Source organism: Lithobates pipiens, unplaced genomic scaffold, assembly GCF_037356315.1.
Source record: "Lithobates pipiens isolate NorthernLeopardFrog02 unplaced genomic scaffold, aLitPip1_a1.2 Scaffold_30, whole genome shotgun sequence".
NCBI lineage: Eukaryota > Metazoa > Chordata > Amphibia > Anura > Ranidae > Lithobates > Lithobates pipiens.
Window position 1 is genome coordinate 9,969,275 of NW_027507791.1, and position 144,179 is coordinate 10,113,453.

At 43.7% G+C, this 144,179-nt stretch overlaps 2 protein-coding genes across 3 annotated transcripts in view; both read right to left on the bottom strand.

The window, feature by feature from the left end:
- Nucleotides 1-253: 253 nt before the first annotated feature.
- Nucleotides 254-56,171, bottom strand: VSX2 (visual system homeobox 2). Of its 2 annotated transcripts, none has more exons than XM_077463670.1 (5): nt 55,878-56,171; nt 12,642-12,723; nt 11,194-11,317; nt 2,818-2,998; nt 254-968 (listed from the first exon to the last, which is right to left on the bottom strand). In XM_077463670.1, exons 1-5 carry the CDS (start codon nt 56,155-56,157, stop codon nt 679-681), a joined length of 957 nt encoding a protein of 318 aa, XP_077319796.1. In that variant the 5' UTR covers nt 56,158-56,171; the 3' UTR covers nt 254-678. The 2 variants fall into 2 exon arrangements, with proteins under 2 accessions (XP_077319796.1, XP_077319795.1); XM_077463669.1 differs by having other exon boundaries at nt 254-1,031.
- A 40,122-nt stretch (nt 56,172-96,293) lies between these two features.
- The window catches only part of LIN52 (lin-52 DREAM MuvB core complex component), a 60,064-nt gene continuing 12,178 nt past the window's right edge, over nt 96,294-144,179 (bottom strand). The window contains exons 4-5 of the mRNA XM_077463671.1: nt 143,512-143,595; nt 96,294-96,572 (exon numbers count right to left, since the gene is read on the bottom strand). Coding sequence (XP_077319797.1) covers nt 96,517-96,572; nt 143,512-143,595 — 140 coding nt within the window. The 3' untranslated portion in view covers nt 96,294-96,516. The remainder of the gene's footprint in view (nt 96,573-143,511; nt 143,596-144,179) is intronic.

Sequence of the window (144,179 nt, forward strand, 5' to 3'; positions counted from 1 at the left end):
TTTCAGATCTTCCCTTCAGATCTACAGCAACTGCACTTCAGTGCACTTGTAGTACAAAGTGGATTTGCCTTTAGTATATTAACCCCATAGATTTCATTGTTATGTTTTTGCGGATCAGTCTAATATTGCTAGATGGTGAAACCTCCATCAGCTGAGTAGTGTTTGGTGGAGTTGGGCCACTATAGCAGGTGCAATTGATTATACATATGATCCAGGAAGGTCATGTATGAAATGACTAATGTGGACACACCAGGAATATGTACACATGTTTATTTTACAGAGTTTTCACAACAATCACAGTTAACCTAACCAGGTGTTTGATGTCTGTACATATTTACATGGCTGACATCCAGCAGATAGGAGTTGAACTGTCCATTGTATGTAAAAGTGGAATCATTCGACTCTTCCTGACAAAGCTGCAGGTGTCATGTATCCTTGTGTGTAGAGAGATGCGCAGAGCACATTTTCTGCACGCGCTTAGCGCACATGTGTATGTCCATCATAAGCAGGCTCAACGTGTGCAGAAAATCCACCAGTGCTCTATTCTGACTCCTCTGCGGCTATGTGATGCTAGGTAAAATTTGGATGTTAGTAAGTGCCCTTATCCGTGGCTGAGAAGTTGTTCCAGAAGAAACCAATATTTCCTGGTAATTGGATCCCCAGCAAAGTCATTTTCTTTTAGACACTAGAGTCTTCCTGGACCCCAGTTTCCCCCTCTGCCTGCCCATCATGTTCCTCTTCTCTGGTTGCCTCTTTCACTGGTGTTTCGCAGTTTGTACTTTGCAGGACCTTGGCGCTGTGTTCCTGTGCTCGAGCGCGCAGGGCAGCAATACTGTTTTCTCTTAATTCCTCCTCAGAGATGGCAGCTGGGCGCTCGGCCTCTCTTCTTTCTTTCACCTCTGCGTTGGCTATTGCTGGTGCCTCTCGGTCTGACTGTTCGGCTGCCTCTAGAGACTTCTTGTGCATCCCTGCAAAGAATTGTTGGTATTCTGGTTTAGAAAATCGTCTGGGCATTGACAGGCCATCTTGAACTGAAAACAGCAAAGATAAAGAAGACTTTAGAGAATTGAAAAACAGAGGCTCTAACAGGCTGACCAGAGTCCAGGGAGCACAGAATGGGCTGTGTGTCCCACAGAAGACAATGCAAATTCCAGAATAGTTATGGTACACAATACTGTAAGTAACAAGGAAGACAAGACATGGAAGGTAGAGTAGCCAGCTACGGGGAAACTATAAGGTACTGAGAGAGGACAGGCATTAGTATGTTTTTGTGAGGTCAGAAGGAGGGGGTAGATGATCCTGGATGCAAGAAAGGGTAGGAGATGTGGGCTATTTGGTAAAGATAGGAGCAGAGAACAAACCATGTAGAGATGGAAAGGGTAGAAGATGAGGATGGATTGAGGAGACTCCTTCGGTTTTAGCAAGGGTGTAAGAGATGTATAGTACACAAAGTGGAGACAGAGGGTACAGACAGAGACAGAAATCATGCCCCCCCCCCCCTCTTCTTGGGGTGCAGTGGAACAGCGGCACTGACTTTATCCACTCTAACTCCAAAAATTAAAAAAGTCCCTCTCTAGTAAAATCATTTATTTTTATACAGGCAGAAATGAACAATAATGCTGCCCTGGGCCCCCCTGTCTAGTTGATGATGGGGCCTGGGCCCAGTACACCAGGACTGGTTGTACTGTCTTATCAGTGACCCAGATCAAGGAAACCAGGTATGACATGAGAAGAGACTAGAAGATATTAGGTGTGCATGGGCAGAGGTAGAGACACTTAAGAATTCAGAGTGAGGCTAGGAGGAATTGGTGAAGGATTTTGGGTACATGCAAGTAGAAGGTGTCTGAGGCATAAGTTGAGGACAGGAGAAGATCAAGAGAAGATGAGGATTGATGGAAGAGTTGCAACAGATCCAAGCAAAGGTGGTAGAGACAAGTAGGAAATAAAGCTTAGGCACAACCTGGTGGAGACAGGGCAGCAGAAGATAAATGTAGACATAAAGAAGGGGGTTAATTTAGGAGAAAAGAAGAGGAGAAATTGAGGAAATTCCAGGATCTACAACCAAATACCAGGTGGGGGAGAGGAGCAGGAAACCAAAGTTATAGGGAGAGATGTAGGGAACCAGCTGTGAGGAAGAAGAGGAGACACGGAGGGTAAATGTAGAGATATGTAGGATACCAGGTGGGAACAGTTGAAGGAGATGTAGTGGGTACAGGTAGAGACTCTTTGGATACAGGTTTGGGACAGGAGGTGCAAGAGAGTACAAGTAGCGACCCATAGGGAACCATGTGTGAAGGACACATGAGTAATGGATAATGTGAAGTGATGGAGGACCCAGACTGGCATCTATAGAATAGACATCGGATTAGAGTACGTAGTGACAGAAGTTATTTAACAAAGGTCACCGATTTACTTGTTAACAATTGAAAAATTTCCTGGCCATGCGTGCACTTCAATTTTGCCTGTCACATCGACCATCGCTGGGTTACTTGCATTAGTAGTAATGTTGGGGGGGAACGTATTGCATCTTCTTTGATATAATTAAATGGAGCAGAATCCCGTATATCAGACCTTTGTAGACTAACCTCATGCAGCGTTTTGCAACACTGGTTGGATGGATTCAGTGGTAAAGGAAGCAAAATACATTCCTGTCACTGGTATGAATTACATAAACTAAAAATTTCTAAGGCTTATGCGCTACATAACTGGTACTGAGCACCTAAGATATATAAAGGAGACACTCCCTTCTGGCTGGAGATGGGGGCAGGGGGTAGTGGGTTTGGTTCAGGATCTAATTATATAGTGTACATTCCTTACCCAACAGCCAGGGGGCACAAGACTCCATAATGCCGTCTTTGGCAGATTTCAAGATGGACTCTGGAAGTGGGATGGAGTGTCGCACCATGGCGCCATACAGACCATATTCCGCCATCACGCTGCTTCGACCCCAGCACTTCTCCCGCTTCCGCCATTTAGCACGTCTGTTCTGGAACCAAACCTAAGGGTGAAATAAGGCCATTTTTAATGCTTTATAATATACACACAAAAGCAAACTCTAGATATAAGATCAAAGCAGAGAAGAAGGTGCTTCTAAGTGCAGTAAAAAACACTTTAATGACAAGAAAGGGTTAAAAACGCAAGTGACGTCAGAGTTGCTTCCGGTGGCCTGGATTCCATGCTGGTCCTCCACCTTGGATCAGAGAGACAGTATTTATCACCATTGATCTCTGGAACTTCCACCTGCAGCTGTCTTTACTCCCAGGAGGCATCCTGCTGGAAGTTATAGATTCATTGATATGCCTGGTTTTTCACTTGCATCGTGTAAGTGTTTTTAACCCTTCCTTGTCAAGGGTTTCATTACTGCACTTAGAGCCTCCTTCTCTGCTTTGTTTTTCCTGCAGAGTTATCTGCCGCAAGATCAGCGTTATTGGCGCCGGCAGAGGTGTCACCCCCCCCCCCCCCCTCCTGCGCCCTCCACTGCTTCCCGGAGACGGCGGAGGCGATCGGGTCCTTCTTGCTGCTGGTTATGGAGACGAGTGAGGCTAAGATGGCCCCCACTCATCTCTATACCATAGGAGGGCGGAAGCGATGTCAAAACATCACTTCCGCCCATACCTCTTAAAGGTGCATTTTATTTTTATTTTTTCAATGTAATTTTTTCAAAAGTCGTTAATTTTTTTTATTTTTTTTTTATTGCGTTTTTTTAAAGAGGAAGTAAAGGCTATTTAAAAAAAAAAAATGCAACCTGCAAGACAAAGGCATAATGAGCTAGTATGCATAGCATACTAGCTTATTACGAATAACTTGCCTGAGAACGAAGCCCCCGAAGCGGTCCTCCTTCATCTTCGCCGCTGCCGCATATCCCGGAGTGACTTCCGGGTCTCGCTGCTCAGGCGCTGTGATTCGCTGGAGCTGCGATTATGTCACTCCCGCGCATGCGCATTGGAGCCGACACGAGCAGCATATCGTCTTGATCTGCGGCCTGCTCAGGGCGCCTGCATGCTGCTGTCTACGGTGCATGCGCCGTAGACAGCGGTGCCTGTCTTTTTGTAAATATCGTTGGTAAATATACCAAAACCATATAATATGAGGTCACACCGAAACACTCTCTAGCAAAAAAAAACCTGTTTTAAACATGTAAACACAGAGTCTGAAAAAGAGGCCTGGTCCTTAAGTGGTTAGGTCTCCTTGTTATCCAAAGCACCCTATTCTCCACAGCCCTTGATATAAAATCAGACTGACTCCGTGTATGTCAGCTTCGTTAAAATGCTCCCAGAAGTCTGTACGTTTTATCATTATCACTGTCTGTTTATACAGATGTCCAATGGATTCAGGTTCTCCTGCCATATCATGTCATTTGCAAAAACATTATTTTGAATTTCTTAGCAGAGAGTTCCTAAGAATCAGAAGTGACCCTAGTAGTACCGGTAGAAGCTGTGCGGGTGAGCTGTCATGATGCTCGCAAGACTGTAAGAGCTTTTTCTGATGGAAAAGGGAAAGGCCATATCCAAGCAATCAGAGACGAGTTCAGCTCTGGTGAGGCACAGGAAAAGTTTGGAAATAACTTTAGGCTAAAAACTAATAGTTTTAGGTCAACCTTATCTCCAATTAAGAGTCGTCTTGGAGACAATATCGTCAGAGGGGTCTTAAAAAAAAATGATCAGCAACAGGCTTGAGGTCCCACTGAGTTTCAAGAAGGGCTAATACTCCTAAAATGTGCACCTAGATAATGTTCTCCACAGTGCTTTGTAAGAAATTCAGTACAGTCTTGAGACTTTTTGCACAGGGTTAAAATTTGACTGGTTTGTTCAGGAGAGACTTTGCCTTACCTAGACAGTCTAATTTCTATCTCGACCAAACAGTACAACTGGTGGAGGGTTTCTGGGCCATAGGAATTATCTCAACGCCTTTTGGGGGAGAAGTCTGGACTGAAGAGCTTTTGGTGTTAAATATGGAAGCCATTATTGACAGTCCACCTTGTGAAGACAAATTCCTCTTTGCAAGAGAAAGTCCTTCTGTAGACTGGCCTCAGAATTTCTGCTGATGAACGGGTGGCACCAAGGCATGCTGAGCCAATACAGGAAGATGGCAATGACTGCAGAAAGACAGAATGGTGGAAACGCATAGACCAATTTAAAACTCAATGAGATTGTAGAGGCAAGTGGGAAGAAAATAAAGTATAGCAGTTTGGTGTTCGAGCAAGTGGTCATATGATTGATGCTCCGAGTTACATACTTTCTGAAAATCTCTCTCAAGGCGAGACTGTTGATGGACCATTCAATAATTGTGGCCTATTCTATGGTGGTCCTGCAAGAGAATTGTAAAGTTCGGAAACATGAACCGCCAAAAGATTCTGAAGATGTCTCTCTAACCAGGATGAAAAAAAACTCCTGAGAAAGAGACACTGTCTCTGTGTGTTCTGTCTTAAAGTGGAAGTAAACTCTCCTATCATTTTCAGCCAAGGAAGCTGCCATCTTTGCCTCTGTTTAATCTTCATTGCTCTGGTGCTGCACATGTGATTCGTTATGACACCAGCCATTGGATGGTTTGATAGTTTGGCTGAGAGCACAGCCAATGTGCAGTTAGCATTCCCGGCATGCCTTTTTTTTTTTTTTTTTTTTTTTTTAACTGTTTAAATCGATGGGTTTACTTCCACTTTTAATTAAGAATTGGGCTTTAGTTATGTTATCCAGTCATATGTTAACCTGCACCACCTCCACGAAACTCTTGAAATCTCAGGATATCCCCAAAAAAACAAAGCTGATCAGGAACAAGAGGAAGGCAACCATATTGAAGAAGCTATTACCCAACTCTACCCTCTTCAAGGGGTACAAAAACATTTGGAACATCTTTTATTTATGGCAGATTAATTTGGTTTGCTGCTCCTTCATGAAAATTTTAATCTTTGCAATAGGGGTTAATATAAACAGGGACCTCTTGTAATCAGGATATTATTTCTTGGTTCTCTTAACTAAGGAAGCTTCTTTTCATATAGCCTCAGGCTATTCAGTTTTAATGCAGTGCATAATAGAACCCTTAGTGCTCCTGCCTATATTGAACATGATTCTAGACCAAGTTAGATGGACAAAGTAGGATATATTTTTTTATAAGTTTGGAATAAATTTAGGCAGCCTTTGAGGGGAAACCTGGAAATAGAGCTGGATTTCCTGGATCGTCTGAAGCATTGCGTATAATGTCTAGAAAAGGTATGGTTAGATTCAGAGGTAACAACAGTAGAGGTCCTGCTTCTTAAATATTCCTGTGAGGCTTCTACTCCTTTAAGGCCCTGCATAATAGACAGTGCTGATATACAGGTACTTTTATACCTTATAACAAACCTTGCACTGAGCCGGTACCCAAACAATGGGCAGATTTATTTACTGAAGCTGAACTTTTGCCGGGAAAGTGAAAAAGAACTGTCCAGAGAGACCAGAAAAAAAAAAAAAAAGGTTGTGGTTGGTAAACCTGTCAGGAAGGAAACATGGAGGCCCCTGTTGCTGAACTGGCCTTTTAAAAATGCATCTGCACTTTAGGGATGCCAAAATCTACCTGATCTGCATGAGGGAAAAGAACTACATAGCCTATTGTTCTTTGGTTATAAGTATTTAAAACCAGTGAGAACTAACCTGTATGTGTGACCAGTATTAAAATGATAGTATATAGAGTATGTGGGAAATTATTGCTATCTATCTATATACTGTGTGTGTGTGTGTGTGTGTGTATATATATATATATATATATATATATATATATATATATATAATATAATTTATTAAAAGCAAGGTATCCATGTCCTAAACCCAGGTGTCACTGCACCCACTTACTCTTGGAGGGTCACTTTTTCTGGTGGTATTATTTTGATTTTTAGCCGATGCTGATAACTGATTGAAAAGTCACTTAATCTCAAGTTGAATCAATGCTGCGGAATTATCTGGGGAAATTAAATGCTCTGAGCTGCGGAGCCGCATTGACCCATCCTAATTAATATCTGCAGCCAGCAAAATACTTCCTCCCATTGAACTAATTACTGGGGGAAGGGGAGGGGCTGGGCCCTCGGAGGACGCCGCTCGTCATCAGGTCATTAGCACATTAACGAGATGTGCCGATATTTCCTTCACTGACAATAAGAGCTCCAATTGGCTCTGCAGGAAATGAAAATGATGCCAGTTATTACACTGAACTACAATCTCTCCATGTGATGAGCCATTGATAATATAAACGTTTTCTATAATGACCCGCTGTCATTCCACTTGACCAGCTCCTAAGTATATTGATTTTCCATTGTGCAGCTAATCATGCTGTAAACCATTTTCCGATCGCTAGTACAGAACTTAAAGTCCTTCCAATGATTCTAGCTTTAACTACACTACCTTTTAACCTATATCGCCTCCAGCTAAATGATTATTGAAATTTATATGGAACCACTACTATACCTTCCTAGTATTACATACCCATTTCATTATATATTTTGTACAAGGCTTCCTGTACCTCCCCTGTACCCTACATCAGTTCCATTCTATATTGTCCTTCCTATGCCTTCCTCTACTGTATTTACCTGGCATTATGCATTCTGTACAGTGTTTCTTATGCCTCGCCTGTATCCTATATTGTCCTTTCTATGTAGAAATGGGACCCCCCCCCCCAGTTTGGTTCGCGGCAGAACTCTCGAACATCACAAAAGTTCGGACCCAAACCGCAAACCCCTTTGAAGTCTATGGGACCCAAACTTAAACAAATCAAAAGTCCCCATTTCAAAGGCTTATATGCAAGTTACTGGCCATAAAAAATGGTATGGGGGCCCAGGTACTGCCCTGGGGGACATGTACCAATGCAAATAAAACTTTAAAAAAAATATAGTTTTTTAACCACTTCAGCCCCGGAAGAATTTATTACCCCCCCCCCCCCTTCCTGTCCAGAGCACTTTTTGCGATTTGGCACTGCATCATTTTAACTGACAATTGCACAGTTGTGTGATGTGGCTCCCAAACAAAATTGACATACTTTTTTTTCCCCACAAATAGAGCTTTCTTTTGGTGGTATTTGATCACCTCTGCGGTTTTTATTAATTGCTCTATAAACAAAAAATAGCGATAATTTTGAAAAACACATTTTTTTTACTTTTTTGCTATAATAAATATCCCCACAATATATAAAAAAAAAATTTCCCTCAGTTTACGATACGTATTCTTTTACATATTTTTGGTAAAAGAAAAATCGCAATAAGCATTTATTGATTGGTTTGCGCAAAAGTTATAGCGTCTAAAAAATAGGGGATAGTTTTATGCCGTTTTTATAGAATTTTTTATTTTTTTACTATTAATGGCGGTGAGTAGCGATTTTTATCATGACTGCGACATTAAGGCGGACGCATCGGACAATTTTTACACATTTTTGGGACCATTGGTGTTAATACAAAGATCAATGCTAAAAAATTGCATTGATTATTGTAAAAATGTCACTGGCAGTGAAGGGGTTAACCACTAGGTGGCGCTCTAGGGGTTATGTGTGTCCTAGGGAGTGATTCTAACTGGGGGGGGGCTGTGACATGTCACTGATCACCGCTCCTGATTACAGGGAGCGCTGATCAGTGACAGTGTGATTAGGCAGAACTGGGAGATGCTTGTTTACATCAGCATCTCCCCGTTCTTCCTCACCGTGAGACTATCGCAGGTATGCCCGCGGACATGGTCCCCAGCGGGTGCGCGCCGCCCACTAGCTGCCTCTTTAAAGGGCAATGTACAGGTACGTAAATCGGCTGTATGTGCTCTTCTGCCACAGTATATCTGCGTGAGGCGGTCGGGAAGCGTTTACAGGAGCAAAGATTTTAATGATGCTTGAAGTCAAACAATAAAAATGGTGGCATGAGAAAGTCTGCCTCTCCTTGTTAGCCTTCCAAACATAATATGGGGGGGGGGGGGGGGCTTTATACCCAAATTTAACAGAAACTAGTTTTGGAGCCTCACTGGTAACAGGGTGAATAACCATTCACCCTGTTACCAGCGAGGCTCCAAAACCTGTTTAAAAGGGTCAATCCCTTGGATAAAAATTTATAAAAAATAAAATACTTTTCAAAATAAAAGTTTTGATCTTCCCTGGTTAGAAGGTGTCGTCATATTGATACTGAAGTAAGGAACAATGGCAAATTGAAAGCAGGGAGTGCTCAGGTGGCATAAGTACCTTTTGAAATTTTCCATCACCAGAGATAGTTTTCATTTGGGGAAAAGGACATGAATATTGATTAATTTACTAAATTTCTTGAGATAACAGGTGTGACTGTAGGGCAATTGCTCTTCCCTCACTCTTTGTGACAGAGACGTCACCCACCGGACCTCTTGGTGGGTCTTGGGGATTATTTGGAACCGTGATCATTTTGCTCTTTGGGTATATACTTTTTTTTTTTGTCATATTTAAAAGAAGGTGGCGCATTTAGTAGAATCTCCAAGCTTCAATACTAATTAGATATATTGTCTTCATCCAATTAGGGCCCCAGAATGCACTGTGCAGTGTATTGTGGGGCGCTTGGCAGGTGAATATCCTGCCGAGCGCCCCACAAATTTGGGTGTTTGCTGAACAATTATCCTGTATATCTACCTGGAACTCTGAGTCGGCTCTAATATATATTATGTAAAATTCTCCCTATATACCTCCACGTATTTATATATATATATATATATATATATATATATATATATATATATATATATATATATATATATATATATATATATATATATATATAATAAGAAAATCATATTCTGTAGCGTCCTTCCTATACCGCCTGTTTACCCTGTATCATCTCCATTATCTATTATGTGCAGAATATATAATGGAAGTGATATACATCTACTGTTTTATCTGTATATCAGATTGTACAGTTAACAAATGTACAGAATACCTTAGGAGATCAACTCAATCATAGGAAAGCCCAATAGGGTTTGTGTTGTGGAAACTGTATGTAGAATGAAAGAAAACGAGAATGTGTTGTACAGTAGACACCCACGTGAAAAGCCTCAGATATAAGCTGCGTTGCTCCCTGTCCTGGAACTAGTATGAAAAAAACGTTAGACAGTTTTAGCTTCAGAACTACAGTGTTTTTTTTTTTTTTTTAACCGCTTGTCACCAGCCCCTACAGTCTTACTGCAGCAGAATGGCATGGCTGGGCGAAACGACTTACGTCGCTTCACCTTTTGGCCACTAGGGGAGAGCGCATGTACCCCTGGAGGTGCACGCCTGCAGTGTGTGCCCGAAGCTGATGTGAGTGCCTGGCAGGCGCGATGACCGCCGGGCACCCGCGATTACTCGTGACAGAGCAAGAACCAGGCTTTGTGTGTGTGCAAACACACAAATCCCAGTTCTTTCAGAGGAGTAAGTATACTAAGTATGAACACTGATCTCTCTCTCTCTCTTTCTCTCTCTCCTCCTAGACAGTCCCATCTCCCCTTCAGTTAGAACACACCTAGGGAACACCGTTAACCCCTTGATCGCCCCCCCAGTGTTAACCCCCTTACCTGCCAGTGACATTTATACAGTAATCAGTGCATTTTTATAGCACCGATCGCTGTATAATTGTCAATGGTCCCAAAAATTTGTCAAAAGTGTCAAATTTGTCCGCCGCAATATCGCAGTCCTGATAAAAATGGCAGATCGCTGCCATTACTAGTAAAAAAATAAATTAAAATGCCATAAATCTATCCCCTATTTTGTAGATGCTATAACTTTTGCGAAAACCAATCAATATACGTTTATTGCTTTTTTCTTTTTTTTTTATATTACGAAACATATGTAGCAGAATACATATCGGGCTAAACTGAGGAAAAAAATGTCGCTTTTTAAAAAAAAAAAATGGGGATATTTATTATAGCAAAAAGTACAAAATATTGTGGTCTTTCTTTCCTAAATTGTCGCGTTTTTTGTTTATAGCGCAAAAAATTAAAACTGCAGAGATGATCAAATACCACCAAAAGAAAGCTCTATTTGTGGGGGAAAAAAAAAGACGTTAATTTTTTTTTTGGGTACAACGGCGCACGACCGCTCAATTGTCTGTTAAAGCGATGCAGTGCCGTATCACAAAAAATGGCCTGGTCATTGAGCAGCCAAATCTTCCGGGGGTGAAATGGTTAACGTTCTTAAAGGGGAAGTTGCAGATGTGTGATTTCATAGAGAGAACTGGTGCTCCTCTGCTGAGGCTGTTACCTGTATCCGATCCTCTGGGAGTTCCGTCTTCATTGCTAGCATCTCCCTGGCATACACATCAGGATAATGGGCCTCGTTGAAGGCTTTCTCCAGTTCTTCGAGCTGGTATGAGGTGAAGATTGTCCTGAGAAAGTGTCACATATTGTTAGGATGACTTTAAACTAGTATATCCACTTCTCGTACCCCCTACTTACTAATAACTGACAAGTCTTCCAAGACCTGCAGCCTGTTAGACATGCCAGACCCCAAATGTATGGCCAACCCAACCGAAGGGCACTAGTTCTAGCTCTCTTTTGAGGCTCCATGGAAAAAATAGAGACCTTTAGTTCAAGATTTTTTTTCAGTTCCACACTATAGATTTTCTAGTTCCTTTTATGTTTCTTGTACTATGCTTTCATGAAGCAGAACCCACACTTTATAGACATATACAGAGCAACGCCTTCCCATCCCAACAAGGGGAGAGAAGAAATGGCAGCAGCAGGCAAACAGATGCTGCTGATATCTGTGCAGGTGAACTAAAATGTTGCTACCATTTTGCTTTATTATGGCTTGGACTACAGTGAAAATGGATGAAACATGGGGTTGGGCAATTCCCAACATGCACTGTGACCCAGTCTGTGCCTAGTCTAGAACCATTGAAACTGGTTGTTAAGCCATTCTAACCTGTATACTCCATAAGCACTGCCTCCTATTGTAAAAATAAATGCTGTAAATACTTAATTTCACTGCCGGGATTGCGATCACATGACTGGCCAGCTTTCTCCTTTCCTCTTCTGAGAGATACAATGGGAAAGGCTGAGATTCCTCTTCTGATGTCAGTCTGGAGGAGAGAGCAGGCTGGTCATGTGATCACAATCTCAGCTCTTAAATGAGGTATTTACAGCATTTATATTTCTAAAACCTTCACAGAGGGGGACACTGCTATAGTAGGCAGTGCTGATGGTGTATACAGGTTAGTGTTATGAGGGCAGGAGGGGGGAGGGGTGGCACACAGACAGACAGACAGACAGAGATGGGAGGAGGAGGAGGACACAGGAGCAGATGGCTGGCTGCTGCTGACAGAGGCATCTAAACTGACCACAGAGTCTGGTCTCAGCAGCCATGATACACTGTTGTCAGTTTACAGAGGGATGGGGAGAAATTGGCAGGATCAGCCAGGTTTTTTTTTTAGGTGTTACAAGGGGCCAAATCATACAGGACAATCACTGTGTCATATAACATGCTTTAAAGGAGCAGGATCCTTTGTTAACCCCCCCCCCAAAAAAAACAACAACACTTTAATGATGTATTTGTATGATACTGTAATAAACATTCACTATTATTGCTAGACAGAGACCCACAATGTGAGAAGTAACAAAATATTCACCCTCTTCCTAGACTGAAGGTAGATGAACGAAAAGATGGATGGATGAATGGATGGACAGTCAGATGGATGGAACGTGGGGTACCTGTGCCTCCTTTTCTTCCGTTTCTTGTTTTGGTTGAGGGATTTGTTCAGTTTTCTATCAGTGGAAGAGATCCCCTCAGAGTCTGTAGAGAAACATAAAATGTCCATAAGACATTCCATGTGAGATTCAGCATATACATAATGGGGAGATCATCATAAGAAATTAAAGTAAGCTGCGTTTTCCCTCATTGTGAGATCACAGTGAGGCCAGTCGCCATGTTCTGTCATATTGCAGAAAGTGACATCACCACAGAAAGCGTTTATATACCAAAACACCTAAAGATAATTGTTGGTTGAACTGGATGGACTTGTCTTTTTTTTTTTTCATCCAGATTATGTAAATATATATTCACAACCAACACTGGAAAGATGAAAGCGACAACCTTATTTACGGCCAGTGGGATGAAGAAGTGTCCTATTCAGACTTTTTGATGAGATGTATAAAGCACAGGCAATAGCCTCAATATGGCCCCATTTCTGCAAATGATATATACCACAAATAGACTGAAAAACTACCAGAAAACTGCAATATAGACAGCCGAGCCCAACTCTCTGGAACACATACAAGAGTGAGTGGATGGATGAAGGGAAGGCTTAAGGGTCTGCTAGACGGAATGGAAAGGTAGATCAACAGAGTATATTAGAAAGGTAAAGATGGATGGGTGACGACATGGATAAATCGATAGACGGGCAGAGGGATCAATATTGTCGGAGAGAAAAACTGGGTGGATAGATGGATGAGCAGAAAAAAGGGAAAGTTGAATAGATGGACAGAGAAAGAGAGGGTTTGGGAGAAGGATAGGTCAAGGGATGGATGGTTGGACAGAAGGATAAGTTGGGTGCATTGCTGGACGGGCAGAGGTAGAAAGAGTTGGATGGAGGAAGAGGATGGGTAGATAGGTGGACAAGTTGAATGATTGAATAGATGGATGGAGGGAAATGAGTAAATAGGCAAGGGAAGGTTGGATAGATGGACATAAGGACTGAATAGGTCGAAGGATGGACAGATAAACGGCTACAGAAAGTAGGGCTCGGGTAAATGGATGGTTTGAGGTTAAGAATGGATGGGACGAATTAATAGACTGAAGGGAGGGTTGGTTTGAGTAAATGTGAACCATCCGTGGAGATGAGGAATGGGAAGATGCTGAATTTCCAGCTGTTCTTCGTACTTTTTCCTTCCTTGCTACAATAAAGAAAAGATAATTATGGCTGCTTATTACAGTTCATCTGGGAAATTCTATCTTCACCTGTAAGCTCCAGGGGTGGCTTCACTGTACCAGAGGAGCCCAGGAGACTGCTCTCTTGATAAAAGTCGCAGTGGAATGGTGGGGCTGGAATGCTGCCAGAGATATAAACAACTTAAGGCTGATTAAATCTGTGGGAATATATACGGCAAAGGATTTGGAAGTAGGGGCGAGAGTCCCTTATAAGATGATGGAACCCTTTGATATGTTTCATCTGCTCATGAATACATTTTTTTTTTTTTATTATTATATTATTGGCTGGGACTGCTGGAGGGTATATATATGGAATCTGAAACCATTTCCTGGTGTATAGCGAGGCTATTGGGAATTATTTAAAGGGCAAGTCCACCCAAAACTGATATTTTCATTTTCTCCCCTATTTAAATTTCATTCTCTCCCTTGTGGTCTCCTTCTCATCTTCTAATCCTTTCTACTCCTCTCCTTATCCTCTGCTCTTCTATTTACCCTCTCTTACTCATATCCGCATTGTCTCCTCCTCTCCCCTTTTTATTCTTCTTATACTTTCTTGTTATCTCTTTGCAAGCTCCTTATCATTTCTTCATAATCTCCTCTTCTTTTCTTCACCCTCTGTCTACTCATCTTCTCCTTTTTCTTCACCCTCTCCTCTTCTCAGCTCCTCCCTTATCTCATTCTCATTTCCTCAGCCTATTCCCTCATCTCATTCTTTTTATTCTCATCTCCTCTCCCTCTCATCCTCAGCTTTTTACCCTCTCCTTCTCATCCTGTATTCATTACCCTTTCCTCCTCTCTCCCCTTTATTTCTTTACCTTCTTCTAATCTTCTCACCCCCTCATCTCACCCTCTAAACCTCATTCTCTCCTCATAATCATCTGCTCATCTCATCACCCTCTATTTATTATCTCTTTACCCTCTCCTCCTCAGCCTTTTTAACCTTTCCTCCTCATTTTATCATGTTCTCCCCACAGGGCCGTCTTTAATATTGATTGGACCCTGGGCAAAACTTTTCTTGGGGCACCCCCATGCAGTTTTGCTCTCCACCTGCTCTGAGACATACACTATATAGCAGCTAGACCCAAAATCAGTTTACTGAATCAGATCAGGCAGCTATTGCGATTGGTTGCCAGAGGTTACAGTGTATCATTACCGCTCACTGACTGGTTGCTAGAGGTTACACTACATATTAAGGCTCACTGATTAGTTGCTAGAGGTTACAGCACATGATTTCTGCTTGTTGATTGGTTGCTAGAGATTACTGTGGATATGACCTCAGAAGGGCATGATATACATATAATTGCCGCCGGCCGCTGCTATTTACATATGAATTCTGCCACAATTTACATATGAATGCCGGTAATTTACATGTAAACGCAGGGTCTGTACACAACAATAGGGCAGAGCTGGGCAGCATTAGTAGCAGCACTTCACACTGAGATATTGGGACACAGAACAGGACAAAACTTCAAGGGTTGAGGGATATTCAACCAGGATAGTTGGCAAGTATGAGGCAGCTGCTTTGGGCCCCACTACAATGACAGGGCCCAGGGCAGCTGCCCCTTTTGCCCTGCCTTAAAAACGGCCCTGTCTCCCCATAATCTGATCATCATGTTTTCCTCATCTCTACACCACAGCCACCTGACTCTTTCCTTACCCTCTCCTCGTTATCTCTTACTTGCTCCTTTTCATCTCTCCACCCTTTTCTCCTAATCTTTTCACCCTATCCTCATAAACGTTCGCTTGTCTCATAGTCATCTACTCACCTTTTTCTCCTCATCTCTGTACATTCTCCTTTTCACCCTCTCCCCATAATCTTTTGCTTATTTCCTCATCATCTTTTTTCATGTCTCTTTACCACCTTCCTATGACTTCAACCTCTCATCATCTCCTCACACTTGTCACTGTGTAAATTCTATAGAACTGCCCTAAAGCTTGAACTGCCCTGAATGATATTTAAGAAATGAGGAACCACTGCACAAATGCACTAAACCCCAAAGTTAGCCTTTGTAATACAGCACATTATGATGCATGGTTGTCACAGCAGAGGTACAGAGTTCTTCTCTTCCCTCGGTAACACATGTCAGGTCCTAAGATCTTCTCAGTACTAGCCTAATTGTAAGCTCATTATCCCCATCCCTCTCAGTCAGATATAGGCGGCAGTAGTTACAAACATCCTACTTACAAACATTACAGGGGTGTTAACCTTTCCCTATGCTATTCAAAAAGCTTAAAAATATTTTTTTTTTGGCTGGAGCTACACTTAAAAAAATTACCTGTTCCGACTTACAAACAGATTCAACTTAAAGTGGATGTAAACCCTTACAAACCATTTGACCTACAGGTAAGCCTAGATTAAGGCTTACCTGTAGGTCCAAGAAATATCTCCTAAACCTACACGGTTTAGGAGATATTTGCAGAAAGGCAGGAACCGCTGTCTACGGCGCACTGAGCTTGCCGCAGTTAACGGCGATATGCCACGAGTTGTGGCTCCCGTACGCATGCGCGGAGGTGACATCATCGCGACTCTGACAAATGAAAGCGCCGGAGCAGCGAGACCCACCAAGAAGATGGAGGCTCCGGACTACAGGGGACAGCGGCGACTTCGCTGGCTCCTGTGTCAGGTAAGTGACACATAATGGACTACTATGCGATGCATAGTAGTCTATTATGCTTTACCTTTGCAGGGAATCAAAGAGGAAGTAAACCCGGGGAATGTTTGTACACAGTTCTTCTCTTCCCTCAATTAAATCAGTCAGGTACCAATAGCTTCTCAATATTCACTTAGAGTGGAAGTAAACCCTCTCCTATACCCAGTGAAGTGAACAGCCTCAGATGATACACAGAGATGAAACAAACCTCCTTCCAAAAGTTTACATGTATATCTGCTGTCTTCACCTTTATATACTGGTTAGAAAGTGCACGTCCTGTTAGAATTTTCTCTTCCTGATTCATCTGTAGGAGTGGATTATTGCTAGACACTATTAGACAGCTGATTGGCAGAAAGCCACACCCCCTCCTCCCCACACATGCAGAGGTTGCCTGTGAATAGTTTAGCTGTGCGCTAATCTATTTATAGCAACCTCCCATCTATTTATAGCAACACACACTTCAGGCTTCTGTCCTGGAGAACTTGTCAAAAGTTGGCAGGCTGATAACAGAAGAACAGAAGAGGACAAAGCTATGGGACTTAGTGCTTTGAAGAGAGATAAAAAAAAATGTGCCCAACTGAAATTTCATGAATTGGGTTTACGTCCACTTAATCATTCAGATATTGATCACACTGGGACCGACCACCAGTCAGTGGCAAAAAGTGTTCATTCTATAGCTGTCTGCTTCTTCAGACCTGTGATCATATCATCCAGCAGACTGATGTCTTTGAGCACTGATTTCCCTTTCAGTTATACAATGTCACATGACCAAATGGCAAAAATGTCAAAGGTAGCTGGTGCTGGAACATATAAATTTGTCTCTATTGTGAAGGGGGGGTCCCCCAAACTTACCACCAGGATAAGTTTGTAGGCAGGATGCCTACTGTATTTATTGTAGATAGGCTTGTAAGGCTGCCCAGGCTAGAGGGAATGGGTTAACGCATCTTGGCATTCCCTGCTTACATGCAGAGATTCAGGTTCCAAGAGAGTGTGGGGTGGTAAGCTAAGAACAGGAACCTTACAGGACTTGCTGAGACTTGTATTACATCTACAGATCACCGGCCTTTCGGAATGCACCCAAGCTGTGGTCTTTTCCAGTCAAGTCGTGCCAGTTATGGACTTCACCCATAAGGACTTTAGCTGTGCAGGTATGCTGGGGCAACCACTGTTAGAGTCAGTTGGGGAAAGGATGCTTTGCCATGTCATGCTTGCCATGCCTAATATTCAGTAAAAGTTGTTTAACCACTTGCCTACAGGGCATATTCACCCCTTCCTGCCCAGGCCAATTTTGAGCTTTCAGCGCTGTCTGACAGTGGCGTGGCATTCTACACTGTAACCATGTGAAATTGTTATAATTTTCTTCACACAAATAGAGCTTTCTTTTGGTGGCATTTAATCACTGCTGGGTTTTTTATTTTTTACAAAAAAAAAAGAAATAATTTTTCTTATAATTTCTGTCAGTAAATTTTTGAATAAGTAATTTTTCTCCTTTACTGATGGGCATTGATGGATGGCATTGATGGGCGGCACTAATAGCCAGCACTGACTGGCCTCACTAATGGGCCCTGATAGGTGGCACTGGTGGGCACTGATGGCATGTTATTGTATTTAGGACACTAATTATCAGTGCCCTGATTACATGTCTTGATGTCACTAGGGAAGAGATGCTGCTGATCAGCTCTCCTCGCCACACACTCTGATGAGGCGATGAGAGCTGATTACCGGCATCTCCATGTTTACATGTGACCGGCTGTGATTGGACACAGCCAATCACATGGTTAAAGAGCTGCGGCTCGGGTCGCACCGTGTCCTAGCATCGTGGCATGGTTATGCTCGCTGCGCGCACGATCGGCCGTTCTGGGATGACGTCATATTTGTCCCAGAACGGCCGATCGTGCGCGCAGCGAGCGTAACCATGCCATCGTGGCATGGTTACGCTCGCTGCGCGCACGATCGGCCGTTCTGGGACAAATATGACGTCATCCCAGAACGAAAGCCTCTCCGTTATTTGACCGTGGGCGGGCGACAAGCAGTTAAAATAGAACTATGGGCAAAACTTTTTTTTTTTTCATTTTAGCTAGAGCAAGAGCAGATTAAAACATCTGTCAGAATTCTTTTTGCCATGTGTTTCCCATTTCAGAGATTTCCCTTCCTGTCCCGTAGCCAAACAGGAAGTTAGAGGAAAAACCTGCAAATGAATGGAATTCCTTGGGGAACCCCAGAACTAGTGCCCCCATTGGAAGATTTCCTCTCTACTACTTTTCTAGGGACAACTCAATATTTGGGATTTTCTTTACTTTAACTTTCAAAGATAATGGTAAACAGGACAAATAGAGAGAGCGACTTTCCTTAACGGGGGTACGGACAGCAATATAAAACTGAGAGGGGTTCTAACCCCTCTCCACGGCATACAAAAAAAAAAAAAAGATTTCCCTTTAGTTATACTTTAACTGCACAAAGCCTGCTCTGAAGTTACTCAAGGGGAGCATGTGAGGTCCTGGCGCTCATTAAAGAGTCTACAACAGCATACTAGAGGTTCTAGTATCATTGCAACAGAAAAAGGTTAAACTGCAACCAGTCATTGGTGTAGTTAGGTGAAATAGGGTCCAGGATTACGGCTGCCTCCCTAGCGGTCCGTCTACGTCGGCCACCGGGAGCGGAGATCTATGGCCTGATCACTATATATAGAGAAGCAAGAGTTAAGTTGAGCACGTATGAAGTCCATGCTATGTGCTTGGCAGGACTTCATTGTGTTACTGGGAGTGAGGTAACAGAGGTACGCTGACTGGTAGAGTGGGTATAGGCTCTGCGTGTCCCTCAATTCAACACATACACCTGTTCAAGTGTATAGAACAAGGAACAGTAAGAACTGTGCATACAGCACTACATACACACGTGGCTCATCTCTAAGTTGGGGGGACTGCCTTGATGATTACCTTTCACACGACTGTGGCCCTCGCCTGGTCCCAGGCATTGGTGAGCACGCTTTCGAGCAAGGTGTAATCTCTGTGCTAGAATGAATAACCCTTGCGTAGCCTAGAACCCACCCCGAGGGTAGGCCTACTGTGTAACCCATACTTGGCACCCAACGAGTTCATGGGAAACATATGGCAGAGGTGTCATCCAACTACTGCAGAACGCACCATACCCTTACAAGTTCTTTCATGCTTTCTAGCATCCAGCCTCTGATTCATGTTGTGCTCTCTGACATCCCACTTACACATGTTGTGCTCTCTGGTGCCCTGCCTCCGCTCCATGCTGCATTTTCTGACATCCCTCAGCATACAAAGCCCACTACTACCCCAGAGTGGTTAGTGGAGCATTCGCTTAGCATCATGTTAGAACATCTCTGACTTGATCTTCACTGATCTGGCTAAACATACACTCTCTATAGATGAATTTGTGGCAGTCCCTGAATTTTTTTTTTTCTGTAATTTTTTTTCTCCCTCATTTAACAAAAAAATTAACCTACAATTGTATATAATGAGAAAAACAAGTCAAGAATGAAATATTAGCATTTCTCTGGTGATGTTTTTGGTTATCAAATATGAAAAAAATTGTAAATTTTTACTAATATATTTTTTGCAGTCTTCATTAGTGATATCATGGCAAACTTCAAGATCTGTAAAGTTCCGACATGAAAAGCAAATGTAACCTGGCTCCTGTTGGAGAGCTCAACTGAACATTAAAGTGGGACTCTAGACAAAACAGAAAATGACATTCATATGATGCACTTTGTCAATCCTCATTAGTATTAACACAGCAGTCCCCCTGTAACATAGTTGTATTAGCTGTTAATCTTGCCACTAAATCTGTTATTTTTTTAGAACTTCCCTTAACCAGCCAAGCTGTCCAGCTAAAGTGGCAGTTAAAGGGTTTAGACAAACCATTTCACGCTGACAGCGGTGTTTACAATGGTCAGCATCTAGTTATACGTTTTATATGTGATTGGCTGCAACTGTGCATTTTCATTAGTGAATCGCTCCCATAGATTCTGCATCTCTGCCATCCTGGGGTATTGCTGTCTAGTTCAGATTGAACCAGTAAAATATCTGATGCCGCGTACACACGGTCGGATTTTCTGTCGGGAAATGTTGGATGTGAGCTTGTTGGCTAAAAGTCCAACTGTGTGTATGCTCCATCCAACATTTGTTGTCAGACATTCCGCCAACAAATGTTGGATGGAGCAAACTTTGTTGTCAAAATTTCCGATTGCGTGTACACAAGTCTGTCGCACAAAAGTTCACGCATGGTAATCGTTGGCCAACATTTGTGTGAGCGTGTGTATGCAAGACAAGTTGGAGCCAACAACCTTTGAACAAAAATCCACGGTTTTGTTGTCCGATTGTGTGTATGGGGCATGAGCGATAAAAGCTAAAGTGCAGAAGAAGACTGCCTGAAAAACATTAATCTGCCTGTAGGGTAACTTCTGTAATACAGAGGGGATATAATATAAGTTATTATAGCTGATAGATTCATCTGTCGAAATCACCATCATGGTCTGAGGCCAACAAATTAGAAATTGCCTCAAACCCAATTTGATGTCACATGACAATAGAATGACCTACAGCTAAATCTGATGTCACGTGACTATTGAATTACCCCCCCCAACCCAATCTGTTGTCACATGACTATAGAGTGACCCTCCCAATTCAATTTGATGCCACATGAGTATGGAGTGGACCCCCCCCCCCCCCCCTCAGATTCAATCTGATGTCACATGGCTATGGAATGGAACCAAAATACTCCCACCTCAAAACCATCCTGATGTCTGAGAGAGGAACCACCACCTCTACCATTCCAAGAGACTGACAATCACCCCCATCATTCCTGGAAACTGAACAACAGGGATAGATGGACCACCCACTACATAATTTCTGGAAACTAAAAGAGAGATATAATGAGAGAGACCAATACCCTCATCATCCTTGGCAAGTGAGAAAGAGAGACCACAAACTTCATCATTCCTAAAGAGTAGAGATAGAGATGATCATCCTCATTATCCCTGGTGACCAGGGCTTTTTTATTCAGAGAATAGGTGCAGGAACTCCCCCTTTCCGAGTCACCCCTTTTCTCCACCCCCTACCCACCTCCTAGCACCATTCCTTGGTTCTATCACCTACCAACCTCCCAGTACTGCCCTTGTAGACAATACAGAACCAAGTATCATTTTGTGGCGCTAAGTTATTTGTATGGACTTTTGTAATGAAAACAAAAAAAGCAGTAAAATAGATCCCCTGCAGCCAGTAATAAAAGAGTGCCCCACCAGCAACAATAGATCCCCCTAATAACAATGGACCACCCACAACAAAATTTCCCCCCTAGCAACAATAGATTCCGCCACCAACAACAGACCCCACAGCCAGCATCAATAGAATCTCCGTCAGCCAGCAGCAATAGACCCACCCCCCTCAATAGTAGATCACTCCCAGCAATAACTGACCCCCCCAGCAATATAAGATCCACTCCCAGCAACAGTAGGTCACCACCAGCAACAATAAACCCCCTGCAAAAATAGATCCCCTGCAGCTAAAATAGATCCCCCAGCAGCCAGCATCATTAGACCCTGCAGCACACCCCAGCACCCCTTACCGTTACATACAGTCAGTCCTTGATGTGCCGAAACTGCGTTCCCGCTGAAAAAAAAATCCCTGCTGGTGACAGAGAGGAAGAGAAACAATCACTCCCAGGAAAGTCAGAGAGAGAGAGACCTCCACCCCTGTCATCCCAGGAAACTGTATCAAAAACACCACCACCCCATTATCTCTCAAAGATGGATGAGAATAAGAGAGAACATCGCCCTTATCATCACTGAAGAAACAGAGAGAGGGGCCACTGCCCAATTGTCCCAGTGGACCGCATGAGAGACCACCACCCACATTATCCTAAGAGAGAGATCCTCATCCCCACCCTGACAGAAACCACACCCATCATCCCAGGAAAGTAAATTAGTGAGAAACACATACTCCCATAAACCAAGAGGATGAAATAAAGGCAATCACCTCCATTATTCCTAGGCAACTGGAATATACAATATCTCACAAAAGTGAGTACACCCCTCACATTTTTGTAAATATTTTATTATATCTTTTCACGTGACAACACTGAAGGAATGAGACTTTGCTACAATGAAAATTAGTGAGTGTACAGCTTATATAACAGTGTAAATTTGCTGTCCCTTACGATTAGAAAACGACATCTTCCAGCACCTCGGCTGCCCTGGCAGATTTGACACGCTATGACCCCCATGGTTGAACACACCTGGCCTATCACCAGTAGACTTAAATCTGGACAGATTGTTATACTCTAAGTGACCAGTATGAGAGAGTGAGAGCGATAACACCAAATTTAACACAGCTGCTCCCCATTCACACCTGAGACCTTGTAACGTTAACAAGTCTCGTTAGTCACATGACACCAGGGGAGGTAAAATGGCAAATTGGGCCCAATTTGGACATTTTCACTTAGGGGTGTACTCACTTTTGTTGCCAGCGGTTTAGACAATAATGGCTGTGTGTTGAGTTAGTTTGAGGGGACAGGAAATTTACACTGTTATACAAGCTGTACACTCACTACTTTACATTGTAGCAAAGTGTCATTTCTTCAGTGTTGTCACATGAAAAGATATAATAAAATATTTACAAAAATGTGAGGGGTGTACTGTGTATATGTGTATGTGTGTGTGTGTATATATATATATATATATATATATATATATATATATATATATATAAAAAACACCCTAGGCAATTGAATGCTACTATGATCTTCAGCATTCCTGAAAACTGAATTAGACTATCACTTCCATCATCTCATGAGACTGGGTTAGAGACAATCTCTCCCATCATCCCTGAAAACAGAAAAAGAGAAGAAAAAAAGACATACTATAATCCTTACCTTTCTAGGAAACTGAATCAAGCCAATCCCCCCATCATCTCTGGAAACTGAATCGGACTGTCATGCCCATAGTCCCAGGAGACTAAATTAGACTATAAACCCCATTGTCCAAGGAGACTTAAAGTGGATGTAAACCCTTTGCTATACCCAGTGAAGTGAACAACCTCAGATGATACACAGAGATTAAAGAAATCTCTCTATATAAAAAAAAAAAAGAGGACAGGAATTGGAATGGGACTTTGAGTGAGGCATGTCAATGGGTAATTAACTACTTCTTTTGCCTAAATAATAAATTCAATTCATATTATAACATTGAATAAATAGTCCAAAATATCAAAACTATATCAATAAATTAATAATAAAAAAAAATATATATATATATATATATATATATATATATATATATATATATATATTTAATAATGTAATCACAAGATTTACAGTATAATATTCATATATTTAATATAACTGATCACTGGACATGATGGTCCAATCAATAAAAAATAAATCAAACCATGAGCATAATTAGTACAATTAATACAGGAGAGTGTACATAAGAAAATACAACAGACAATGAATGGTTTATGAAGAGGTTAGGGCATCCATTAGATGTTAACTCAAAGCGTTTCATGGATTTATACCAATCGTCAGGAGTGAGATGCATATAAATATATATAAACTGAAAAGAATTAGAATAAATTTGTTAGTCTATGGGGTCCTCTGCATGGGTAGAAGGTAAGTATGAGGAAACATATAGCTTCAATAATACTCACTAAAAACCAAAATTGGTCAAAACTCCTAGGGTGGAATTTGTTGGTGGTCTGGGTTACACATGTTCTCTGCCTCAACCCCGGTTGAGACTATGTGTAACCCAGACCACCAACAAAATTTTATATATATTTATATGCATCTGACTTCTGACGATTGGTATAAAACCATGAAACGCGTTGAGTTAACATCTAATGAATGCCCTAACCTCTTCATAAACCATTATTGTCTGTTGTAATTTCTTATGTACACTTTCCTGTATTAATTGTACTAATTATGCTCATTGTTTGATTTATTTTTTTATTGATTGTACCATCATGTCCAGTGATCAATTATATTAAATATTTTATATGGATATTATACTGTAAATCTTGTGATTATGGTAATATATATATATATATATATATATATATATATATATATATATATATATTATTAATTTATTGATATCGTTTTGATATTTTGGACTGTTTATTCGATGTTATAATATGAATTGAATTTATTATTTAGGAAAAAGAAGTAGTTAATTGCCCATTGACATGCCTCACTCAAAGTCCCATTCCAATTCCTATCCTCTTTTTTTTTCTTACATAATTAGGGATGGAGGAATGCCATTGTTATATCTCGGCTGGGACAGGTGGGTCACAATTCCCTTAAATCTCTCTATATAAGTTTTACCTGTATATCTGCTGTCTTTCCCTTGCTATATTCTTTAGAAAGTGCACATCATGTTAGAAATTTTTCTTCCTGTTTCAGCAGTGGGAGGGGAGTCTGGGCATACACTGTGTGTGAGCTTTCTGGAAAAAAGCCCCCCCCCCCCCCACACACACACACACACACACACACACACACACACACACACACACACACACACACACACACACACCCAGAGGAATGAAGAAACTTGTAGAGTTGTACTGTAAATAGACAAGCTCCAGGGTTGCCACCTGTCTAGGATTCACCCGGACAGTCCGGGTTTTGAATCATGTGTCCGTGTTTCAGTCCACCTTAAACCCATGCACATTATTCAGACCAGGCTGTGGCTCCCCAAGTAGCCGAGATAGTCATACACAAATCTGTGGCCTCTGTGGGCCGCTGTTCGGGGGCAGGTTCGGCATCACAGAAGGGCGGGGTGATGATCTCAGCAAGAGCAATTTGGCCACACCCACTGGCACGCTCTGTGCGCTACATTACTACTCTCCTTGGGGCACCCAAATGTATCCCAGGTCTTTTATAATCCTATAGTGTTTACTGAAAAAATAAATAAAAAATTGCCCTGTGCCGCAAAAGTTTTCAGCTTTGGCTTGAAGAAAAGGTGGCAACCCTAACAAGCTCTCTCTTGCTTATCTGTCTCTAAGTTCACTCCCTGACAAACATTTTCAGCTGCTTTTATCTCCTGTGTCGAAGAACTTGTCAGAAGTTATCATGGCTGATAGCAGAGGAACGGAGCAGCAGAAAGACATAGGACTTAGAGCGTTAAAGATAGATAAGTAAACACTGCAGATATATGTGCCATCTCAGAATACTGAATCACTATCATCCCTGAAGACTAAATTAAACTGTCATGTCCAACATCACAAAAGATTTAGGGCTCATTCATATTTGCGCATTGGGGCAACGTGTGCAAAAACCTGCATGTTAGCATGTGTTGCCACAAGGCACACTTACACACCTGCTCTATGTGCAATACCTTGCAGTTTCATTCATTGTGAATGGCACCCTAAAGCACTGTACAGTAGAGCATTATGCATGATACAAAACAATGTGCATACCATGCATTGTGGTTCACTGAATTGAAAGAGTCCAATGTTTTTCAGCTGTTCCAACCCCCCTACCCCTGCCAGGGCTCGATTCAATGCAATGTAAATTGGTTAGAAATTAACTGGCCCTTTAATGGTGTTTTTTTCCTATTGCGATTGCAAACATAGGTCTTGTCTGTAGCTGGTTCGGCTTTGTTTTGGATCAAGCCCTAAAGAAGGAGACATTATTGGACCCCCAAAATGCGCTGGATACTCTTTGGATTTCTCCCCCTGATTTTTATAAGAATAAAGTTGTATCTGCTCTTAGTGGTGTGGCACTTACATTTTTATTTTCGTTCCATTATACTACAAGCCAAAGAGGCCATGCAGATCCTTTGGGTGTAGAAGCCGCTTATCCAAAAACTAGACTATTTACATCAACATAAATACTTTAGGATTGCAATACCAATAAGATAAGCAGCCACCGCTATATTGCCATTTTCTGTAATACTGAATTGGACTACCACCCCCATTATCCCATGATACCAAATTAGACAATAACACCCATCATCCCAACAATTGAAATTAGGACTTGATCCTTATCATCCCATGAGACCATCACTCCATCATCCCAGGAAGCTGAATAAGACGATCACTGTCCTCATACCAAGAGACTAAATCATACTAGCACCCCTTTCAACCCTGGATGCTTAATAGGACTATCACCCCTGTCATCCCATGAGACTGAATACGGCTATCACCCCCATCATCCTTTGAGACTTAATCAGACTATCACCCAAATCATCCCTGTACACTTGATCAGACTATCATCCCATCATTCCATGAGACTGAAACAGACTATCACTACTATCATCCCTGGATACTAAACCAAACTATCATCCCCATAATTCCTGCAGACTGAATACGATTATCACCTAATCATCCCTGGAGACTGAATCAGACTATCACTCCCATCAACCAATGAGACACAATTAAACTATCACCACCATTATCCCAGAAGACTGAAAAAGACTATCACCCCCCTTATGCCTGGGGGATAAATCAGACTATCAAACCCACCCTTTCAAGAGACTGAATGAGACTATTATCCCCATCTGCCAATGAGATAGAACCAGACAATCACCACCATTATCCCTCAATACTGAATTAGACTATCACCTCCATCATCCCAGGAACAAGAATCAGGCCATAGCCCTCATCATACCAAGGGCCCAAACCAGACTTACCCTTATTATCCTGGGAGACAAAATCAGACTATCACCCCCATCATCCCTGGAGATTTGATTACATTATCACCCCCATAATCACAGGAGTCTGAATTGGACAATCACCCTCTTTGTCTTTGGAGCTCATCCAGACTATCAGTCCCATCATCCAAGGAAGCTGAATCAGACTATCATCCCCATCATCCCTAGAGACTGCATATGACTATTACTAATCATCCGGGGAGAATACATTTAGAATTTCACCCAAATAATCCCTGTACACATAATCAGAACTACAGTAAATCACACTATCGCTCCTATCATCCTGGGAGGCTGAATCCGACTATCACTCCCATCATCCCTGGAGACTAAATCAGATTATCACACCCCTTCATTCATGAACAAGGAATAATACTGTCACCACATTATCCCATGAGACTGAATTAGATTATCACTGCCATCAGACTGATTCAGACTATCACCTCCATCCTCCTAGGATACTGAATAAGAATATCACTGCTTTCAACCCACGAGACTAAATCAGATTTCCACAATCATCCTATCTGGAAACAGAATTTGACTATCACCCCAAACATATACCCCCAATCATTCCAGGAGAAAAAAAAAATCTGACTACCCCCATTATACCTCGAGACTGAATCAGACTCTCACTCCCATCTTCACTGGAGACTGAAACCCTTATCGTCTCAGGTAAACAAATCAAACTATCATCTCCATTATCTTAGGAGACTAAATCAGACCATGATCTCCATCATCTCTGGAAAAACGGAACCAGACTACCATCACATTATTCCAAGAGACTGTCCATCTCAGACTATCACCCCCATCATCCTATTCGACTAAATAATCTCCACTGTCATCCCAGGACAGCGAATCAGACTATCACCCCCATCATCCATGAAGATTGAATTAGACTGTTAACCCCATCATAAAAGGAGAATCACACTATCACCCCACTAAACTGACTATGACTATCATCCAAATCATCCCATGAAACGGAATCAGATTATCACCACCATCATCCCTAGAGACAGACAAGCTAAGACAAGCTATCACTCCCATCATCCCAGGAGACTAATTCCTACTTTCACTTACACCATCCTGGGGACTAAATCAGACTATCACCTTCATCATCCCTGAGGATTGAATTAGACTATCGTCCCCACCACTCCAGGAGACAGAATCAGACTATCACTTCCATCATCCCACAAGACAGAATCAAACTTTTACCCCCAAGATCCTGGGAGACTGAATCAGATTACCACTGCCCATCATGCCAGGAGAGTAATTCAGACTACCACTCTTACCATCCCATGAGATGGAATCTGGCTAGCACCCCCATCATCCTCGGAGACTAAATCTGACCATATATTATACAATTTTCTTGTACAAGTTCCTTTAGATCTACCTTCAACTTTGTAGTGCAAGGGCATGTCTGATTGGATATAAATTGAAAATGTTGTTTAGGGTTGACATCATATTGGATGGTTTTTGTGGTGAATCCAAAGGAAAATTGTACAAGAAAATTGTATAATGTATGACATCCTTAATAAGAATGTCACCACATGATTCCTGTGACTGACTTAAAGTACAGAAGTACAGGACTGCAATTTGTGCTGCACCCCATGACCTGTCGGCTGAAGCCCGCTGTCGGCTGACATCACAGAGCTGGTCCAGTCCCCCGGACAAGATCGCGACCATATGATCGGGTTCCACTCAGATGCCTGGACCGGCACCCGGCTCAGCCTCTTAGAGCCTAGAGCCAACAGCTCCCACCCCTCCACAGCTCAGCGCTTCAGTGATCTAATCTATCTCCCCTATCTTCCTAAAAATCTATCTCTGGAGACTGAATCAGACTATCATCTCCATCATCCCTGGGGATTTAAAGCAGGCTATCATCTCCATCATCCCTGGAGACTAAATAAGGCTATCATCTCTATCATCCCTGGGGACTAAATCAGGCTATCATCTCCATCATCCCTGGGGACTGAATCAGACTATCATCTCCATCATCCCTGGAGACTAAATCAGGCTATCATCTCCATCATCCCTGGGGACTGAATCAGACTATCATCTCCATCATCCCTGGAGACTAAATAAGGCTACCATCTCCATCATCCCTGGGGACTTAATCAGACTATCATATCCATCATCCCTGGGGACCGAATCAATCACCTCATCATCCCAGAAGACTAAATCTATCACTCCTATTATCTCTGGAGACTATTATTATCCCATGAGACTAATCAGACTATGAACCCCATTATATCAGGAAACTGACTCAAACTATCACTCCCAGCATCCCATGAAACTTAACCTATAACCCCCATCATCCTTTGTAGAAGAATCAAACACCCCCATTATCTCTGGGGACTGAATCACCTTAATTATCTCTGAAGACTTAATTAGACTATCACCCCCATCATCCCTGAGGACTGAGTAAGATCATCAGCCCCACCACTCCAGGAAACTGAATCAGACTATCACTCCCATCATCTCATGAGACATGATCAAACTTTCACTCCCATGATTCTTGGAGACTACCCCTGGACGACGTAAATTATTACGAAACGCGTAGGGCGATGCGAACGTGTCGACGTCACCCCAGTCGTGTTCGTTCTTTTTGGACCAGGAAGGACGGGTCGGTCTCTGCGTTGGCGTGCATCCGGCCGGTGCACGCTTCTGTTTTGAACCTGCTTTTAAAGTCTTTTATGTAAGTGTATACGTTCGTTTTTGCAAATTAAAGTCATTTGGTTTTACACTATCTGGAGCCTATGTTTTTCCCTATGTGATACCACGTTGAGTTGGGAGTGATATGTGGAATAACAGCCATAACCCTATCGCGTGAAAGATTCGGGATCGCCTGAGGAGGAATCGCTATCTGGATATCCTTTGACTATTGTCGCCTGTGGTGACCCTCTGTAACGGGGGGGTCGCTTGGATCTGGTAAGGAGCCAATTCACTCATTCGGTGATGGGAAAAGCACATTACATCTTTGGAGAAGATTTTTAATTTGTGTACTTATAACCCAGCTGTTTGAAGTTTGTTCCTCACTGCTGTACTTCACTTGAAGTTTTACTTCACTGGTGTTCGTTTACTATATGGACATTCTATTATTATTTTTTGATATATGACTATATGGACATTATATAGAGTGCCTCTAAATACAATTTTTTTTCGATAGTTTATTTATGTAAAAAATTGCAAATATTTTTTCATATTCTATTTTTTATTATTTATTTATTTTTTAGGGGTATATGCACTGAGTTTGATATACTCATATTGTGTTTGGGGAATTTACATCATTGACACGCATTTATGGTTCGTTTTTGCATCTAATTGCACTTATTTGCATATGGTTTGCACTATAGTTTGGAGGTGGTCTCAGAGACAGTAAGGCCGCGTACACACGGGCGGACTGTTCGCCCAACCTTGTCCGCTGAACAGTGTTTGGGCGGACAGTCCGCCCGTGTGTGGGCTTTCAGCGGACAGTTTCAGCGGACAGTTGGACGGACAAAGTCTTTCGGAAATTCCGAAAAACTGTCCGCTGAAACTGTGTTTGAGCGAACAGTCCGCCCGTGTGTGGGCCTGTCCGCTGTACTTTCGAAATGAGCGGACTGTTCCCGCTCGGAAAGTCCGCCCATTTCGAGCGCGTGTACAGGTAGGCGGGGCCCGCGAAGGAGACGTCGCGGGCTCCGCCGCCTGGAATGGGCTTAAAGGGGAACCCCAACGCCGAAAAAAATCGGCGTGGGGGTTCCCCCAAAGTCCACACCAGACCCTTGTCCGAGCACGCTACCCGGCCGGCCAGGAAAGGGGGGGCGAGCGAGCGCGCCCCCCCTCCTGAGCCGTACCAGGCCGCGTGCCCTCAACATGGGGGGGTGCCTTGGGGAAGGGGGGGCCGCGCGGCCCCCCCACCCCAAAGCACCTTGTCCCCATGTTGATGAGGACAAGGGCCTCTTCCCGACAACCCTGGCCATTGGTTGTCGGGGTCTGCGGGCGGGGGGCTTATCGGAATCCGGGAGCCCCCTTTAAGAAGGGGGCCCCCGGATACCGGCCCCCCACCCTATGTGAATGAGTATGGGGTACAATGTACCCCTACCCATTCACCTGTGAAATAAAGTACAAAAAAAAACACAACACAGGGGAAAAAATATTTTATTGCACAGCTCCGGGGGTCTTCCGTCTTCGGGGGTCTTCTCGCCGGACTCCTCCGCTATGTGTGTGTAGCTCTTTTACTAGCGGAGGAGTCCGGCTTTCTTCCTCCCCGCCGCCGGCCTCTTCTCCCGACTTCGGGGGTCTTGTCCCCCTCTTCGGTTCTTCTGCCGGGCCACCGCGCCTTCTTGTAGCTCTTTTACAGGCGGTGGCCCGGTCTTCTGTCGCCGCTGCCTTCCGTTCTTCTGTCGCCGCCTTCGGTTCTTCTGCCGGGCCACCGCGCCTTCTTGTAGCTCTTTTACAGGCGGTGGCCCGGTCTTCTGTCGCCGCTGTCGCTGTCGCCGCCTTCCGTTCTTGTTCTTCTTCTTGTTCTTCTTCTTCTTCTCCAGGCGATGTTGACACGTCGCTCCCTCCGGCCGGAATGCCAGGGACACGCTCCGCTGCCACTTATATAGTGACAATGGGGCGGTGTCACATGGTATATGTCACATGGGTTGGTCACATGGTGACCCCGCCCCCTTACGATGTCATAGTCCCCATGTGACATCAACCCATGTGACCAACCCATGTGACATATACCATGTGACCCCGCCCCATTGTCACTATATAAGTGACCGCACAGCGCGGCTCTGGCATTCCGGCCGGAGGGAGCGACGTGTCAACATCGCCTGGAGAAGAAGAACAACAAGAAGAAGAACAAGAACGGAAGGCGGCGACAGCGACAGCGGCGACAGAAGACCGGGCCACCGCCTGTAAAAGAGCTACAAGAAGGCGCGGTGGCCCGGCAGAAGAACCGAAGAGGGGGACAAGACCCCCGAAGTCGGGAGAAGAGGCCGGCGGCGGGGAGGAAGAAAGCCGGACTCCTCCGCTAGTAAAAGAGCTACACACACATAGCGGAGGAGTCCGGCGAGAAGACCCCCGAAGACGGAAGACCCCCGGAGCTGTGCAATAAAATATTTTTTCCCCTGTGTTGTGTTTTTTTTTGTACTTTATTTCACAGGTGAATGGGTAGGGGTACATTGTACCCCATACTCATTCACATAGGGTGGGGGGCCGGTATCCGGGGGCCCCCTTCTTAAAGGGGGCTCCCGGATTCCGATAAGCCCCCCGCCCGCAGACCCCGACAACCAACGGCCAGGGTTGTCGGGAAGAGGCCCTTGTCCTCATCAACATGGGGACAAGGTGCTTTGGGGTGGGGGGGCCGCGCGGCCCCCCCCTTCCCCAAGGCACCCCCCCATGTTGAGGGCACGCGGCCTGGTACGGCTCAGGAGGGGGGGCGCGCTCGCTCGCCCCCCTTTCCTGGCCGGCCGGGTAGCGTGCTCGGACAAGGGTCTGGTGTGGACTTTGGGGGAACCCCCACGCCGATTTTTTTCGGCGTTGGGGTTCCCCTTTAAGCCCATTCCAGGCGGCGGAGCCCGCGACGTCTGCTTCGCGGGCCCCGCCTACCTGTACACGCGCTCGAAATGGGCGGATTTGCCTCCGCCTTACGTGGGCGAGTCCGTTCATTTCAAAAGTTGAGCGGACTGTTTGGCAAACAGTTCGTTGAAACAGTCCGCTCGTGTGTGGGCAAGTCCGCTCATGCAAATTTTGAGCGGACTGTTTGCCGAAACTGTTTGACGAACAAGGTTGGGCAAACAGTCCGCGCGTGTGTACGCGGCCTTAGATATTAAGACCCATATTGTGGGTCTGGCACATATACATACCCTACTCACTTTGGGTATTCGTGGTTAGCGCAGTTCTTTCTTTTTTCTGCATCAGATTAATGCCTTGTACACACAATCGGACATTCCAACAACAAAATCTGTCGGATTTTTTTCCAACGGATTTTGTCCTAAACTGGTGTTGCATACACACGGTCGGACAAAGCTGTTGGAAAATCCATTAGTTCGGAACATGATGACTGTCGTTCATTACAACGGGACTACGTTGAGACTAGTAGCCAATAGCTTTGGTCTTGTAATTTGATCTGTGCATGCGTGGCACTTTGTTCGATCGTAATTCTCTACAAACGATCGTAAAAAGTCAGATCAGATTTTTTTGTCGGAAAATTTGAGATCCTGCTCTCAAATTTTTTCCGTCAGAATTTCCAATGGAAAAAGTTCGATAGAACCCACACGCAATCAAATTTTCCGACAATATAATCCGATCGGACCTTTTCCGGCAGAATTTCTGACCGCGTGTACAAGGCATAACACCGTTATAATTCCAGAAGAGTGAATCAGACTATCACCACCACCATCCCATGAGGTGCAATGAGACTTTCATCCAAAGAATCCTAGATTTATCATCTCATTTATCAACCCTTTATCTTTCCAGGAGACTAAATCAGACTATCATCCAAATCCTCCCTAGGGACGGAATCAGAATATTACCCCCGTCATCCTATAAGATGCAGTCAAACTATTACTCCCATTATCCTCTGAGACACATTAAGACTATCAGCCCCCTCCACTTCTATTCCAGAAGGCTAAATCAGAATATCACCACCATCATCCCAGAAGACTGATCCAGACTACCATTCTCATCATCCCAAATAAGAGTGAGTCAGACTATCACTCCCTTCATCCCAGGAGGTTTAGTCGGCCTGTCATCCCCTTATCTGTGGGGAATCAATCGATCATCCCAGAAGACTAAACTATCAATTATCTCTGGAGACTGAATCAGACTATTACCCCCATCACCCCATGAGATGGAGTAAAACATTCACTTCCATGATCCCTGGAGACTGATTAAGACTACCACCCCCATCAATCCAGAAGCATGAATCAAACTATCACCCTCATCATGCCATGAGACACAATCAGACAATCACCCCTCATGATCCCTTGAGATACAATCAGACTATCACCCCCATCATCTGTGGGGACTGCATCAGACAAACACTCCCATCATCCCAGGAGACAGAATTAAACTTTCAATCACATGATCTCTGGAGACTGAATAAGACTACCACCCCATCATTACAGGAACGTGAATTAGACTTTCACCCTCATCATCCCATGAGACACAATCAGACTATCACCCCCAACATCTCTGGAGACTGCAACAGACAATAACTCCCATCATCCCAGGAGACAGATTTAAACTTTCACTCATATGCTTCCTGGAGACTGAATCCATTCACCAGCCAAGGAGATTCAATCAGACGATCAACCCCATCATCTCATGATATGGAATCAAATTTTTACTCACATGATCTCTGGAGACTGAATTAGACCATTGCCCCACCAACCCAGGAAACTTAATCAGGCTATCACCCCCATCATCCCATGAGTCTCACTCAAACTATTACTCTCATTACCCTTGCAGTTGCAGACAGATTTGTCCCCCTCATCCCTAGGGATTGAATCAGACTATCACCTCCATCATCCCATGACTAGCAATCCCATGAGTAAAAAACTTTTACTCCCATGACAGCATGCAAGACAACATCAGGCTACCACCCCCATCATTGGGGACTAATTTAACCTATATCCCCTATTATTCCAGAAGTCTAAATCACCTCCATTATCCTAACATACTAAATCAGACTATTACTCCCATCATCTCATGAGATTAAATCAGACTGTCATCCCCACAGTCACTGACAATGCAACAGACTATCACCCCCATTACTTCAGGAGACTGAAGCAGACTAGCATGCCTATTATCCTATGAAACCGAATCAGGCTATCACCCTCATCCTCACATGAGATGCAATAAGACTACCATCATCATCATCCCAGGGGACTGAATCAAACTATAACCTCCATCATCCCAGGAGACCGAATAAGGCTTTTAACCCAGAAGAATGAATCTGGCTATGACCTTCATCATCCCAGGAAACTGTCACAGACTACCACCCCCATCATCCCAAGAGACTCTATCAGAGCATCGCCTCCATCATCCCTGGGGACTTAAACTATCATGTCTACCATCCCTGGACACTGAATCAGACTATCACCCCCAAGGACTGAATAAATCTATCACCCCCATTATCCCAGAGGACTAAATCAGACTACCACCCTCATTGTCTCAGGAGACAGAGTCAGACTTTAATCCCCATCATCCCAAGAGACTTAATAATACTCTCTAATCACCCCATCATCCCATGTTACTGAATCAGACTATCACCCCCATCATCCCATGAGATAAAATCATAATATCACCCCATGATTCCTGAAGACAGAATCAGACTATCACCTCTGTAATGCCTTAGAACTAAATCAAACTATCACCCCATCATTCCAGCAGACTGAATCAGACTATCACCTCCATCATGAGACAGAATCTGATCAACACACCCTGCATCCACGGAGAGTGAATCAAACTATCTCCCACCATCTTTCCTGAAGACTACATCAGACCATAACCGCCAAGATCTCTTTAGACTGAATCCAACTATCACCCCCATCATCCCATGATACAAAATCAGATAATTACCCAAATCTTCCCTGAGGACCGAATCAGACTATCACCTCCAGCTATCCAGAAGACAAACTTAGACTATTACCCCAATCATCTTCAGAGACTGACTCAGTCCATCACCCCCATAATCCATATAAACTGTATAAAAGTAATTGTATGTGCACCATCAGTGTTCCTGGCCCCTCCTCTTTTTTATGTGCCAGCCCTGAGAGCCATTTCCTATTGTGGCACACCTGCAGGCTCAATCCCGAGCCATGCTGCCTCTGTTCACAGACACAGATAGGGAGCTTGGCCCCACCCCCCACTCCCTTGTCACAGGATCTGACTGACAGCAGCGGAAGCCAATGGTGTCCTCTGCCTCAGCAAAGCCTGTAAGTGAACGAGGCAGTTGCAATTCAACTGCTCAAATTCCGCGCCATGTGAACAAGAAAAAAATAAACAATATATACACAAAAGAGCAGCTCCCTAGAAAAGTGAAACAAACACCTGTAGAGTGATAACAATGATTAAGGGCGCTCTGTAAAAAATATTAATCTAAACCATTAATTAGCAAAAAACATATTTTTCTCTTCCTAAACGACTGAATCAAAATGGCTGGAAAAGAAAGTGCTTAAAATAATGTGAACATCACCAAAGTGAAAAATATACACATCATAGCAATGATTATACTGGAAAAATGGTGGACATCAATGAACCACCATACATAATAATAATTGACAATGTAAAGTCCCAATAAAGTGTCTCTACAAAGAATGAATTCTGTCGAATTCTGCCGATCCAAAAGTGAAAAACAAATAATAGTCGTTATATAGCAGCGGTTAGCAACAAATCGGAAGAAAACTTGCGACTCCCTCCACCATGAACGTAGAACTACACCAGTAGTGATAATACAAGTCCAAACTGCTTACCAGATCCGTTTGACCACTTTAATTAAAAAGTAAGTCAAACAACGCTTGTACAGACTAAGCCTGTAAGTGAGGAAAAGAGCCATTGCAGACAGGTACAGCACTGAAAAGTGAGGGTAAGTACTGGGGTGGTGGGAGGGGCAATACTTTTAGCTAAACATTTTTTTACGTCATTGCCAGGAATGCATTAAAGCGGGATTCCACCCTAAAGTGGAACTTCCGCTGATCGGAACTCTCCCCCCTTCCGGTGTCACAATTGGCACCTTTCAGGGGGGAGGGGGGTGCAGATACCTGTCAAAGACAGGTATTTACACCCACTTCCGGGCATAGACTCCCGTGGGAGGCTATGCCATTTCCTGTCCTGCCGCGCTGTCTGCTGGGACACACACGGGTCCCAGAGACAGCGTGGACAATTCCTATTGCGCTGCACGACTCGCGCATGCGCAGTAGGGAACCGGGAAGTGAAGCCGATTCGCTTCACTTCCTGATTCCCTCACCTAGAATGGTGGCGGCAGCAGCCGAGAGCCGAGCGATCGATCGACCTCGGCTGCCGGCATCGCTGGACCCCGGGACAGGTGAGTGTCCATTTATTAAAAGTCAGCAGCTGTAGTATTTGTAGCTGCTGGCTTTTAATATTTTTTTCCGCAGTACAGTCCCGCTTTAAGGTAATAAATGTTTAGGCTTTAGAACCACTTTAATCTATCTCCCTATCATCCCAGAAGACTAAATTAGATTATCAACCCCCATTCATCTCTTGACACTTCATGAGACTATTACTCCCATCATCACAGGAGACCAAATCAAATTATCACCCCATCATTCCATGAGACTAAATCAGACTATCACCCTCATCACCATCCCGGGGGAGGAGTCCAACTTTAACCTCCATCAAGCTTGAAGACTCAACTAGACTAATACTCCCATCATTCCACCTGACTGAAACAAACTATCACACTCAGAGACCGATTTAAACTGTTTGAATCAGTCTATCACCCTCATCATTCTAGAACACTAAATCATAATATCACTCCCATCATCCCAAATCAAACTATCACCCCTATTATTACAGAAGACTGAATCAGACAATCACCACCATCATCCCATGAGACAGAATTATATTACCATCCCCATCATTCTTGGAGACTAAATTAAACTATAACCACCATTATCCCATGAGACTGAATAGGACTATCACCCTCATCATTCCAGTAGACTAAATCAGACTAACATCTCCATCATCCCATGAGACAGAATCAGGTTATCGCCCTCATCATCCTCAGAGACTGAATCAGACTGATATCATCCCCATCACTGCAGTGGAATGAATTAATCTATTACCCCCCATCATGCCCGGGGACCAAATAAGACTACCCCCTATGACTCCAAAAGACTGAATAGTGTTTCTCATGCCCATCATCCGAGGAAGCTAAATCAGACTTTCACCCCTCACATACTATGAGACTAAATCACAATATCACCTCCATTATCCTTGAGGACCAAATCAGATTACCATCCCCACCATTCCAAGAGACTGGATCAGACTATCACCCTCATTACCCCATGGCACATTATCACACTTCCACCCCCATAAACCTGGAGACTGAATCGGACTATCACCTCCATTATAGTTACATAGTTGGTCTGGTTGTAAAAGACACAAGTGCATCTAGTTCAACCAACAGAAGGGGAAAAAATACAATCTTTTATATACAATCCTATCCCCACAGTTGATCAAGAGGAAGGCAAAAAAAAAACAACCCAATAAAGCATGATCCAAATTGCTCCAGCAGGGGAACAAAATTCCTTCCTGATCACCTGAGAGGCAATCAGATATTCCCCGGATCAACTTTACCTATAGATATTAGTCAGGGCTTTTTTTCTCAGAGAATAGGTGCAGGAACTCCCCCCTCCTGAGTCACTTCTCATCTCCGTCCCCTACCTACCTCTGGACACCATCCCTTGGTTCCACCCACTACCCACTTCCTAGTACCAACCCTTGTAGAAAATACAGAATCAAGTATCATTTTGTGGTGATGTAATTTGTGTGGAATTTGTTAATAACAAGAAAAGCAGTAAAGTAGACCCCCCCCCCCCTGCCCTGCAGCCAGCAGCAATAGACCCTCCCCAGCAATAATAGATACCCTCCAGCAATAGATCCCCAGAAGCCAACAACAATAGACCCCTCCCTCAACAGTAGATCTCTTCCAGCAACAATTGATCCTCTAGCAACAATAATAGACCTCCCCAGCAGCAATAGATCGCCATGCAAAAATAGATCTCCTCCAGGAACAATAGATCCCCCAGCAGCCAGCATCAATGGATACCCTAGGACACCCCAGCACCCCTTGCCATTACATGTGTTAGAGGTGCCGGACCCCATTCCTGCTCAAAAAAAGCCTTGAATATTAGTAACCAGTTATATGTGCATCTACAGAATCTTTAGACCACTTTTCTTAAAACGATCTACTGGCTAGAACAACCTCTTGAGGGAGTCCTTTCTGCATTTTCACAGCTCTTACTGTGAAGACGCCTTTCCGTATTTAGAGATTAAATCTTTTTTGCTCCAGACGTAAAGAGTGCCCCCTTGTCCTCTTTTATGACCTTAAAGTGAATAACTCACCACCAAGTTCACTATATGGACCAGTTATGTATTTATACAGTACATGGAGATCATATTCTTCCTTAATCTCCTCTTCTCAAGATAGAATAAATTCTGTTCCTCTAATCTTTCCTCCTAGCTGAGTTCCTCCATGCCTCTTATCCATTTGGTTGCCCTTCTCTGCACTTTCTCCAGTTCCCTGATATCCTTTTTGAGAACTGGTGCCCAAAACTGAACTGCATATTCCAGATGAGGTCTTACTAATGATTTGTACATGGGCAAAATGATATCTCACTCTCTGTAGTCCATACCACTCTTAATACAAGAAAATGTTTTGCTTGCTTTGGAAAATGCAGCTTTGCATTGCATGCTATTATTAAACATATGATATACCAGAACACCCAGATCCTTCTCCACCGTTGGTTCCCCCAGTTGTACTCCCCCTAGTATGTATGATGCATGCATATTCTTAGCCCTCAAGTGCATAATTTTACATTTATCAACATTAAACCTCATCTGCCAGATACAGTGCCTTGAAAAAGTATTCCTACTCCTTGAAATTTTCTACATTTTGTCATGTTACAACCAAAAACGTAAATAAGAAGGGCAGTAGGGTGGCCTGAATTTATGAGAGGAGCCCGGGTGGTATATATTCAGCCCACTCCCCTGCTTCCCTGTCAGTTCAGGTGTGCGATACGTTGACGTCACTAGGCCGACTCTTCCCCGCTCAGTTTGTTGTCCTTGAGACTGATTCTTCGAGTCTTCCATTCGTGGTCATTGGCGGCAGTTCTTGCTTTGATGTCGCAGGTAGGATTCGTACCTTTCGTACCATATGCTATGTTGCAATCTGTTGTTTTACCTCTCTCGCAAAGGACAAGTCCCCCACAGATTTGGATAAATTAAGGGATTAAGAGTAATGTTTGGCAACCTGAACATGCCCATCGCAGAGTATAAAGTGGAAGGTCTGGCTCAGTCTATCACCTTTTTAGACATCAGTCTAGACACCCACTCCGTGCCGGCCAGCCTCCCGCCCGAAAAGTTATCCTGGATCAGGTCGGTCATTCACGCCTTTGCCCGTTGACAAGTTTGTACCAAGAAGCAACTACAGTCCTTGCTAGGCATGCTCAATTTCACAATGAGCAATCTTCCTCAGGGACGTTCCCTCATCTCACGACTTCTGGTTTTCCTGTCACAGGCGTAGGACCCTGATCAAATCCTCAGATTGCACCAAGCAGCGATCGCTGATCTGGCTATGTGGAATGAGTTCCTGGAAAACTGGAAAGATGTGTCCTTGTTCATCCCAGTAGCATCTGCCTCGTCGCCTCATGTAGTGATGGATGCAGCAATTTTTGGCCCTCACAGGTTCGCAGGACCGTGGCCACAGAAGATTCTGCTGATCCCTGGGTTTAGTCAGTCGTCTTCCTTGTTTGAACTCTATCCCATAGTAGCAGCAGCTCAGGTTTTGGGCCTCGCCTGGTTAGGACAAACTGTGATCTTCACCACGGACAACCTGGCCATAGCCAAAATCATAAAGGCAGGTCCAAGTCCTTGGCTGTTATGTTTTTTTCTATCCAGGCTAGTGCGGGTACAAGTTCAATGTACACTGTATCTTACTTCCGGCAAATCAAACCTCGCAGTGGATGCACTGTTCGGCTTTAACTTATTATTCTTTCAACAGAATCCCGCAGCTGACCCGACCACATCTCCCGTCCCACTGTTCCCTGTCCCACCTTGATCGCAGCTGACGATGGGCTGAATGGTCACTTACTCAATGCTACCCAACTGATAAACCAATCTCTGTCCCGCAACACGTTAAAGGCCTACCACACCGCCTGGAACACTTACTGCAGGTTTTGAGTCTTGTGCCCCAGTTCGGGGACAGGCAATATCAAGCATATCCTGGCTTTCGTGTCATATTGTCACACAGAATTTACATTATCCCACAATACCATCAGGCTATACTTGCCCGGCATTCAACAAGGCCAGTATGGTTGCCTGAATTTATCGGAGGAGCCCAGGGTGTATATATTCAGCCAACTGCCCCGCTTCCCTGTTGGTTCCGGTGCGCGATATCCTCCCACCCATTCCCACCCATTCCCCTTTTCAGGGCACTTTCCTTGCACATCCTTCTTCTATAATCATCCATTACTTATCTTTGAGTAGGCCCTTTTTCTTTGGCATACTGACCAGCTGAATGGGGCACACCTCAGGTCTGTGTTTTGTTGCAAGTCTTGTGGCATCTTTATGTGGTTCTGTGTCTTGGTTTAAGGGACTCCGATCATAAATGTACTTTATTGAGATTTTATGTGATAGACCAACACAAAGTGGCACATAATTGTGAAATAGAAGGATTCAATACTTTGTAGAACCACCTTTCGCTGCAATTACACCTGCAAGTCTTTTTGGGGATGTCTCTACCAGCTTTGCACATCTAGAGAGAAACATTTTTGCCCATTCTTCTTCAAAATATCTCAAGCTCTGTCAGGTTGTATGGAAAACGTCTGTGAACAGCAATTTTCAATTCTTGCCACAGATTCTCAATTGGATTTAGGTCTGGACTTTGACTGGACCATTCTAACACATGAATATTCTTTCATTGCAGCTTTGGCTGTATGTTTAGGGTTGATGTCCTCCTGGCAAGGTGAAGGTAAACTGAAGGTAAACGTCCACCCCAGTCTCAAGTCTTTTGCAGACTTTAATGCCACGTACACACAACCGGTTTTCCCGTTGGAATAAACTCTGAAGGTTTCTACGATAGAGTTCCGACGGAGTTCCGCCGAAACTGTCTTGTGTACACACAATCATACCAAAGTCGGATTGTCAAGAACGCAGTGACTTACAGCACGTATGATGGGACTAGAAAAAGGAAGTTCAATAGCCAGTAGCCAATAGCTTCTGTCTCGTACTTGCTTCAGAGCATGCGTCGTTTTTGGTCTGTCGGAAAAGATGAGCGGTTTTCCCAATAGGAATTGGTTCAGTCTGAAATATTTAGAACATGTTCTATTTCTAGGTCCGTCAGAATTTTCGAAAAAAAAAAAAGTCAGATGAGGCAGACACACAATCGGAATATACGATGAAAAGCTTCCATCTGACTTTTTCTGTCGGACATTCCGCTCGTACGCGGCATAACAGTTTTGTTTTCTAAGATTGGCCTGTATTTGGCTCCATCCATCTTCCCATCAACTCTGACCAGCTTCCCTGTCCCTGCTAAAGAAAAGCATCCCCACAATATTATGAGGCCACCACCATGTTTCACGGTGGGGATGGTGTGTTCCAAGTGATGTGCAGTGTTAGTTTTCTGCCACACATAGCGTTTTGCTTTTAGGCCACAAAGTTCAATTTTGGTCTCATCTGACCAAAGCACCTTCTTCCACATGTTTGCTGTGTCCTCCACATGGCTTCTCAAAAACTGCAAACGGGACTTCTTATGACTTTCTTTCAACAATGGCTTCCTTCTTGCCACTCTTCCATAAAGGTCAGATTTGTGGAGTGCAGGACTAATAGTTGTCCTGTGGACAGATTCTCCCACCTGATCTGTGGATCTCTGCAGCTCCGCCAGAGTTACCATGGGCCTCTTGGCTGCTTCTCTGATGAATGCTCTCCTTGCCCAGCCTGTCAGTTTAGGTGGACGGCCATGTCTTGGTAGGTTTGCAGTTGTACCATACTCTTTCCATTTTCAGATGATGGATTGAACAGAGCTCTGTGAGATGTTCAAAGCTTGGGATATTTTTTTTTATAAGCTAACCCTGATTTAAACTTCTCCACAACTTTATTCCTGACCTGTCTGGTGTGTTCCTTGGCCTTCATGATGCTGTTTGTTGACTAAGGTTCTCTAATAAACCTCTGAGGGCTTCACAGAACAACTGTATTTATACTGAGATTAAATTACACACAGGTGGACTCTATTTACTAATTGACTAGGTGACTTCTGAAGGCAATTGGTTCCACTAGATTTTAGTTAGGAGTATCGGAGTAAAGGGGGCTGAATACAAATGCACACCACATTTAAGATATTTATTTTTAAAACATTTTTAAGACCTTTTATCATTTTCCTTCCACTTCACAATTATGTGCCACTTTGTGTTGGTCTATTGCATAAAATTCCAATAAAATACAGTTTTTGGTTGCAACATAACAAAATGTGGAAAATTTTAAGGCGTATGAATACTTTTCAAGGCACTGTAGTCATCCAATTAACCTCTTGATTACTGGGCACTTAAACCCCTTTCCTGCCCAGACCAAATTTCAGCTTTCAGCACTGTCACACTTTGAATGACAATTGTGCAGTCATGCAGCATTGTACCCAAATTACATTTTTATTCTTTTTTTTTTTCACACAAATAGAGCTTTCTTTTGGTGGTATTTAATCACTGCTGGGTTTTTTATTTTTTGCTAAAAAAAAAAAAAAAATGAAAAAAAGACCAACATTTTTGAAAAAAACACAAATCTGTTTCATAGTTTGTTATAAACTTTTGAAAACAGGTTAATTTTCTCCTTCATTGATATGCGCTGATGGGCACTGATAGGCTGCACTAATGGGCACTGATAAGGCGGCACTAATGGGCACTGATAGGTGGCACTGATAAGCACTGATGAGGTGGCATTGATAGGTGGCACTGAAGGGCACTGATGGGTGGCACTGTGGGAACTGGTGGCTACTGATAGGTGGCACTGGTGAGCACTGATGAGGCAGCCATGGCTCTCTGTGTGAGGGATCGATGTCCCTCTGATGGAAGCCAGTGATCAGTTTTTTTTTTCCCTTCACACGTGAGGGGAAAAAAATACAGATTACCGATCCTCTGTTTACATCACGTGATCAGTTGGTCATTGGCTGACAGCTGATCACGTGGTAGGGGGGCGGGATCGGCCCCTTACTCCTATCTGTGATCAGCGGAGTCTCATAGACTCAGTGACATCAGAGCGTGCGACCCGCAGGGACGCACACGCAGCTAATGCACAGGAGGATGTCAATGGACGTCCTTCCAGCAATTAAGTCCTGTAGCCGTCTTTCAACTATAGCGTGGGCGGCTAGTAGGTAAAGTGCATTGCGGTCAGCTTGTAAATTGGAGACATCCTATAAGTACCTTATTCCCCTGCATAGCTTGGTGTCATCTGTAAAGACAGAAATGGTACTTTTAATCCCAGACCCGATATCATTTATAAATATATTAAAAATTAAGGGTCCCAACCAGTGGCGGCTGGTGCTCAAAACTTTTGGAGGGTGCAAACAAACTGAAAAATTCAGAAAAAAAAAATCAATTGCAGCCTCACTATGTCCATCAAATGCAGCCACTGTGCCCATCAAATGCCGCCACTGTGTTCATCAAATGTTCCCACTGTGCCATCAAATGCTCCCACTGTGTCCATCAAATGCTCCCACTGTGCCCATCAAATGCTCCCACTGTGCCATCAAATGCCACCAATGTGTCCATCAAATGCTCCCACTGTGCCATCAAATGCTCCCACTGTGCTCATCAAATGCTCCCACTGTGCTCATCAAATGCTCCCACTGTGCTCATCAAATGCCGCCACTGTGTCCATCAAATGCTCCCACTGTGCTCATCAAATGCTCCCACTGTGCTCATCAAATGCTCCCACTGTGCTCATCAAATGCTCCCACTGTGCTCATCAAATGCTCCCACTGTGCTCATCAAATGCTCCCACTGTGTCCATCAAATGCTCCCACTGTGCCATCAAATGCTCCCACTGTGCTCATCAAATGCTCCCACTGTGCTCATCAAATGCTCCCACTGTGCTCATCAAATGCCGCCACTGTGTCCATCAAATGCTCCCACTGTGCCATCAAATGCTCCCACTGTGCTCATCAAATGCTCCCACTGTGCTCATCAAATGCTCCCACTGTGCTCATCAAATGCTCCCACTGTGCTCATCAAATGCTCCCACTGTCAGGGCCAGATTAAGAACATTGTGGGCCTGGTGCTGAGGATTTTGATGGGGCCTTTTATAAACAATAAATAAATAAAAATGCAAACTATTTTTTGTTATAATAAATTAAATGAAAGAGAGAGAGGGGATGAAAGAGGTGTGAGGGGTAAGGGAGGGAGGATGAGAGAGAAAGGGGGGGATGGGAGAAAGAGGGAATGACATCAACGCAGCCTGGCCAAGGCAAATGACGGAAGGCACAGAACCCAGAACGAAGACCGGGTGAAGATGGAAGTGCCCGGGCCCCGCCGGACTGATCACAGCACAGCACTGGAGGTCTGACAGGTAAGTGTACCCTAATGTGCTAATATGCTGGGCACACTTGTACATTATGGCATAACCTCCCCAAGGGCCTCTAAAAAGTAGTAATGTTAGAAAAGTTTACTACCGCTTTACTATCACCGGAGCCTCTCATGGGGCCCTACTGACCCTGTGGCCCTTGGGCAGTGCCTAAGTACATGGTTGTCAACATTTCAAATATATTTTAGGGTTGCTTTTTTTACAAGTGCTATATTTAGAGTAGCTGACATCCCCCGTGTTCCTCTATACATCACAATAGTCATTACAAAATAAAATAAGTACTAATAATGGGGCAGAACAAATATGAGGACTGTGAGATTTCCTTTAGTTGAACTGACAAAAGTGCCCATTCTAGAGCTGGTAACATTGAGGAACATATAATTTTAACATATAATTTTAAAGAACAGTTTTTTGTGGGTAAGAGGCATAAGGGAGGAGTGTGGATGGTATAAAAGTGGGAAGTATGTGCAGGTGAGGGAGAGGAATGTGGAAGTTCTAACAGTGGGCACTATGTACATGAGAGGAGTGCAGAGGGTATGGCAGAAGGCACTATGTACAGGAGAGGAGTGTGAAGGGTAAGACAGTGGGCAGTATGCACAGCAGAGGAGTGTAGAGGGTATGAAATTGGGCACTATGTATAAGAGAAGAGTGTGGAGGGTATGACAGTGGGCACTATGTACAGGAGAGTAGGACAGTAAGCAGTAATTACAGGAGAGGAGTGTGGAGGGAGGATATGACGGTGGGCACTATGTATAGGAGAGGAGTATGGAGGGTATGAAAGTTAGTAGTATGTACAGGAGTGGAGGGTATGATAGTGGGCACTATGTATAGGAGAGAAGTGTTGGAGGTATGGCAGTGGGCACTATGTATAGGAGAGAAGTGTTGGAGGTATGACAGTGGGCACTATGTATAGGAGAGGAGTGTGGAGGGTATGACAGTGAGTAGTATGTACAGGAGAGGAGTATGGAGGGTATAGCGGTGGGCACTATGTATAGGAGAGGAGTATGGAGGGTATGGCGGTGGGCACTATGTATAGGAGAGGAGTATGGAGGGTATGTCGGTGGGCACTGTATAGGAGAGGAGTGTGAAGGGTACGACAGTGGACACTATGTACAGGAGAGAAGTGTATGACAGCGGGCACTATGTATATGAGAGGAGTATGGAGGGTATGATAGTGAGTAGTATGTACAGGAGAGGAGTGTGGAGGGTATGACAGTGGGCACTATGTATAGGAGAGAAGTGTTGGAGGTATGGCAGTGGGCACTATGTATAGGAGAGAGGTGTTGGAGGTATGACAGTGGGCACTATGTATAGGAGAGGAGTGTGAAGGGTATGACAGTGAGTAGTATGTACAGGAGAGGAGTATGGAGGGTATAGCGGTGGGTACTATGTATAAGAGAGGAGTATGGAGGGTATGGCGGTGGGCACTATGTATAGGAGAGGAGTATGGAGGGTATGTCGGTGGGCACTGTATAGGAGAGGAGTGTGAAGGGTACGACAGTGGACACTATGTACAGGAGAGAAGTGTATGACAGTGGGCACTATGTACAGGTGAGGAGAGTGTAGGATATGACAGCGGGCGTTATGTATAAGAGAGAAGTGTGGAGGGTATGACAGTGAGCAGTATGTACAGGAGAGAAGTGTGGAGAGTATGACAGTGGACACTATGTATAGGAGAGAAGTGTGGAGAGTATGACAGTGGGCACTATGTATAGGAGAGAAGTGTGGAGAGTATGACAGTGGGCACTATGTATAGGAGAGAAGTGTGGAGAGTATGACAGTGGGCACTATGTATAGGAGAGAAGTGTGGAGAGTATGACAGTGGGCACTATGTATAGGAGAGGAGGATGAAGTAATCTGGGAAGGAAAAATGTAAAGGTTTGTGGAAGGATGTTTAGGGGCTGTGTAGTGGTTAAGCGGGCCAGACATGGATTGAAATTACACCAATTAGGCAGAGACCAGCCATAGTCGATCTATGTATGGGCTAGCTGGTTTTACACAAGTCAACCTATTAACCGACTTGAGTGCAACCAGCCTGTCAGGTTTTCCCCAAAATAATCAGTGCTGCCACCTATAGTTAGCAACACTAATCATTGTATTCACTGGCAGAACACAATAACACTGCGGGAGTGATTGAATAACACTGCGGGAGTGATTGCCCCATTCACAGGGCAGCAGGTGAGAGGGTGTGTGGGGACAGGCTGGGAGAGATACTAGTCAGTCCCTGGGTAGGCACCGGTTAGTATCAGAGCCAGATACACACAGGTTACATACGCCAAGATCATTAGAGCGAGAGCAATAATTCTAGCACTAGACCTCCTCTGTAACTCTAAACATGTAAACTGTAAAAAAATGTAAAGCATCGCTTAGTACACAACAAAAAATCGTCCTAACTTTAGTGTTTTTTTTTATGAATGAAACAGTTTCTTTCCAACATAAAAAGTTGCAAATACCACCATTTTATTCCATAGGGTCTCTGCTAAAACAATATATAATGTTTGAGGGTTCTGAGTAATTTTCTAGCATAAAAAAATTATGATTTTTACATGTAGGAGAGAAGTCTCAGAATGGGCCTGGTTGCCAAGGGGTTAATTATCATAAGTAATATACAAATAATTATTATGAGCTCTGTGAGTTCATCCTCTCAGTCTGCTGCAGAGTGTTCCAGCTTGTATTTATACTGCCGCTCTGTATGTAGCTTCTGACAGGCTGCGCAAGGAACCCTGTATCTCCGGAACCATAGATGATAGCAGCCCCATATTTTAACCAGTGCTGGGGTGGGTCGTTAGCTACATACCCACCAAATATGGGGTCTCTGTGACTCCTGGTCGCCGAGCTACAATCTTCTAGGTCGATCTTTTTTTTTTTTTTTTTTTTTTGATTTTTTTTTTTTTTTGGGCAAATGGGCCTATCTTGAGAAAGGGGCCTGGAGCTGCAGCTCCAATAGCCCCTATGTTAATCCGGCCCTGCCCACTGTGTCCATCAAATGCTCCCACTGTGCCATAAAATACTCCCACTGTGCCATCAAATGCTCCCACTGTGCTCATCAAATGCTCCCACTGTGTCCATCAAATGCTCCCACTGTGCCATCAAATACTCCCACTGTGCCCATCAAATGCTCCCACTGTGCCCATCAAATGCTCCCACTGTGCTCATCAAATGCTCCCACTGTGCTCATCAAATGCTCCCACTGTGCTCATCAAATGCTCCCACTGTGCTCATCAAATGCCGCCACTGTGTCCATCAAATGCTCCCACTGTGCTCATCAAATGCTCCCACTGTGCTCATCAAATGCTCCCACTGTGCTCATCAAATGCTCCCACTGTGTCCATCAAATGCTCCCACTGTGCCATAAAATACTCCCACTGTGCCATCAAATGCTCCCACTGTGCTCATCAAATGCTCCCACTGTGTCCATCAAATGCTCCCACTGTGCCATCAAATACTCCCACTGTGCCCTTTAAATGCTCCCACTGTGCCATCAAATGCTCCCACTGTGCCATCAAATGCTGCCACTGTGCCCATCAAATGCCGCCACTGTGTCCATCAAATGCTCCCACTGTGCCATCAAATGCTCCCACTGTGTCCATCAAATGCTCCCACTGTGCTCATCAAATGCTCCCACTGTGCTCATCAAATGCTCCCACTGTGCTCATCAAATGCTCCCACTGTGTCCATCAAATGCTCCCACTGTGCCATAAAATACTCCCACTGTGCCATCAAATGCTCCCACTGTGCTCATCAAATGCTCCCACTGTGTCCATCAAATACTCCCACTGTGCCCATCAAATGCTCCCACTGTGCCATCAAATGCTCCCACTGTGCTCATCAAATGCTCCCACTGTGCTCATCAAATGCTCCCACTGTGCTCATCAAATGCTCCCACTGTGCTCATCAAATGCTCCCACTGTGTCCATCAAATGCTCCCACTGTGCCATAAAATACTCCCACTGTGCCATCAAATGCTCCCACTGTGCTCATCAAATGCTCCCACTGTGTCCATCAAATGCTCCCACTGTGCCCATCAAATACTCCCACTGTGCCCATCAAATGCTCCCACTGTGCCATCAAATGCTGCCACTGTGCCCATCAAATGCTGACACTGTGCCCCCGCCCGCCATTTTTCCGGCACTTACCCTGTCTTGGTGGGGCAGCGGGTGATGGTATCGAGTGGTGTCGTCCATGCTCCTCCATGTCCTTGATGTCTTCTCCCATCCTCTACTCCCATCCTCTCCTATGATTGGATGTCTGATAGGCGTCCAATCACAGCGCCTGTCCTTTCAGCCAATCAGGTGACGGGTAACAGACCCGAACACCTGATTGGCGGAGAGGTGGTTCAGTGTTAAAAAAGCGAATATGGCACTCGCTGTTTACCTTTTTTGAAGCCTATTAGAGCCTATGGCTCTAATCAGGTGCTTCAAAAACACCCCCCTCGCTGCTGTAATTCAGGCGCCCGCTGCCCAAAAAGGGTCCTGTCACCTGAATAAGGGGTGGCAGCGGCGGCCATGGATAGATTCATGTATGAATCTATCCATTCTACATAGAGGGGGTAGCTGGAGAGAGGGGGCAGCACCCGTGCACGCTTATGGATGCACCACCACTAGAATCAGACTATCATCCCCATCATTCCAGAAGAGTGAATCAGACAACGACCCCCATCATCCCTTGTGACTGGAATAGACTATCACCTCCATCATCCCTGGAGACTGAATCCCACAGCCACCCCCTCATCCTATGACAAGTAATAAGACCTTCACCCCTATGATTCTGGAGACTATCATTCCTGGAGACTGAATGAAACTATTACCTCTATTTTGTCAGAGGAAAAATCAGTCTAAACTATCATACCATGAGCCTATCACCTCCATCATCCCTGAAGACTGAATCAGACTATCAACCCTATCTTTCCAGGATCCTGAATCAAACTTTTACCCCCATCATCCCTGAAAATAGAATCAGACTATCACCCCCACCACTCCAGGACCAGGAAACTGAATCAAACTATTACCCTCATCATCCCATGGAAAGGAATCAGACATTCACCTCTATAATCCCTGGAGATGGAATCAGACTATCAGACTATCATCTCCATTGTCCCTGGAGAGTGAATCAGACTATCACCCCATCTTTCCAGGATTCTGAGTCAGACTATTACCCCCATCATCCCAGGAGACTGAATCAGGCTATCACTCCCATCATCCATAAAAATGTAATCAGACAAATCAACCCCACCACTCCAAGACCAGGAGACTGAATCAGACTATCACCCCCATCATCCCATGAGATGAAATCAGACTTACACCCCCATCATCCCAGGAGACCAAATCAGACTAGTACCCCCTTCATCCCTTTTCAAAGATTTTATTTAAGATTTTTTTTTTAAATAAAGAATGTACAAACAATGAAATCCATTGAATAGTACAGCAAGAGTAAAATATCAAATAGTTTGTACAAATATATTGTAAATACTGCAATAAATAAATATTATTTCAGTATTTAAATAAATATCAATAAAGAAATGTATTTAAATAGTATAAATAAAATAACAATATAAATAAATGTTTTCAATATTTTCAAGTAAAATAATAAACAGTAAAATTGAAATCAAATATATATGTTTTTCCATTGTGATTATTATATATTTAGATTACGTTTTCAAACTCTATTAAAGAAAACCCCCTTCATCCTAAGAGACTGAATAATCCCCCCACTCAGACCATCAGACCATCACCCCCATCATCCCAAATGACCGAGTGGGACTATCACTCTCATCATCATCCCAGGATACTGTATCTGATAATAACTTTTATCCCCCATCCCCCCCCCCCCAATCCGTGGAGAATAATACTATCAACCCCAACATCCCAAATGAATTAACCCCCCCACCCCTCTATTTGCCATTTCATTCACAATTATTGCCACTGATCTGTTCTATTAGGGCTGAGAACAAATTACATCAAATTATTGGGATTACAGGGTAACATAAATATAATATAGTATATACTATTGTTGTTGGTTGTGGTCGGGCGGTGATAGGTCCGATATCAGAAGGAGATCTCATCTACACGATATGACACAGAAGACTCATAGGATGATACACAAGAAATAATCGTTGCCTTTCTAATCTGCTGATTTATCGTCCTAATCCCCATCTAATCAGACGTCTATGGGGAATGGTGCGAGGATTATTTTACATTCGAATCCGTTTTTTGGTGTTTGTCCTCATCGGCCGATTCAGAACTCAGCATGTACTAAACTAGCGCACTTTCTTTCACAGGACGTATAAAGTCGTCCGTCGGTCGGTTCGTTAATATAGCGGTCAGATATTTTTTATACGATAAATGAAGCTTCTCCTCCCTGCTTTATATCACACAGAGCTTTACTGAGACCAGATCGGGCTGAATGATTGACAGGTGTATCTGCAAAGTGCCAATAAGATTGCATGAGCCGATATAGGAATCACACACAATGGACAGATTCTCCATTTTGTTCTGGTGATCGGACAGAAGACATTGCAGAAAATATTCTGTTTTCTAAAGGATCGCCTGATACCCATATCATATCTTATCTTATGTTATCATATCGTATCACAGCAAGACAGATCTTGGTCATCTGTGGAATGAGTTCAATATAATTATATATAAAAAAAAAAGTATATATATATATATATATATATATATATATATATATATATATACTGAATTATAAACCATATACTAGACTATATTCTAAATACTGCATTTAATCCTATATACTGGAATAAATATGTGGACATACACTATGTACTGTATAATATATCATATACAGGACTATACATCATATACTGGGTATGGACTATATCATACTAGATTATATATCTTTTACAGGAATATACATCACATACTGGTCTATATACAATATACTAGACTACATATCATATACTGAATTATATACAATATTATGGACTATATTACATACACTGGTCTATATGCATTTACTAGGCTAAATTACGATATGGGCTATACATCATATACTGGTATACTTAACTGCATCCCATATGGTGGACGATATACCATATACTGGACTATGCATCACATACTGGATCATATAATGGGCTATATACATCAAGCATTGGATTATATATATCATAAAATGGACGAAATATCACATATTAGACGGACTATACATCATATACTGCATTAAATACTATATATATATATATATATATATATATATATATATATATATATACTGAAATATAAGGGTTATATAGTATTACTTCTGGGGACAGGAGACGAATAAAACGAACCTCTTCTTTCTTCATTCCGATAGATTAGTATTATTCTTTTTTATTATTATTATTGTTATTATTATTATTATTATTATTGTTAGCAGTAGTAGTAGTTTTGGAAGTAGTATTATTTTGTATTATTAATAATAATACAAAAGAATACTACTTCCAAAACAGCTACTACTTCTACTCCTTCTACTACTACTACTAATAATATTAGCAGTAGAAGGAGTAGAAGTAGTAGCTGTTTTGGAAGTAGTATTCTTTTGCATTATTATTATTAGTAGTAGTAGAAGGACTAGAAGTAGTAGCTGTTTTTCAAGTAGTATTCTTTTGCATTATTATTATTATTATTTTTAGTAGTAGAAGTAGTAGTATTTTTGGAAACAGTATTCTTTTGTATTATTATTATTATATTTTTCATATGATCGAATTAAGCTTGACAGATCTATCCGAATAGTATTGTCTTCTACATTTGTATTAATAATATCATAATAAGTATTATTTTGTATTATTATTATTAGTAGTAGTAGAAGGAGTAGAAGTAGTAGTAGCTGTTTTGGAAGTAGTATTCTTTTGTATTATTATTAGTAGTAGAAGTAGTAGCTGTTTTCAAGTAGTATTCTTTATTATTATTATTATTATTATTATTAGTAGTAGTAGTAGAAGGAGGAGTAGAAGTAGTAGTAGTTTTGGAAGCAGTATTCTTTTGTATTATTATTATATTTTTCATATGATCGAATTAAGCTTGAGAGATCTATCCGAATAGTATTGTCTTCTACATTTGAATTAATCATGTTATAAGAATGGAGATTGCTGTATGATTATTATTTTGTAGAATTGATTATATTGAATATTCATCTTATGAGATGGAAATGTTCTGGCGGATGGAAGAGATTTTAGAGATATTTTTTGTTACAATTTTTACCACCTGAAAGTAATTGTCGCTAGAAATATTTTTTCCCTAATATCAAAGAAAATATCTCCTTTCTAAGACCCTGTTACCATTTCCTCCACATAGAAAAAAGTCATTAAAATGACTGTTTCACCATCAGAGATCACATTGTACAAGATCAGAAAATGAATCATTATCAGAAATGACTCTACCATACTGGAATATTCCTTCTATCCTTGTATCACAATGAGATATCCCTCCTATCATTTTTATCACAATGGAATATAAGTACTATCATTGTATCACACTGGACGACACCTCCTATCATTGTATCACACTGGACGACACCCCCTATCATTGTATCACACTGGAATACACCTGCTGTTGTTGTATAACACTGGAATATACTTATTATCATTGTATCACACTGAATTCTAACTCCTATCTTTGTATCGCACTGGATTATAACTCCTATCTTTGTATCACACTGGATTATAACTCATGTCATTGTATCACATTGGAATACCCCCCCCCCCCCCCCCCCAAATCATTGTATCACTCTGGAAATAATCCTATCACACTGCAATGTTTCTCCAATAACATAACACATCATGGATTGTTAGAAATTGCAGGAAATTATGATATCTCTTGTTAAAAACATCCTATAGGGAGATCTAGGAGTCACACAGGAAAAGCTTATGATCAACTGGATCATGTTTACTGCTGCTTGTTGTAATAATAATAATGATTATCATCACCTGTATTATTGTTATTATTATTATTAGTAGTCGTAGTATTAGTAGTAGTAGTAGTCCTGGTAGTAGTAGCAGTAGTATTTATACTAATACAACTCGTGTTACAGGATTGGGGACAGATGAGGAATTGTATTGGACTGTTCTGAAATATTTTCGGTATCTATGATGATATTGGGTGGAAGAGATTATGATAAAAATATTTGCACTGATATCAAGTGTATAAAATAGTAATAATGATGTTAAATATTTTCCAATTGTATAATATAGGTAATAAAAATGGAAGGGTATTGACAATAATTGAATGAAACCGATATAAATTACATTACACTCACAGAAGTTAAAAAATACTGTTTAAATTGTAATATATTGGTGTAAATATATCAATACTGTATATACGGATACAATTTATAATAGTATATTACAAATGATACAGTAAATTATACAGTTTATATAATTTTATACAGTTTATGACAATATACATCAATTACTAATATAAACAATGAATACAGCACATTGTTATTGTATTATAAGAAACTATTATACATCGTATGATGCTGATAATAATGGTACATGTTTTGTATAAATTGTATCACTAATTTTATACAATTAATCAAAAATCTCTTACAATTTATAATAGCATTCTATATCGTTTACTGCTATCATATCTAAGAGATATTGTTAGAAATCGTAATATGGATATTAACTGCTATCCTTATAAATTATAAGAATACGATATGTATTGAATAATGTTGATAAAAATTAAATAAATAGTATTATGTAGATATGAACTGTATAATGCTTGTATAAATTGCATAACAATACAAATTATAGAATTTTCATATGAATTGTATAACACTGATATATAATTTGTATATAAACTGTATAATACTTGTATACAATTAATAGAAATAGTGTTATTTTTAAGTAAACTGTATAATACTGATATTATTTGTATATTGTAGATATAAACTGTATATATGGTATAATATTGAAATAAATTGTATATTTTTTAGATAAACTGTATCATTTTATATTCTAGATATAAACTGTATAATACTAATATACATGGTATACTATTGTTTTGAATTGAAAAATATTGTTATAAAGTAGAAGAAACTGTTATAAATTGCATAATATTGACATAGATTGCATATTGTAGATATAAACTGTATAATGTTTATTTTAATAGTATAATATAAATACACATTGTATAATGTTGATATAAATAGAATAAAGCTGATATAAATGTAACAATGTTATTATGAATTGTGCATTGCTAATATAAATTGCACAATACCGATTTAAAATGTATAATTTTTATATAAATTGTAAAATACTGATATAAATGACATAATAATAATATAAGGTGTAAAGTATTGATACAAGTGGTAAGCTCCTGGTAATGGTATGGTAGAGAGTTGCTCTTCTTCTCGTTCGCTATAATCAGAGAGGATTGTCACTGACATATCGGAATGAGGATCTCCTGACTCACCTGAGCTGCAGGTCCGGCTCTCCTCCTCGGGCCCCGGACTTCTGTGTGGCCCCTGTGGCTCCCCCAGTAATAGGGCCGGTTGGCCATAGAATGTGGGAATGGCTGTGGCCCCCAAGAGCCCCAAACCAGAGCGGGCTGCCAGTAGATGGGCCCCTGGGGGGATGGGGGCAAGGTGGCCCCTGGGAGGGGTCGGTGGGTCCTTATTGAGTCCCAAAATCTCCTGAATGCCAAATCCTGTGCTTCGGGGGGCTCCTGGGGGCCCCTCTCTGCCCGTCATCATGTCCAGTCGGGAGCCACAACTGACTGGCAGCCTTACCCGCGGCTTATATAACACCCCACCCGGGTGAGGAATCAGGCCCCGCCCCCTTGCAGGCGGCGACCAGCGGGTGTAGAATGGAGAGATCTTATCACACACATTTCTCATTGTTGTTATTTTGGGGCAGAAGATGAGAATATACAGAGAGAACTTATGTGCAAAAATGTATGAGACGGTCTGCAAGAAAGACCCTATCTGCCTGCCTGCCTGTCTGTCTGTCTGTCTGTCTACCTATCTACCTATCTACCTACCTTTCAATCCACCTGATAGACAGGTAGTTAATAGATAAAATAGTAGATAGATAGACAAATATGTAGAGAATACATAAGTCATTGATACATTTTAGAAGGGCAGAGAGATAGATAGACAGGCAGACAAATAGGTAGATAATAAATAACTTAGTTGATAGATAGACAAAAAGTCCCTCTACAATATCTATCTATCTATTAACTAAGTTATTTATTATCTACCTATTTGTCTGCCTGTCTATCTATCTCTCTGCCCTTCTAAAATGTATCAAATCACTTATCTATTCACTACATATTTGTCTATCTAACTACTATTGTATCTATTATCTACCTATCAGATGGATTATAAGGTAGGTAGGTAGGTAGATAGATAGATAGATAGATAGATAGATAGATAGATAGATAGATAGATAGATAGATAGATGTAGATAATAGGTACATTAGTTATTAAACTATAGATAGACAGATAGATATATAGATTATAGAATAGATAAGATAGCTGTACAAACAGAAATTTGGTAAAGATAGATAGATAGATATTATAGAGAGACTTTTTGTCTATCTATCTATCTATCTATCTATCTATCTATCTATCTATCTATCTATCTATCTATCTATCTATCTATCTATCTATCTATCTATCTATCTTTACCAATTTGCCTATCTAGCTCTAGCTAGCCTATTATCTATTTGTGCATCTATCTTATATATTCTATAATCTATGTATCTACCTGTCTATCTATATTTTAATAACTAATGTACCTATTATCTACATATTTATCTATCTATCATCTAACATACTTATTATCTATCTATCGATCTATCTTAGATAGATAGCTAAACATCTATTAACCACTTGCTTACTGGGCACTTAAACCCCCCTCCTGCCCAGACCAATTTTCAGCTTTCAGCACTGATGCACTTTGAATGACAATTGCGTGGTCATACAACACTGTACCCAAATGAAATTTTTATCATTTTTTTCCAACAAATAGAGCTTTCTATTGGTGGTATTTAATTACAGCTGGGAGTTTTATTTTTTGCTAAACAAACAAAAAAAGATGCAAAATAAAAAAAAATTAAAAATCAATGTTTAATAGTTTGTTATAAAATTTTGCAAACAGGCCATTTTTCTCCTTCGTTGAAATGCGCTGATGAGGCGGCACTGGTGGGCATTGATAGGTGGCACTGGTGGGCACTGATAGGCACAGTTTAGTTCGGCACTAATAGGCACAGATAAGGTGGCACCGATAGGCACAGATAAGGCAGTACTGATGGGCACAGATAAGGCAGCCCTGATGGGCAAAGATGGGCACAGATAAGATGGCACTGATAGGTGGCACGGATGGGTGGCACGGATGGGTGGCACTGATAGGTACCACTGATAGATGGGACTGATGTGCACTGATAGGTGGCACTGATAGGTGGCACTGATTGGCACTGGTAGATGACACTGATGGGCATGGATATGTGGCACTGAGGTGCAGCACTGTTGTTGAGGCAGATTGTGGGCACTGATAGGTGGCACTGTGGGCAATGTTGGGTGGCACTATGGGCACTGATGGGTGGCACTGCTGGGTGGCACTTTTTTAATATCTGGGTGGCACTGGCAGGGGGCAGGTGGGCACTGATGAGCTGACCATGATCGGGACTGAACTCCCTCTCACGGCCACCGGTGATCAGCTTTTTTTTTCTCTCCTCGCGTTGTCAGCGCGAGGAGGAAAAATAGCCGATTACCAGCTCTGTTGTGTCACATGATCAGCTGTCATTGGCTGACAGCTGATCACGTGGTAAGGGGTCGGGATCGACCCCTTGCTCCGATCCGTGATCAGGCGAGTCTCATAGACTCGCCTGATCACAGAGCGCGCCGTGTGCGCCCCTCAGGAGGCGCGCAGGCCGCTCGTGCACGGGACGACGTCAATAGACGTCGTCCCTGCAAAGCAGGTCCACGCTGTAGCCGTCATTCGGGTATAGCGCGGATCTCTAGTGGTTAACTTAGCTGATAGAAAGATAGATAGTAGAAAAATAGGTAGATAATATATAAAAAAAAAATAGAAGATAGATAAATATGTAGAGAATAGATACATAATTTGATACATTATTAAAGATAGATGAACAAGTAAATAGATAATAGAATAGATAAGTTAGTAGAGCGATAGATAGACAGGCAGACAAATAGACTTAGTGGATAGATAGCAAAATAGATGCATAGATAGACAAAAAGTCTCTCTATAATATTCTATCTATCTATCTATCTATCTATCTATCTATCTATCTATCTATCTATCTATCTATCGGACTTTCAAATGGACTTAGTCTGGTCATGTGTGGCCAAGTCTGTTCGTTCGTATCTATCTATCTATCTATCTAGCTAGCTATCCATCTATTAACATATTCTTTCTATTATTTATTTGTCTACCTGTCTATCCATCTATCTTTCTATCAATTCATTCTATTTTTAATCTACCTTCTTGGTTATCTACAGTATCTATCAGTTAACTTACCTATTGTCCTCCTATTTGTGCATCAATGTTATCTATTCATCTACTTGTCCATCTATCTATTAATATATCAACAAAGATATCTATTATCTAGCTATTTGTCTATCATTCATTCTTATCTATAGAAAAATAGTTAGATGGACAGGTAGACAAATAGAGAATATAATATATACATTAATATGTATAGTAGATGGATATTTAGACAACTAAGTAGATATCAATTAGTTAGTGGATAGATAGATAGATAGATAGATAGATAGATAGATAGATAGATAGATAGATAGATAGATAGATAGATAGATAGATAGATAGATCATAGATTACTTATCAGATAGAAAAATAGGTAGATAGGATAGTAAATAGACTGAAAGATAAAAAAAATGGACAAGTAGACAGATAAATAGATAACATAATAGATAACATAGATAGATGCACAGATAGGTAAATATGAGGAATGATAGCTAGATAGATAGAAGGATAGACAAATATCGAATAGATAGATAGAAAGTTAGAAGGACAGGTAGACAAACAGAATCAATACATTAATAGATCGATAGATGGATCAAGAGAGATAAATAGATAGAAGATAGATAGTAGGGATGAGTCGAACAACCCCCAGTTCGGTTCACGGCAGAACATGCGAACAGGCAAAAGATTGGTGCAAACACACGAACACCGTTAAAGTCTATGGGACTCGAACGTGAAAAATCTAAAGTGCTAATTTTAAAGGCTAATATGCAAGTTATTGTCATAAAAAGTGTGTGGGGACCCGGGTCCTGCCCCAGGGGACATGTATCAATGCAAACAAAAGTTTTATAAATGGACGTTTTTTTGGGAGCAGTGATTTTAATAATGCTTAAAGTGAAACAATAAAAGTGAAATATTCCTTTAAATATCCTTTAAATATCGTGCCTGGAGGGTGTCTATAGTGGCACATGTTTCCCATGTTTAGAACAGTCCCTGCACAAAATTACATTTATAAAGGAATAAAAGTCATTTAAAACTGCTTGCGGCTGTAATGTAATGTTGCCCCCCCCCCCCCAGCCCATTAACAGGTTCTTTGGGTCTGGTATGGATATTAAGGGGAACCCCGCACCCAAATAATAAAAAAATGCGTGGGCCTCCAGGCCCTATATAGTCTGAACAGCAGCGGTGTACAGGCGGTCCCTGGGTTACAAACAAGATAGGGACTGTAAGTTTGTTCTTAAGTTAAATCTGTTTGTAATTTGCAACAGGTATATTTTGTAAGTCTAGCTCCAGCCAAAAAAACTATTTTTAAGTGTTTTGGATAACATAGGGAAGGGTTATCATCACCTCTGTAACTCTGTTGAGGAGGTACTCTTGGTACTGGAACAGGCCCCGTTGTGAAATATTACGCACTCCTGTTAAACAGGGGCATAAAAATTGGGGCCTTAAGCAATGGTGGTTGTGGCACAACACTGTAAAACCTCACAGATACTTTAGTTGAGTGCAGGAACAGGCCCTGCTGTGAAAAATTAGATCAAAAATTTTAATTACGTGCCCCTGATAAACAGGGGCATACAAATTGGGCCTTAGGTGGTGGTAGTGGTGGCACAACACCGTAAAGCCTCACAGATACTTTTGTTGAGTGCAGGATCAGGCCCTACTGTGAAATATTAGATCAAAAATTTTAATTACGCACCCCTGTTAAACAGGGGCATAAAAATTGGGCCTTAGGCGGTGGTAGTGATGGCACAACACTGTAATGCCTCACAGATACTTTTGTTGAGTGCAGGAACAGGCCCTACTGTGAAATATTAGATCAAAAATGTTAATTACATGCCCCTTTTAAACAGGGACATAAAAATTGGGCCTTAGGCGGTGGTGGTGGTGGTGGTGGCACAACACTGTAAAGCCTCACAGATACTTTTGTTGAGTGCAGGATCAGGCCCTACTGTGAAATATTAGATCAAAAATTTTAATTACGCACCCCTGTTAAACAGGGGCATAAAAATTGGGCCTTAGGCGGTGGTAGTGATGGCACAACACTGTAATGCCTCACAGATACTTTTGTTGAGTGCAGGAACAGGCCCTACTGTGAAATATTAGATCAAAAATGTTAATTACATGCCCCTTTTAAACAGGGACATAAAAATTGGGCCTTAGGCGGTAGTGGTGGTGGTGGTGGCACAACACTGTAAAGCCTCACAGATACTTTTGTTGAGCGCAGGATCAGGCCCTACTGTGAAATATTAGATCAAAAATTGTAATTACACGTCCCTGTTAAACAGCGACAGAAAAATTGGGCTTTAGGCAGTGGGTGTGGTGCCCTGAACCGAAAATATTCCTAGAAGCTATCATCATGAAGATTGAGGAGGAATAGGATAGTCTCTCAGCATAATAGGATAGTCACTCAGCATATGTAGTCTTCAAGGGATCCCACATCCATAGAAAAATCAATCAGTTACATCAACATCAAGTGCTTGGTAGCTGGTGTTCCAAGACTGATTTATTTTTATGAATGTGAGCCAATCAACAGAGTCTGTGGACAGGCGCAATCTGTGATTGGTTACAAAGCCTCCAGCAGCACTGAATGTGTGTTCAGAAAGAACACTGGATGCAGGACAGGCCAGTAGCTCAGTTACATATTGAGCAAGCTCTGGCCAGTGCTCCATCCTCAAGACCCAGTGGACGTTCTGGTGGAAAGGTCTCCAAGTCTGATCTTGCCCCTAGATATTCCTGCACCATGTAATTCAGACTCTGGCGTTGGTTGCTGGAACTGATCAGACTTAGGGGCAGAGGACTAAAGAATTGTCTGAAGGCATCGGACAGCCGGCCACCTTCTCCACTGCTCTTTCTGTGACTGAATGAAACCTCAGCAACACGTTGTCCAGCACCAGGGATTTGTAACCTCCCAGGCTTTGGAAACACATTGCACAAGCCTTTATGTAAGTCCTCCCGAATATGTTTTATCCTCTGCTCCCTTTGCAAAGGCTGGATAAGTTCTGCAACCTTACCCTTGTAACGTGGATCAAGAAGGGTTGCCAGTCAGTAATGATCCCTCTCCTTGATACCACGAAGGGTCCTTTCGCAGGCTTTGCAGTATCAGGGAGGCCATGCAGCATAAGTTTGCAGAGGCATTCGATTCTGAGTCCTCTGGGTCACTAAGGATCACATAATCCTCAATCACCTCCTCCCAGCCAAGTACAAGTCCATGGGTTTCTGGGGACTGCAAACGATCTCTTGAAGACTGCTGCTGATGCTGAGTGTTATCCGCCACCTCCTCTTCCTGTGTGATCGGCGGGTCTGCAGGAATACTAGGATCTAGATAAAGGGGGCCTTGAGAGGTAAGGAAGTTCTCCTCTTCCTTCCGCTGTTCTGCCTCAAGTGCCATGTTCATTATTCCATGAAGCGTGTGCTCCAACAGGAAGACAAGAGGGACAGTATCACTGATGCATGCACTGTCACTTCTCACCATCCTCGTGGCCTCCTTAAATGGTGACAGGACAGTGCATTCATCCTTGATCAGTAGTCACTGGTGTGGCGAAAAAAAGCTAAGCTCCCCTGACCCTGTCCTGGTGCCATACTCACACAGGTACTCATTGACGGCCCTCTGCTGCATGTGCAGATGCTGCAGCATTGCCAACATTGAATTCAACCTGGTGGGCATGTCGCAAATAAAGTAGTTCTTGGGCAGACTGCATTCTCTTTGAATGTCAGCCAGCTGAGCACTGGCATTATATGACCAGCGGAAATGAATACAGATTTTCCTGGCCTGCCTCAGGAGATCCTGTAAGCCAGGGTACCTGCTCAAGAACCACTGCACCACCAAATTCAGGACGTGAGCCAAACAGGGAACATGGGTCAAGTGTCCCTGTCGAAGGGCAGAGGAGGTTGGTGCCATTATCGCATACAACCATTCCTAGATGAAGCTGGTGTGGCATCAACCATCTCTGAGCCTGCCCCTGTAGAGCTGACAGAATCTCTGCCCCAGTGTGGCTCCTGACCCCTAAGCAGCCCAACTCAAGCATCGCATGGCATCTTTATGCCTGAGTGTTTGTGTAGCCCCCTGAATGCCTACGGAGCACAGCTAGTTCAAATCTGCAGAGGCAGAGGCCATAAAGGAAGAACAAGAGGAGGGGGTGGGGGAGAGAGCTGTGGCAGAATCACCATTAGCATTTTGGAGGCATGGTGGCGGAACAAGCTCCAACAATACTGCATCCGTCCCAGCTGTCAGCAGAGTTACCCAGTGCGCTGTGAAAGAAAGGTAACGTCTCTGTCCATGCCTGCTGGACCATGAGTCAGCAGTAATATGCACCTTACTGCTGACCGCCCTGTCCAACAAGGCCAAGACATTGCCTTCCACATGCTGGTAGAGAGCCGTAATGGCCTTCCGTGAAAATAAATGGCATTTCGGAACCTGCCACTGAGGTACTCCACATTCCACAAATTCCCAAAAGGGGGCAGAGTCTACCAGCTGAAATGGCAGCAGTTACAGTGCTAGCAATTTGGCCAAGCTAGCATTCAGATGCTGAGCATGTGGATGGCTGGGACTGAATTTCTTTTGACGGTTTAGCAACTGGGGTAGGGAAATTTGCTTGCTAAAATCCAATGTTGGTGTACCGCTAGCAGATTGGCCGCAAGTACTTGGGACACCTATTTGTATACCTTCATTCCTCTCAGTGCAGGTTTCTGAGAGGACTGGAGGTATAGTGGGGTTGGAGATCTCAGCTGATGAGGAGCAAGGAGAGGTCCGCCCTGTTCTTTGATGTGGGTCTTTTAAGTGCTGTTGTCAATGGACTGCATGGGAGGTCGTCATATGTCTGGTCAAGCATGTGGTGCCCAATCGGCTTCTGTTTTGACCAAGCTTGATACGCTTCAGACATATGTTGCAAACAGCAACAGTGCGATCTGCTGCACATGTGTCAAAAAAGGCCCACACCAAAGAACTTTTCAAAATATGTGGGGAGTCAGCAGTGCCCTGAACCTGCTTAGCTCTATGGTGTGATGCAATAGGGTGGCTGCCCTTAAGCTGCTTGTTGGAGATGTGCCTCCTCCTCCTCTCTTCTATCAGGCACCCAAGTAGAGTCAGTGACCTCATCATCCCCTCCCTCCTCGTCACCTGAGCAAACTTGGCAGTATGCTGCAGCTTGGGGAACATGACTGCTAGTTTCTTGACCTTCTTGGGCACCCCCTCTCTCTAGGCTCATGTTACTCCCTTCCTCAACCTAGGTACCATCATCGGAGCCTTCAAATCGCTGCACATGCTCCTGCAGCATGTACCTGACATTCTAGACTAATAGTTTGGGGGACTCCTCCGTGCATGATGGTGGGGCTAGGGAAAGAGTGACTGTTGACATTGAGCCGATGGAATAGGCCGCTTTGGCAGCTGCATTGGCAGGAAAACTACTCTGAGCCTGGGTGACAGAGAATGAAGAGGATGAGGAGGGCTTTGTTATCCATTCCACCAACTCTTCTGCATGTTGTGGCTCAATAACACGGCCAGCTGCAGAAAAATAGGACAAATGTGCACCATGGCCACATGCTGAGGATGCACCGTATCCACGACCAGCACTGTTGACTGTAGACACAGAGCCTGCTTGCCCTCTTTTAGTGGCCTGTGAGCATCTGCCTCTCCTTGGTGGCCATCCGGACATGCTGTAAATTTTGTTTAGCAAAACCACACTACACTGTATTGTGTACTGTGTACACCAACAGAAAAGTAGTAGCAAGTGCATTATGGGTGCACGGTACTGTGTACATCAACAGAAGTGTAATAACAATTGTGGGTGTACTGTATGTATTGTGTACTGTGTACACCACCAGAAAAGTAGTAGCAACTGCACTAGGAGTGCATGGTACTGTGTACACCAACAGAAGTTTAACAACAACTATGGGTGCACTGTATGTATTGTGTACTGTGTACACCACCAGAAAAGTAGTAGAAACTGCACTATGGGTGCACTGTACTGTGTACACCCACAGAAGTGTAATAACAACTATGGGTGCACTGTATGTATTGTGTACACCACCAGGAAAGTAGCAGCAACTGCACTAGGGGTGCACGGTACTGTGTACACCAACAGAAGTGTAATAACAACTATGGGTGCACTATATGTATTGTGTACTGTGCACACCACCAGAAAAGTAGTAGCAACTGCACTAGGGGTGCATGGTACTGTGTACACCAACAGAAGTGTAATAACTATGGGTGTATGGATGAAAAGTAGTAGCAACAGCATAGGGGTGCACGGTACAGTATACCCTAACAGAAGTGGAAAAACAACTATGGGTGTACTGTATTGTTTACACCACCAGAAAAGTAGTAGCAACTGCACTAGGGGTGCACGGTATTGTGTACACCACCAGGAGTCTAATAGCAACTATGGGTGCACTGTATGTATTGTGTACTGTGTACACCACCAGAAAAGTAGTAGCAGCTGCACTAGGGGTACATGGTACTGTGTACACCAACAGAAGTTTAATAACAAATATGGGTGAACTGTATGTATTGTGTACTGTGTACACCACCAGAAAAGTAGTAGCACTAGCAACTGCACTAGGGGTGCACGGTACTGTGTACACCAACAGAAGTGTAATAACAACTATGGGTGTACTGTATTATGTAAACCACCAGAAAAGTAGTAGCAACTGCATTAGGGGTGAACAGTGTTGTGTACACCACCAGGAGTCTAATAGCAACTATGGGTGCACTGTATGTATTGTGTATTGCGTACACCACCAGAAAAGTAGTAGCAACTGCACTAGAGGTGCACAGTACTGTGTACCATGCACCAACAGAAGTGTAATAACAACTATGGGTGTACTGTATTGTGTACACCACCAGAAAAGTAGTAGCAACTGCACTAGGGGTGCACGGTACTGTGTACACCAACAGAAGTGTAATAACAACTATGGGTGTACTGTGTACACCACCAGAAAAGTAGTAGCAACTGCACTATGGGTGAACAGTACTGTGTACTGTTTACACTGCCTGAAGTATTTTAGAAAAAGTACACCAGGAACGGCCTGCAGTGAGATATAGCTAAACTGTATGCAGTGGATATATATATATATATATATATATATATATATATATATATATATATATATATAAAATACACTGCAGCTAACTGAATAACCTGCCTGCCTGCTCAATCTAAATTACTCTCTCCGTCCACGCCAACAACACACTACACAGGGCTGACGTGCAGGCAGCCTTATATAGCGTGGGGTCTGGACTTAGTACCCCTGAGCCATGATTGGCAAATGGCACCCTGCCTTTGGCCAATTATGGCTCTCTTAGCTGAGGGTGCTGGGATTGGCAAAAGCATGCAGGTCATTGTGCATGCTTTGGTCAATCACCATACAGCAATGCACTGCACTCCCGCAGTGCATTATGGGCCTTTACCTACCGCTCAAATTTGGAGTGAACGGCCCCTAATGTTCTGTTTTCGACGAATGATAGATAGATAGTAGAAAATTAGGTATGATAGATAGATAGATATAATATAATACAATACATACAGTACATACAGTACATATATCATACATAGATAGGCAAATAGGTAGCTAAGCTAGTTGATAGAAGGACAGGTAGATGACTCCCATGATACCCCTGAGGCTGGCCATACATTAGTCTTATATTCCTGCAGCACTGATCAACAGAAAATGTTCCAACAGGCTGGTTGTACAGGAGTCAATCAATAGAACAACTTGAGTTCAACCAGCCTGCCCATATATGAATCTGTCTGTCTGTCCATTGGTGTGCGTAGCCTATTGCATTAGGGTGTGCACTCCCAAAACTTAAACACACATGCCTTTCTCTGCAGCCTTAGCTGCACTGGACAGTAAATCAATGGCAAGTGCTCTGTGCTGAGCAGCTTCCTGCTCATTTACAAACTGAAGCATAGTACTATAGTACAGTTTACTATGCTTCAGTCATGAATGGACACAGTGAGCGAGTGTGTTCACTATGTTCATTTGCAAAAGGAAGAGGCCGGTAAATTACATATTTACTAGCCCCCTTCCCCCCACTCTCCATCCTAAAACATCCCCCGCAGCAGCAGGTGGAAGAGGAGAGGAGAGGAGGGATGGATGCAGTACTGCGGGGGGGGGGGACCCCGGGCAGTAGGGAATGAGAACGGGGCATGCCTATGTGTCTGTCTATCAACTAACCAATTTATTTTCTAGATATTTGTCTATCTGTCAACTAACGTATCTGCTCTATTATCCATTTGTCTACCTGTCCATCTAACTTTCTATCAACTTTTACATATTTGTTTATCTATCAATTTTATTGTCTATTTATCTGTCTACCTGTCCATTTATGTATCTTTCAGTCTAAGTACTGTCCTACCTATTATCTAGCTATTTTTCTATCTATCTATCTATCTATCTATCTATCTATCTATCTATCTATCTATCTATCTATCTATCTATCTATCTATCTATCTATTAATTTACCTATTATCTAATTGTGTATATCTATCATACTGGGATTAGAGTGTAAGCTCTTCTAGCGCAGAAACTGGTTCAGTGTTGTCTTTACAGCACAACTGAATATGTTGGACCCATATCGTAACCATGGATTCATCTACCAGATTGTAACGGAGGGTATACAACTCATTAATACCTCAAATTTGAGGTTTAATATTCCCTATGGTCCTGTCGGGACCCATCTGTGTTCTTAAATTCTACTAGACACCCTTCCTAAGGACAACCGGTACATCATACACTGTCAGATGCCCTCCCCCGTTCTTTTATGTTGGCTCACATTCCCCCCGTAGGCCACCCTTATGTACGTCCCCGGTTAGTAAATATAGAGGTACGGCCATTGCGATTCATAAATTGTGTCCCTTCCAATCCACGGGGAATCAAGTAGACCCCCAGGGCCCTTATGGTATCGGTGCAAACCTACTAAATTTGCTTTATTGCATTACCCTATACCGGGCTTATTTGCTCGCCAACAAATATTGGCATGCTACGAGTTTATATCAACTAAGAGGACAATTGCCCAGGCCTGGAAGAAACCCACAGTCGGTTCCAGGGAGTGAGAGACTGTATGACGGCTATGCTGCTCAATGAACAAATGTCCATCCTTAAAGAATCCCATGCCAAGTTCCTATAGATTTGGGAACCATGGTTAGTGTATGCCTTCGTTACTCTTCCCCTGACTAGTGTGGGCCAGCTTTGACTGGCGCCCTCGATGATCCCGTGCCCCTGCTCTCTTTCTCTGTCTTGGCCTTGCCTTCTCTCCTCTTTCTTGTTTCCTTTGCTCTCCCTTTCTTGACAGTACTCTGCTCCCTCTTTCAGTTTTTATATAATTATTTAACATAATGCACCGTTGTCTGGAATTTAATATTCCCAGGTTTGCGCCATCAGTTAAGGGGATCTTCCCTGGAACTTCCTAGTTTTGTACCCATGTCTATTATGATTGATTGTGGATGTTGTTCATCCTTTTGCATTAGCACCATGTAAGAGCCTGCCTATACTCATGTGGCCAGCTCTAGCCCCTGTGTGGGCAGATTAGGTGCTTTTTCTTGTTACTTTGTTTTAAATGAATAAAAATTATTGGACCAGATAAAAAGTAAGGGTTCCAAAACTAACTTTTGGGGTACACTAGCAATAACTTTAGACCAGGTGTATCCAAACTTTTCAATCAAAGAGCAAGCTTACTGTCCTTCAGACTTAAGAGGGGCAGGATTATGTTCAGTGGCGTGGGTAGAAAAGGTCTTGGGCCCAGCATCCATGAGAATAAACATGACCCCAGTGTTGGTAGTCACTAGGATGAGGAGTAATGCCCCCTGATTGGTATTAATGGGAGGAATAGTGCCCCATCGTTGGTATCAATGGGAGGAATAGTGCCCCATCATTGTTATAAGTAGAGTGAATAGAGCCTCATCATTGATATCAGTGGAGTGAATAGTGCACCATCATTGGTATTAGTGGGAAGAATAGTGCCCCATCATTAGTGTCAGCAGCAAGAATTATGCCCCAACTGATGCCGTCAGTGGGAGGAATAGTGCCCCAAGGGCCGGATAAAGGCTAGCAAAGGCCTGCATCCAGACCTCAGGCCGCAGTTTGGAGACCACTGCCTGAGATCATTCTGAGTATGAATCATAAACCACTACTACACTATTACTACATTGAATATGGTCTTTTAGCCATTTTTCTGTCCATTCACAACTGAATTTTCTAAGCCTGTAGACATTAACCTGCACATTAGACATGTGTGAGGAGCTGTGCCAAACACTTTTGAAAAAAAAAGTATATCTACAGCCACTTGTTTGTACGTTTTTGCATACTTCCTCGTAAAAAGAAATCAGATTTGTTTGGCAAATGAGATTGAGAATCCATGCTGAAATTTGCTTAAAATGTTGTATATAAGCAAAGACGCTTCTATATTGCCTTTTATCAAGCTCCTAAGTATTTTCCGACCTTAGAAGTTAAAGTGTTACTAAACCCACAACAGTAAAATCAGTCTGTATATGCAGAAAAGCATGCTTGTTATACTCAGTGTGGAACCTAGGGGGTTAATCCTCTGCATTGTGTAAAAAGGCAGTTTGATCCGATCTTCTCTGATCCTTTCTTCTTCCGTTGTCCCCAAGCCATCTCCTGATAGAACAGAGCCTTGGAGGCAGTCTGCACATGCTCAATTTGGTGTGTATTGCTAGGGTGTTTTTTTTTTTTTCTTGGGAGGGTGCATGTGATCAGCAGATCAGCACAGGTCCAATCAGCACTGTCCAGACAGAGGGTCAGGGGTCATGCAGTGTGGAGCCTTTGTTTCATATCTATGTGACCTATAACATGAATAAAATGGTGGATGGTCAGTTTGAAATAATATGAGGACTGCATCTGTGAATGGGCTTAATGGAGTTGTGCTTCTACTTCCCAGTAGTGTGGTTTTTAGGCATAAGCACTCATTAATATCCCTGAATAAGGGGGGTCACTGGCTACCTGGTAAGGCTCCTGTGTGGAATCTTTTGGGTGTCACTACTGCAATCTCTGGACGTCTTTCTTTACATTGGGCTGAAAGACTTTTTTTACATTTATAATTGGTGTTTTTGTAACATTTTTTAGAGTTAATTTTGGCTTTCACAATTTGCTTATGAAAAGGGGCTTTTTTGTGTATTTATTGCACTTGGCATGCTATTTCAATATTGAAAACATACATATTTGCTAACAGCACTGCACTTTGTTTTTGCGTTGTTTATATTTACTAAAACTATTGCATTTCCATGTACTGTGGGAAACCAGATATAGTGAATACAGGCTCCTGGGTTTAGTAAAACTTTAAAATAACTGGTTACTTGGTAAAGACTTTGAAAGCCCCTTTTTTTTAAATCAGAAAAGTTTATTGAGTAACAACAAAACATTTGAGTACAACTTGCAGCTTACATCTCAAATTCAAATCTTTGGCACAGTGTACAAACTTGTTCATCCTTACAAAAAAATTATACAGACAATTATTTCACCACCTCACATGCCTCAGCGCCCCAGCCTCCACAGAAATTGACGCATTAAGTTTCACCTGTCCCCTGATTCACCCATACAGAGTCATATATTTTCAGTGGGTGTCCAACAGTCACTGCCCCTCTCATTCTAATTTCACTCCCCTAGCCCTTATCTCAGTATTCTGTCCAGAACTAAGTCAACCGGTGAAAGGCCAGGAGTATCCAACCAAAACGCCCAGAGTTTCTCAAATTTTTCCGGTCGCCCTCTTTGTTGAAAAATTTACTTTTCCATCCTAATAGTATCCCCCATTTGGGCGATCCATTACCCCAGTGTAGGGGGCTCGGGCGCCTTCCAGTCCCGAAGAATCATCTTCCGTGCTTGGAACAGGGCCCTGGCCACGGCCTGTCCATTATTGTTCCCCATGGAAACGTCATCCAGGACCCCAAGGAGACATGGTTTTGGGTCTGAGGGTATGGTAATCTGAAACACTCTGTTAATAGTGTCCAGTACCCCTGTCCAGAATAGGTGTAGTTTGGGGCATCTCCACAGCAGGTGGATCAAATCCCTGTGATCCCTGGCACACCTGGGGCAATCTGAGTCCTATCGCACCCCCATCCTAAACAGCCTATCCGGCGTGCAGTGTACTCTGAGCACAATATATAACTGAGATAACCACTGGGCCACATTTAGTGAACAGTATTGTACTGTCTGTAGGGCCTCCTCCCATTGCTCCTCCTCGAATGTGCCACAATCCCTCTTCCATTTACTCAGTGCCGTCTGCGGGAATCCCCAGAGGCAGGCAGCGAGGACCATGGAATAAGTTCTGGAGATAAACTGTGTTACATTAACCATAGATCGGAAGATCGGGGTCGGTGAAAGAGTCCACGGGACCCCCCCGTCTGAGCCTTCGCTGCATGTTGCAGTTGCAAGTAATAGAAAAGCATAGACTGCGGCAAGTGAAATCTCTCCCTCAGATCGGGGAAGGGAGTCAGCCTCCCTGCTGTAAAAATGTGACCCAAGTTTTTGACCCCGTGTCTCCTCCACCGAGCACCACAATCCAGCAGTAGCAACTCCTCGTAATGCTTACTCTCCCATATAGGGCTGTACTCAGTGAAGCCCTCCACCCCCTGCATTTGTCGTCGTTTATTCCAAATTTTCTGCAAAAGGGCATAGGTCGTTTATTTTATTTTGCATGTGCCAAGGCCTCCATTCCCGCGGGTACGTCACCATGGCCAGAGGTCAGGCACATCAGGGCCTTAACTGGGTCCAAGCATAGGGACTCCTCCTCTTCCCCTGTCCCCCCCTGCATAGCTCTTGCTATATGTTGTGCCTGTGCTGCCAGGTAGTAGGCCCAAGGATTAGGGAGGGCGAGGCCCCCGCTTCCTTGGACCGTTGTAATTGTTCCAGTTTAATCCGGGGGGGGTCTATCTAACCAAATAAAAGCTGTAAAAATGGAGTTAATAATGCGAAAGAATTGCAGAGGGATTACCATAGGGGTATTGTGCAAAATATATAAAAGTTGGGGCATAAAGATCATCTTTATCAAATTGACTCTACCGACCAGTGACATCTTAAGACGGGACCAAATTTTAGTTTTATTTCTAATTCTATTTAAAAGCGGGGTCAGGTTAAGGGAAACATAATCAAGAGGATCCGACGTGACCTGTATACCCAGGTACTTCAGACCCGTGGACACAGGCACGCTGTGTATCATCCGACCAGCACTGTCCGGACTAGCATCCAGCAGCAGCAGGGAGGATTTGGTCCAGTTTATAGTTAGTCCTGAATACACACCAAACTTTCCTATCGTCTCCATAGCCTCCCGCAGGGAATCAGATGCGTCTCCCAGAAGTAGCATGGTATCATCTGCGTATAGCAAGATTTTTTCCTGGAATTTCCCATACTGGAAGCCTCGTATCCTCTGATTTGCTCTAATCAAGGATGCCATGGGTTCAATGGCCACGGCAAAAAGGAGGGGCGACAGTGGGCACACTTGTTGAGTGCCCCTGTGCAGAGAGAATGGGGCGGAAACATGTCCCGCCTCTCTGATAGTCGCCCGAGGCCAGCAATATAATAGCTTCACCCATGACAGAAACCCTTCGCCGAAGCCAAACGTACCCATGACAGCCCATAAATATTCCCACTCCACGCTATCAAACGCCTTGTGGGCGTCCAGCGAGAGCAAGGTCCGATCACCCACATTCTCTCCTTGTGTTTGAAGATTCAGGTAGAGCCTTCGGAGATTAACGGCTGTAGACTTTTGGGGCATAAAACCTGCCTGGTCCGCGTGTATAATGGAGGAGATGACCCCATTCAATCTCAAGGCCAAAACCTTGGCCAGGAGTTTGATATCGCTCTGCAGAAGGGATATCGGTCTATATGAGCCCGGGTCTAAGGGGTCTTTACCTGGTTTTAGAAGGAGAACAATATTAGCCCTGGTCATGGAGTCAGGCAGACTTTGGCATTCCCTTGCGTAATTAAGAACTCTCAATAGGCGAGGCAGAATTGCCTCCCCATATTGTTTAAAGACCTCCATTGGGAGACCGTCGTCCCCTGGGGCCTTAGAGTTCGGGAAGAGGCTAAGAGCCCCTTGCAGTTCCTCCAAGCTAATTGGAGAGTCCAGGAGTGCTCTGTGAGAGTCAGAAAGTTTAGGCAGATCAATTCCCTGCAGGTCTTTCCTAATTCAGTGGTCGAATAACGCCCTGGATTTGTACAAATCTGAGTAAAACCTCACCAATTCTGTCATAACCTTAGTTTGGGTGTTTACCAGCCTCCCTCCCTCAGCGCGCAACGCTCCAATAGACGGGGACGTCTGGGAGACCTTAACAATTTTGGCCAAAAGACGGCCCGTTTGCTCTCCCTCCTCATAGAAGGCCTGCTTGTGGAAAAATCTTTTCCTGTCAGCCGCCTCCTTGGAGATCCGGGTAACCGCCTCCTGCGCGGCTAGCCACGCCGCCCTTGCTGTCTCAGAGGGGTCAGCATCGTAGTCTGCCTCAAGTCGGCTAACCAGTCGTTGCGTCTGTTCCCTGATAGCATGTGATTTGGATTAATTTCCGCCACCTCATTGATCAGGAGTCCCCTAAGATGTTTGAAAGCCCTTTAGGGCTGAAAATATATTTATTATCAATTTCACATATAACACAGTGAACAACATGAGAAATCACAATCCAGAGACAGTCGCAAGTAAACATGGGTAATGAGTCAGCCCAATGGCTATTGCCCACAGCTTGACTCCTATTCTCAAACATTATTGCGTTAGGGTGAAAGACCGTCCTCTGTCACAAGGAATAATTCTGGCTAATGAGCCTTGATGTTCATAACGAAAAACAACATATGTAAGTTTTAGAAAATAAAAGGGGAAAACCAAGTCAGAGAAAGGAGAGAAAGAAAGGGAGAAAAAAGAAAAAAAAAGGAGTGGAAGAGGTGACCCAGAGAAGTGCGTGAATTAAGAAAGAGAGAGAGAGAGAGAGAGAGAGAGAGAAATAAAGAAGGGGGAAAGGGAGAAAGTCACGGAGGAGCGAAAGGGCTGCTTAGGAGACATTCGCATATAAAAGTAGATGTTAGGGTAGAGGGTGGGGGACTAATGGGTGTGTGCACCAGTGCACCCCGTGGTTAGAATGAATGTTAGGATAACCCTGATGGCTTCAACAATATATTTGTGGGGGTATCTGAGGCAGAGAAGCGGAGCCAAATAGACCAAAGCACCTTGAACTTATCATAAGTGTCATTATCAAGAGCCAACATCTCCTCCATTCTCATGGTGTCATTCATAATCAAGACCCAACATGACAAGGGAGGAGTGGTGGTTGTCTTCCAATATGATGGAATGAGCTGTCTCACTGAAGATATAAAGAAACGTAGGAGGTTCCATTTCTGTGCTGTTTGAAAGTTTTTAAATGTAGGCACCACATTGGCCTTGCGCCAATCCAGAAACAATGGCTTTCAAATACTAAAGCTCAAATCTTTGGAGACACATGGGTGTAAGCCATTTGGTCAAGGTGGATTATTCACCTTTATTTTGTCTAAATGTTTTTGGACCATATTCATTTTGAGCCATTGGGATTCTTTTTAGGCAATATCAATACTATCCCCATTATGGACTTGAACTCTCTTATTTTCCTTTGTATATACAGAACTGAAGGTATGTAACAAATTTTCCTTCATGTCCTCAGTCACCAACTCTAAATTACCTTGTAATAAGAGCCTACATGATCAGATCGGATTGCACGGTCATTCAACACTGTACCCAAATTACATTTTGTCATTTTTTTTTCACGCAACTAGAGCTTTCTTTTGATGATATTTAATCACTGCTGGGTCTTTTATTTTTTTACAAATAAACAAAAGAACCAGACACAAAAGTTTGAAAAAGAAAAAAGTTTTTCTTATTTTCTGTCAGTAAAAAAGTAATTTTTCTCCTTCACTGATGTGCGCTGATGAGGCGGCACTCATAGGCTGCATTGATGGGCATTGATAAGGTGACACTGAAGGGCACTGATGAGGAGGCAGTAATATACAGCACTGATGGGCACTGATAGCTGGCACTGAAAGGCAGCACTGACTGGTTTCACTGATTGGTACTGCTGGGCCTTTACTGTAATGAGGGCACTGATGATCAGTGCCCTGATTAATTGTCCTAGTCTCCCCTGCGAGGAGATGCCACTGATCGGCTCTCCTCGCCACACACTTTGCTAGTGTGAGGCACGGAGAGTCGACAAACGGCACTTCTACATTTTCATGTGACTGGCTTTGATTGGACACAACTGATCACATAGTTAAAGACCTGGGTCATCGACTCTTTATTAATATCAGGGCCGCGCCGTGTCCTAGGAACACAGCGTGGCCATGATCGTCATGCTGCGCTCCCCTACAGGTGCGCGAGAGCAGCTGTTCGGGGGTGCCCTCATATGACGTTTTTGAGAACGAGAGCCGCACCGCTCCTCTGTCATTTGACGGTGGAAGGGCAGCAAGTGGTTAAACTTTTTGCCCGTGGGAATATATTTTGTAGTGGGTTTGCATACAGTGGATTTGAAATATTCAAATTTCCATTGTGTGTTCTTTGATGACAATATTTCCTCCCAATCTAAATTTTGCTGCAAGTTGTTTATAAGCATAACCTCCTCTATGTAGTCTTTTATCAAACTCTCAAGTATCTTTCCAACTTTGGAAGCTAAGCTAACTGGTCTGTAGTTTTTTGGGAAATACTTTGAAAGCTTTTTTAAATATAGGCACCACATTGGCTTTGCGCCAGTCCAGAAACAGTGGCTTTGAAATACCAGAGCTCAACTCTTTGAGGGCACATGGGTGTAAGCCATTTGGTCAAGGTGGTTTATTCACCTTTATTTTGTCCAAATGTTTCTGGACAATATTAATTTTGAGCCATAGGGATTGTTTTTGGGCTATGTCAATACTATGCCCATTATGGACTTGAACTTCCTAAATTTTCCCCTGAATACACAAAGCTAAAGGTATTTAATATATTTGGCTTCACTTTGTTCTCAGTTATCCATTCCAAATTATCTCGTAAAAAGGGCCTACAGACTGGACCTTTTTACTATTAATATATTTAAAGAATGTTGGAGGGTTTGTCCTACTCTTTTGATTTTTTTTCCTTTGTTTTGAATTTCTGCGATCTTGAATTTCTATTTACATATTTTCTTACATTCTTTGTAACTTTCAAATGATGATAGTATCTCTTCATTTTCATATTTGTTAAAAAAAAAAAGTCCTTCACAACAGTGGTCATCAACCCTGTCCTCAGGGCCCACTAACAGGCCAGGTTTGCAAGATAACTGAAATACATCACGGGTGATATAATTTGCTGCTCAGTGATTGCAGTATTCTGGTCTGCATCTCCCGAAGGTAATACATAAAACCTGGCCTGTTAATGGGCCCTGAGGACAGGGTTGATAACCATTGCTTTACAAGATCTTTTGCCACTAACTTGGAGACTCACTGGGTGGAGGTAATGTAGACTCCAGTGAAGAAGAAAAAAGCACCCATGAGGCACTGGGACTTTGATGTGAATACATAGAAGTGGTAATAGCACAAAAACATTCAGAGTGTTTATTGGCCTAAGTTAGGCTGCTAACAACAGACAAGCTAACCCTCCAGTAGATACCCTAGCACAGTGGTCATCAACCCTGTCCTCAGGGCCCACTAACAGGCCAGGTTTTATGTATTACCTTGGGGAGATGCAGACTAGAATACTGCAATCACTGAGCAGCAAATGAGATCACCTGTGATGTATTTCAGTTATCTTGCAAACCTGGCCTGTTAGCGGGCCCTGAGGACAGGGTTGATGACCACTGCCCTAGCAGGTAAACACAAAAAAAATGCACTAATTGAAGGAGCAATAGACCAAAGGAAGAGAGTCCAAGTTAATTTATTAGTTTATACTAAAACACAGCCAATGTGATTCGGGGGCAACCCCCCCCCCCACTTCATCAATGCTTCCGTTAAAGCAAGATCCTTTAATGGACTCAAAATAAAACTTTCCTTTGTGAATCTGTGTAGGGAAGCTAATTGCCGGATCAGGAGAGTTACTGGCTAGCAGTATCTGTGGGACTAAGAACTTGCTTGCTCATGCAGAAACTACTAGCCAGTAACTTTCCTGTTTCAGCAATGTGAAACACATTGTTTTTTTTTCATATAGACCCTTAAAATGTATTTGGACTTTTTTATCCTTTGGTCTGGCACTCTTTCTATTAGTGCGTGCTTTTTTCTGATGGAGGTACTGGCCACCAAACAGGCCACTTTTCTGGTGAGATCCTCTAATGGGATATCCCATATTGGTTCAAAGGGAGGTCTTTGAGGCTGGGTTCATACTGGAGAATGCAGCACCTCACAGCAGGAGTCCGGTGCAACTCCATTCACTGTTTCAGGTCCGATTTCAGCCTGAATTTTTGGCTGAATATGAACCTGAAATGGACCAAAAGATGCACAGGACTGGTGCAATTCACACTGGAGCTGCTGCAGAGATTCTAGGGCTGAATTAGAAATCAACCATGCCAAAGAGATTTTTACCTGGCTGGATGAAAGTAGTGGACGATCTAGAGAAGGGATCTGTAATGGAACAGAACAAATGTAACCACCTTCGAAGGTGGCCACCATAAGGCCCAGAACCCTTTTGCAGAAGAGGGATGTCTAGTTAAAAGAAAGTAAAAGCTGGACATCAAAGAAGCAATCTGTTCCTGGGGAACAAAAATCTTAGCCTGGGCAGTGTCTAAAATCAATCCCGATGCTCTAGGTCAGGGGTAGGCAACCTCGACCCTCCAGCTGTGGGGGAAACTACAAGTCCCTTGAGACATTGCAAGACCCTGACAATCACAGGCATGACTCCTAGAGACAAAAGCATGATGGGATTTGTAGTTTTGCCACAGCTGGAGGGCCGAGGTTGCCTACCCCTGCTCTAGGTGATAGGAAGGCTGGAGAGTAGACTTCTTGTAGTTGGTTACCCATCCAAAAGTTTGAAGGAGCTTGATTATCCTTTGAATTTTGGAATACAAAACTGTTGAAGTTGAAGCTGAGGAGTCTTTCAGTAGCAGGTTGTTTAGGTATCCTGTGACATGGATACTTGGAGATCTTAGCAGGGCAAGGAGGGGAGCATGTGCCTTTGTGAAGACTCTTGGTATGAAATAGAAACAAGATATTTGGGGGGGGGGGGGCACACCCTAAAAAAAATTGCATACAGATGGTGCTGTCATGAGACCATACAACAGAACAAAAATATTACAGTGCACACATGCAAAACATTTACCTCCAGCAAGGCTTTTTAAAACACCTAGACATTTTCAAAAAAACATAAAAAAATATGGTGATTTGGTCACACCATATTGCTATATCGTGCTTAACCCCACTTACTGTGACAAAGTACCCCATGATTAATGGGTCCTACTCTATCCATAGATTGGGAGATCCTGCTTCTCTGAACCATGGGAGCTATACTCCTCTATATGGGAGAACATGAGGTCTCCACAATGACACATGTGGTCACTAATGAGAGGTACTTACTGAGGGAGTGGGGTGCTCCACCCAAAAGGATTTGGTCAGAATCCATACAATAGACAAACAAGATATTTGGAGGGCACACCCTAAAAAAATGCATAAATACAGAACAAAAATATTACAGCGCACACATGCAAAACTAACATGTTTTGTTTTGGTATGGAAGAGACCCCAAAAAGGACAGTGACAAATTGGAAGTCTTCATCTCCTATAGCAAAGCATAGAAAGTGGTAAATGTGTAATAGTGCTGCGCTGTATGGGGGAAGGGGGAAAAACAAGGGAAAAGGAGGGGAAGTGGGTGATCTGGGGGTGAATGGAGGATAACAAATATGAGCAATATTACACCATAAAAATAGCTACTATATGTACCCTATAGTAAACAATTAATATTGATATCAAACAACAAATATTAAATAAATAAGTGATGTGGATCAAAGTGCCATAGTGCTACACATGTGATACAATAGCAAGTGCTAAAAGTTAATGTGCAAAAAAATCTAATGAAGTGACTAGTGCACACATATATGAAATAATCAACTGAAATAATCGCACTCAGAAATAAATCCGTAAGACAATCCGTATAAATAAGTAAATAAAAGTAAAGTGCTAAGTGCCAATGAGTCCAAGCAATAAATCACATAAATGGATAAACTGGAAGTGAAAACAGTGCAACTATTGCTGCTGTGGCGTTCAGGCAAAAACCGTATCCACGTATTGTGCTGTGCAAATTATGCAGGCAATTCAGTGCCACACTCCTTTCCCCATCGTGGGATAAATGGATGGATGTCCCCTTACCTTACCGCTGTAAGGTTACAGCGCATAACAACAGATATTGATAACTATGGGGCTTCCTCACTCTTGTACCGGATGACTTTATGACAGATGAACCTCATAAAATGCAAGAAACGTTGCCAAATAGTGTAGTATTTTGATATATCGAGTTTTATTAAATAAGGTTGTCTGGCTACTCATATTTGATAAGATAAAAACAGGTATTGAATGTAAACAGAACGGTGGACAGCGGGTTTGGACGTCACTTTCGGTGTGTCTCTCTCTCTCTTTCCGCACGTGTTCGTCACTGTCACGTGACTTCATCAGGCAAATATAATACAAAGCATAGAAAGTGTTGTGTGGGAAAGATGGGAATGTGAACATAGATGGATGTCCTCTGATGCCAGAAATTCCTCTGATTTGAGAGTGATGACAGATCTTGCAGACTCCATGCAAAATTTGCTGACATGCAGAAATCTGTTTAGGAATTTTCAATCCAAAATGGGACAAATGCCTCCATTCAATCTTGGGACTATGAATAGGTTTGGGTAAAACATTTTGAACTTTCCTTCTGCAGGAACTGGGATTGCCACTCTTTGTGCCTGAAGTTGATTCAGGGCAGCCTACAAGTCTGTCTGTCTGAGGTGAAGCTGGAAGAATGGAAAGTAGAAATTGAGGAGGGGTAGGGATAGAAATTATATTTTGTAGCCCATGGAAACCACTGATTGGACCCAAAGATATGGGCGTCTCCAATCCAAACTGGTGCAAAGGTCGATAGATGTGCAACCCCCCCCACCCACTCTGTACACACACTGGAATGAGGGTGCACCATCATTATGAAGAAGGCCTCTGGGTAGGCTTGGAGGGTTTTGGGGTCCAACGCTAATAACGAAAGGATGGACTTACCTTTGACTTACTAAGACACCTGGTGAGAAGAGGTACTAGCTGTAGCAATGGTAGGCTTAGCGCTTGCAGAAAATATCCACCGGCCCCACTAATGCAGGGTTCAAGTAAAGTTCCCTGGATTTACCTTGAGGACAACCATTGTGGAAACTGCTAGTGAGCCCTGAGGCTTTAAGCAGTTGAAGATGAAGGAGGTGTCAGGTAATAAGGTATTATCAGGTGGAGGGGTGAGAGGGTGTTCAAAGGTGATATGATGCATCTGGCCTGTTTGTGGGGGGGGGTGAAGTGTCAGGTGATGGGTTTTTAGGTAATGGTTGTTATCAGGTGGGGGGGGGGGGGTGTTGACAAGGGATTTGGTGAAGGAGGTGTTGTCAAATGAGAGGGATGTTTTAGTATTATTATTATCCAGGTTTTATATAGCACAAACAGCTTGTTCAGCACTTTTCAAAATGTGACGCGTTTGGTCTGTTAAGAATAAGGGGGGTATTGTTGGGCGATGGGTCGTGGATAGTGTTATCAGGTGAAGGGTTGAGAGGCAGTGTTGGTCATCTTACTTTAAAAAAGTAATTAGTTAAGTTACAAATTACTTCTCCCAAAAGGTAATTGCGCTAGTAACTCAGTTACTACATTAGAAAAGTAATTAGTTACTTTTCAGTGAGATTGACCCCTCGCCAGCCCCCGTCGCCTGGTAAAGATTTACGAAAAAACAGCGTGGGGTCCCCCCAAAGTCCATACCAGACCCTTATCCGAGCATGCAGTCCGGCCGGTCAGGAAAGGGGATGGGGACGAGCGAGCGCCCCCCCCTCCTGAGCCTTACCAGGCCACGTGCCCTCAACATGGGAGGTGCTTTGGGGAAGGGGAGGCCCTGCGGCCCCCCGCACCCCAAAGCACCTTGCCCCATGTTGATGAGGACAAGGGCCTCTTCCCGACAACCAACGACCAGGGTTGTCAGGAAGAGGCCCTTGTCCTCATCAACATGGGGACAAGGTGCTATGGTGTGGCGGAGCCGCAGGGCCTCCCCTTCCCCAAAGCACCCCCCCATGCTGAGGGCACACAGCCTGGTACAGCTCGGGGGGGGGGGGGGGGGGCGCTCGCTCGTCCCCACCCCCTTTCCTGACCGTCCGGGCTGCGTGCTCACATAAGGGTCTGGTATGGACTTTGAGGGGACCCCGCGCCATTTTTGCAGCGTAGGGGTTCCCCTTTAAATCCATAACAGGCGACGGGGCTAGTGAGGCGTCAATCTCGCTAATGGAGGCATTCACTTCCTCGCTAGTTCCCTCTACATGGTGCCGGGCGGTAGACGTAATTGCGGTAACACCGCCCAAGTAATGGGAACGGCGTTACCATGAGGGGAAGAGTAATCAGTTAGATTACTCGTTACCCTCTAAAGTAACTGCGTTAAGTAACTCCGTTTATTTTAACTGAGTTACTTACATCACTTTTGAGAGGTGTACCCAGGTGATGGGTAAGTGGAGTGTTATCAAGTGGATGGTTTAGGGAATCTTCTCAGGTAATAGGAGTATTATCAGGTGAAGGGTTGAGGGGTGTAGTCAATGTGATAGTGTCACCCAGGACAAAGGCTTCTGGAGGGGACTGAATGGTAGCCTCTTGCCTACCGACTATGGGCCCTAGCATTTCAGGGAGCTACAAGCAATTAGGAAGATGTTCTGTTATTTAATGCAAAATGACATTATAAAAAAGGCCATGATAGTCTCTGCCAGTATGGGACTGATAGCAGATGCTGATGTCATCAGCAAGCCACCTTTCTGGGGCCCCCTTCCACAATGTGTTTATTGCAAGTAGGTCTGCTATTGCCTAAAGGAGTTCTGTTTATACTTATGATAATGTGTATTGTGTCTTCTGAGCTCAAAGACAGGAAGTTTGACCTGAAAGGTCAGACATCTGAGTCACCTAGGCTGGCTAAATGACTAGTTAATTATCTCATGTTAATTTATGCTTCTGGTTACAGTTTGTATTGTTAGGGTAATATGATCAGGAGGGGGAACCTCCTTCTCAAGTGTATAAAAGCCTGTATTCTTGTTCAAATAAACAGTTCCAGCTTTGCAGCCAAACGAGTCCTGCCTAGTTCTCGGTTGTAATATGCGGCTATATCTATTATCTATGTTCAGACTGGAGGAAGCGGTATAAGACGAAAGCACCTAACACTACCCTCACCACATCAGTTGACATCGCCCTTCTTACCCCCACCAGCCACCTCTCAGCTCCATCTGATAATACCCCTATAACCTGACAATACTCCCTAAACCTTCCACTTGATAACACTCCACTTACCCATCACCTGATTGTAACAGAACCTTCTCCCACTCCACTTACGGGGAGGTGTGATTGGGGTGCTGTCAGGTGATGGAGTGCATTTGGACTGTGAGGGCGTGTCAAGATATTAGGGGATGGGCTGTCATCAGGTGGGGAGATGTTGAAAGGTGGTGCAATAGATCTGTTCTGTTGCTAGAAGTTTGGAGGAGGAAGGGTTGTCAGATGAGTGGTATGTTTTCAGGTGACATATTGAGAGTTATGAGGGGTGTCAGGTGATGGGGTGTTTTCAGATAAGGGGGTTGTTATCGGGTGGAATGGTGTTATGTCAAGTGATGCAGTGAGGGAGTGTTAGAGGTCAGTATTTTTATAAGGTGTTATTAGGTGGAGGGGTTTGTCAGGTTATAAGGTGAAGAGGTTAGCAGGTTGAGGGAGGTATAGTCAGGTAATTGGGAGTGTTAAGTGATGAGGTGAAAAGGGGGTTAGGTGTTGGGCTGTTATTATATTATGGGGTGAGGGGACGTTATTAGGTGGAAGGGTGTATCCAGCCTGTTGCTGAGAGGGTTTGAGGCAATGGGGCATCATTTTCTGCAATAGAGCATTGGTCTCTTTAATTTGCGGATTAGGAATGAGCTTCAGCAGAATTAAGGCGGATTGGCAGCAGCAGAAAGTCTCATTTACATAACCCGTAATTCCTCCTAATCAGCCATTATTAGAAATTATTTTCACTTTTAATTTATTTGCAGAACATCAGGGGCAAATTTGGCCATCTGGTCAGTTAATTGAACTGTTGTAATTTATGTAAATGAGGTGGTAGGGGAGGGGTTTGTGTCCGGTGATTATGGGATGAATTAGGTCAAAGTAGGCACCATTCATAATCAGATATCAGCATTGGCTCCATGCAGTCCAGCATGATTATGGAGGGTTTGGTGCGCCTAATGCCAAGCTGTTATTCCCTCTGTGCCCCCCAATAGTGTTGAATGTGCTAATTATAACAATCTGAATACCAAATCCCTGAATCGTTCACATTGGCTGCTGTCCTGATAAACAGCACCAATTCCTCATTTGTTCCAATACAGTACAACATGAAAAAGTGTCCACTGTTATTTAAAAAAAAACAAAAAAAAAAAAACGCAAAAAGTACAAAAAGTTCCCTTGACTGTTGGAGGGAAAAATACTAATCATGTCCGCTATTATATCAGCGAAGCGATGACATCATTGTGTACAACAGCGAATACAAACAATACTGAATGTGGGGGGGGGGGGGGTGTTCTAAGGATCTTTTATTCCCCTCGAAGTCTGTAACATCATTGGAAATCTGGAGCATGAAAATCTATACATGCAGAACAATCCTCAATGTATGAAAATTAAAGTAGACCCAAAGGTGTGCACACAGGGGGTGCCAGGTGTGCCTGGATACATCCCAATCCCCCCGTGTAGTCCAGGTTTGTCTTTTAGACACCTAATATTTTACCAAAACCCCCTAATGGTGCTCCTAAAAAAAATTGTAAAAATAAATAAATACTACTGACACCATCAGTATATATACACATGCACACACACGCACAGACCTGGCACAGAACTGGAGCATATGATAAAAACAAATCAGCAGGGTAAAAGATATGGGCAGCTTAAGTCGTATGCAAATCCCTACTTTTGATACAAGAGCTGAGCTTGGCCACATCCTACCTGTTGCGCTTCCTAAAGTTTTATTTGTTTGTGATGGATGGCCTTATTGGGCCAAAAGGGAATTTAATTTTACATGTTGGTCCTGTGCCTTTGGGTGTCAGTGACAAGTGGCATCCAGTTACTCCTTTAATGCCAATCCTACAGTTTATTTGAATCTGAGCCACCCTGCAATGGTAGCACTGTGCACAGTCCCTTGCTTGAATGTCAGTATGCACACCCTCCACTTGCTCCTTTAGCTACAGTTACCAATAAGAATTAGGGGTAGGTGCAGTGTGCATTCTGGCATTCAAAACACGGTGCACAGTACTGCTATGGGAAAATGGGAGCTTGGATTTTGGTACTGGTTTCATTCAAATAGCTGTGTGATTGGAATCAATGGGCACTACCAGACAACAGGAATGAAAATCGAGGAGAGTATGTATCCTCCACCAGTGGCCTCCAGGTGTGTGCTTGTCTGTCACACGGCTTTCTGTGTCATACTCAGACCTTAATGACGAGATCACCCCTCACCCGAAAGTAAACTAAGCATTGCAACAGCTCCCGCCCTGGCCTGGCCTTAGGCTGCTTTCACACTGAAGCGCCACTAAAACAGCGATAAGCATCGATCGTTTTTGTCATGTTTTAGTGGTGCTTTTTTGGTACGCTAGCAGGGCGGATTTTAATGTTAAAAAAAAAAATGGTAAAAAGTCCAGGTTTGACCCTTTCAAAGAGCTGCCTATTAATTGCAATGGGCAGTGGTGTTTTGGGAGCGCTATTTCCAAGCCGCCCCAAAAGATGCTGCTTGCAGGACTTTTTATAACGTTCCGCAAGCGCACCACCCAGTGTGAAAGCACACACTACAAAGAATGGGAGACAGTTTTCAGCTGCTTTTTAGAGGCTATTTCTAGCACTAAAATGCCTGAAAACTGCCTCAGTGTAATAGGGGTCTTAAAGTGGTTGTAAAGACTCTAGGTTTTTTACCTTCTGTGTACAGTAGTGCCACCAGCCCCCTAAAACATACCCGAGCCCAATCTTGATCCAGCGAGAGCCTCGGCTCTCCCCCTCCTCATTGGCTGAGACAGCAACGGTAGCCATTGGCTCCTGCTAGTGTCAATCACAGCCAGTGAGCCAATGAGGAGAGAGTGCAGCCACTTCTCTTCTAATTTTAGTGAGTGGCTTCTTAAATTTCCTTTTGTGGAATGGTGCCCAGAACTGGACAGAATACTCCAGGGGCGGCTGGACCAGAGTCTTGTAGAGTGGGAGAATTATCGTTTTATCTCTGGACTTAATCACCATGCCAATATAATATCTTGTATATAGTCCCTTATCATCCCCTCCAAGAGCTTGCATACTATTGATGTTTTTGAATATTGGTGCTACATTGGCTTTTCTCCAACTGGCTGGTACCATTCCAGTCAGTAGACTTTTCGTAAGAAGACCACCAGGGATGCCAATCAGTGCCCACAATGGATGTCAATTAGTGCCCCCAATGGGCATCACTGATTGGCATCCATCAGTGCCACCCATCAGTGCCCATCATCAGTGCCACCTCATTGGTGACCATCAGTGTCACCCCATCAGCCCATCAGTGAAGGAGAAAACGTACCCATTTACAAAATTTTGTAACTGAAACAAAAAAAAAACATTTTATTTTCAAAATTTTCAGTCTGTTTTGCAGAAAAAAAAAATCCCAGAAGTGATCAAATAACACCAAAAAAAGCTATATTTGTGGGAACAAAATGATAAAAAAAAAATAGGATTTTTTGTACTCACCATAAAATCCTTTTCTCTGTAATTCACCGACTGACACAGCTCCTCTCTTAGCCATTGGGTTGTTACGCCACCTTTAGGAGAAGACTAGGCATAACATGTTATGAAAAAACACAGAACTTTTAGTTCCGCCCAAGGGGCAGTCCCTTAGGTAACAACCCCCTAGCCTGCCATGCAGCCATCAGTACGTCAACAAGCAGTATAACGTAAAGAAAATTAGGAGGGGCGGGCACTGTGTCATTCGGTGAATTACAGAGAAATGGATTTTACGGTGAGTACAAAAAATCCTATTCTCTTATATGCACCGACTGACACAGCTCCTCTCTTAGCCATTGGGACGTCCCCAAGCAATACCAAAACTAGGGGTGGGAAAACAGCATAAAAAAACTTCATCCACCATGGCAAGTGGGAACTAGTATGAACTTTACCCACAAAACGATAGTGTATGGCAAAAACACCACAAAAAAACAGGGTGCTCCTCAACAGAAAGACCCTACCTTCAAACCGCACCAAAACTGCGGTAACAAATGCAACAGTGCATTAACTTAAAGGTACTGCGTTTTTACCCAAAAACCAGGAAAAAGAAGAAAAATTGCATATGCAATTGCAACTATACGGCCATCTGCAAAACTTTGCGGCCAAAACAGGCATCACCGATGCACTGACATCAACCTTGTAGAACTTTGTAAAAGTGTGAACAAACGACCAGGTCGCCGCTTTACACACTTAAGTGATAGGCACTGGATGTCGGAAGGCCCAAGATGTTCCGACTGCCCTTGTGGAGTGGGCCACGACCGAATAGGGGGACACCTGCCCTTTCAAGGCGTAGGCTTGCACTACAATCTGCCTGATCCACCTGGAAATGGTGGCCGACGAGTCCGCCATGCCTTTCTTTGGACCAGCCACCGAAACAAACAGTGAGTTTGACTTCCGGAAGGGAGCCATGGCAGACAAATACACCCTCAGAGCCCGAACCACGTCCAGGGAATGGAGGGCCACCTCCTTAGGATGTGTTGGCTTAGGACACAGAGATGGTAACACAATGTCCTCATTGATGTGAAACGTCGAGACCACCTTTGGCAGAAAAGAAGGTTGCGGACGCAACACCACCTTATCCTTGTGTATAACCAGATAGGATGACTTGCAGGACAAGGCCGCCAGTTCTGAAACCCTCCTGGCCGATGTGATGGCCACTAGAAAGACCACTTTCTGGGAAAGAGTCAACAGAGGGATCTCTCTGATATTTTCAAAAGGCGGTTTTTGTAGCGCCGACAACACCAGATTCAGATCTCATGGAGGTAACGTTGGATGAACCGGAGGAACAACATGCCAGACCCCTTGGACAAAAGTACTCACTAGGGAGTGAGACGCCAGGAGTCACTGAAAAAAGAAAGCCAAAGCTGATATTTGTCCTTTGATGGTGCTCAAGGCCAATTTCTGGTCTACTCCTCGCTGAAGAAATAGCAGGATCCTGGATATAGAAAAGGAACGCGGATGCCATCCTTTCTGTTCACACATGGAGATGTAAGCCTTCCAAGTACATGATGTGTAGTGATATATCTTCCGAGAAGATTTCCATGCTCTCAACATAGTTGGGATCACCGAGTCCGACAGACACCGGTTCCTCAACACCTGGCTCTCAATAGCCATGTCGTTAAAGCCAGCGATGGTAAAGCAGGATGGAGAATTGGACCTTGAGACAGAAGGTCTTCTCGCAATGGCAGTAGCCAAGGGGCGCGTTTGCCACCAGGCGCACTAGGTCTGCGTACCAGGGACGCTGGGGCAAATCTTGGGCAAACAGTATTGCTGGGATCCCCTCGGCCTCCACTCTGCAAAGCAGACGTGGTAACTGTTTCAGTGGAGGAAAGGCATAGATCAGCTGGTACTGATCCCACGGAGCCACCAGCGCGTCTGATGCATGTGCCCACAGATCGCTTGTCCTGGACACGAATCTCAGCACCTTCCGATTGAGACGGGAGGCCAGAAGATCCATGTCTGCTGTGCCCCACCGCAGACACAGTAGCCTGAACACCTCTGTATGCAACCCCCATTCTCCTGCCAGTTCTCCACTCCCGGGATGTAAATGGCCGACAGGGCCCCTACATGTCGCTCTGCCCACCGAAGTATGTGAGCGACCTCCCGTGCGGCGGCCGATCGTCTTGTTCCTCCTTGGTGATTGACGTATGCCACAGCCGTAGCGTTGTCTGACTGGATCCTGATCGGACGCCCTCGCAGTCTCATCAACCATGTGGAGAGGCATATCGTAATCGCTCTCAGTTCGAGCAGATTGATCAGCAATTAGGATTTTTCTGTCGACCAGAGGCCCTGAGTCGACTGAACTCCCATTACTCCACCCCAGCCGGATAGGCTGGCATCCGTTGTGATCACCGTCCATTTCAGAGGTAGAAACGACTTCCCGGACTGAAGTACCGGGGACCTCAGCCACCAGATCAGGGAATCCCTGACTAACTGGCTCACCTGGATCTGTCAATCCAGGCACAACGAAGATTTGTCCCACTTTGTCAAAATCTCTTTCTGCAGAACTCTGGTGTGGAACTGGGCATATGGTACTGCCTCGAAGGAGGCCACCATGAGTCCCAGGACTCGCATGCAGAAGCGTAGTGACGACCACTTGCGGTTCATCAGCAGTTTTAACGCAGCTCTGAGAGTCTGAAGGGAGAAACACTCTCGCTTCCATGGAGTCCAGCAGCAAGCCTAGGTACTCCAAAAAACTAAGTCGGTACGATCAGACTTTTTTAGGTTCAACAGCCACCCAAATTCCTGCAGGGTCTGCATGGCGATCGCTACATCCTCCTCTAATTCTGAGGCGTAAGATGCTCTCAGGAGGAGATCGTCTAGGTAACTCACGATCATGATCACGCGTTGCAGTAGCAACGCCAAAATAGAAGCCAATACCTAAGACTCGGGGGGCTGATGCCAAACCAAAAGGGAGAGCCACAAACTGGTAGTGGGCTTCCCCAACTGCAAAAATCGCAGAAACGTTTGATGCCGGAGGCATATGGGTATGTGCAGGTATGGATCCTGGATGTCTAAGGACGCCAGGGAGTCCCCTGGATGGAGTGCAGCGACTACTGAGCGAACTGATTCCATTCTGGACCTTTTACAAAAGTAATTGAGGGCTTTTAGGTCCAAGATTGGATGTACCCCTTCCTTCTTACGGCGTGGCTCCTTAGACTTTCTGGCCTGTGGGAGTAGTGTACTCTTACCACCTGTGGCATTTTTAATAATGTCATCCAAAGAGGCTCCAAAGAGCCGGTCGCTAAGGAAGGGCAGATCTGTCAGGGCTTTCTTGGATGCCTGGTCAGCCGACCAGCATTTTAACCAAATCAGGCGCCTCAGCACCACTGCTGACATTGAAGCCCTGGATAACAGAGGGAGGGTATACAGGGCTGCGTCACAAACATACTTAAGGCCTTGCACTAGTTGGTCTGCTAGTTCCATGCAGACAGGAGAAGCCTGTTGTTCTCCCAATTCGCGGTGCAACAGTTTTGCCCACTCAGTGTCTGCGACACAAGTACGGATTGCCAGTACTGGTCGCATGGTTGACACAACCGTAAACAAGGAACAAGCCACTGCCTCTGTCTTCCTGTCCATGGGATCCTTAAATGCAGGAGTCTCCTCTACCGGGATTGTGGGGGGATACTGAGGGGTCCACGACCGGAGGATCCGACCACTTCTTGAGAAGGCTCTCCTCAAAGGGGTAGCGCACCGCCATGTATTTGGGGACTGAAAAGGTCCCTGAATGCGGTCGACCCCATTCCTAGTAAATTAACTTTTCAAAATAAGTCAGATACGGGAACACCTTAGGAGAATGGGCAGGCTTGCGGGACCCAAAAGGGACCGCTACATCAGCAGAGGGATCTGCTGGCTTCTGAATCTTCAGGGTATCATGCACAGCTGTGATAAGTGCTCCAACAAGCACTTTATCGCACACGGACCCGGACGGGGAATTGTCCTCACTGTCCTGGTCAGCGTCATCTGAAACTACAGAACAGGGGTCACCAGCCTCAACGGAGCCCTCCCTGGAGGATGGGGGGGGCAGGGGGCGCTTTATAGCACCTTTGCGCCCACGCACTGCCTCCATCTTGGCAACGAACGAATTGAGGACCGCCGACAAAGCATCCAGGGGCACTGCGCATTCCACAGGCGAACAGGTTGCAAGTGCCTGAATTTCGGGTGAAGAAACACCAGTTTCTGAAGCCATGCTGACCCTACCCTGTCTGCCACCTGAAGGGGACTTAGGACAGTGAGGGTCCCACCCTCCCAACTATTGCTGGCTGAGGGGCTCTTTCCCGCAGGACTCGCCACCCTGACTGGTTCTGCGCTGTCCAGAAAGTAGTGCCTGTGTTCTCTGTCAGCTCCCAGGTGCAGAGGGATTCCCACTGTGTCATCCAAAGTTGCTGCTTATGGCACTGAAACTGATCTACAATGTGCCCAGGCTCAAAAAAAATGGCTGCCAAGTGTCCAGCATAAGGACATAAAGCACTGGGAAAATGGCCGCCGGACTACAGGAAAGCATGCTGCTCCTAGAGAATGGTGAAAAAGGTGCTCAGGCTTCAAGAAAATGGTCGCCGGCATCCAGTATAAAGGACAAAATCACAGGGAAAATGGCCGCCAGTTACAGGAGAGCATGCTGTTCCTTGCCCTCACATAAGATAGCCGCTGAACACTGAAAACCATGAGGAACAGTGGCAGAAAATAGCCGTGATCAGCGCTGCAGGGATTACAGACACAGCCTCAACATACACCCCAGGGGAGAGAAAAAACACACCTCAGGGCACAGCCAGCCAGCTCAGCCCCCCCCAGGCAAGAACCCCCCTGGAGAGCCCCTGTACATGACACACTCACCGCTCAGCAGCCACAGGCAGCATCTCCCACAGGGAGGGGGGAGGGACGATAGGGACAGGGAGAGAAGAGAGGGAGGTGAGGGACCCCAGAATCGACCTCCCAGGGAATGCCCAGCTGCTCAGCCCCACTGAGGCAGGGAGAGCTGTACTTACCAGTCCTGCAGAGCTGGGAGACATTCCATCACAGACCCACTCTCCGATCAGTACGGGGTGGCTGTTGGCCTCGGCACACTGTGACGGAGACATCAGTAGCCCGGTCATATGTGCGCCCCGGAGCATAAAAGCTCACTGACCATCTCTGGAGTTGAGGTATGTCATGGCCGACCCAGCGCGTAGCTCTGACCTGCACACGCTCGCTGGCCAGGCTGGGGAGACTACAAGGATAAGGGTATCCAGCCTGTCACCCAGCTGGCTGTTGATAGCAGATCACCGGATCTTTCATCTTGCGCAAAAAGCAAAGCTTCTGCAGAAAAAAACATGGACCGATGGGCCCGTCAGGGCTCCTAGGTCCTTCTCTTTCACTAGGTAAAATAAAACTGATGGCTGCATGGCAGGCTGGGGGATTGTTACCTAAGGGACCGCCCCTTGGGCGGAACTAAAAGTTCTGTGTTTTTTCATAACATGTTATGTCTAGTCTTCTCCCAAAGGTGGCCTAACAACCCAATGGCTAAGAGAGGAGCTGTGTCAGTCGGTGAATATAAGAGAAATTTAGTTTGGGTACAGTGTAGCATGACTGAACAAGCAAAAGCTGAAAATTGGTCTGGGCAGGAAGGTGCATAAGTGCCCTGTATTGAAGTGGTTACGGACCCTTGGGTGCAAGCCATTTGGTCCTGGTGACTTATTAATTTTATGTTTTTCAAATCTATTTCTAATTCTGTCCTGTTAGCTATAGGATAAACATTGCAGTTGCAATTCATGAATATAATACAAAAATCTTTTTACACACATATATATATATATATATATATATATATATATTGTTTGAGACTAAGTGACATTACTAGGTCTCCCTGTTTCTCTATGCAATGCAGCTAGTAGGAGAGGCTGGCAGAGTAATGTACACAATTTTGTGACAACAGGAATGTAGTAATGCCCACATGTGATATTGAGCCTCCATGGCCAAAAGAACTGAAATCCGATGAATGAAAGAGGCGGGCCAGGGACAGTAAGGCTGGATGTCCAACGAGATGGGCTCCATCTTCTAATGCACATTGTGAGAAGCTCACAGTGTGCAGTGAAATCAGAGTAAGTAATTTCAGTATAGGAGAGGAGCCTCTACAACTGTGCAAGACTGACGGGAAGGCCCGGAGTAAAGCTTAGCCCAGGTTCACATTGAGGACGGGTTTGAAATCGTGCGAGTTCAGCTGAACTCGCACAATTTCAAACCAGCAATGCAGTCCGACTTTGGGGCGATATGACAGACATCTGTGAGGGTTCATGCACAGTTGTCTGTTCAAATCGCCCCAAAGTTGCCAAAAGTAGTGCAGGAACTTGGAGTTGGATGGTGCCATTGCCGGCAATATCCACCGATTTGGCATGCAATTTGACATGTCAAATCGCATGCCGAATCAGCCCAATGTGAATGTGGGCTTATGGTGGTTTGAATCAGCCAGCCTGTCCAACTGACCTGAGCGGTAAATCCAGCGCTGTTTGGAAAGGTGCTGAACCCAACTCCATTTTTACAGTAAAAGTGGAGATTTGCATATAACAAAACCCACCTACCAGTATAAAACTGAATCTATCAACTGCGACTGTTGCAATCTCAGCTCACCTATTCTGCATATACCTAACCTGAAATGCCCCGTTTTGTGACAGGTTCACTTTAAACCATTTACAAATCATTTGGGGAATGGCTTCCTTCAGGCTGGAACTCTCTGCAACGGGCATAATTGATATACATCAGGAAACGGGCTTGTGCGATTTCCCCTTGTAAGGCGGATTTAATGAGGAGATTTGTGTAGATTGTGCTCGATCACAGTGCAGATTAAGGGGAACAGCTGGTGGTGAGTGTGGGCCCCTGGCAGAGCTGCGGGGGGTGAAACATCTTTATGTGCATCATCGGAGTCACATCTGAGCCGATTAACAGGAGCTGCAATTAACAAAGATGTAATACTGCATTGTGGGTAACATGGAGATATGGATGTACAATCCCCATCCAAAGATCAGTAATGCCTCCTATTAGATGACATGTCTGAGATCACGATATAGTCCACAGGAGAGGTTTGCCATCATCATTATACAATGTATAAAACTCAATTAGTAATAGGAGGGGTCCACTGTGATTACCATACAATTCATATTCTATTAGTAGGGTCTGCTATCGCTATTATACAATGGATATGCTCTTAAATATAGGAGGGATGAGGCTGCCTGCTTGGGTTCTCTGTCAGATCTACAGAACCTAGTTTATAGAGGTGCAGGGGCCTATACGAGCGTACAGAGCTTGACTAGGACAACACTGCGGGTCTGGTCAGCTGCTAGACATCGATTTTTCCATGATGCCAATGGTCCCCTGTTCAGCCCCTCTGGGGGAATGCCAGTCTAGCTCACTTTCCACTGGTTCCTGACCCCCAAGTGTAGGCATGCTATGGCATCAAATCTTTGAAGGGAGGTTATACCTGAGGGCATGCTGCTGATCTATCCTCAAGCATTTCATTTCGCAGGTTGGATGTACTTTAGGTATGCTCAATTAATCACGCTGCCAGAGCTCAATTTCCCACTCACCCTCTTCTCCAGCTGGACCCTGTGGAGGAACTGATTTCGTAAGAAGGTCTTCAGAAACCGCTCTTTTGATTGTATGGGACCTTGCTCATTACTGACTCCCCAAAAATTGATAGATTGTGGGATCTATGGAAGATGGATATGCCCTCCGTAAACAGAGGATTAGGAGGAGTCGTAAGCAATGTCCTAAATTGGTCATTTCCTCAAGGGATTACTTAATACAAACCAAATTCTTACATTGTCTTTACTTTACCCCAATGAGACTGTGCAAAATGTACCCAGATAGAGATCCTTACTGTCCTCGTTCCCGGTCTCTGCTGGGTGCCTCCTTTCACATGTCTTGGGAGTGCTCTAAGATAAAAGTCGTTTTGTCTGATGTCTTTGAACTTGTTAACCTTAGGCTTGACATGTCAGTTCCTAGGTCTCCGGAATTGGCTCTGCTCAGGATCCCTGATGACGCTCAGGAGGTCCCATCATAGGAAGTTATTGATCTGAAATCTATTCTTCTATGCTAAGAAAGTGATTATCTGAAAATGGTCCGCCCCCTGCTCTTTCATTCTGGGAGGCCATGATTGATGCTGCGCTGCCTCTTTACAAAATTGACGTACATTCGTCGTCGTTGCCCTTGGAAATCTGAAAAAGTGTGGCAACCGAGGACCTCCCAGGAGTGTGGAGCTACTACATAACCCTCTTTCGCCATGGTGTGCAAGATGTAGTACTTGATGCCGCCAGTAAATGGATGTTTCTATTTGCTCCCTTGTCTACTACTTGTATTTATGTAATGCCATGTCAAATTGGTTTTGTTCAGTTTTTTTCTCTGTATGTTCCTTTAATAAAGCAATTCTGATATTTTTTTTTTAAACAAAGGGAGGGGCTCGTATCCCTAATATACAATGTATGCTCTATTAAATACGATATTAATACGATAGAATATATTGCATTATAGTATTAGTAGGGTTCCCCTATCAAGATTATACAATGTATGCTTCATTAATAATAGAATGGGTATTCCATCACCATTATACAATGTATAATTAGCAGAGCTTCATTATCATAAATATACAAGGTTTACTCCATTATTAATAGTAAGGCTTCCTAAATTACTATTATACAATGTATCCTTTATTAATTATAGGAAAGGTCTGATATCACCATTATATATATATATATATATATATATATATATATATATTTTATTGGTAATAGGAAGGGTCACCAACACTATTGTTCATAGTTGGGGTTCCCTATCACTGTTATTTTATATACACTATAGAAATGGTGGCGAACCTTGGCACCCCAGATGTTTTGGAACTACATTTCCCATGATGCTCATGTACTCTGCAGTGGAGTTGAGCATCATGGGAAATGTAGTTCCAAAACATCTGGGGCGACAAGGTTCACCATCATTGCACTATATTGTTAAAAGTATTGGGACACCTGCCTTTACACGCACATGAACTTTAATGGCATTCCAGTTTTATTCCATAGGGTTCAATACTGAGTTGGGCCACCCTTTGCAGCTATAACAGCTTCAACTCTTCTGGGAAGGCTGTCCATAAGGTTTAGGAGTGTGTCCATGGGAATGTTTGACCATTCTTCCAAAAGCTCATTTGTGAGGTCAGGCACTGAAGTTGGTCAAGAAGGCCTGGCTTGCAGTCTCTGCTCGAATTCATCCCAAAGGTGTTCTATTGGGTTGAGGTCAGGACTCCGTGCACGCCAGTCAAGTTCCTCCACCCCAAACTTGCTGATCCGTGTTCTTTAAGGACCTTGCTTTGTGCACTGGTGCGCAGTCATGTTGGAACAGGAAGGGGCCATTCTCAAACTGTTCCCACAAAGTTGGGAACATGAAATTGTCAAAACTTCTTGGTATGCTGACACCTTAAGAGTTCCCTTCACTGGAACTAAGGGGCCAAGTCCAAGCCCTGAAAAAACCCCACACCATAATCCCCCCTCCACCAAATGATTTGGACCAGTGCACAAAGCAAGGTCCACAAAGACATGGATGAGTGCGTTTAGGGTGGAGGAACTTGACTGGCCTGCACCTCGGCCAGATAGAATACCTTTAGGATGAATTAGAGCAGTGACTGCAAGCCAGGCCTTCTCATCCAACATCAGTGCCTGACCTCACAAATGCGCTTCTGGAAGAATGGTCAAACATTCCCATACACACACTCCTAAACCTTGTGGACATTCTTCCCAGAAGAGTTGGAACTGTTATAGCTGCAAAGGATGGAGCAACTCAATATTGAACCCTACAGATTAAGGCCGGGATGCCATTAAAGTTCATGTATGTGTAAAGGCAAGCGTCACAATACTTTTGATAATATAGGTTGCAATCTATTACTAGGAGGGATCCCCCATCACTTGTTGAATATGTGCTTTATTATGAATAGGAGGGGTCTGCCATCACCACTATTCAATGTACCTCTACTAGGAGGATGTCCCTTATGACCATTAATAAGATCAACTGCAAACCAAAATCATAGCTTGGGGGTACCACTTTGGGCTCCTTATCGGTGCAGGCTCAGTGACTCCCGCTAAAGCATGCAAACTGAAGAAGCGCTCATCTCGGCTCAATTTGTAAACATTTAGAAAGAAAAGATCAGAAGTGCTGCACCTCCAGCAAAGCCTATAGTAAAAGCAGCCTTAGGTCAAGCTCAGTCCAGGCCATACTCCGATGCATTTCACCCTGCCCACAGGGCTTAGTAATGGAGGTCATGGCGAAGCCTCATGGGTGGGGTGAAATGTGTTGGACATGGCTTGAGGCTGATTTTACTATAGACACTGTGGGCTTTGGTGGATGTGAGGCACTTGGGATCTTTTCTGCCTACAGAAGGATCAACTGTCACCATTATGCAGTGCATACTTTGTTATCAATAGCAATCATTACTGAAGAACATACATGTACTCTATTTCCTTTATATCACTTAATATAGTCAGCACACCACTCACAATTCTAACAAATCATTGGCTTTTATTTGTTTAAACAAGTTTTGCAGCAGAATGACTGCACAGGCGCCGACTCCTAAATGAAGGACAGGTGATCACATACAGGAGCCCATATTGTAAATTCAGTACCACCCAATGCTGAAGACACAAGTCTCAAAATTAAGAATGACTGCCAAACAGCCACAATGAATTGTGGGCAGCTCAAACCCGCCATCTGTCCCAAAAAATCTACTTCTTGGCCTTCTCCAGAATATTCAGAAACTTTCCTCGGGTCATTTCACGGGCTGGAAAAGACAAAAGTCAGTGTTAGTTATGGAAGTCATCTACTGGGAGGGTATTGGATACACTACTAAAGAATGTCCTGCGGTGGGTCTGAATTTTACTTTAAAAAGGGAAGCCAATGAGTAAAGAGACAATTTTAAAGAGGAAGTAAACCCTGATGGGTTTTACTTCCTCTTTTGCCCCCTGCAAATTAAAAGCATAATGGGTTAGTGTGCATCACATACTAGCTCATTATGTGACACTTACCTGCAAACGAATCCCGCACTGTCCCCTGTGCAGGCCGCGTCCATCTTCACCCCTCTTCCTTCCGGGCCACAGACTCCAGCTCTGTGACTGGCCGCCGCCGCGTGAAGTCACTCCCGCGCATGCGTGCGGGAGCAGTCAGTCACGGCACGCGCTGGGGAAGAAACTGCAGGGAGGTCCGTTTCTTCACAGCGCATGCGCCGATGACATCTGCGCACAAGGAAAATATTTTCTAAACGGTGCACGTTTAGGAGATATTTCCTCTACCTATAGGCAAGTCTTATTCTAGACTTAACTATAGGTAAAAGTCAGGAAGGAGGGTTTACAGCCACTTTAAAGAGGAAGTAAACCATGATGAGTTTACTTCCTCTTTTATTCCCTGCAAAGGTAAAGCATAATGGACTACTATGCATCGCATAGTAGCCCATTATGTGTCACTTACCTGACACAGGAGCCAGCGAAGTCGCCACTGTCCCCTTTAGTCCGCCGCATCCATCTTGCTTGTGGCGTCTCGCAGCTCCGCCGAATGACAGCGGCGAAGCCGCGATGACGTCACTCCCGCGCATGCGCACGGGAGTGGCGTCTCGCAGCTCCGCCGCTGTCATTCGGCAAAGCCGCGATGACGTCACTCCCACGCATGCGCACAGGAGTCGACAAATGCGGCAGCTCCATTCTTGGAACTGCCGCGTTTAGTGCGCCTGCGCGCCGCTGTCTACGGCACATGCGCCGTAGACAGCGGTGCCCATTTTCGGGCAAATATCTCCTAAACCATATAGGTTTAGGAGATATTTCTTGGACCTACAGGTAAGCCTTAATCTAGGCTTACCTGTAGGTCAAAGTGGTTTGTAAGGGTTTACTTCCTCTTTAACCCCCTAAGCCAGTGATGGCGAACCTTGGCACCCCAGATGTTTTGGAACTACATTTCCCATGATGCTCAGCTACACTGCAGAGTGCATGAGCATCATGGGAAATGTAGTTCCAAAACATCTGGGGTGCCAAGGTTCGCCATCACTGCCCTAAGCCTTTTTACGACACTTGTTGCTTACAAGTTAAAACCAGCATTATTTTTTTTTTCTTGAAAATTACTTAGAACCCCCAAACATTAATTACACTGTATTTGCGCATCGATCTTTCAAATGCAATTTTTTGGGAAGAAATACAATTCATGAATAAAAAAAAAAAACGTAAAGTTAGCACAATTTTTTTGTAGAATGTGAAAGATGATGTTATGTGAGTAAATAGATACCCAACATGTCATACTTTAAAAATACACTCGTGGAATTGTGACAAACTACGTTACTTAAAAATCTCCATAGGCGGCGCTTTCAAAATTTCTACAGGTTATCAGTTTAGTGTTACAGAGGAAGTCTTTTGCTAGAATTATTGCTCTCGCTCTAACGTTCGTTGTGATACTTCATATGTGTAGTTTGAACACTGTTTACATTTGGTGGCGTGACTCACGTATGCGTTCACTTTGCGTGAGAGCATGGAGGGGATTGGGCGCTTTAAATTTTTCTTCTTTTATTTTCATTTTATTTATTTTGACTCGCTTTTATTGCGGTCACAAGAAATGTAAACATCCCTTGTGACAGTAATGGGCAGCGACAGGTACTCTTTATGGAGGGATCGGGAGTCTACGAGACCCCAAATCCTTCCTTTGCACTTAAAAGCATTTAAAATAGCCAAGTCTTGCAGTTTTGAATGCTGGAATTTTTTTTTTTTTATGTTAAAGGCTTCCATAAACCGGAAGCGATGTTATGACATTGCTTCCGTGTTACTAGATCCAAGACCTGATCATAGTTGATTCTGGCATTGTTCGGGTCTCTGGCCAGCCGGCGGACTTGCTGGCTGGTCACTCAGGCCTTCCGGGTATGCTGCGGAAGGTGGGGGGGGGGGGGGGGGGGCCCTAACAGGACACTGTGCCTGGTGATCTTTGACTTCCATCAGTGTTGTTCAAGTAGATCTCCAGCTCTCTAAGGTTGCCTACCCCTGCTCTATATCATTAATGAATACAGCCTGTGTGTCAGGCTATAAGACAGCCATAGAGGCTGGTCAATCTGCCTAAACACAGGGCTGATATTGGGGACAGTATCCAAGCTGAAAGAGGGTAAAACTGTCAAAGTATTTTTATTTTTTTTCTTGCAATTCAGGAGTCGCCATTGACTTAATTTATGAATTAGGACAGGGAGAGAATATAAGTAAATAATACAAAACTGAGTAATCTCTACCAAATTTTTTCCAGCTCAAAGATATCGCATACAGGATCTCACAAAAGTGAGTACACCCCTCACATTTTTGAAAATATTTTATTCTATCTTTTCATGTGACAACACTGAAGAAATGACACTTTGCTACAATGTAAAGTAGTGAGTGTACAGATTGTATAACAGTGTAAGTTTGCTGTCCCCTCAAGATAACACACAGCCATTCATTTCTAAATCGCTGGCAACCAAAGTGATTACACCCCTAATGGGCCCAATTAGCAATTTTCCCTCCCCGGTGTCATGTGACTCCTTAGTGTTACAATGTCTCAGGTGTGAATGGGGAGCAGGTGTGGTAAATTTGGTGTTATCACTCTCACTTTCTCATACTGGTCACTGGAAGTTCAACATGGCACCTCATGGCAAAGAACTCTGAGGATCTGAAAAAAATAATTGTTTCTCTACATAAAGATGGCCTAGGCTATAAGAAGATAAGACGACCCCAAAACTGAGCTGCAGCACAGTGGCCAAGACCATACAGGGGTTTACCAGGACAGGTTTCACTCAGAACAGGACTCGCCATGGTCAACCAAAGAAGTTGAGTGCACGTGCTCAGCATCATATCCAGAGTTGTCTTTGGGAAATTGACGTATGAGTGCTGCCAGCATTGCTGCAGAGGTTGAAGGGATGGGGAGGGATCAGTCTGTCAGTGAGCAGACCATACGCCGCACCAAAATTGGTCTGCATGGCTGTTGTCCCAGAAAGAAGACTCTCCTAAATGATGACACACAAGAAAGCCAGCAGTTTACTGAAGACAAGTAGACTAAGGACATGGATTACTGGAACCATGTCCTGTGGTCTGATGAGATCAAGATAAACTTATTTGGTTCAGATGTTGTCAAGCGTGTGTGGCGGCAACCAGTTGAGGAGTACAAAGACACGTGTGTATTGCCTACAGTCAAGCATGGTGGTGGGAGTGTCATGGTCTGGGGCTGCATGAGTGCTGCTGGCACTGGGGAGCTACAGTACATGTTGGCATTCATGGTTCCCTCAATGAATTGTGACATACTAAAGCAAAGCATGATACCCTCCCTTTGGAGACTGGGCCACAGGGCAGTATTCGAACAAGACAACGAGCCCAAACACACCTCCAAGAGGACCACGGCCTAGCTAAAGAAGAAGCTGAGAGTAAAGGTGATGGACTGGCCAAGCAGGTCTCCAGACCTAAACCCTATTGAGCATCTGTGGGGCATCCTCAAAAGAAAGGTGGAAGAGCGCAAGGTCTCTAACATCCACCAGCTCTGTGATGTCATCATGGAGGAGTGGAAGAGGACTCCAGTGGCAACCTGTGAAGCTCTGGTGAGCTCCATGCCCAAGAGGATTAAGGCAGTGCTGCAATAAAATGGTGGCCACACAAAATATTGACACTTTGAGCCCAATTTGGACATATTCACTTAGGGGTGTACTCACTTTTGTTGCTAGCGGTTTAGACATTAATGGCTGTGTGTTGTTATTTTGAGGGGACAGCAAATTTACACTGTTATACAAGCTGTACACTCACTACTTTACATTGTAGCAAAGTGTAATTTCTTCAGTGTTGTCAGATATAAAGATAAGAAAATACGTGGTGTGTATAGTACTCACTTTGGTGTGATACTGTACATGTATAAATTACCCAGGGGGCACACATTCTATATCAATGTATTACTGACAGTAGTTGGAGGAGAGGAGAATGTAGTTGGGAAGAGTGGAGCAGATCTGAAGAGAAAAGGAGAGAAAAAAACAAAACAAAAAAGAAAGTAGAGGACAGATGGGGATGGCGTGGAGCAGAGCAGAAGAGGAGACCGCAGGGTGGAGTGAAGTATAGCAAGAAAAGGAGAAGGGTAGGGTAAAATAGGCAGAACAAAAAAAAAGGAGGCAGAAAAGGTTGGAGGAGTGTAACATATCAAGACAGGAGAGGTCATAGCGGGGTGAAGTGGAGCCAGGGCTGGCGCTACCCAAAGGCACCTCAATAGGGTGCACCACCCAAGAGTGAAGCGGTGACAGCACGGTGGGTTCTTTTCCCCTGTTCGGTTCACCAGAAATCTCAGGCAGTGCACTATGACACAGAGGAGAGGCACATTGCGGGATGTAAGAATGTTTTCCCCCTGCTTGCACCCCCCCTTTCTCCTGTCAGCAGTGTGGAAGAGAGAACGGCTCACGCCAGTTTTCTGCCTGCTCTTTTTCTCTCCCCATTGGCCACAGAGGAGGGCCAATCAGAAGTGACTAGGGGAGCATCATGGAACATGTAGTCATGGAAGATTGGCAGCCCCAGCCTGTGGACCCAGAAGATGCCTGGAAAAGTACACGGGAAGAAAACAACCTGGGAACATACACATGTGAATACTATTGCAGCAATGCAGTATAAAACCGTTAAGGGCTGGTACTAGTTGGGAAATACCCTTTTGTACTGCACTGCTGCTAGCCTGTCCCTATACTGCCCTAGTCTGTCTTTATACCTGTGGACCATGACTGGCGTGAGGAAGCGAGCCAGTGCAGCCATTATTTGTCTTAAGGCCGTGTCTAGAGGCAGTAGTGTGGGCTTGCGGACCACGGCTGAAGAAAAAGGTGGAGAGCCGCCGCAGAAGTCTCCAACCCGCCACCTGCACCATATACATGGGCAGAGTGAAAAGGTGTGAAGTCAGGGGTGAAACCAAGGGCGCAGCAAAATGTGGTTTTGCCTAGGGTATTAAAAATCCTTGCACCAGCCCTGAGGGGAGCCGAGTAGGACAGGAGAAGAGGAATAATAAAAGCGGAGTAACCAGGGTAAGGAGGAGTAAAGCAGAGAAGGAAAGGAGAGAGTCAAGTAGAGGTAAAGAGTGCAGCAGAGGAGAAGGAAGAGCAAAGAAAATTAGGGTTGAGTGGAGCAGGGCAGAATGGGAGAGGGTAGAGTAGAAGATAGAAGTGCAAGAGAGCAGAGTAGAGTGATGTGTAGTAGAAAGTAGTGGAAGAAAAGAAGCAGATTAAGGTGGAGTGTAGCAGATTAGTGTGGGGGGGAAAAAAAAAAAAAAAAAAAAAAAAAAAAAAACTTGAGATGGAGAAGAGAGGAGAAAGAGAAGGAGGCAGATTAGAGTGGAACACAAAAAAAAAAAAGAGGAGATGGGGGGGGGGGGGGAGAGGAAGAAGGAGAGAAGGAGGAGTAGAGGAGAGGGAGAGCGGGACGAGAGCAGGAGAAGGAGAGTAAAAGGGAAGAGGAGAGGAGGGGAGAAAGGAGGAGGAGAGGGCAGAATAGGGTGCCGATAAGCAGAGCGGAAGAGAAGGGGGCAATGTAAGGTCAACTGGAGTAAGGTAGAGTAAAGCAGAGTGGAGATGGAAGAAGGGGCAGCCACAAAGTACATGTGTGAAAGCATTCGCTGATGCCCCCCCCCCCCCAATTTGTATTTTTGAGGTTGAGTTGATACACTTCTCACTGTATACAACCCTTGACTCTCTGCACTGTTCTTCCCGCAGATTGTTTAGTAATGCCGAGCGTGCTTTTAATTTGCAAGACGTCAGACACAGTGGTAATTTATACCAACATCTGTTCATTTCTGAGTGGTAAAACAAATTCACACATGCTGCTCCCCAAATCCCATCAGACTAGGGAGGAGCGTTGTGTACGGCGAGAGATGAAATATGGCTATGCGCCCTCCACCCTCATTCCCACCTGATCGCAAGTTATATTCAACAACCTAAACCTACAACATCCACAAGTGTGACACAAAATACACTCAGGACAGGATCACATGTGCTACACTAGGGAGAGCAACACACACTACACTCAGCATAGTGTCACACATACACTAAACTGAGAGTAACCTGTATGTGTATAACACAAATACACTAGGCATAGTATCTCATATATACACATACAGGTTACACATGGGTTTAACACACACACACACACACACACACACACACACACACACTACACTCTGCATAGTGGCGCACACACAACATTTGGCATGGTATCACATACACAGTACACTTAGGATAAGGTCTTGCATATGCACATACAGGTTTACACTCAGGTTAGTGTAACAAACAAACCATACACTTAGTATAGTGTCACACACACACACACACACACACACACTACACTCGGGATAGTGACGCACACAGAACACTTGGAAAAGTGTGAAGAAAGATGCAAGCTCCAGCACAGTTCGTGACAGAGCTTTAAACAAAAAAAAAAAACAAAAAAAAATCTGGTTTGAATGTAATTCAGGATGGGGTGAGTGATGTGAATGCTAATAAGAAGAAGGCGCTGGTGGCCTCACCTTGAGATGTCCATCACTGGGTTAACATGATGCTAATTGCATTTAGATTGATTAATTCTACTTAGTCCTGTCTCTTCCAATAACAAAATAATCAGAGCAGCCAGCACGCTGGAGGATAATTACTAAATTAACAGCCAGGGGGCTACAGCAAGGATGATGGGGGGGGGGGGGGTCGGGTGGAGGTGGAGAAAGCCGCTCCATTCTACACATGTGCGCTGAGACTGTTCCACAAATGTGCACCAAGAAAGCCGTATCCTACACGTGTGATGAGACAGTTGCGTGGCACGCGGCTTGCTCCGCATGTGTGTAGAACACCTGCCCGCTACACGCGTGACCCCCCGAGACACCTGCCCGCTACACGCGTGACCCCCCCCCCCCCCCCCCCGAGACACCTGCCCGCTACACGCGTGAGCCCGAGACACCTGCCCGCTACACGCGTGAGCCCGAGACACCTGCCCGCTACACGCGTGAGCTCGAGACACCTGCCTGCTACACAACATACACATGTCACAGCTATGCACAGTAAGAGGCAGGTAAGTAACTGCCAGAAGAAGTACAGTAGAGCAGTAGCTTGCATTGGTATCAACAGCAGAATTTCTCATCACTCCAATACCAAGAAAGCAAAAAGGTAGGTCCCCTCTGAGGTGTCAATGGTGTAGGGACCGGCGTTTCTTGCTGCATACACACCTATGGATTAGAAACTAGACTGAAAGAGCCATGTACCCCCAACAGCAGCCTCCTTTCATTCCCCAAAATGAACCTGATTGCCATGGGCAACACAGACAGTACTTATTTCAGGGATTCTCAGAAATAAATCTTAGAGAAAATGCTGATGGGGCAAATGAGAAGGACGGAAATGTTACGCCTTCAGCGCAGAAAAAAAAAAAAATCAAAGGGGTCTCTTTCTAAACCAGAATTCCCCCATACATGACCCAGGAACCTTACATCACACGCTGTGGTGTCTGCAGGCCAGCCTGTACGGAGGAGCGAGGGGACAGAGGGGAGGCATGTGGAGGCTCCCTCTTCTCAGCCTAATCTCTATTTCATGGATTAAGCATCTATCTTCCATGAAGAGCCCTGGTGAGGGGGGAGAAGGAGGGGGGGTAAATGGTCCCGCAGAGACCCCTCCCCTCCTCTCTGTCATCCATCGGGCATCATGTTTGTGCTCAAAATTCAATTACCTCCTTATTGATAGTTGAGCGAGATATTTAAGCTGCAGACATGAGGAAGTGATTTCCCAGGGGGACGAGACCCTCTCTATTTCACTGCTCCGCGTCCCCCGGGTGAATTCCTGAGGCGTCCATATTAATAGGTAATCAGTCACAATTCATTTATTAAACAGCCACAAGACGCCAATGAATTCTTCATTTACTTATGGAAATGTTTGTTTTACTAAAGCTGCTGAAGATCCACTTTTATCAGCAAGTGGCCCTATTAATAGATTCCTAATAACGGGACCTGTGCCACTGACCAAACCGCGAGAAACACCGCGTGAAAAACTCGATTTACACGAGAGTGGGAATGACACGCAAACTCACCATACTGCATGTACCCATCAACCACAATATCACATTACTGATCTACACCATCACCATACCAGGTGTGTACCCCCCAGCTTTCATGCTAACCTACACCACCATACTGTATGTCCATATATCCACCAGCTGCCATATGGACCTTTACAATCCTTATACTGTGTATACACTCATCAGCTGCCATACTGATCTATATCATTACCGTACCGCAGGTCTACTCAACTACCATGCTGACTTATACCATCACCATACTGCGCGTGTACCCATCTACTGTGCTGACCTATACATCTCCATACTGTGTGTACACCCATTATTATTATACAGGATTATAGCGCCAACAGTTTACACGGCACTTTACAACATCAGGGCAGACAGTACAATTACAATACAATACAGGAGGGATCAGAGGGCCCTGCTTGTTAGAGCTTACAATCTAGAAGGGACAAAAGGGCAATAGCTGTGGGGGGTGATCAGATGGACAAAATGAAAATAAAGTTAGGTGTGGGTAGGGTAGGCTTCTCTGAAGAGGAGGGTTTTCAGGGATCATCTAAAAGTTAATAGAGTAGGAGATAGATGGACAGATTGGGGTAAGGAGTTCCATAGGCTTGGAGGGGGTCTGGAAAAGTCCTGGAGACGAGCATGGGAGGAGGTGATGAGAGCAGGTGGTGTTGAGAAGAACGAAGAGAATGATTAGGTTGGTATTTTGAGACTAGGTCAGTGATGTAGCCAGGGGGCACAGTTGTGGATGGCTTTGTAGGTAGTTAGTATTTTGAATTTAATTTGTTGTGCGAGTGGAAGCCAATGGAGGGATTGACAGAGAGAAGAAGCAGAGACAGAGCGGTTGGTAAGGTGGATGAGTCTGGCAGCAGCATTCATGATGGCCTAAAGGGGGGATAGAGTATGCAGAGGTAAGCCAATGAGGAGGGAGTTGCAGTAATCGAGACGAGAGATGACCAGGGAGTGAATGAAGAGCTTTGTTGTGTCATTGGTTAGAAAAGGGGCGTACTTTGGAGATGTTCCGGAGCTTGAGGCGGCAAGATTTGGACAGCGATTGGACATGGGGGCTTAAAGAAGAGTTCAGAGTCCAGGACTACACCTAGAACCTTGGCATGTGGGGATGGGCTGATAGTTGTGCCATCAATTTTGACAGAGAGATCAGGGGAAGAGGCACATGGGGGAGGAAAAATTATAAATTCAGTTTTGGATAGATTAAGTTTGAGGAAGTGGTGCGACATCCAGACTGATATATTCGATAGTAAAATAGTAATACGTGAGGAGACTGATCTATACCATCATCACACTGTGTGTGCACCCATCTATCACGTTGACCTATACCATCACCATACTACGTGTGAACCCATCTACTATGCTGACCTATATATCTCCATACTGTGTGTACCCATCTACCATGATGACCTATATCATCATCATACTATGTGTACCCATCTACCACGATGACCTATATATCTCCATACTGTGCGTGCCTATCATCTACCATACTGACCTATACCATCTCTATATTGTGTGTGTACCCATCTACCATGCTAACCTATACCATAATCATGCGGCGTGTACCCATCTACCACGATGACCTATATGTCTCCATACTGTGCGTGTACCCATCATCTACCATGCTGACCTATACCATCTATATACCGTGTGTGTACCCATCATACTGCATGTGAAATCATCATCTACAATGCTGACCTATACCATCTTCATACTGCGTGTGTACCCATCATATACAATGCTGATCTATACCATCATACTGGGTGTTTACCCATCAGCTAACCTGCTGACCTATACCATAAGTATACCTTATGTGTAGCCGTCAGCTGCTGTACTTACCTATACCATCATACTGCATGTGTACCCATAAGCCACCCTGCCATACCAATCCATCTCCATACTGATTATGCACAGGTCTTACCGCATCCATATCATGACCGTGTCTGTACACACTAGTCAGACAAAAACACAACCATATTGTTTCTAGATTATTAGAAACACTGATTTGGCTATATTATATTTATCAGCAATGAATAGACAGAGGTGACACCTGTTGTAGAGGAAGAGAAGCGGCTGGTGGTCACATACTGACACAGGGATCTGGTGCTGGTAAGAGACCTGCTGGTTGGTCATTATCAGCCATCGTTAAACAGCCAGATAACGAGGCAGCTGCAGACAATGTGCGGCACGCGTCATGACACATCAGTCTTCGCCGCTGACATTGGCCATCCCCAAGGGGATATAGCACTTGTTCAATTCATTAGGTCAAGAGGAGCAGCTGAGCCAGCCACGTGCCAGAGGGTCCCATCCCCTCCCACCGCAGACCCCTTTGCCCTCATTTCCTCCCCCCCACATATGACAGCTGGAGGGCCCCCCCCCCCCAGGAGAGATTCAGCAAAGCATGCAGCAGGTGAAAACATGACAGGACCCCAAACATCCACTTGATGCAGAGAAGCAGCCTCATCAGCATATAAATGGCCTCCAAATTTCTCATCAGACATTAGAGGAGAGACACTCAGCCTCACAATGAAGGTCTGCCACTGTAGATTCTCCAAGCATCCTCCGATTAAACAAAAAAAAAAAAAAAAGGAAGAAGAGCACAGCAGATCTTTTACTCTGGCCTATATTACACTGTATCTACAGCCCCAGGACCTTCCCATATTATGATATATGACAGCGGGGAGATCTTCCTTAAGGTTATCGGAAACCCTAAAATGTGTAACTATTAAGCAGCTTGATTAATGCAGGCCATACACGGTCGAATTTCGAACAAATTTTCTTTTCAAAATCAGAAAGATCGTTTTTTTTTGTGGTTCCGATGATGCCACCATTGATTTTTGAGATTCGGCCAACCAAGCCTTCAATCTCGCTCCATGTTGCTACAGAAAAGAGTTTGTGGCTGGGAATCTTCTTTTCTCTCCGTAAATTTTCTTTTCTTGCACATGCGCATTTTTTTTCTTGCCCGATTCTCCCATCATTGATTAGAAAATGGAAATTTTTTGAAAAACAAACTAACATGTCCGATTCCTCAAATTTGATTGCCGCACGAAAATCGGCTGTTGATGCAGAAATGGTGCGAAATTAGTACGAAAATTCTTAGATACAATTTTCGAAAAGAAAATTCTTTTGAAATTCGAACTGTGTATGGCTGACATCACTCACATAAAAAGGGACAGAAATAGGATTTAACCAACATTGGAAAGTCGAAAACCGTAACATGCCGGACGGATGCAACATTCTGAAAATTGCTAAACGATTAAAGCTTGACTATTAGACAATAGAACAGTTTGTTGTGAATATTTAGCAGGGTTGCAAAAAAATATAAAACACTTATACCTATATAATAATAAAAAAAAAAAAAAAAAAAAAGATTATATTGGTCTTTTTTTTATGGTTTTCTTAGAAAATAAAGTAATTTGTTGTATAACAATCATGCCAAAAGAAAGCCTAATCCCACCTTCTTTTCGGGTCCCCCCCAGTGCTCCTGCCTCCGCCCACCATAGAAAGCCTAATGCTATGGCGGAACTGTAGCAGGTTCTCTCCCGAGCCATAGTCTCTGTCCATTCACTGAGAGTGCAGCCTGGCCCCACCCCTGCTCTATTCTCACTGGTTGTGATCGAGAGCAGCAGGAGCCAATGGCTCCCATTGATGTGTGAGCCAATAAAGGAGAGAGACCCGGGAGAGCCGCTGATCTCATGCATATCGCTGGATCAAGATTTGGCTCAGATAATTAGAAGGGGGGATCTGCGGAGGGAAAGGGAAGCTGCCATCAGGAGGTTTTTTACCTTAGTAACACTTCATATTCCTGATATGTGGCTGCTGTACCATGTACTTGTATGAGAAAGTCTCCTGTTCTCTTTGTATTGCTTCATGTGAAATCCCTGGTGATCCTGCCACTTCCCTTGCTTACCTATGAAAAACCGACCACACCAAGTAGGAGAGCACACTGGTCAGTTTCCTAACTATGCTAGATCAGACTTGTCCTGGACATGCCTCCGCTGCTAAGCCATTCACTGGGAAGCTCAGTGCACTGCAGCTTCTCCTTCCCCAGCTCTTATGCAGCTGAGAACAGAGGGAATGTCTTTACATAAAAAAAAAAAAAAAAAAAAAAAAAAAAAAAAGGCATTTATAAATTTATTTATCTCTATACAAAAATGTTTTGCCTTTCATTTATATTTTAAACTGAATGTAAAATGATCACCTTGTATAACAACCCAATGACTTTAAGCCTTTAGAACCACTTTCAGGTCTGGTTCACACCTATGCATTTTTAGTGCTTTTTGCATTTTGAACATGTTTCGAAAGGAAACCATGTTAAATGGACTGTAGTGAAAATCTGCAAAATGCATTAAATGCATAGGTGTGAAACAGGCCTAAAGTGATATTAAAGTCTGTTTTTTTTTTGTTGCCGTTTAAAAATATGTTACATTTACCTGTTCTCGGCAGTGGTTTTGCAGAGCAGCACAGATCCTCCTCTTCTCGGGTCCCTCTCCTGCTGAGCGTCCTCACAGAAAGCAGCTTGCTATGGGGGCACAAAAACCCAAGCTGCTGCTCTGCGTGTCCATTTAGACACGGGGGCCACGGCTCAGCCCGACCTCCTTTCTCCTTATTGGTTCACCGACTTTGACAGCAGGCAGGAGCCAATGGTGCCCCGTTGCGGTCTCAGCCAATGAGGGAGAGTCCCAAACAGCCGAGACTCTTGTGCAACATCGCTGGATTGAGAGGAGGCTCAGGTAAGTATTAGGGGGGCTGAGGGGAGTTGCTGCACACAGGTTTTTTTTTTATCTTAATGCATTAAAGTGGATGTAAACCCTCACATATACCCAGTGAAGTGAACAGCCTCAGACGATACACAGATTAAACAAATCTTCCTACATAAGTTTAACATGCATATCTGCTGTCTTCAGCTTTATATACTGTTTAGTACACACCCCCTCTCCATATAGGCAGAGGCTTGCAGAGCTGTGCTGTGAATAGACCAGCTCTATACTAATCTATTTATACAACCCACCCCAACACAAAATTTCAGGCTGGTTTTATCACAATTGACAGAGAAATTGTCAGAAGTTCCCATCCTGATAAAAGAAGAATGGAGCAGGAGAAAGCCATGGGACGTGGGGCTTTGTAGAGAGATAAGAAAACACTACAGATATATATGCCCAGCTTAAATTTCACGAAATCGGGTTTACATCCACTTTAAGATAAAAGAACCTTCTGACTCAAAGTGTAAGTTCACCTTTACAGAAAAATCTGTAAGGTGAACTTGCACAGGACCCCATCATCCCACCCCCCGGCCGGTCCGTGGCAATCTCCCTTTCGAAGCTCCGGTATTTTCACGTCAGGAGTCCGGGGCTTAGAAATCCCTTCAGTGGAATGACCAAAATGTACCTCGTCAGCAGAGACGTTTCGGAGTACTCCAATTGGTCAGTGCCGTCACATGGTTAGCGAGCGCCGACCAATCAGAAGCCACATAGCCCGTCCTGTCAACTGGGAAGAAGATGCGTGGATGCCGAGGAAATTTCTAAGCTCAGGATTCCTGATGCGATATACCGGGGCTCAGATCGGGAGATTGATCAGGACTGGAGGGGGGGGGGGGGGTCCTGTGTAAGTTCACCTTACAGATTTTTCTGTAAAAGGTAAACTTACCTTTTAAGAATTACTTTAAAGGCTTTGCTTTACCTTGCCAAAAACAAAAAACACACCAAACGCATTTCCCTATAAAGCCTACGAGATTCCTTACACCACTGCACTGTAGGGGAGGTGCGTTTTAAAGAAAGTGCTTTGGTGTGCTTTTCTAAACTGAGTAAAAAAAAAGAAAAGCTCCCAACCGATATGAATAGAAAACGCGTAAAAAAAAATAAAAATAAATCAAAAACGCACTGTGGTTGCATTTGTCACATGTCCATGTTTCACAGGTGTGTGCTGGGAGTTGTGCACCCAGAAAACACAGCGGAAGCGCATATGCGTTCAATGCATTTTTTTCAATGGAACAGTGTAAAAGCACCCCAAGTAATGAAAAACGTAAATCGCCAAATAAACAGGTCCTCTGCAGAAATGAAAAAAAAAATAAAAAATTGCTCAGGTCTATAAGGGGGAATACAAGTTCGAAAGCTGAAGGGGTTAAGGATGAGCTGGTTCTACATTTTTGGGCTGTAGAAAAACTCCCAAATCTACTTCAGTTTTTGAAAACGACTTTCCTCATGCAGTGGTTCAGGAAGAAATTAGCAGCATTTAAGGCCATGTTAATGCAGGACAATACTCCACTGCTTGGTTAGCAAGCAAAGACCTAAAGGATAATTGAATGACCTTCCATTAAATCCTATTGAGAACTTATGTGCCCCTCTCAAATGCAATATTCATAGCGAGGGAAGACGATACAGAGCTTTCTGCAGCACTAGAGAGGCTTTGGTTGCTGCTGCAGCAAAAGTTAATTGTGAACAGATCCAAAAAGTGAAAAATGCTATTCATGGCAGTTCTTAAAAAAAAAAACGAACAGTGTATATTGGTATCTGAATAATTTTTTAAAAGCCAAAAAAAGGTTTCATGGTGTTAAGAGTAATTTTAGGTCACTTGTTATTCTAACTGTAAAACGCAAGTATAAGGGTCGATGAGGCGACTATGGATGACTTCTTTACGCTTTGTTTTATGGAGTCTTTTCTTGCTAGATGCCATATTGTAAACTCTTGCAAATTTGTGTTCTTGTATGGACTTTATTTGTATATGTGTTTTTTTTTCCAAAATATTTTCATGGAAAAAGAAAAATCCCAAAAAACTGGGGGTTGAAAAATAGTGAGAGGTGGAAAATTAGGATAGGTACAATAAGTTAGTTGTCTAATATTGTGTACACTAGTAGTTGCCTTAAAATTGTGAAAACATTTTCCAGTTAAGAACAAAACTCACTTTTCCTTTGTTAAACATTCAGGTGGGATAAACATTTTGATACTATAGAGCAGCGGTCGCCAAACTGCGGTCGGGGGCCAGATGCAGCACTTACCTTGTCTTTATCCGGCCCTTGGGGCACCATTTTATCCACTGAAACAATGGAGCATAATTATCCCCCCTCCACTAACACCAGTGAAAGGGCACAATTTCTTACAAGGACACCAACAATAAGACAAATTGGCATCAACCATGCGGCCCCGACTCCTCCCACCGGCATCAACCATGCGGCCCCGACTCCTCCCACCGGCATCAACCATGCGGCCCCGACTCCTCCCACCGGCATCAACCATGCGGCCCCGACTCCTCCCACCGGCATCAACCATGCGGCCCCGACTCCTCCCACCGGCATCAACCATGCGGCCCCGACTCCTCCCACCGGCATCAACCATGCGGCCCCGACTCCTCCCACCGGCATCAACCATGCGGCCCCGACTCCTCCCACCGGCATCAACCATGCGGCCCCGACTCCTCCCACCGGCATCAACCATGCGGCCCCGACTCCTCCCACCGGCATCAACCATGCGGCCCCCAATTCCTCCCACCGGCATCAACCATGCGGCCCCCAATTCCTCCCACCAGCATCAACCATGCGGCCCCCAATTCCTCCCACCGGCATCAACCATGCGGCCCCCAATTCCTCCCACTGGCATCAACGGATGGGGCCCAATTCCTCCCACTGGCATCAACGGATGGGGCCCAATACCACCCACTGGCATCAACAGGGCACAATTCCTCCCACCACGTTCCTGGCTCTTAAAAGGTCAATCATAGACTTGACGTTATCCAACAAGTCCATCCAGAGCATTTCTAAATGCAACCTCTGCAAACTCTTCTGCAAGTCATACAACCAACTGACTTGTTTCGCAAGACAAGTTTCTATGTGTAATCCTGGCAGATAAGTGGAGCTTCCACAAATCTGCCCCCAGCTACATCACTAACCTAATCTCAAAATACCAACCTCTTCATTCCTCCTGCTCTCTAGCTCCCTCATCCCTTCCTCCCATGCTTGCCTCTAGGACTTTTTCCAGAGCCTTTCCCAATCCTCTGGAAACTCTCTACCCCCAATCTGTCCGACCATCTCTTACTCGGTCTACTTTCAGATGATCCCTGAAAAGTCATCTCTTGAGCGAGGCCCATCAGGCCCCCACCTGACAACTGTACATTTTCTCCATCAGCTCACCACCCACGTTTATTACTTTTTCTATCTCTTGACCCTCCCTCTTAGATTGTAAGCTCTAATGAGTAGGGTCCTCCAATTCCTATTGTATTGCAATTGTACTGCTTGCCCTCATGCTGTAAAGTACTGTGTAAACTGGTGGCGTCATATAAATCCTGTATAAATAATAAATAAAAATATGATTCATCTAAAAAGTTTCTTTGCTTCTCAATTGCCCAAATTTCCAATCCATTAGCCTTCCTTTCAGAATAAATATTCCAGAGTATTTACAAAATTCCTCCTAGGAGTAGTGGTTTTTTGTGAGGGAATGTCATTCACACTTATTTTACCTAGATGGCACTCTGCTGTTAGGCTATATTCTGATGGAGTAAAATATTGGCTTATCAACTGTAGATGAGTTCGGCTGGTTAGCCACTGTGGGAAAGAATCATCCACTCAAGACCTTATATACCTGGGAATTTGAAAGGAATTTTTCCAGAATTTAAAATTCACTTTCCATAGCGAACATTCTGGTAATTTCAGGAAGAAAAAATAAATAAAAATCACACATAGCTTAACTGCTACTTTCCTCATGGCTTGGGGGGGCAATGGTTTCCACAACACCGGAGATTAAATGGACTCTCAGTGTATGCCTCGCCCCTTTCAAAAAGGATTTCCACCAAGTTGGTCAGAAGACTTAGGAAACAGAATACTTATGTTTTCAATTAGAAATATTCTATGGTGGTAGACAAGCGAGGATAATATGCCAAGCTGCCATTCCCTCCTACCCATCTAATGGACTAATTACAATGGATGGCTGGAGAGTCTCATGCCTGGGGGGGGAGTCAACTCGTGGTGTATGTTCCTTCCGCTGGTGTCCTGGAGCGAAGGGCTGCCCTATAGGTCCATCAAGTATTTTGGCATTACTAATGGGGCAAATTTATACATTTGAAAATGGACAGCACTACGGTGGTAGCATAAATCAAGAGGTGCCCACAGCCAGATGCTTCTAAGGAGGGTGCCCAATAAGGTTGTAGACTCAGGCCAATCTCCAATTATGTATATTCCAGGCCCGAAACCAAGAGGATTGTCTCTTTAGAGCCCATAGACAATGAGACGTCCTCATCATTGAAAAATTCCAAGAAAAGGACAATGGGTTTTCTTTCCAGAGGTGCATCTTTTTACATCCCAAGTACCACACTAGCAAAATATTTCTTTAGGGTTTCCATGCTTGCAAGCACTGGGAAAAGATGCCCTGATGGACTGGTCATTTCAGTCAATGTACACATTTCCTCCCATTTCTCTGTTATTCAAATTCCTGAAACCTTCTTTGGTTACAGCTCTGTTGGTGCCAATGTTAAATTTCACGTCTCTAACATAACGAGAAATTGTACTTTGCGTATTCTTTTGTCTGCAAACAGTGAGGAAAGTTGGTTGGATATTGGCTGAGCTCTTCAGCCTTATATTAGAGGCAACAAACATCAGACCTTAGGTTCACCTGTTCATTAATCCATCAAGTGCAAAAGCAAAAAGTATGATGGTGTCCAGCCAGGTTATCACAAAATGGATGGTAAAGACTATATTGTTGGCTTACAAGGCAAATGAGATAGATGCTGTCAGAGGGGGTTACAGCACACACTACTCGAGGCGATTCAGCCTCCCAGGCAGTAGCAGAACCTCCTTCGCTTATTACTGTAAATGTTCCATTTCAAACGCCGCTTTATGCATGGACGTACCTTCTTAGACCCAGTCTGTCCAGATAGTATGGCCACCTGATGACCTGACATCATCCACAGGCAGCTTAAAGAGGAAGTAAACCCTGATGAGTTTACTTCCTCTTTCATTCCCTGCAAAGGCAAAGCATAATGGACTACTATGCATCACATAGTAGCCCATTATGTGTCACTTACCTGACACAGGAGCCAGCGATGTCACCGCTGTCCCCTGTAGTCCGGTGCATCCATCTTCTCGGTGGAGTCTCGCAGCTCCGCCGCTGTCGTTCGGCAAAGCCGCGATGACGTCACTCCCGCGCATGCGCACGGGAGCCGAGATGCGCGGCATCTTCGACATCGACGATGCCCCGCTTAGTGCGCCTGCGCGCCGTAGACAGCGGTGCCCGTCTTCGGGCAAATATCTCCTAAACCGTATAGGTTTAGGAGATATTTCTTGGACCTACAGGTAAGCCTTAATCTAGGCTTACCTGTAGGTCAAAGTGGTTTATAAGGGTTTACAACCACTTTAAAGTATAACTAAAGGCAAAACTTTATTATAGTTTTGGATGGAGTGGAGAAGGATTAAAGCACCTGTCAGATTTTATTGCGGTCTGTGCCCCCTTTACTACCAATTTAAACTCCCTTGTATGATTTTTACCTATAGGTATGCTTATAAGGCTTACCTAAAAGGTACAGTAGACATCTCAAAAGGTGTATCAATTATGAGATATTTACTTTAGGTGCAGCCAGTGACGTCACCAGCAAATGAGCTCTGAAGGAATGGCAAACCCGTGCAGTTTCTTCAGAGACGTACTGCAAACGGCGACATAATTGCTTTTCTTGGACATTATCGCCAAAGCCTGCAAACCTGAAAGGAAGAGACTGGGTGAATGTGGAAGTGCCTTCAGTGGTGACAGTGTGAAACTGGAGGGCTTAGTTTCTGGGTAAGCCTGTCATAATGTGCTAATACTAGCACATTATGACTTAAACTGCCTGCCGCCTTTTCTACCTTTTTTTTTTTTAATGCAGTTTACTACAGCTTTAGGGAGATCCCTTTCCATTTTTCCTGTTTACCATCAGTGAAAGTAAATAACCAAATTTTGGGCTGTCCCCTGAAAAAAAGGAAATCTTTCAATAGGACACTAGTTCTGGGGGGGGTGTGGGGTGTGGGGTGTCCCCAAGTGGAAGCTCTGCTTATCTGCCTCCTCCTCCGTGAATAACGAACACTGACTGAGGGAACATGCAAGAAGTGGAAAGGGTCTAGCTAGACCTTAAAAGGAGTCTATGCATTAAGATAAAAAAAAACCTGTGTGTAGCAGCCTCCCCGCTACCCCCTAATTACATACCTGAGCCCCAGTGTCTGAATGGATACACAGAGCTATGACTCTTAGTTGCTCCCTGTAGCCAGCTGCTGGCTGGGGGGCATTCAAAAGGAGGAAGGGCCAAAAGAGGGACCCCAGAAGAGGAGGATCCAGGCTGCTATGTGCAAATCCAACTGCACAGAGGAGGCAAAAAAAAAAAAAGCCTTTTTAACAACAAACATGTTATATTTACCAGCTCTGTGCAGTGGTTTTGCACAGAGCAGGCCAAATCCTCTTCTACTTGGGTCCCCCACTGGCGCTCCTGGCTCCTCCCCCTCAGCAAGCAGCTTGATATAGGGGCACGTGAGCAGGCTTGCTCCAGAGCCGCAGCTCTGTCTGTCCATTCACACACCGAGAGCGGCTCAGCCCTGCTCTCTCCTCATTGGCTCACTAGCTGCGATTGACAATAGCGGGAGCCAATGGCTGTCGTTTCAGCCAATCAGGAGGAAGGGACCCTGCTCCTGTGCACATTGCTGGAGGTGTAAACATTATGCTTTGGGGGCGTTTTTCTGCTAAGGGGACAGAACAACTTCACTGCATCAAAAAGGGACGAAGGACGTGGCCAGGTACTGTCAAATCTTGGGTGAGAAACTCCTCTCGGCCAGTGCATTGAAAATGGGTCATGGATGGGTATCCCAGCATGACAGTGAGCCGAAACACACAGCCAAGGCAACAACAGGAGTGACTCGAGGAACAAATTAAGGTCCTGGAGTGGCCTTAGCCAGTCTCCAGACCTTAATTCCATAGAAAATATGTGGAGTGAGCTGAAGGTTCACGTTACAAAACGTCAGCCTCGAAACCTTAACAACTTGGAGAGGATCTGCAAGGAGGAGTGGGACAAAATTCCTCCTGAGATGTGTGCAAACCTGGTGGCCAACTACAAGAAAAGTCTGACCTCTGATTGCCAACAAAAGGTTTTGCCGCCAAGTAATGTTTTGTGAAGGGGTCAAAACTTATTTCACTCATTAAAATGCAAATCAATTCATAACTTTTTAAATGCTGTTTTCTGGATATTTTTGTTAAGTCTCAAAGTGAGGGGAAAAATTACAGTGAAATCATTAGGGGGGGGGGGGGCTGCTGTACACAACGTTTTTTACCATCATGAATAGAATGCAGCCAATTTGTCACGTTTACCATCATCAAAAGTGAACAAAAAAAAATTATAAAAAATTGGGGATGACATCTGAATAATAATAGAGGGGGAATCTTCCAGTGGGGATACCATTTCTGGTGACACCCCAGATTCCATCACTTTGGTAGAAATTCCACACTTCCTGTTTTGGCTACGGGACAGGAAGTAAAGGGAAATCTTCTCAATGGGACAGATGGCAAAAAAAAAAAAAAAAAAAAAAAAGAAGAAGGGGATTAAAGTGGTTGTAAACCCTTACAAACCACTTTGACCTACAGGTAAGCCTAGATTAAGGCTTACCTGTAGGTCCAAGAAATATCTCCCAAACCTATACGGTTTAGGAGATATTTGCCCGAAGATGGGCACTGCTGTCTATGGCGCATGCGTCGTAGACAGCGGCGCACCGAGCGTGGCATCCTCGATAACGAAGATGCCGCGCGTCTCGGCTCCCGTGCGCATGCGCGGGAGTGACATCATCGCGGCTTCGCCGAATGACAGCGGCGGAGCTGCGAGACCCAGCGAGAAGATGGATGCGGCGGACTACAGGGGACAGCGGTGACTTCGCTGGCTCCTGTGTCAGGTAAGTGACACATAATGGGCTACTATGCGATGCATAGTAGTCCATTATGCTTTGCCTTTGCAGGGAATGAAAGAGGAAGTAAACTCATCAGGGTTTTGCTTCCTCTTTAAAGCCAACCCTCACTCCATCCAAAATGAAAAAAAGTTTTGCCTTTAGTTACACTTCACCACTTGATGACCAGCAATGTACCAGTGTGTCGCTGGACTTCAAGTGGTTATACTGTTTTTTTTTTGTTTTGTTTTTCTAGAGCCCACAGTCGGCTCTTGTAAAAGCGATCGTAGTGGCTACCTCTGGATTGGTTTTACAAACAGCGCCTCTCACTCCGCTTTCATCAGGCTGTCCCATCCCACCCGATCAACCAGCCGGTTCTTCCATTGGCTGATTAGGAGGCGAACAAAGACCAGGGTCACCCTGTCTGCCTCTAAGATATAGGGACCCAGAAGCGATGAGTTTACATCATGGTAAACTGGAACTGATGTAAACAGCAACATTTTTAACTACTTCAATACTGGGCACTTTAACCCCCTTCCTGCCCAGATCAAATTTCAGTGCTGTCAACCTTTGAATGACAATTACTCAGTCATGCAGCACTGTACCCAGACAAAAAATCTTTTTTTCCCCCACACAAATAAAACTTTTTGGTGGCATTTAATCACCACTGAGTTTTTATTTTTTGTACTAGAAGTGGGAAAAAAAAAACAAAAAAAGTGAAAACTTTGAAAAAAAAAATCCTTATTTTTTCGTTTCTATTAAAAAAATTGGCAAATAAGTAATTTGCGGTCATAAATTTTGTCCAAAATTTATACGGCTACATATCTTTAGTAAAAATAACACAAATAAGTGAATATTTAGTCTGTGTGAAAGTTAGAGTCTACAAGCTATGGTGTCAATCATTCAAAATTAAACACCCGATGTACCGACGGCACTGAAATGTCAAGACACTACAAATACCACCAAAATTACCGGACTTCTCATCCAACATTAGCGCCTGACCTCACGAATGCGTTTTTTAGAAGAATGGTCAAACATTCCCATAGACACACTCCTAAACCTTGTGGACGGCCTTCCCAGAAGAGTTGAAGCTGTTATAGCTGTTAAGGGTGGACCAACTCAATACTGAACCCTGCAGACTAAGACTGGGATGCCATTAAAGTTCATGTGCGTGTAAAGGCAGGCGTCCCAATACTTTAGACAATATCGTGTACATTGCATCTTCCTCTTCTTGGCAAAGTGTAAAAAAAATCAAAATACAAAAAAATAATTAAACAAACGTTAAGAAAAATAAATAATTATATTATATATATTTTTTTTATTTTTTTTTTTCATTCAGGGTTAGGCAGAGTTAGTGTTAGGATCAAAGTCAGCATATATTTTGGATAGAATTTATAAAAAACAAAAAAACAAAAAAAAAAAAAAAAAAAAAAAAAAAAACACACACCCAACACCACAAGTGTTTTAATTGGTATCAGTGTGTTTTAGGCACCTGGATGCACAAAGTAACTGTGACGATATGTACAGTTTTACTAACACGTCAAAGTTGCAAAATTGTGCTTAGGCCTTGACATTTGTTTATCCTTAGACGTGAAGTGCTTTAAAACCATATACATGGAAAAAAAAAAAAAAAAAAATTAAAAAAAACACCCAACACCACAAAATGTTTTAATTAGTATCAGTGTTCGTGTGTTTTAAAAAAATAAAATAAAAAAATAAAATATAATATAATATATATAAGACATAAAACGATCATTAAAAATCCCAGTACCTACAAGCCTTCAATAGGCATTGAGCCGATAACCAGCTGTTTCATGTATATTGTCCATCTGCTTATTACCATCTATAATAAACAGGCCAAACCCAGCTAAACCCATGATAATCACAATCCCCGATCTGCTACTATATTACCTTCACTGTACAGTTCTCCTTACAACAACCGCATGTTATAACGCAGTTCATAGATTAGAACCCTCACCCACATCTGTGTACATGTCACACATGGTATGTACTCAGAGAAGAGACACAGCAAAAATAAATGCTGCATGTACACGTGTCACACAGCAGAAAAGAATGTCACATGTATGTCCTATATGTTGCATATATAGGAGGAAATTAACATGGCAGAAGATAATGTCACATACACGGGAGAGGAAGCACATAGCAGAAAAGACTCACACACATGTCCCATATAGCATGTAACTAAAGGAGAGACAGCAGAGAAGAATGTCTCACACATGTCCCATATGGTGCATATATAGGAGGAAAGGAATATAGCAAAGACAATGGCACATGTACAGAATAGAGAAGAACATAGCAGAAGAGGATGGCACACGCATGTCACACCCGGCATGTACACACAGCACAGACCACGCGGCAAGAATAGTAATTGCGCACAGAACGAGCCTGCTGACAGGCGTACAATCGGTAACACGCTTTATAGACTTGATGTTTATTTGTGCTGTAAATCCTGTTCTCCTCAGTCCCATCCAGTGCAGAATAATGAAAAGTTCAGGAAATTTACAATGTGTCGGAGAGCTGAGAGAGCAGACAAAATTAAAGAACTGCTGAGATATAAATCACACAGGACAGGTCCTCTTCTCTCGGCAGATGAAGAGTGGAGGTCACACACACTCATGAAAGGGAAATTGGCAATTATTGGGATGGGGGGGGGGGGGGGGTAGTGAATGGTAGGTCCTCTTCTTTTAGTCAATGAAGAACAGGAAAGCTGCATACATGAAAAGGTCATTGGTAATCAACAGAAGAGGACAGGTCCTCTGCCCCTCTCTGCCACTATTGGGGTAAGAGATGGCAGGTCCCCTGCCACTATTGGGGTAAGAGATGGCAGGTCCCCTGCCATTATTGGGGTAAGAGATGGCAGGTCCCCTGCCATTGGGGTGAGATGGCAGGTCCTCTGCCCCTCTCTGCCATTATTGGGGTAAGAGATGGCAGGTCCCCTGCCCCTCTCTGCCATTATTGGGGTGAGGGATGACAGGTCCTCTGCCATTACTGGGGTGAGAGATGGCAGGTCCTCTGCCCCTCTCTGCCATTACTGGGGTGAGAGATGGCAGGTCCTCTGCCCCTCTCTGCCATGACTGGGGTGAGAGATGGCAGGTCCTCTGCCCCTCTCTGCCATGACTGGGGTGAGAGATGGCAGGTCCTCTGCCCCTCTCTGCCATGACTGGGGTGAGAGATGGCAGGTCCTCTGCCCCTCTCTGCCATTACTGGGGGTGAGAGATGGCAGGTCCTCTGCCCCTCTCTGCCATTACTGGGGGTGAGAGATGGCAGGTCCTCTGCAACTACAACTGTATGAAGCAGAAACACTATAATTCATGCAATCCCAGCTGGGAAGTGAAATCCAAAATGATTACAGACAGTTCAATGTGTAGGGAATAGAGTAAACATCCATGACAAACATTTAAAAAACATGAATGGCTACAAAGAAATGTATGAGAATCACTGTGTTTACTTGCCTATCTCAAGTGTACCTACCTGGGTGGCACACCTATAGGTGTACCCAAATGGCACAAATACCTATCTATTCACCTGTGTACCAGCTGGCTCACCTACCTACTCATGTACCAAATTAATCACCTAAAAACCTATCCATGTATTAGACAGCACACCCTCCTACCTTTCAGTGTGTTAGCATACCTACTAATCTCTATATTTTTGTGTACCTGAGACACCCAACAATCCTTCAGTATAACAAGATTAGAGGAGCACCGAATGGAAATTTTGATGCCGAAACCGAAAATGCAGGATGCACTTGGCTGAAACCAAAAATTAGTTTTTTGTTTTTTTTTAATATATATATTTTTTTATATATAAATTGTATTATATTCAACTTTTTACTCAATATCAATTTAACTGAATATGAATTTATCGTTAGACATTATAGCATAAGAAAAATGTATCCCTTTAAATTCCAATGTATCTCCTCACAAGGGTCCGTAGCGCTTACATTGTGGTGTTAAAAATCCTGCTTGCTGCATTTTTAGTAAAAAAAAAAAAACTTCTCCAGAGCCTCTCCCATCCTCGAATTCCCTGTCCTGGTATATCCAACGAGCCCCTAAACCGTCCCCCTTTGGGAGATCCCTGAAAACTCACTTATTCAGAGACGCCTACCCCACACCCACCCAACTACTGTCCCAGAGCCACCCCCATCAAAATTATTTCCCACATATATTACCTTTTGTACCACCACCCTCTCCCTTTAGAATGTAAGCTCTACGAGCAGGGCCCTCGTTCCTTTCTGTATTGAACTGTACTGTAATTGTGCTGTCCCCCCCCCCCCCACATTGTAAAGTTCTGCGTAAACTGTTGGCGCTATATAAACCTTTTATTTATGTTATTTTAACATTTGCTTATCCTTTGATGAAGTATTATGTTGATCTGTGAGTGTGAGAAGCTACAATGATATATTGTACTCCTATGACAACCGATGGAGATCGGCAGGTTTATGGGTTGTTTCTCCCGCTCACAGAGTTTAAAATTATTATATTACTGCAAACCCCGCTGTCAGATAATTTTAAAGGGGTGGTGCTGCCTGTTGCTCATTGTATGCTGCTTGTATATAGGATATAATGGTTTTGTTAGAAGAACTGTGAATAGTAATCAGTGTAAGCTGAGGCATTGATGTGATAGACACAATTAGTGCGCAAGCGCACAGGCATTTCTCACTAAGCCATCTGGCTGTGGTGGGAATCAAAAGTCTGACGCCCTGCCTAGTAGCCAACCCCATGATTAAGTCAAGTGAATGACGAAACACGTCGGGCGTGGCTACTAGGTAACAGAGAAACCATCGGACGGCTCACGTCTATCTTCACCAAGGAGCGGTGAGAGATTTAAAGAGTGCGTCTCGCATACCCTGGGTCCGCTAAAAATCACCAATGCTTTGGCAATCAGCTGTGTTAAAGTGTGCTGTGGCTTGACTTATTTGGCGTGGTTACAAGTTTTTAAATGCAAGTGTAACTTAAGAGGATCTTCTTATGTGTGATTAAAAGTTTTTTTACGGTATCACGCTATGGGAGCATTTCCTTTTTTCTATTTCATGAGAGCACCGTCTATGAAAGTGTCAATTGGGTCAGCTTTTCTCCCACCGAAGTGAAGGATTGTATGCCGGTCATCCACATCCCTGCAAAAAGGGCTTGGAAAGCGCTTTTCTGCCAAACACGTTGAGTGTGAGGCTGATTTAGTTGGCGAGTTATTTCACATAAGGGGGAGAGGAATCACATTTCACAGCGGTGTGGTGAAAAAAAAAAAAAACACTGATCAATATTGCTTGTTAAAGTGAAATGTTTTGGAGATTCACGGACTTTTGCAGCATTGTATGAACACTGCATATGCTCTGCAATACTCCCTGAGGAGTGTTTAAATTTATAGTGTAAAACTATCACTTATTCACTGGGTTATTTTTATTTAATATATATATATATATATAAACAAATACACAGCTATATAAATAAATCGTGTACAATAATATTATTGATCCCTCTACATGTAACCCCTCCGTTACCTCTGATGCCACATACATGGTGAACATTCTTCCTCTTACCCCACGATACCTCACAGAAGGTATGCGTTCTTCTATCACTCATCCCACGAGTGTTTACCTTTGATACCACATACATGGCGAATAGTCTTCTTTCTCAGATATCTTACACAAGGCGTACATTGTACACCTCATCCCCTGAGTGGTCAACTATGATACCTGAAACACGGTGAAGATTGTGTCTCTCACAATCGAGCAAAACAGTATCACTGAACATGTTGGAGTCCTTAGATCGATCCAGTTCCTTCAGAATGAAACAAGTCCTCAGAACCTAAATCCTCCCTCTGCTTAAACTGTAAACTCATCACAGGATGATGCTGCCTTATTTAAAAGTGCAGCATAAACGCATAAGAAGGTTACCTCCATATTCCTCACCACACGTTTTCACACCACTGCATCTTCAGAGGCCACTGAAGATGCACAGTGGTGTAAAAGGCGTGTAGGGAGATATACAGACTGAGGTCGCACCGCCAAAATGGATTCCCGTGTGGTGGCATTTGATGTACAGTACACCCCTCACATTTTTTGTAAATATTTTATTCCATCTCTTCATGTGACAACACTGAAGAAAATAGGATTTTTATAACAGCTTACCTGTAAAATCCTTTTCTTTGAAGTACATCACAGGACACAGAGCCATTAGTAGTTACCATGTGGGTTATAGGCCACCTTCAGGTGATGGACACTGGCACGCCCTAAGACAAAAAGTGCCCTTCCTATATAACCCCTCCCACTACTGGGAGTACCTCAGTTTTGTAGCCAAGCAATACACGTGTATACTAAAGAAGGGAGGGGACCTCTGTGTCCTGTGATGTACTTCAAAGAAAAGGATTTTTACAGGGAAGCGTTTATAAAAATCCTATTTTCTTATCGTACATCACAGGACACAGAGCCATAGAAATTACTATGTGGGATGTCCCATAGCAATGGCAACTGAAGGGAGCAACTGAAGGGAGGGAGACACAAAAAAAAAACAAAAAAGGAAAAAAAAAAAAAAAAAAAAAGGAGTGCATTAACCACTGGGCACTAAACACCCTTAATAACCAGACCAATTTTCAGCCTTCGGTGCTCTCACATTAAGAATTACTCAGTCATGCAACACTGTACCCAACACTGACATTTTTGTCTTTTTCACACAAATAGAGCTTTCTTTTGGTGATATTTGATCACCGCTGTTTTTTTTATTTTTTGAGCTATAAAAAAAATAAATAAATAAAAAATGAAAATGAATTTTTCTTCGTTTTGGTTATAAAATTTAGCAGATTAGTAATTTTTCTTCATAAATTTTGCCCAAAATTTATACTACTACATATCTTTGGTAAAAATAAGTACAAATTGGTGGATATTATTTGGTCTTTGTGAAAAAGTTAGAGAGTCCACACAAGCTATGGTGCCAATATCTGAAAATTGATCACACCTGAAGGACTGACAGCCCATTTCTTGAGACCCTAACATGCCATAAAAGTACAAATACCCCCCAAATAACCCCTTTTTGGAAAGAAGACATTCCAAGGTATTTAGTAAAAGGCATGACGAGTTTTTTGAAGTTGTCATTTTTTCCTACAATCCTTTGCAAAATCAAAATTGTCATATTATCAGGTTATTTCTCACACACACACACACACATTCTGCTATTACTCCTGAGTATGGCGATACCACAATGTGTGAGACTTACTTTTTGTTGGGCACTAGTCACTTTCACCTGAACCTTATTATATTATATATTGAATTTCTTTTTCTTCTCCTTCCTTTCTCATACACATGTAAAAATGCTGTTCTAAATTGACACCCCTTGATTGCACAGAATTTTCCAACAAAATACAGAGGGATTAACACCATACAGGGGTTCTAACACCCAAATTAAGTTCATATTTTTTACCCTCATGTGGTTCTTTTTTCAACATATAGTCTTTGGTTGAGCATACACGGTTCTGGGCTCTGAAATTTGAGGGTAGCGCCATATCTACCTACACCTTCTCCAAAACTTTCTTGTAAAGAGCCATATTTGATTATTCATAAAGTGCGCTGCAATTATTTATTGTTCATTCTAAGAGTTTATATATCGACCGATATTGCAAGCAGATTATTTTATCTAGAGAGGAAAAAAACTGTGCTTAGCAAAAAATCCTTACATAGAAATAATTTAGAAAAAAAAAAAAAGTGACCAGCAGCAGCTCATTGTGAGATATACACAAAAAATTACATAAAGGGAAGAAGCTGCGCTAAAAACATGAAACCTATATATTTAACCTAAACCAAAATGATATTGTGAAAAAAAAACAAATTAGAATAAAATACAAAAAAACTGAAATTCCTAAAAAAAAAAAAAAAAAAAAAAAAAAAAAAAAAATACAAAAACACACACTATAATAGAGAGATAGATTATATATATATATATATATATATATATATATATATATATATATATATATATATATATATATATATATATATATATATATATATATATATATATATATATATATATATAATCTCTCTTCTGGGTTGACAATTATTAACACGTACGAGAGGCACGGAGTTCTGTTCTTGCTGCGCATTTGGACCAATCATCATCTGATTCCCCTTCTGCATTCAGCTCAGGATCTATCTATCGATTTGGGAGACTGTTTGCATCTTTGGGCTTGTTATCCGGTAAGGAGGCCCTCTATGTTTCATAGTTAGTAAGGTTGAATAAAGACACCAGTCCATCCAGTTCAACCTGAGTGTGTGTCTACAATTGTCTCTGTACATTGCACACGTCCCTCAAGGAGCCCACAAGGTCCCCATTCATATACTAGGGCCAATTTTGGACAGAAGCCAATAAACCTACCTGCATGTCTTTGGATTGTGGGAGGAAACCGGAGTACCCGGAGGAAACCCACACAGGCACAGGGAGAACATGCAAACTCCAGGCAGGGAGTGTCATGGTTGGGATTTGAACCAGTGACCCTTCTTACTGCTAGGTGAGAGTGCTACCCACTACACCACTGTGCCACTTATGTGGTGTTGGGACACTTGAATTCGTCACAATATTCGCTTGACTCACTGGGTGTTTACACTTATTGTTTGCATGTAACTTTGATCATAAGTGCAATTATGTTGCTTAGTATATTTTCTTTGACAATATTACGCTATGTCATACAATTTCTTTTCCTGGGTCAAACACGTGTGTGGAGTCAAAGGGTGCTTAAGATCCCAAGTTTCCAAAGGTTTGCTGCTGTCATATTGATTTGGGAATTAAAGGCCCAGTCTGGGTTGAAGCCAACTGCGTATTTGGCTTACTTTCTGGTAAGCAGAAAATTTAAAAAGGTGGTGGATATCACTGATTTTATTTTTTTTTTTTTTAGAAAAAAAAAAAAACTTCCAAACGATCACCGTGAACTTGTTTTTGGGAAAAATATATAATTATATATATATATATATATATATATATATATATATATATATATATATATTTTATATTATCTATACTTTATTTGTAGCACTGGCTCCCCCCCCCCAATCTCACACATGGTGTACATTCTATCCCTCCTCCCCCAGGTTTTTATGTCCAACACCCCATACAAGGAGTACATTCTTAAAGCAGAGGTCCACCCTAAAGTGGACCTTCCGCTCATTGGAATCCTCCCCCCCTCTGGCGCCACAATTGGCACCTTTCAGGGGGGAGGGGGGTGCAGGTACCTGTACAGTACAGGTATCTGCACCCACTTCCGGGATGGCTCTCTGCGGAAAGGGGCGTAATCTAAATCCCCCGCTGCCTGCTGGGAAACACAAAGATCCCAGAGGCAGCGGGTCCATCCTCATTGCGCAGCGCGACTCGCGCATGCGCACTAGGAAACCGGGAAATGAAGCCGAAAGGCTCCACTTATTGATTCCCCATACCCAAGATGGCGGCGGCAGCACCCGAGAGACGATCGAGAGATCGGCTTCGGGTGCCGACATCGCGGGCGCGCTGGACAGGTAAGTGTCACTATTTTGAAAGTCAGCAGCTGCAGTATTTGTAGCTGCTGGCTTTAAAAAAAAAAAAAAAACGCGGAGTCCCGGCGGACTCCCTCTAAGTCATGCCTCTAGTCTTGCGTCTCTACTCCTTGCTATGCCAAGTCCCCCCGGCAGGAGGACCCATAAAAAGCTGCATTAATCCATTTGTTTTCAACATCCTGTGGGGGGTGAAAACATTATGGAGACAAGGAAGAGGACAACAGAATTACACAGGAAGTCAGAACCTACTACACGAAAAGTGACCAATTTGTCCCCCAACATTTTCATTAGATATAATGAAGCACCCTGGACAGGGTCACACACATGGCATGCGATTTGTCATGTATATAGCAACAGTGGATATAAAGGCACGTCATGGTAGTGCACGACCACGGTGACTGGGGTATGGCGGAATAAGGGGGGAGGGGGAACTTATACTGACAAAGTTACACTTTCACAGCCGGCACTACCTCTGATCACCGCTAGAGTTAGACTACAAAGCAGCTGGCTGACCACATACAGGCAGATATGAATCTTACATACACTCTGGTGCACTTTAACGGTTGGGGAGCAGTCAGTCTAGCAATTAGCACACTTCTAGGATTCCTCCAGCTATCCTACAAGCTAGAACCCCGGTGTTAAACACTTCAGCCCGGAAGATTTGGCTGCTGAATGACCAGGCCATTTTTGCGATTCAGCACTGCGTTACTTTAATTGACTATTTTACGCGTAATGGCGGCAAGCTGTGATTTTTATTGGGACTGCAACATTATGGCAGACACATCGGACACTTGACACATTTTTGGCACCATTTATACAGCGATCAGTGCTATAAAAATGCACCGATTACTGTAAAAATGTCACCGGCAGGGAAGGGGTATACATTAGGGGGTGATGAAGGGGTTAATTGTGTTCCCTGTGTGCGTTTCTAACTGTAGGGGGAGGGGATTGACGTAGAGGAAATTACAGATCGTGATTCCTAGCTATTAGGAACACAAGATCTTTCTCTCCTCACAGAACAGAACAAGGATTTGTGCGTTTACACACACACGTCCCCGTTTTGCCTCTCTCGCCCGGCGGTTATCACCACCCCCCACGGTGAAGCGGGCACGCCTGCTATCCCACTTAAAACAGCCAACGTATAGCTATGACAGCTCACGGGATCGTGCTGACCTGCCGCAGTATAATGACACCAGCTGGTCGGCTAGTGGTTAATCACTTTTCCCCCTGTACACACACACACCAGACACACAACAAACGATAGCCTGCCACCGCCCAACAGTTTGTACACAGAAAGTCTGCTAGGCTACATCACACACAGATCTCCATCTGCAAGATCTGCCAGTTTACAATCTGCATGAAATCTGCCAACACACAGTGCAATTGCATACAGAATGGCAATTAACTTGCACATGGACACTAAAATCCAACAAACTCTACAGATATATGAGCCCTAGCTTAGTAAACAGAAGCCACTTATTCATTTTATAATAGGATATCCCAAAAGTGGGCAGTGCATAAAATATAATATACAAGGAAAAAAAAAAAAAAAAAGATACATACATACATACATACATACATACATACATACATACATACACACACACCTTACAAAATGCTGATACTTGTAGTCAAATGGCTAGTAGTCTTCTTTGAGGCTTTGGGAAGGTGAGAATCTATGTCTACAGGGATAATTTTATCGGCATCTAGGTATCAATGCTAGCCTAGAAGCTGGCTCTGTCCATTTCAAAATCTAATAGAGGAACACATCTCTATGACCGATTACTGAATATCATCTCTTTAATAACACAGAATCAAAACTACAGTGCCTTGAAAAAGTATCCATACCCCTTGACATTTTCAATATTTTGTCATCTTACAACCAGAAACTTAAATGTATTTTATTTGGATTTTATGTGATAGACCAACACACAGTGGCACATAATTGTTAAGTGGAAGGAAAATGATAAATGGTTTTCCAATTATTTTACAAATAAATATGTGAAAAGTGTGGGGGCATTTGTATTCAGCCCCCTTCACTCTGATACCCCTAACTAAAATCTAGTGGGATCAATTGCCTTCAGAAGTCACCTAATTATTAGAGTCCGCCTGTGTGTAATTTAATCTCAGTATAAAATACAGCTGTTCTTTGAAGCCCTCGGAGATTTGATAGAGAACCTTAGTGAACAAACAGCATCATGAAGGCCAAGGAACACACCAGACAGGTCAGGGATAAAGTTGTGGAGAATTTTAAAGCAGGGTTATAAAAAATATCCCAAGCTTTGAACATCTCACAGAGCTCTGTTTAATCCATCATCTGGAAATGGAAAGAGTATGGCACAACTGCAAACCTACCAAGACATGGCCGTCCACCTAAACTGACAGATCGGGCAAGGAGAGCATTCATCAGAGAAGCAGCCAAGAGGTCCATGGTAACTCTGGAGGAGCTGCAGAGATCAACAGCTCAGGTGGGAGAATCTGTCCACAGGACAACTATTAGTCGTGCTCTCCACAAATCTGACCAAATCTGTGGGGGACACAGCAAACATGTGGAAGAAGGTGCTCCGGTCAGATGAGACCAAAATGTAACTTTTTGGCCTAAAAGCAAAATGCTATGTGTGGTGGAAAACTAACACTGCACATCACCCTGAACACACCATCTCCACCAGGAAACATGGTGGTGGCAGCATCATGTTGTGGGGATGCTTTTCTTCAGCAGGGACAGGGAAGCTGGATGGAGCCAAATACAGGACAATCTTAGAAGAAAACCTGGTACAGTCTACAAAAGACTGGAGACTGGGTCGGAGGTTCACCTTCCAGCAGGACAACGACCCTAAACATACAATCAGAGATGCAATGGAATGGTTTAAATCAAAGCATATTCATGTGTTAGAATGGTCCAGTTAAAGTCCAGACCTAAACCCAATTAAGAATTAGTGGCAAGACTTGAAAATTGCCATTCACAGATGCTCTCCATCCAATCTGACAGAGCTTGAGATATTTTTCAAATAAGAATTGGAAAAAATGTCACTCTAGATGTGCAAAGCTGGTAGAGACATCCCCAAAAAGACTTGCAGCTGTAATTGCAGTGAAAGGTGATTCTACAAAGTATTGACTCGGGGGGGGGGGGGGGGGGGGGGGGGGGGGGGGCGCCATACAAATGTACCTCACACTTTTCACATTTATTTATACAAAAATCTGAAAAAAATTTATCAATTTCCTTCCACTTCACAATTATGTGCCACTCTGTGTTGGCCTATCACATAAAAGCCTAATAAAATATATTTACGTTTTTGGTTGCAAGATGACAAAATGTGGAAAATTTCAAGGGGTATGAATACTTTTTCACAGCACTGTATATCTATAACTACACTACTTATACAGATCACTGAAGATCACGCTGGCGTCAAATAATTCTTTGATACACTAATGTCTTATCAAGTTTTGGATTGGAGTTGTATACAATAGATTTTCTGCACCTTTACTGGGGAGTTTATAACTGTGCAAATTTAAACAACATGGCATTATCATTTTAAAATGATTTTTTATGTTTTAAATATTTCATCATTTGTAAATATACAGAGCGCTGAGATCATTTAGTTGTGCGTGTGCATTCTAGATGCTTTTATTAAAAGCAATGGGTGTCTGCTGCCCCCTAAGGTCAATATAAGAACTTCTGTCCTGTTGCATCTCTAGGATAAGAAGTGAGAAGAAATAGCTTTAATTGGGGGGGGGGGGGGGTTTGAGCCACTGAGAAACGGTGCTGAGAATGTGCTGGAGCCCCTTTAAGAGGACCATCAGGAATAAAAAAAAAAATAATAATTCCTTCTACTGGAAGCAATGACTGCACTAATGTTAACCCCAAAAAAATTAAAAAAGATCCAGTTCCCTTAAAAGCATGTTATACAGCACAGTGCTTGTGCTGTGTATTTTCGCCCCCCGTATCACCCGTAATACCGGGCTAATCCTGACACTTTCTACCCCCCCCCCCCGCCCCTCTGTACGCCAACTCCGATATACAGTGCCTTGCGAAAGTATTCGGCCCCCTTGAACTTTTCAACCTTTTGCCACATTTCAGGCTTCAAACATAAAGATATAAAATTTAAATTTTTTGTGAAGAATCACCAACAAGTGGGACACAATTGTGAAGTGGAACAAAATCTATTGGATATTTTAAACTTTTTTAGCAAATAAAAAACTGAAAAGTGGTGCGTGCAAAATTATTCGGCCCCTTTACTTTCAGTGCAGCAAACTCACTCCAGAAGTTCAGCGAGGATCTCTGAATGATCCAATGTTGTCCTAAATGACTGATGGTGATAAATAGAATCCACCTGTGTGTAATCAAGTTTTTGTATAAATGCACCTGCTCTGTGATAGTCTCAGGGTTCTGTTGAAAGCGCAGAGAGCATCATGAAGACCAAGGAACACACCAGGCAGGTCCGTAATACTGTTGTGGAGAAGTTTAATCACTTCGCATCCAGGCCAATTCTGACATTTCTCTCCTACATGTAAAATTCCTAATTTTTTTGCTAGAAAATTAAATAGAACCCCCAAACATTATATATGTTTGTTTTTTTAGCAAAGTCCCTAGAGAATACAATGGCGCTCGTTGCAACTTTTTATCTTGCACGGTATTTGCGCAGCAATTTTTCAAACACATTTTTTTCAAAAAAAATAAAAATAAATAAAAAAACCAGTAAAGTTAGCCCGATTTTTTTGCATAATGTGAAAGAGGAGGATACGCCGAGTAAATAGATACCCAACATGTCACACTTCAAAATTGCATGCGCTCATGGAATGGCGCCAAACTTTGGTATTTAAAAATACCCATAGGCAACGCTTGAAATTTTTTTTACTGGTTACATATTTTGGGTTACAGAGGAGGTCTAGGGCTAGAATTATTGCTCTCGCTCTAATGTTCGTGGCAGCACCTCACATGTGTGGTTTGAACACCGTTTTCATATGTGGGCGGGACTTACGTTTGCGTTCGCTTCTGTGTGCGAGCTCACGGAGACAGGGGCGCTTTAAAAATTTTTTTTTTTGTTTTTTTTTTTTTTTTAGTTTTACACTTAAAAAAATAAAAATAAATAAATGATGACTTTTATTCCTATTACAAGGAATGTAAACATCCCTTGTAATAGGAATATGGCATGATCAGACATATTTACAGTGAGATATGGGGTCAATAAGACCACACATCTCACCTCTGGGCTGGGAATAAAAAAAAAAAAAAAAAAAAAAAAAAAAAAAAAAAAACAATCCTGGCTTCCTAGCCAGATTGGCACCGTTAATTTGAATACAGAGGCCGGGCGTGATGTCATAACATCGCGCCCAGCCTCCGAACGATCATAGAGACTCCGGGGACGATCTAGTCCGCCGGAAATCTCTATGGTAAATTGCTGGGGCAGGCGGATCCTGTGACCGACTCACCGATGGAAACGGTGAGTCGGTAGAAGCACCGGAGGGCGGCTGGGGAGGGGGGGGCCTCCCCCCGCCACCCGTAAGAACGATCAAGCGGCGGAACAGCAGCTATGATAGTTCTTATGGTGCAGGGAATCGCCGGCTGAAAACGGCAATATCTGAATGATGTCTGTGGCCTCAGGCATCATTTAGATATAACCACTGAAAGCCCATGACGTCAATAGACGTAGTGTGGGCGCCAAGTGGTTAAAGCCGGATTTGGATACAAAAAGATTTCCCAAGCTTTAAACATCCCAAGGAGCACTGTGCAAGCGATCATTTTGAAATGGAAGGAGTATCAGACCACTGCAAATCTACCAAGACCTGGCCGTCCCTCTAAACTTTCAGCTCAGACAAGGAGAAGACTGATCAGAGATGCAGCCAAGAGGCCCATGATCACTCTGGATGAACTGCAGAGAACTACAGCTGAGGTGGGAGAGTCTGTCCATAGGACAACAATCAGTCGTACACTGCACAAATCTGGCCTTTATGGAAGAGTGGCAAGAAGAAAGCCATTTCTCAAAGATATCCATAAAAAGTCTTGTCTAAAGTTTGCCACAAGCCACCTGGGAGACACACCAAACATGTGGAAGAAGGTGCTCTGGTCAGATGAAACCAAAATCGAACTTTTTGCCCACAATGCAAAACTATATGTTTGGCGTAAAAGCAACACAGCTCATCACCCTCAACACACCATCCCCACTGTCAAACATGGTGGTGGCAGCATCATGGTTTGGGCCTGCTTTTCTTCAGCAGGGACAGGGAAGATGGTTAAAATTGAGGGGAAGATGGATGCAGCCAAATACAGGACCATTCTGGATGAAAACCTGTTGGAGTCTGCAAAAGACCTGAAACTGGGACGGAGATTTATCTTCCAACAAGACAATGATCCCAAACATACAGCAAAATCTACAAAGGAATGGTTCACAAATAAACATATCCAGGTGTTAGAATGGCCAAGTCAAAGTCCAGACCTAAATCCAATCGAGAATCTGTGGAAAGAGCTGAAAACTGCTGTTCACAAACGCTCTCCATCCAACCTCACTGAGCTCGAGCTGTTTTGCAAGGAAGAATGGGCAAGAATTTCAGTCTCTCGATGTGCAAAACTGATAGAGACATACCCCAAGCGACTTGCAGCTGTAATCGCAGCAAAAGGTGACTCTACAAAGTATTAACGCAAGGGGGCCGAATAATTTTGCACGCCCCACTTTTCATTTTTTTATTAGTTAAAAAAGTTTCAAAAATCCAATAGATTTCGTTCCACTTCACAATTGTGTCCCACTTGTTGGTGATTCTTCACAAAAAATAAAAATTTTATATCTTTATGTTTGAAGCCTGAAATGTGGCAAAAGGTTGAAAAGTTCAAGGGGGCCGAATACTTTCGCAAGGCACTGTATCAGGGCTGCTGAGCTCTGACACTGCAGCCTGCTCTGCGTCTTCTGTGTGCTCTCCCCCCCACCCCCACCCCTGCCTGACAGCTCCAGGTCCGCGCCACCCCCTCCCATCCCGCTGCTCAAATGACTGTATTTTTCATATAATCCTCTGTTTTTTACTGTAATGGACCCCTGTGACCCCTTTAAATATGAAAATAATGCTGTATATACTTAGTTTACAGAGAGCTGATCTGCGCTCATTGACACTCTGCCTCTCTGGGCCGGCAGATGCAGCAGGCGGGGCCGCCTCTCCTGACTGACGTCAGCGGGGGATCCCCAGCCCCGTCCACTGTATGTGTCAGGTAGAGTGGAGAGAAGCGGCGAGTCAATGAGCGCAGATAAGCGCTCTGTAAACAAGGTATATACAGCATTATTTTCATAAAACAAACAGTCACAGGGGCCATTACATCAAAAAAAAAAACAAAGGATTATGAAAAAATACATTGGTGGGGTAACAACCACTTTAACCACTTCAGCTCCGATAGGATTTGCCCCCCAATGAAAGGAGCATTTTTTTGAGATACGGCATTGCATCTCTTTAAACTGGCAATTGCTGTACCCCCAAAAAAATTGACATCCACACCCCCCACAAATAGAGCTATTTTGGTGGCATTTGATCACCTCTGCGGTTTTTATTTTTTGCACTATAAGCAAAGAGCTTTTTTCCCCCCTTTTTGCTAGAATACATATCCAAAATAAATAAAATTTGCTACAGGTGTATATCGATTGTTTGCACAAAAGTTATTGCGTCTACAAACTATGGGATAGATTTAGGGACGTTATATTGTTTTTACTAGTAAGGGCAGCAATCTGCGATTTTTAGCAGGACTGCAATAGACAAATCTGACCCCAAATGACACTTTTTGGGGACCAGTGACATTATTACATTGATTAGTGCAATAAAAATGCACTGATCAATGTAAAAATGGCACTGGCAGGGAAGGGGTTAAAATTAGGGGTTAAGTGTGTTCCCTAGGTGTGTTCTAACTGGGACATGACAGACCACTGTGAATAGAAGATCTGATATGTCCCCTGTCATAACGGGGATTCGCCTTGTTTACACTGGCAGATCCCCATTCTGCCTCTGTACACCACGATTGTGGGTCATTGGCGGACATAGAGTCCGCCTGACCTGCAGACACGGTCTTTCAGCGTGCAACGGGAGCGAGAACACGCCGAACTGCGTGGGCCGCCGTACAGGTACGGCGATTCGCACAGTGCTGTCAACCTGCCGCAGTATATCTGCGTGAGCAACATGGCAACCTGGAGGTGTTGGACACAGATGGTATACAGAACGCCCCCACAGAAATGTAATTTCCTGCTTGTGCGATTGGCTCACTGACTTTCCCAGCAGTCTGCACTTCAGTAACTAAGATTTTGGGCATCCCCTGCAACAAAAATGTAATTTTTGGTAAGGTAATCCCAAAGGGAAATCACGTCTGAAAGGGATACAGACCCTGCTGCTTTCCTTTATTAGAACTCTGCAAGTGCAACAGCTGATTAAGAATTTTGAAACCACTCCCATTAGATCCACTTTGCACATGGGCACAAACTGTTCTTTCTTCAGAACAAAAATCCCTGCAATGTACATGGATCACCCAGTTGGAGTTGAAGTGGAGTGCCACACAAAAATGGAACTTCGGCTTTTTGGAAAACCTCCCCCCCACCGGTTTCACATTTGGCACCTTTCAGGGGGGAGGGGGGGTGCAGATACCGGTCTAAGACAAGCATTTGTACCCACTTACGGGCATAGGCTCCCGAGTCTACGCCTCTTCCCACCCCCCCCCCCCCCGCGCTGTCTGCTTCACTTCCCGATTCCCTTACCAAAGATGGTGGCAGCAGCACCCAAGAGCCGAGGGACAGATTGGCTTTAGGGGCCGACATTGCGGGCGCCCTGGACAGGTAAGTGTGCTTATTTTAAAAGTCAGCAGCTGCAGTATTTGTAGCTGCTGACTTTAAAAAAACGAATTTGGCGGACATCCACTTTAAAGTGGAGTTCCACCCATCTTTTTACTCACCTCTAAATGCCTGTTGCTAGGTGGTCCCTCGTAGTCTGCCTCCTGACGTCACTTCCCTTGGCACAGGAAGGGAGAGTGCCTCTCCCCCTCCCTCTTGTCAATCATCTGGGACACGCCACAGGTCCCAGATGATTGCGCGGCCAGTGGCAGCGCGGCTCGCGCATGCGCAGTTAAAATACAGCCGAACGGAGGGGGAGATGAGCGGGGCTTCCATGCCTATCCCAGGGTCGGTGGACCCTGGGATAGGCAAGTTCTTGATTATTAAAAGTCAGCAGCTGCAGTATTTGTAGCTGCTGACTGAAAAAAAAAATATTTAAGCGGAACACTGCTTTAAGCTGGATACACACTATACAACTTTTGTTGTTAGATTTCCTTTAGGATTCACCAAAACCACGTAGTGCAAGGGCCTGCCAGACTGCATACAAATTGAAACTTAACTTCCTGACCGGCGCACGCTGATGTATGTCGGCAGAATGGCACGGACAGGCAAATGGGCGTACCTGTACGTCCCTTTAAATTTGCCACCGTGCCATCGTGCGCGTGCGCCGGTCGGGATCTCAGCGAGTCGGATCACGGGTCATCCGAACTTGATCCCCTGTAAGGGATACCCGTGAACGTCTCATGGGGGGGAAGAAAGGGGAGACCGTAAACAAGCCTCTCCCCCGTTCTGCTTAGTGAGTGTGTCACTAATCTCTGCTCCCTGTGATCCGGAGCAGAGATCAGTGACGTGTCACACACAGCCACGCCCCCCACAGTTAAAAACACACCCCTTCCTTAACGACGCGGACTCCTCTCTCAGAGGGGCATTACAAATTCTGAACTCCTTCTCCACGATCACGGGCCTTAAGGTTAATTGGTCAAAGTCACTTCTGTTCCCTATAGACCCAGCGGCCCGCGACACCGCCCCCCCCCCCCCCCCGATATACCTCTACAGTGGGTGGAGAGCTTCAGGTACCTTGGGGTGGTGGTCTCGAGGCAGGCTTCGGACTTCTTACCCCTGAATTTGTCCCCAGTGGTTCAGGAGACGCGGCTGCGACTGAAGGCATGGGAATCTCTACCCCTATCATTGCTAGGGCGGATAAACCTGATCAAAATGAAAATCCTGCCCAAATTTCTTTACCTACTTCGCCAATCCCCACAATGAATCCCTAAATCATTTTTCTCGACTGCATAGCCTTTTTACCTCCTTTATCTGGGGGGGGCCAGTCCCCCAGGTATGGATGGTCAACGCTTACACGTCCGTCCTCCCAGGGAGGACTGGCGTGCCCCGACCTGTACAAATATTTTTTAGCCACCCAGCTGGTTACTGCGGCTTGGTGGCTCACTCCTGATAGGACGAACCCTGCCACCTTGGTTGAGGCGGCGGTGGTGAAGTCACTGGAAGCGCTGAAATTTTTACTGTATCGTGGCCCAAAAGCCCCATACCCGTTGACCCCCTCCATGCGAACCACGTTGCGGGCATGGGGGGCAGGACTTAAACTTGAAAAATACCCTGCCAATGCCCTTTCTCCAGCTGCCCCCTTGTGGTTGAACCCCTACCTGGAGCAGTTTTACAAACTACCTGAACCCCATGCTTGGACTAGTTTAACGTTAAAACAGCGCACCAAATAATCTCCGACCAATCGCTGGCCCCATTCCCCAAGTTGATTTCTGACTTCAACATCCCGCAGAGCTATTTTTTTAGAGATCTACAACTCTCCCATGCCTTCAGATGCCAGTTCTCCGGGTCTCCCCCCAAGGTCGTCCAGTCCGCACTGGAGGACCTCCTCACGTCCAGATGTGAAAATAAGCCCAACTCGAAACTTTACTCCCATTTGATAATGACCTCCCTCCCTACCTTGGGAAAGCTCAGGGACAAATGGGTGCGCGACATTCCCACCTTCGATAATGATGATTGGGATGACATATGGGACTTCCCTTTCAGATCCCTGGTCTCCCTGAGAGACCGGCTAATACAGTTTAAAATGGTCCACCGAGCATATTTCACCCCATATAGATTGCACAAAATGAACCCCGCCTCCCCCCCGGGGTGTTGGTGTTGTGGGACAATACCGGGGACTTCACTCATATTTTTTGGACCTGCCCGGCCATTGTCGACTATTGGAAGGAGATACTGAGGGTCATTACACAGGTCACCTCCATATCGCTCCAGCCCTCCATAGAAATTTGCATACTGGGCCTGATAGATCATATTATTCCCACTGTGGCGCGACGCACCCTGGTTGGGCTTCTCCTTTTCTACGCCCGCAAGGCCATAGCCCTCAGCTGGCGTAAGCCAACTCCCCCTCCTCTCTCCCTGTGGAAAAAATTGGTCAACGGCAGCCTGCCTCTTTACAAAGACTGCTATGCTAATAGGGGTTGCCCGCAAAAATATGACAAGGTCTGGTCCAGCTGGCTGGCTGACGCCTCCACAGCCTCCAACCCGCAGCCTACTTAACAAGTTACCCTTTGCTAGTACACAGGTAACTGCACCAGTGGAAATGTCATATGTCTGAGTAGCGTGTTGTAACTCCAAGTTGTCCTGCTGCACATGAAGTCAGCTATCTGTGGCCATTGAGGTGCCCTAGACTCTCCGTCATATTCTGTATGTACCTAACTGTCTTGTATTACAAATCTGTATACATCACGCTGGTAACTGTAGTCGTGACCAATGTATGTGTTCTTTTTTGTTTGTTAGTTTGCTTTCTGTTGTTTACTGCATAAACTTTAATAAAAAGGATTTGCAAAAAAAAAAAAAAAAAAAAAAAAAAAAAAACACACCCCTACACTGCCACCTACACAGGAATCCATGCATTTGTAGAGCACTGATTGCTGTATAAATGACAATGGTCCCAAAAATGTGTCAAAAATGTTCACCATAATGTCGCAGTCACGATAAAAAAAAAATTTTATTTTATTTTTTTAAGAAAAATGCAATAAAAACGATTGCCTTTTTTGTAAACGCTATACTTTTGCGCAAACCAAACACTTATTGCGTTTTTTTTTTTTTTTTTTTTTACAAAAATATGTAGAAGAATGCGTATCGGCCTAAACGGAGAAGAAAAACTTTTTATATAATTTTTGGGGGATATTATAGCAAAATGTAAAAAAGTGAGTTTTTTTTTCAAAATTGCCGCTTTGTTTATAGCGCATGTGATCAAATACCACCAAAAGAAAGCTCTATTTGTCGGGGAAAAATAAATAAATAAAATAGGATTTTTTTTTGTACTCACCGTAAAAAAAAAAAAAAAATCCTTTTCTCTGTAATTCACCGACTGACACAGGTCCTCTCTTAACCATTGGGTATTTTTTTTTTTATATATTCTTTATTATAATATTTAATTCAGTTGTACAAATGCATTTCTTTTAACCATCCATCTTAAACAATCTTGTTCACATTTACATTTGACACATCTTTTCTTTGCCCTCCCTCCCCATAACCAAAAAAACAAAAAAAAAACAAACACCCAGCACAATTGTATAATATACCCAACACTCCCCTTAGCTCAGTCAGGAATCCAAGTGGTCGATCAATCTGCTCGAACTGAGAGCGATCAGGCTATGCCTCTCCGATCAGGATCTAGTCAGACAACGCCACTGCAGTGACATACGTCAATCACCAAGGAGGAACAAGAAGCTCGGCCGCCGCACGGGAGGTCGCTCACATACTTCAGTGGGCAGAGCGAAACATACCGGCCCTGTCGGGCATTTACATCCCAGGTGTGGAGAACTGGCAGGCGGACTAAGTCATCAGATGCTGGACATCCTGCTTTACCATCGCCGGCTTTAACGGGATGGCTATTGAGAGCCAGGTGTTGAGGAATTGGGGTCTGTTGGACTCTGTGATCCCAACTATGTTGAGAGCACGGAAATATTCTTCTCGGAAGATATATTATCGTACCTGGAAGGCTTACATCTCCATGTGTGAGGAGAAAGGATGGCATCCGTGCTCCTTTTCTATATCCAGGATCCTGCTGCTTCTTCAGCAAGGGGTGGACCAGAAATTGGCGTTAAGCACCATTAAAGGGCAAATATCAGCCTTGGCTGTCTTTTTTCAATGACTCCTGGCATCTCACTCTCTAGCGAGTACTTTTGTTCAAGGGGTGCGACATGTAGTCCCTCCGGTGCGTCCACCGTTACCCCCGTGGGATCTGAACCTGGTTATCAGTGCTTCAAAAACCGCCGTTTGAAAATATCAGAGAGATTCCCTGTTGACTCTTTCCCAGAAAGTGGTCTTTCTAGTGGCCATCACATTGGCCAGGTGGATATATCGGAACTGGCGACCTTGTTCTGCAAGTCGCCCTATCTGGATATTCACAAGGATAAGGTGGTGTTGCGTCCACAATCCTCTTTTCTGCTGAAGGTGGTTTCGGCATTTCACATCAACGAGGACATTGTGTTACCATCTCTGTGTCCTAAGCTGACACATCCTACGGAGGTGGCCCTTCATGCTCTGGACGTGGTTCGGGCTCTGAAGGTGTATTTGTCTGCCACGGCTCACTTCCGGGAGTCAGACTCATGGTTTGTTTCGGTGGCTGGTCAAAAGAAAGGCATGGCGGTCTCGTCGCCCACCATTTCCAGGTGGATCAGACAGATTGTAGTACAAGCCTACGCCTTGAAGGGGCAGGTGCCCCCCTTTCTGGTCACGTCTCAATCCACAAGGGCAAATCGGAACATCTTGGGCCTTCAGACATCAAACGTCTGTAGCTCAAGTGTGTAAAGCGGCGACTTGGTAATCTGTCCACACGTTTACCAAGTTCTACAAGGTAGATGTCAGTGCATCCCCCGATGCCTGTTTTGGTCGCAAAGTTTTGCAGGCGGCTGTATAGTTGCAATTGTGTATGCAATTTTTCCCTTTTTCCTGTTTTTTTGGTAAAAACACAGTACCTTTAAGTTAATGCACTGTTGCATTAGTTACCACAGTTTTTGTGGTGCGTTGAGGGTGGTGCCTCCTGTTGAGGTGTACCCTGCTTTTGTGGTGGTTTTTCCCACGCACTCGTTTTTTTGTGGGTAAAGTTACACTAGTTCCCACTTGCCATGGTGGAAGTTTTATGCGGTTTTCCCACACCTCGTTTGGCACTGATTGGGGACGTCCCAATGGCTAAGAGGAGCTGTGTGGGTCGGTGAATATAAGAGGAAAAATAGGACTTTTGTACTCACCGTAAAATCCTTCTCTCTGTAATTCACTGACTGACACAGCACTCCTGTTTTTTCTTTATGTTATACTGCTTGTTGACGTACTGATGTCTGAAGGCAGGCAGGCTGAGGGGTTGTTACCCATGGGACAACCCCTTGGGTGGAACTGGAAAGTTCTATGTTTTACATAACATGTAATGCCTAGTATTCTCCTAAAAGTGGCGCAACAACCCAATGGTTAAGAGGGGAGCTGTGTCAGTCGGTGAATAAAAGAGAAAGGACGTCAATTTTGTTTGGGAGCCACGTCGCACGACCACGCAATTGTCAGTTAAAGCGACACAGTGCCAAACCGCAAAAAGTGCTCTGGTCTTCGGCCAGCAAAATGGTCTGGGGCTTAAGTGGTTAAGGTTTGAACTCCTATTATATGGTTTTGCTAAATCTAAAATAAAAAAAAAAAAAAAAAAAAAAAAATCTAAAGAAAAATTGTATAGTGTGTATCCAAGCTTTACTCTTTAAATATGCCTTCCATGCACCATGGTGCAATTTGCGGTAGACTTTCTAGCTTTCGACAGTGTGGGAATTATGAGACTACTTAAGACCTGAGCCGCAACAGCCATGCCATTAAGATCGGGTTCACATATGTGCACCCACGGTTCACAGCATGGGGTCCGGTGAGTTTCTGTACACTGTTTCAGGTGCAATTCAGGTTGGACTTATTGCGCCGAATTCGCACCTGAACTGGACCCTTCTGCAATCCGGACCACGGCCACCCCAGATCTGTGTGAACCATTGAGTCACACTCACCTGTCATGTGAATTGGATTCAGGGAAACCTGCATCCAAATCATGTGTGTGAACCCAGTCTAAAGCCAGCAGGTCCAAAACTGGTTCATGGTATAGTAGATATGGTTGATATTGGAGAGCCCCTAGGTAAATAAAATAATCATTTGTTATGCCAAACATTATGGGGTTGATTTACTAAAACTGGAGAGTGCAAAATCTGGTGCAGCTCTGTATGGTAGCCCGCATCCATTTTTTTTTTTTTTTGCAAAGCTTAATTGATTGGCTACCATGCACAGCTATCAGATTTTCCCCCTTTCCAGTTTTAGTAAATCAATCCCTGCGAGTCCGCAATTTTGAAGACGATTCTATATCAATACAAAAATGTTTATGCTAAAATCAAAATGACCACAGTTTATCTAAAAACAATCTATAAAGCACACAGTCACACATGGTGGCAGAAATATTCAGATATGGGGGATAATTTTCTTAGTCTGGAGTTGTCAATTTTGCATGTATAGGTCATGGACATGCAGCACAGCATTTCAATATGTGGCCAAAAAGTTGTAAAGTCAAGGCTTTTCACCTTAACACATGAAGGTAAAGGTGAAAAACCTGTGCTACAGCTGCCCCCCCCCCCCCCATTCGTTCCAGCGAGAATGGAGAACGAGAATGGACACAGCCGCAGGACTAGGGAGCATGCCTGCACAAGTGCCCCCATAGAGTTTGGCAATTTGTGGGGGCAGTCGATAAAGAGAAGGAGCCAGGAGTGTTGCCAGGGGACCCAAAAGAGTAGGATTGGGGCCAGATACTCAGATAAGTATGACATGTTTGCTATTCTTTAAAAAAAAAAAAAAAAAAAAAAAAAAAAAAATATAACACATTACACTTTTTAAGTGATTGCAAAAAGGCAAAATTGTTTTTTTTTAGTTTTGGATGGATTGGAGAAGAATTAGAACACCTGTCAGTTTTTATTGCTGTCTGTGCCCCCCGTTGGGGAGATCCACTCCATTTGTCATGTTTACCATTATCACTAAAAGTGAAACTGTAAAATATTTTTGGGCTGACACCAGAACAGTATTAGAGGGGAAATCTTCCAATGGGGGACACTAGTTCTGGTGACAACCCAGGACTCCCCCTATTACCTAGGTTTCTTTTACTTCATGTTTTTGGCTATGAGATGGGAAGTGAAGGGAAATCGCCCCAATGGGACACAGATGGCATAGGGGGAGAAAAAAAAAAAAAAAAAAAAAAAAAAAAAAACTTAAAAAATGCCCCCCCCATAACCCTTGCTCTACCCAAAATATAAAGAAAACAATAAAAATAAAGTATTGCCTTTACTTACACTTTAATAATGTCTAAAAGAATATTTAATTCTAACTCTGCCTGCATGTCACCCTCCCTTGTTTACAACTGAATCACCACAGCAGATATGACAGGTACTTACACTCTTCTAGTCCCAGCTGGTAGGCCAAATTCTGAAGCCCACGAACCTTCTCCATGAGATTAGTGATGGTTAGACTACCCAATTCTGGAGAGAAAAAAAATGAAAAAAAAAAATATATAAAAAAACTGCAGTTATTACCAGATAACTCATTTTACAGGAATCCTCCAGGACAGTTAACAAGAGTCGGCTCAGCCTGCAGGAAATACAAGAGACAGTTTAAAAAAAAAAAAAAAAAAAAAAAAAAAAAAGACTCCTGGGAGCCTAGGACCTCAAATCTTTGCAAGAAGACAACCAAAAACCTGAAGTTCTAAACAAAACCTAAAGAAACATGTGCGAGAACTAACCCGTCTTGGAGGATTTCCAGAAAAGGAGTTACCAGGTACTAACCCAAGTTTTACATCCAGCATCCTTTAGGGTGGTTCACAAGAGAAACAAACAAACAAGATCTTACCTAAGATGAAACCACCGCTTGAAGCACCTTCCTCCAAAGAGTCTGGTTTTGACTAGACCTTAGTGGGGACTGTTGGATATCCACACCATGAAGAGACCTCAAATGGCAGAAAGCAGGATGTGGGATACTCTTCATTACAGGCAAGTTATGCGACAGAAGCTGTCCGCATCAGCTTTGAATGGATCTTACTACTTGCTTCCCACCCTGTGGTAGGGTG

What these genes read in the sequence shown, in the direction of transcription:
- VSX2 (XM_077463669.1), bottom strand. Translation starts at nt 56,157, where the DNA reads ATGATGACGGGCAGAGAGGGGCCCCCAGGAGCCCCCCGAAGCACAGGA. An exon ending in GAGCCGGACCTGCAGCTCAG is followed by an intron (nt 12,724 to 55,877) that starts GTGAGTCAGGAG and finishes GTTTCTCTACAG; the next exon opens with ACTCTGAGGGGATCTCTTCC. An exon ending in TCCCAGAGGATCGGATACAG is followed by an intron (nt 2,999 to 11,193) that starts GTAACAGCCTCA and finishes TTTCACCCTTAG; the next exon opens with GTTTGGTTCCAGAACAGACG.